This window comes from Rhea pennata, chromosome 3 (assembly GCF_028389875.1).
Source record: "Rhea pennata isolate bPtePen1 chromosome 3, bPtePen1.pri, whole genome shotgun sequence".
Lineage (NCBI taxonomy): Eukaryota > Metazoa > Chordata > Aves > Rheiformes > Rheidae > Rhea > Rhea pennata.
Genome location: NC_084665.1, coordinates 97,095,775 through 97,239,953, shown reverse-complemented (window position 1 = coordinate 97,239,953; position 144,179 = coordinate 97,095,775). Strand labels below are relative to the sequence as shown.

At 39.5% G+C, this 144,179-nt stretch overlaps 1 protein-coding gene across 1 annotated transcript; it reads right to left on the bottom strand.

Moving 5' to 3' along the window:
* Positions 1-62,453: 62,453 nt before the first annotated feature.
* On the bottom strand, positions 62,454-139,394 carry OGFRL1 (opioid growth factor receptor like 1). The gene is made up of 10 exons (XM_062573095.1): positions 139,334-139,394; positions 111,340-111,416; positions 110,870-110,917; positions 110,395-110,430; positions 72,713-72,799; positions 72,277-72,358; positions 69,051-69,129; positions 68,892-68,958; positions 68,602-68,747; positions 62,454-67,062 (listed from the first exon to the last, which is right to left on the bottom strand). The coding sequence occupies exons 1-10, from the start codon at positions 139,392-139,394 to the stop codon at positions 66,303-66,305; spliced, it is 1,443 nt and encodes a 480-aa protein (XP_062429079.1). The 3' UTR covers positions 62,454-66,302.
* Between the last annotated feature and the right edge of the window lie 4,785 nt (positions 139,395-144,179).

Sequence of the window (144,179 nt, the reverse complement as noted above, 5' to 3'; positions counted from 1 at the left end):
CTCCAGTGAGATGTGATGAGAATGACTTGGAGGCACTAAAAAGAACAACAAGCAGAGGTCGGATGGCTATGTTTTTATGCAGATGGTCTTTTGAGTGATAGGTTTACAAAAGATGTAAAGACTAGAATGACTCACTAGGTTCACCAAGCCTCAGTACTGGAGGAGGACCTGTGGACCTTCTGATGCCAACACAACACGTGGCCCCGCTGAAGTGGGGAGCCCCTCAGAAGGCAGCTCTGCACTTCAGGGTTGCCTTGCTTCATCTTGGGAAGCAGATTTAAGCAGAGGGAAGGGCTCAGTGTCAGCATGCCTTGCAGAGAGTAAAGGCACATCCTGCCATATTGGGAACCACAGGCAATCTCTGATCTTTAAAACTAAGGGCCTGTTTTCACCTGCTGGCAAATCAATCAGATTTAAACATTCCAGGCTGACTTTTCCCTTGCCAGCTGTCTGCCTTGCTTTATATATTTTTATCTCTTTTTTTAAAAGCTGGTACAATTCAGCTGTTCCCAAGAATAAGATTATGTGAAAGTTATTATTTTGCGCATGCTAAAAAAAGTAAATAAATTATCCTAAGTGGTTCCTTGATGAGCTCTTTTGTTCTTTCAAGCACAGACTTGCAATTTGGCAATTGGATCATGCTAAAGCCAGGGATATGCACTTTTCTGTCCCTGTGAAAGCTTCCTTGAGTTTGGATCAGTTATAAGACTCCATGGAAAGTTCAGTGCACACACGCTCCGGGAAGGTTTAGCAGCCCCTGACAGCTAAGCGTTGGGGAGCGCAGGGTCTCAGGGGCTGCTGCGTGCTGGGGCTGCTGCAGAGAGAGTTGGGGGAGCAGAGGGCATCCGGACCGCCTGCAGCACCAGCTGTGCCTGTCCCCGTGGTTGCTCAGGGAGGAGCTAAAAAGGGCAGATGGAAACATTGAAGAAATATGTGAGTTAAAATTGTCCAGACACCTTAATTCTGCCCCTTGTGTACATGTATTTCCTGACCTTGAGGCCCTGGCTTTGAAATCTTAGTATTTGAGTGTCCTGTCTTACCCTCAATAAAATGACATTTCTATATGCAATATTTCTGTAAGAATTATCTAGCGAGACTGATTTACTCAGATTTGTTTTTTGTTGTCATTACTTTTTATGAGTCCTTTCACTTCGCAAATAGGAAGTCTTCTCCTGAAATTTGGAAAAACAGCCTGTCTAATAAGATGGATCAGTGTGGTTATCTCTCTGTGGATGAAAAGTAATTGTACTAAATACAATTAATTGTTCTTGCGATTACTTCTGAAGACCAGGTGGTACTTCTCTTTCCAACCTGCATTACCAATTGCTTCAGGTCTTAACTTGAAAGAGCCAAGGCACATGAGGGGTTAAATATCACTTTCTCACTCTTTGCATATTCCTGTAACTGATACCTTAGTACTTTTCCAGGAGAATAACAGCACATTACACAACACCACAAAGCCACTTACAAACATATATGCAAAAGGTAATACATATTTATAATAAGAAAATTGATTATTGAAGATCAAATCCAATTGACTAATTTTTCAGAATCATTTAACACTGGACTAGGCAAAATGTTATTTACCTGAGTACAAAGGAGACATTTGGGAAGGCAGATAGAAGGAATTTATGGAAAAACAATTTTGCCCAGCCCTAACTTCCTTGACATCTGCCGTGACCTTCACAGGCCATTTATTAAGAATGATCCTAAGCAGAATAGATCTATTTAGAATATTATGTATTTGTATGTGAAGCTATAAACAATTATGTGGTAGATTAGCCTTATGTATTTTCATAAACAACATTTTTGCACAACTAACAAATATTTTTCAAAAGCAAAAGAAAGACCAAAAACATACCCAGTGCACTCGCTTACGTATGCACATATATAAATAATGTATGCTATTTGACAATGGAAAGTTATCCTTATGCCTGTTGACATTAGTACTGCTGTTTCTGCAAACTTGTGAATTGCTCATACATATGCATCATCTCTCCCTTCTTGCTGCGCACCCAGGTAAGTTATCATCCCTCAATATTTCATTGTGTGAAGTGACAATAAAAAACGTCATAGCACCCACTAATTTTTCAGTCTCTGGCTCTATCCTTTAAAGAGTGCATTTTAAAACCCCATTTTTCCTAGAGCAGCCCAGGCTTAACAGAGCAGGTCTAGGGCAGAAGTTCAGCTCCAGAGCCGGCAGTTACATGATATAGGTCACTTGAGTCCATCAATACATGTTACTTCTTTCCCCTGGGGGGCAGCACAATATTGCTGTTAAGGTCAGTTCACTTAATAACAAACTGTTGGTACTAACACAGCTTTATTTGTTATTCAGAATTTTCCTGCCATATATTCCTGGAAATAAACTGTGGTGCCACTGGATGGTAACAGCACTACCATGGAAGTAGAACGGGTTGAAATATGATGTTTTTTCCCCAGACGGCTTCTGAAAATATTAGAATCAAACAATGACAGTCTCCTAAAATAATGAGACTGCCTTACAAGCTATAAGGTCTTTAAAACTTAAATGTATTTGGAAATTGCTTAGCTGTTTCTGGGACTGTAGCTTCATACACATATATACTGTGAGAGTGACGGAGCCCTGGCACAGGTTGCGCAGAGAGGCAGTGGAGTCTCCTTCTCTGGAGATCTTCAAGGCCCGAGTGGATGCGACCCTGTCTAACATGCTCTAGGTGACCTGGCTGAGCAGGGCTGTTGGACTAGATGATCTCCAGAGGTCCCTTCCAACCTTACTGATTCTGTGATTTTATGATTCACATGTTCAGCTCACTTTTCAATTATTTTGGTGATAATGAGGAACCAACCAAGGCAGAGTGTACTTTTGTATAGACCTTCACAAATCCTACACCAAGATGAAGTGATGCCCTTCTCATCTTCGCTGTCTGCTCCTTGCTCGGGCTGCAAAGTAACTCTGCCCATTGCAACAGCAGGCATTTTCAATGTAAGCAACAGGCCATTAGAAAATGAATGTGGTTACGAGCACATTTTATGTAGTTTTTCCAGTCAGAATGGGCTCAAGAATGCTGATCTCAAGCTGGCAGCTTGGAAGTGAAAGACTCCATATTACATTATCAGTCTCGCCACGTCCTCCCTTTTAAATACTCTTTGAAGAAGCCCAAGGCAATTGAGTAGCTATTGAACCACTCCTGTTAGAGCTGGGCTTTTAAAGTTGACTGTGGTGTATTAAAAAAAATACCATTGGAAAAGATTTAAAGAAAGCATAAATTGTATTACCCATATTGGAAAGTACTGGAAAGGGAGTGTTGAGGTCCAGGGAGGGCATATATGGAAATGTATTAAATATGATATCCTATCACAGCCAGGACTTTCTTCAGCTCTAGAAGATCTGATGAAAAGTAGGGCTAAAAGAAGGTTAAAATGCTCTGGATTCTCATTTATTTTGTAACAAAAATGTCTTGGGGTGATTTATGAGAGATTCAGGGCTTTTATGTCTTCTGGGAAATGATCTTTTTTTATGGGAAACTATTCAGCATACCATAAAAAGCCTTTTTTTTTTTTCCTTTTTTTCCCTCCCCCTAACTAAATATATTTTGTACCTCCAGGTATTGTGCGAAAAAATAAACAATAGTAAGAATATAGATAGGGCAGATGAAAAGCCTTATTTCTGTTGGATAAATATCTTCAGGAGAGGACTCCTTGCGCAGGCTGGTAGGTGGTAGGAAGCTTGTATATGTGGGGATGCTCTTTACCTGGACGTGGCCTGCCCATGTGAAGCCTGCAGCACCAGCCTGACATCCAGCTGAGAGCAGAGGATCTCCGTCAGGGCAGGCATCTCTCCCTAAAAGTGACCCACAGTATGAAGGCTGCAGTCTCTAAAGGACAAAACCATAGCCAAGGAGGACGGTACAGTCACCTGAAAGTCACAAGCCTTATATCACTCTGAAAAGCAACTATATACAATGGCATGGTTTCCCATATACACAGTCTGTGTATCAGTGCCATCAGTGATTCCTGGAGGGCTAAAAAAAAAAGAAAAAAAGAAAAAAAAATGCAATTTTAGTCCTGCCATCCTAGAAGAGCCAACACCATGGTAGGATATTAGCAAGATGCTTTTCATTGTAAAATATCACCAATTGAGTTATTTACTGAATCCTAGCATTTTGCACCTGGGCTGCAGGAAAGCAGAAGTACACAATGACTCTGAGGACAGAAGTGACTCACAGCACTTCATTGCCGGTGATGATATGTAAGAAAGAAAGATGACAATCTGAGTCTGAGAGCCCCATCTGAGTCTGCAGGGCTAGCAATTGGAACAATTTTTACATGTAACCGGGGCACATCTCTTTTGGAAACCACTGAATGACAGGAAAGCTGTGTACCACTTTCTTACAGAGTCATTTTACAGCATGTAAGGGCATGATAAGGGCAATACCATCTTCCCAGATCTGCAGTGTGTCTCATGACTCCAATACTATGTCTTTCTGTATAACAGTGGGAGTTTTTTGCAATAAAAGAACAGTATCATAAGGAAAATGTCATTTGCAGGTTTGGGGTAAAAATGTTGCCCCAAATCTGAATACAAATGAAATTTAAAAGATGCAGGGATTTACTGGTTCATACTACAGTCAAACTGCTCAGTGCTGCAATGTCAAAGAGAGTCAACTGCTACCAGCCATTTTGTTATCCTCCTAAAGCACTAAAATCAACCTCTGAAGCAAAGTAAACATAACTACATTGATCTGGCAATGGCCTAATTTCTGAAAGTCACTGAGAGGTTATAATGGTATTTTAATAAAATTCAGCCAGTGCTGCATTTGGTAGAGTTTTTGTTAGGTAGGTAGGCAACGGGGGGGTTATGTGGTTGCTCTGATCAGTCTCGGAATTAGAAAGCAGACTGCAACAGCAATCTTCCCCAGGGGATGGCTGTGAGACAAGCAGATCATTCAAAAATACAAATACTGTTCAATTAAATGTGATGGCCTCGATACTGGGGGGACAGTCTTAGCTTTTCTCAGGTGCCCACGGTACCCCTGCCCACCCTCTTTGCCCTGATGAGCACAGGGACTGCTGGTTGCTGACTCCTGCCCTGAGTGGCAGGCTGGTCCCTCTGGTCCTTCAAATCCTCCACTACAATGTGAACTCCTGGTTCAATCACTGTTAGATTTTTTTATCAGCCTAAGGAATATCTTTCTCACTTTCACACATACAGGCAACTACTACAAGCTCTTTCAGCATTTTCCAGCTATCCTGTTTATATTAAAGATTCATCACAATTATTAGCTGAGCTGTAACTCACTGTCTGCTGCCTTAGGGCGTGGAAGGGCTATGGGCCAACCCCTGTTACACAGAAGGCCTTATAGAGCTTCCCACCCTCTAGGCTGGGGGAGCTTTATGTGGCATTTTCCTATCTATTGAAGCTTTAGTGCATCTTCAGTTCTCTAAGAGTGGCTCCAGGAGATGCTCTTCTGGTGTCACCTTTAGGGTAACGTTGCTTGCTACCTCCTGTCCAGGGCTATATGTCCCTCTCCTCCGGGATCTGTATAGTCTAATTCTTAAGGTCTGTATCAACACAGAGGCACAAGTATCCCATCTAATTATCACTATAGGCATGCAGCCTGCAGATGCACCACAGGGCTTGCAGGAAGTTGGTACACATGAGGGATCTCATGTGGCACTAAATGTCTATGCTTAAGCAATAAATGTTCATCTGCAAATTCCATTAAGAACCTTATTGTCTGTACCTGTGTTTTCCTAGAAAGGCTTATGGGGAAAGTAGCTGCTCTTTGAGGTAAAGAACATGAATAACTCCATAACACAGTGGGCTGGACACTCACTTGAATGCCAGCCCCTACTGCAATATATTTTATACTAGAAACTCAATCAGGTGAGGGCAGAAACCTGCATTTTTATGGTAAGTTTCCTATCCATTAACATCCAGATTCATGCCAGTTCTCTTGCTCTCCCCTATTTCCTTTTTCCCCTTTCTTTCACTCTTTTCCCACCCTCTTTACTCCTTTCTTACACCTCCTTTTTGTTCCCCTTTTCAATTGCTCTTTCTTTGAAAGGTTATTCCAGGCAGCGAGGATAAGAGTCTGAATCATGAATCCAGATCAGACACTAATATTATGTCACTCTTAAGAGTGATGAAGCTGAAGATACGCTCCTCTAGACATTTTCCGTTTTGTACTTCAACTGACTCTCTGCTCAGTTTTCTGGCTTTCGTAGATTTGCTGCCCTGCATAAGATTCCTAGAAATTTACTTTATGCCTCGGAGGAGGTCTAGCTTGAGGAGCTTCACATGCACAGAGCTTCAGTCCAGCCCCTCACGAAGCGCCTCCCCAGCCCCATACATGCTGCGCTCAGAACATGTTCATGTTGGGTGTTCATGTTAGGCCTAAATATGCCCTTTCTCATTTTCAAGCCTTCCTCTTTTCCAAATCCTTATGGATCATGGTGAAGAATTTAGGGGGATGTAATAACTAGGCACTTTTAAGGTGTGGATTGATACAATTACCGGTGAGGTTATGTTGCAGCTGCCTGCAGAAGCAAAGGGCTAAAGCTAATGCCTCAGCACAGCACTACATCCTGTATCTCTAATTAAACCCTATGCAGAGTTCATGTCCTTAGAAGCCAGTGACCTGCTCAGATGGCTTTCCTGCTTCTCTACATTATCCATTATTTAGCTTTTATAGCTCCCCTTTGTAAGGCAAGCTTTCTGACCCTCGATTAACTTCAGCCATGTAATCAACCTCCCTCCAGTACTACAGGGTGTCACGTCCTCCTGTTACTGTAAGACTACATTACTTTTGTGTTTCACCTGATCTGGTTTGGAGAACCTGGCTCAGTGCCTCTCCACAAGTGTCTAGAAAACCATCCCCTCAGGTACCTCCACCTCTAACAGTTCCAACGTTTAACAAAACAGGTTCTTTCTAAAAGACATGATTCTGGCACCTTGAATCAATTCCTGTTCTTTCTTTTGATCCTACTTTCTGGACACCTTACAGTGTTTCCATGGAGTTGCCTTTCTCTGTGTGTGCATTAAGCTTATTTTATACCGCCCTGGTGGCCATGGGTCTATCTGTAATCATAAATCTTTGTTGCCTTTCCTTTAGTTCTTTCCAGTGTAGCAGTACCTATTTCTAATTGACTTGGCAGAGAACAGATGTGAGATGTACCACAGATTACAAGAACTCTAGTCTTTAAAAAGGGCAAGAAGGAGGACCCAGGCAACTAGAGGCCACTCAATCTCACCTCTATCCCTGGAAACATGATGGAACAGTTCATTCTGGATGTCATCTCCAGACATATGGAGGAAAATAAGGTGATCGGGAGTAGCCAGCATGGATTCACCAAGGGGAAATCTTGCTTAATCAACCTGATAGCCTTCTGTGATGGAATGACGGTTGGGTAGACGACGGCAGAGCAGTGGACGTTGTGTACCTTGACTTCAGCAAGGCTTTTGACACTGTCTCCCATCACATCCTTCTAGAGAAGCTCAGGAAGTGTGGGTTAGAGGAGTGGACAGGGAGGTGGATTGAGATCTGGCTGAAAGGCAGAGCTCAGAGGGTTGTCATCAGTGGCGTGGAGTCTAGTTGGAGGCCTGTGACTAGTGGAGTCCCCCAGGGCTCAGGACTGGGTCCCATCCTGTTCAACTTTTTCATCAATGACCTAGATGAGGGGACAGAGTGCCTCCTCAGCAAGTTTGCTGATGATCCCAAGCTGGGAGGAGTAGCTGACACACCTGAGGTCTGTGCTGCCATTCAGAGAGACCTGGACAGGCTGGAGAGTTGGGTGGAGAGGAACCTCCTGAGGTTCAACAAGGACAAGTGCAGGGTCCTGCAACTAGGGAGCAATAACCCTAGGCACTAGGACAAGGTGGGGGTGACCTTCTGGAGAGCAGCTCTGCAGAGAAAGACCTGAGAGTGCCGGTGGATGACAAATTGACCATGAGCCAGCAATGTGCCCTTGTGGCCAAGAAGGCCAATGGTCTCCTGGGGTGCATTGGGAAGAGTGTTGCCAGTAGGTCGAGGGAGGTGATCCTGCTCCTCTGCCCAGCCCTGGAGAGGCCTCATCTGGAGTCCTGTGTCCAGTTCTGGGCTCCCCAGTACAGGATAAACCTGGAGCTACTGGAGAGAGTCCAGTGTAGGGCTACAAAGACGGTCAGAGGGCTGGAGCACCTGCCCTATGAGGAACGGCTGCGAGAGCTGGGCCTCTTCAGCCTGGGGAAGAGAAGACTGAGGGGGGATCTTCTCAATGTGTACAAGTACCTGAAGGGAGGGTGTCAAGGGGACGGGGACAAACTCTTTTCAGTTGACTCATGTGACAGGACAAGAGGCAATGGGCAGAAATTGAAGCACCGGAAGTTCCTCCTGACCATGAGGGGGAATTTCTTCCCTGTGAGAGTGAGGGAGCCCTGGCACAGGTTGCCCAGAGAGGTTGTGGAGTCTCCTCTGGAGGTCTTCAGAGCCTGCCTGGATGCAATCCTGTCTACCATGCTCTAGGTGACCCTGCTGAGCAGGGAGGTTGGACTAGATGATCTCCAGAGGTCCCTTCCAACCCTGCTGACTCTATGATTCCAATAATGTTATTTTTAAAAATTTTGTCTGAGCAAGAACAAGGTTTATTTTGTTGGTAACAGTTTGGATCCTTCTCCAAGTCTAACCAAGAGCATTGCCTGTGCCTTTTGCAGTCTCTCTTGAACCACATGGAAAGTGATGAGGCCATGAACACCTTGGCTTCTCCTGTAAGGATGAACGTGGGCTTCCAGGGAAGCCAAAAGGCTCTGTGCCTATGTATTATTATAGGATATATTGCTGCTGTTACAAAATGGATTCAGAGAGAGAGTTTTTGTCTCAAGTGGATACCTCCCTGAGCTTAAAAATAATTAGAGTTTATGAAGAAACATATTTAGACAGAAGAGAAAATGAATATTTAATAAATTAGATTTGAAAGAGAAAACATATTAACTGTTGCAGATTTTGTAAAATATTTTTCTCCCTTTGATTAAAATGTATCTTATTCTTGCATTTAGAATTACTTACCTTTGTTATTAACTTTATCATGGCTATTAGAGCTGAAAGATATAGAAAGTGCATTAATTCCTTTAGAGAAAAGTGTGATTACAAACTCTAGGAAGTAAGTCATAGTAATAAAAAATAGATCATGTTAATATCTTTACAAAATAGCACAGAAGTCATGCCTACAGACTACTATTCTAAGCCTTTTATTCAGATGGAGGAAGGATGAAATATATATATATAAAACCTATATATACACATGCAGATGTATCTATAAGTATACAATCCCTTTTATAAAAATATAGTAGATCAGTATTGGTTAGCCTGTGAGTTACCTGAGTACATAGCTTTTGTGTTCGATACAAATGTTTTGCAATTATGTGACTTTTATTATTTGTAAAATGAAACTATGTTTCTACCTCATGTGCAGGATGACATAACATTCTCATCCAAGATCCTGGGACCCAGGGCAAGCATTGCAATTGTACTCACATACACAGTCTATACCCTTGTGGGACTGATCTTGCAAGATATTGAGTAATCTGCCATGAACCATAAAGCTCTAAAGTACAAGCTTACAATTTAACCACACAGTCATTCTTCTGAGCCAGAAGCGCTATGTAAGTGCTTAAAGCCAGTCCGTGTACATGGCTAAACCAGTGGCAGGATGCCCACTCCCTCATAGGCACAAGCTCTCTCTGCAGGGACACTCCTACACCTGGTATTAAATGTGTGCAGGGCTGGATCCTAATTTTGCTTGGTAACTGAGTGTGTTAAGCCCATCCAGCAAGGGAGAGATGTGAGATGAAGGGTGGCAAGAAAGGCTACCTGGAGCATCCCTCCCACGACGTGGTGCAGGAGAACCTGTGTCCTGGTGACTGGTGCTCTCGTCTGAGCCTGTAGACCACTACATCCAGGGTGGAGCATTTGGTACGTATCCAGGTTGACAAACATCCTCCTTTGTATTTCCCCCCCACACACACACACACCGTAGTACTTCTAAATAAGACATTGAGATTGCAGTGGATCATTGGGCTCTGGAGATGGCTGTGGGCAGTGAAGTGCACACAGCCTCACTGCATATATATTTTCCTAGGAAGTGCATAAGAGTTAGCGTAGGGCATTTTTCAAAGTAAGAGCTGCCCCATAACACAAATGAATAAGCACTGTGAATCTTACATTTGAATCCAAATTTTGTGCTTCAATCTAAAAATACGTGTTTGCATTTGTATATAGGGAAGAAACAATTCTGCCAATTTCTATTCTCTTCTAGTTAAATAAGAATCCATCTTAAAGGTAGGTTTATTACAGAAGGTTTCTTGACAGTCAGTTATCTAATATAGTCAATAGTCAAGGAAAAAAAGGGTCCTGATTTTAACTGACCAACGCAATAGATGAACGTTCATCAACTTTAAAAACGTTAATATTCTGCTTTTCACCATGTCTATCTATCAGTTTATTTCTAAATGCCCAATCATTGTCATATCTCCCTGGATACTTCACAAACTCAGATAAACCATGGCAACTGAATAATAATGTGGCTTGAAAGGAACAGCCATTATCAAAAATAAGGGCATTCTCCCCACCGTTGCCTTAATTTAAAATTCACATCGGGTTTCAGTAGTTTGAATGCTACATGAAAAAATTATGACTAACACATTCTCATCTCCTCCCAGAAGATTAAATGAAAACTATGCTCAACAGAAACCTGGGGATTGCACCACACTCGATCAGACCCATTGTATCCAGTTTGTGTCACCAAGGACGGCCAGTGCCAAAATGGTTTGGTACAACGTGTTTGGTTTTAAACTCTGTATTCCCCAAAAGGGAAGCTCTACAGTGCTGTGTGTATAGAGAATTTCTCTTCTCCTTTTCAAGGCAAGTTGTGGAAAGCCTGTATCCCGAAGCAGGAGGACATATATGCCTTGTGCATTTTTTACGCTGGCTATTATAACAGCAATTACTCCTAGTAAGACTGCTGGCAGTGGTGGTGTTTAAGGCCTGTGGTACGAGGCAGATGCTCTCTCCGTCATGTGGCAACGCATCCAAGACCAGTAGAGCCAACCTGCTCTGTTCCTCATTGGAGTATCTACATATTGTAGGAGCAGGATTGTGGCACACAACACTTGCGTACTGTGTGGAGAAGGATTGTCCTTGAAGAATTTTTGATCTCTACAAGGTGGTTGCTGTTCTTAAGTTTGAAGGTATCCTTAGTAGACTTGGGTTTGTGTGTTATTTCCTATATCATACACTCCCTCATTTATATGTCCTAATTTTTAAAATCTTTCTTCACGTGGAAGATTGCATTCTACACATGCAATCCTTTTTTCATATTATCTTTATTACTGGTTTCTATAGTACTGTTTTTTTGTATTATTTACATTTATTATTTACTATTAGCATATTGTTTACTATCATTTACTATTTGGAAGTATAAACCTGACAGATCTCCTGTGGTGTGAATTAATGGAGCAGTAGTGACCAGTCTCAGAAGTATTTGATTTTCTTCTGTTTCAATACTATTCTTTGTCACCTTCTTAATACAAATTAACATTTTTTGCCTACTTTTGTGTTTCCCATGGCAGCTTTTTCAATAAGGCATCCATGGTGTCGTTTATGTTATCTCTTATGATTTGTTATATTTGATTTCTAGTACTGTAGTAAGGCACAGGCAACCTATCGCCTTACATTGCTATCAGTTAATTTAACAGCTACTATCTGTCTCTCATTTGTCATTATGTGACTTTTTGACAAAGTTGAGAGAGTCTTTTGAAATTCTGCACAGTCTCTTGTTTTTCCATTATGATCTAAAACTTGTATCATCCTGAAATTATGTCACTTGAATCACTCTCATTTAGACCCTTTTCTGGATAATGTAACTTTCATCCATGGTGTTTTCTCTACTTGTAGCCTCCCTTTTTATTGAAGATTGACTATGTAGTTTTTCTCTTTGTTTATAAACTTTTAGCTTCTTATAAAACCAAAACAGAATGGCTGCAGTCTAGCTTTGACTCCATAGGTGACTGAAGAAATATTCAGAAAGTTTTGATAAAGAAATATTATTACACTTCTATTGCATTCTAAAGGAAAAAAAAACCTATGGAGTTGGACTAAAGTTATACTTTTAATACTCTGAAATAAATATTGAAATATGCACACTGAAATACTGTCATATGCTAACCGTAACCAAAGAAAACAGTTATAGCTAACTTTGCAAATCATAGTTTTCCTCTAGTTGCAGAAAGCTGAGTAACACAGGGATAGACCTACAACATGCCATCAGGTAGGAGGGTAACAAAGCAGACTTTGGATACTCTAAGTTATATAATAGAGTAATTAATAAAAGTACATGTCCATCTGGAGAATTAAATATTAGACTAAGGAAAAAAGATTTTTCTTAGCAGCTGCTACCCTCAGAGAGAAGTTAATCCTGCATGTCCAATACACACCATGAACTGATTCACTAATAGTCTCAGCCATCTTCTAAAAAAAATAAAGCTGGTCATTCATTTAGAAGAACTTGATAAGGTCAATAAATCAACAAAGGCTAGTAAAGTCAAGGGTTTGGAGTAAAGATATAGGTAGTTTTGTACATACTGGAAGGCTGCTATAATAGATCCCTCCTGCACATTTTACAGCAAGCTTTTTATGTTTTGGGCAACAGTTTTACCCAAACATAGCTCCTGGTGGTTCCTGTCGCACAACATCTGACAGTATCAGCACCGAGTACCCTAAATCTCAGGGGGACCCAGCAGGACAAGCTACCAGTTCCTGGAGTGTGGAGCAGGTGAGGCACCCCGGTCCTCACGTGAAGCAGCTCTGGTGGAGCCCGGGGTGGATGGATGTGCCCATGTTGCAGATGGCTGGGGCACATGGGGCCTGACATGAGCAGAGGTCGTCCCAGGGCTGCCCTCTAAGCCTACGATGGACCAGCCTCTTCCTCTGCCTCTGGACGCTAAAATATGAACCTAAGGAAAGGGCTGGATGGCTGCGAAATTCTGCTGAGTTGACTCAGATAGGCAGATCTGTTTTTCCAAACAACAGGCTTTAGCACACGAGACCAGTAATACACTTTTGTCCGTCATGTGTGCAAGTTTCTCAGCATCCGGCGGCCCAGAGGGCTCATGCTATAAGGTGGGCACTCAAGGGGACAACCGCTTTGCTATATTCTTTCAAACCCACTGCAGCTTCTCTACCCATTTGGCTGTTTGGTTGTTCATTGCAAATCCATTTGTGTCCGTTGGATATCTGGAACCACTGTTTCGGTTTTACAACAATTATTTATAAAACTTTTAGAAATCTTTATAAATCAAAACAAACAGTAGAAGAGATAAGATCTGAACACAATATTCACCTATGTACACATAGGTGAATGTGTACCCTTGCATGCACGCACATACACACACGCAGAGTTACACAAACGTATATACTGCAAATAGGTTGACAAAAATCAAACCCAAACCCCTCAGCTATCCAGCTCAAGCTCAAGAAAAGACAAAGTAGCATGTCCAGAGAATTAACACATCTCTCTTCTGGCTAACCAGATAGAGAGAAGGCATATTATTTAAATTCCTTTATCTGAAAAGGGATTTCTGGGTGCCTGAAGGCCCATCTGAAACACAGTAAATAGGAGCTCCTTGTGCAGGTCTCTCCTGGAAGAGGATGGCCTTGAGAAAATGATGCTCCTTCAGAAAAAATGGTTTACAAGCCATTTAGGACTTCACATACTAATGCCATTAATGCACTTGCAGGCAGAACTATAGTGAATTCCACGAAAAAGGGAATCCCATGAAAAGCCCCAAGCTTTGCTACGTGTGTGTGCCTGGTGCATTCAGTGAAGGGGCAGGTGCAATTCTGCATCATCCCAAGGGCAGTCATGAGAGATGGTTACTGCAAGCCAACTTCTGCCTGAGGTAAGCATGGATAACTGTGATCAAATGCATTTGAGAAAGGACAACTTCATTCCCCTCAATACAGACAGATGAAGAACTTGTATTCTTTCAGCTGATTTTACCTGACATTGCAAGTTCATTTATTTGTACCCGATGAATTATAGGGTCTGCCTGGCTTTAATATTAGTATTACCTACACTATCTTTTGATCTCTAGGCAGGACTGTAGACCAGGTTTGGTGCTTTGTCACAACTTGGTAGTTCTATGGGGTTTTCTACTCTTGTATGCGACTTAACTCTTCTCAGTACCAGGGAGAGCATTACTACTAAGCCAATTATCTGCAAAACTGTGCAATGGACATTTGCACTTTGCTGGCTACTTATGCAGTTTTTAATAACCTTGTAACCCTCTGAGCCAAAAGCATACTTGGCAGAACAAGCAGAATTTTTGTCCTGTCTCTGGGCTTTCCCTTGCCAAAGTGACTCTGCCAAGATACAGCTCTAACAGGATTAGTCTAGAACAAATAACTAAGCTAGGGAGCTGGTGTAATGAAAAAAATATGACATTTTGTTTACCTGATATGATTAACAAATGAAATACAACTGGTTAATGACATGAGATAAACAGCCTGTATCACTCTTTAAATAGTATAATGGACCATTAACAGTTCTAATAGATGTTAGCTCAAGCCAGTTTTGTCTGATGCACACACCAACATCTGCTCTTCAGCAGGAGTCAAGTAGGAGGATTCACATCATATATTTTCTGAAGACAGCTTAAATCCCAGCCTTTCACAGTTGCTAAACCAAAGGCATTTTTTGAGCTGTCTCCTAAACATACCATTTTGGGCCAGCAAATAAAGTTAGTAGGATTTTGACACTGACTTTAGTGAGAGCCTAAATCCAATCATCTTTTCTTGGATACGTAATGGTGATGTATCTGTTTGGAAAAGAATTATTCAGCATGAAAGACCATGAGGTACACAGTTAAAAATGTAAGAAGACTACCAAGAAAACCTTCCCAAAAATCATATAGTCATAAGACTGAAAGAAGCATCAAGGGATCTGTATTCCAAAAACCTACCCTACAGAAGGACCAAGTATTTTCAGACCACTTCTAAGAGACTTATCTAACCTCTTCTGAAATCTCTAGTGAAGGTGATGTAAAAACTTTCTTCAGAAGTTTTTCCAGTGACCTAGTTGGTCGTCATTGGAAGATGTTTCCTAATATATACTATCATTTTCTCATATTGGTAATTTAACTATTTAGGTTGTCAAAATGGACAAGAAGCCTAGTTATTAACTGTCCAAAAAGCTCTTTTTTTTTTCATTTTCAGACCATTCTTATATCCCCTCAGAATCTTCCTTTTTCTAAAGAAAGTAAATCATATATTTGAGCCTTTCTTGTGAAGTCAGGATGTCTAAATTGTTGTATTCTTGCTGTTTTCCATTCTCTGTAATTTATCTCTATGCTTCTTAAAGGAGAGGAATGAAGCTGGACACAGCAGTCTGGCTGAGCCCTCAGCAGCACTGAATACAGCCAAATAATTAACTAACTCTATGTCTTACCTGTCACTCCTGCTAATGTATCTCATAACAGATTTACATTTGTGCAGAATCTCCACGTTTCAGACTTACATTAAGGCAGCGGTTCATTGTAAGCCCAGATCCTTTTCTGCAGCATTAGTGCCTCCCTTGTTATCCTCAAGCTTATATTGTGCACTTGATTTTTTCCTTCCTAAGTGCAGTACTTTGTACTTGTCTTTATTTAATTTCATTGTATTGATTTCAGACCATTTCTCCAATTTGTCAAGATCAATTTGAATTCTAAACTTGTCCTCCAAAAAGCTTGCAATCTCTCCCAGCTTGGTATCATCAACAAATTAGTATACATGCTATTCCATCATTTCAACTGCTAATGAAATTATTGAACAGAACTGGCCCCAAGACAGATGCCTGTGGGACCTACATAAAATGCTTACTTGGTTTGATAGAAAATGTTGATAAGAATGCATATCATTCTGATTACATTTTTTTCAAGTAATGTGTCCACAGTGCAATAATTTCCTCTAGGCCATCTTCAAATTTGCTGGGAAATGTTCAAGAAAGAATTGCATCAAAATCTTTACTCAAGTCACATCTACTGTTTTCCTCTTATCTGATAGGCCAGATACCCTGATCAAGAAAGGCAATCAGATAGGTTTGACATGATATGTTTTTTACAAATCCACGCTGGCTATTTCTTAACACCTTATCATTCTCTAGATGCTTAGAAATTGGTCACATAATAACTTATTTTAGGTTTTTAGGTGCCGAATTTATGTTAACTTCTCTAAAGTTCTCAAGGACTTCTTTTTTTTTTTCTCTTTCTGAAGATAGATATAATGTTTACCCATCTTTATCCCCAAGAATTTCTTCAGCACTTCATGAGTTCTCAAAGATAAACTCTTCAGATTGCTGCTCTTGGCTCCCTAAGTATTTTTCTGGCTCAAATTCAGGTCAGCTCGATGTCCACCCTGACACACAGTCCTCTCTGTGGCTTTGCAATACAACTTGCCTCTCCTAAACCCTCCTAGGCAGGCAACAGTCTGCCTCACCTCCACCTCAGGGGCTGTGCAAGTCATCCCTGGTCTCAGAGTGGCATCCCTGGGTCTCCTGCATCTTGAGCTGCTCCTTTCCTGCAGCCCAGGGTCCTCCTCCACCAAGCACTACCCACATCGCACCAAGCTCTGTGGCTTCTCAGAGCACCAGCCGCTGCGCAGCCCAGCTCGGCCTGTCAGAGGGGATTACTGGGTTTCTTAGAGAGGACGTTCAGCAAATCCACTCCAAGGAAGTAATTTAATATTAAGCAAGTGAATTATTACAGGCCCTAAATTTTTAGATAGAAACTCTCTGTAAGGCTTCTTGGATAAAGCCTTGCTATATATTCAGCCAAGCATGGTAGTCTGAAGAGTATTTTCTGATGACATAATGACTTGAATTTGTCTAATTATTATTCAAGACTTTTCTCTCTTTAGTCAGTTTTGTACCTCCTTTTTTGTTAATATTAATGGTGATAAGCTTCTGGAAACAACTTTTATTAATCTGTGAGAACTAGAGCAAAAAAAGGAATTAAAAAAGGCACTGAACACTTCAGCCTTCAGTGTGTTGTTTGTTATGTGCTCTCCTCTGTTAAGCATGGCCTTTCTTTCATCTTAGAATCATAGAATCGGTAAGGTTGGAAGAGACCTCTGGAGATCGTCTAGTCCAACCCTCAAATGAGTAGCCCATACAGGGATCAAACCTGCAACCTTGGCGTTATCAGCACCATGCTCTAACCAACTGAGCTGTTCTGGGATTCTTCTTCTGATTTCTAATGAACTGGGAAGTAAAAGCAAAGGAAAATAAAAGCCTATTTTTTTTATTTCTTACTATTTCACAGTGCAATCCATTCAGGTGGAGATTATTTTCCTGGAAGAACTGATACAGTTTCTAGTGACATTTCCAATGCTGGTGGTAAAAACACAGTAGAAGATATGCTACAGGGAACTATCTGTGTTGGCAAGGAAAAGGATGATGTTATGACCTAATGTGATTGTTCCTCTCCCCTCCAGTCTCTAATATTATATGAGTGGAAGAAGGAATGCACTGAAAAAAATGGAATTTGATTAATTAAGTTCTACTCTACTCATTATGTTCACCTGTTACTTCAGTTATGCAACTTTATTTACAGACATAAAATCTTCCTCTAAGTATGTTTGTATTCCAAAATCCTGATGTAATGTTTCTGATGCCCTCAATAGCTGTTGACTGTGGTCATTCGCTTCTTGTCAGCTAGGCAGTACTCTGTTTCACAGATGGATGCCTGCTTGGCGGAGAGAAGAGCACAGTGCTCACCGCGAGACAGAGCCTGTGACATCCACCAGAAGGAAAAAGGAACATGTAAAAGAGGAAAACTGTCAAGATATAGCTTCCTCACACGCAGCATTGAGTAAAGGCAAATCAGTGACTTCTCATATTTGGCTCCATAGTAAGACATAGCATTTTCAAGGTTTAATGCCAAGTGCTTTTCCTCTGTATTTTTGTGTCCATGCTAAGAGAATCGTTTGACACTTCAGCATATTGATGGAAAGAGCATGACTCCATTTTTCCTCTGACTTTGCACGAGGTACTTGGAAGTTCATGTGAACTTGTCGTAGGCTGGCAGCCTTGAGTCATAGGTGCAGGGAGATACTGCTTCCAGAAAGAGTCTTTACACTTGATAGCCTTGATTAGGATTTTTTTTTCTTCCTGACCTTTTCCTTAATAGATTTTTGTATATAGCTGCACATACAGCATAAGGTGTTATCTGGTTCCCTGGAGAGCCTGCATTTGGCAGAGCACATGAATGCAATACCTTTGACTTTTGGTACGACTTTCATTGCAGCTGAACACAGATAGCCCTCCAAGAATTTAGTTCTTCCCTAAACAGGCCCTTCATTACAACTGCCAGATAAAGCTAATAACAAATAGCATCTCTCTTCCATTACAAATACATGGATTTTTTTTAAAGTTTGATTTTATCTTACACAGGAACAAACAGTTGAACTCTAAATTTTTTCGTAAAATGAAACCTGTTAATAATTTTTGATATAACCAATATCCTAAGTACAAACTTAAATATTTTGATTTCCCACCAAAATTTTCGCAAAATTGATCCATTCCTTCAAAATTTTCAGTGTGAGTGACCATCTTTGTACATTTTTAACCAGTTTTCCCTCCATATACTTCTGACCTTCCCCTATTCATCTCAAATTCTTCAAGAGTATGCCATTACATCAGTGTCTAATTACCTCACCCTTTGAAACATATTCACCTTTGCAAGTCCCCTGTTTGTCCCCAATACAGAGGATATAGGGGGTATAGCAGACTCAAGGTTGCAGAAAAAGCATGTCCTGAAGATCCAAGGATAATGGTCTCTGTCTAATGCAAGCCTGTATGTATTTATAGCCCAAAATATTAAACCATTGACTCAGACTACTGCAGACATTCAACACACTGCTCCTCTCTCCATCTTCTTCGTGTGCTCTGAACCACCAACCTAATTCCTCAGCTACATCTGCATGCACAGAATAGCTAAGTGCAAAACTTAGCTCTTTCCTCTGCCAGTCTTCAACAGACTCTACCTCATCCTGCAATTAGGCACCTTGGAGGTGCCCTAACCCACACGGGTGTGGGCAGTCCTCAGAGGCTCATGCAGTGCTCAAAGGCATGTATGACTTGGCCATAAACTCACCTGTCCTCTCCTCTCCCTCCCGATGGGGAAGTGCAGAAGGATGCATTAAGCTAGCTACACTCAGCTCCTTGGGGAAAATACCCCAGAACTACAAAACAGCAGTATTTCACTAAGGCTTATGGGCTGCAATATTTCGTTATCTGGTGCAACAGACCACCTCTTAGGCATAATCTTCTTGATGTTGTCGCATAGTCCATATGTAGTTATGCATTGATTTCTTCTCAAAGCAATGCCTGAATGGCATCAGCTAGCCCATTTGTGGATTTGTGCAGTGATTTACTACTTGCTGCTAAATATTGGTTATTGCTGTTGAACTCAAGGTCTTTGGGTTTTGCTTATCATGAAAACAGAAGTATTTTCATTACAAAATTGTCAAAATTCATAAGTAGTGACTCATATCTCTGCCTTTCTTCTTCAAAACAGTTTTAACTATAGGATAGAAAGATTCAGAAAAGTTGTCCCTTTCTACTCAAATCTTACTTTTCTCTTTAAGAGAGATAGTCTCTATTTAACAGGTGGGAATCCCACAGTGAAGTAAAAATAACATGATTTCTGCCATCAGCACAGAGCCTTCCACAGCTTTCACAGGAGGATTTGCCCTAAGGAAATATTGCTGCAGTAAGTATAATTACAGCAGGATAATACATATTGGAAAGCTAAGTTACGGCAGCTTTACCAGATACTGTTATACTACTAAATCTGTTTAACTACTTGTTTTACAACGTATTTTATTTAGAAGTCGGTTGAGGAGACTGTGACTGAAGGTACACCAATTAATGTTACCATTATTACAAATTAAATAGATTAATACTGACTGTAGGGTTCTGATTTAGATCTGGGAAATTTAAATATATTCTTTAATATTGTCAAGGCTTCCTTTATTTTCCTGCCCACTTTTTGCAAGGCTCGTATGGTGCTTCAGTCTTGTCATCCACTAGCTAATCCTTTTTGGTACCATGTTATTTAGTGCAGACACTGAAAGCGGCACGTACTCTTTTGCTATGAGTTGTGGTTTCCGCTTTCAGTCTTATTCTTTACTGTCTGTGGCCAGAATGCTGCAAGGTTTATCACCCCCTAAGTCTTAGGTAATGTCTGCGGCTCATTTTCTCCTGTTGTCTGCCTGTGAATATGCTTGAGTCTTAAAGCAGTAACTTACACCTCTCTTCACCAAATGCTCTTCAACTTCTTGGCTTCTCTGTCGTAGCAAGATCCTGCAAGAACAAGCCGCCTACTTCAAGCAAGATCTGCCTGATCAAACAGGATCAGCCAAACGGATCAGCAAAGCGTGTGCGTTTGCCGCGGGGAAGCAGCGCCCCGCAGCGCGCAGGGCCGCCGGGTGCCCTGTCCCGTGAGGGCTCGGGCAGGCGGGGGCGAAGCATGCCAGCAGCCCCTTCCCCGCCTTCCGCCGCTCGGGGGGCCGAGCAGACCTCGCACCTTCGATATATTCCATTCCTGCTGCTTTCTCCTGTCCCCGGTTTCACGGCGTTGCAGAGTTTTTGGCTGAAAGCCCGCGAGTGCATTGCAACGGCTTCAAGCGTGGCCCTGCAATGGGCTGGGGCCCTCCCTGGCCCTGCTCCCCCCCAGGCAGGAGACATCACACAGTTCTAGGGACGAAACACTTTTTTTTTTTAAAAAAATATCCACATTTTGTCTGCTTCAAAATCATCGCATTGATCTGGATCTATATTTTCCTAACCAAAGTAGGAAAAAAATAGTAATCATCTATCCATTACTCTGTTAGGCACAGAATAAAATTCTAGGAGACAGTTACCGTCCACACTTTAGACAGCTGTTCATTTGCAGAGAGAGCTGAGGATTGCTCCTAAAATCCTCTGTTACAGTCCTCCAAGGCAATAAAAAGAGATTGGTTAAATGTGCAATATCTCTAAAGATGACAAGAGAGAAAAAAGAAGCATTGATTATTGTTGAATAACCCTATGGGAACTGCTGCCTTTTCCTAAATATCTTCTTGGTTGTAGATTAAAGGATAATAGCGTATTAAGTCAGATTCGGGTGACAGCCTGTGCTGGATCTTTTGCTCTGCTCCAAAATTCAACAAGCCACAATGTATTAGGATATTAAACTTCTTTTCCTCACTGTCTTCCTGCTAATTATGACGGTTTGTATAAAAGCGCTGCCCAAGGAGTTCAGTCAAAGATCAGGGCTCGACTATGCTAAAGCTTTGCAAAAAGTTTTACAAAAATTTCTCCTCCTTGTGCTGGGGAGGATTTTTCTGCAGTTGCAGGGTTTTTATGAAGATCAGAATGGCTGTTCACAGTTCAGACCATGCACTCAACTTGCTGTGTATCTTGTCTCCAGATGCAAGTGAGTGTCGGAGAAGAGAGGGGACACGACGGAGGATATGTTACCCTCAGTACTCTCCTGGCCTTCAACTATTTGAGCTTAGAGAATTGTCTGACTTGTATTTCTTTTATTGAGTGATCCCAAGTGGATCACTCTTCCATATGCAGCTGCCCAGCATCTCCTTACACCTACGCAAACATTTTGCACTTACAACTTCCACCAGCAGCATGTCCCAAGTCCACTGTCCATTGCACGAAGAGCTACTTCTGGTTTGCTGTGCACTGAGCTCCCCTTAGCTGTATTTGTAGGTCCCTCATTCGTGTACTGGAAAAAACAGTTGCTTCTTCTTCACCCTCTTTGTGCCATTCATGATTTTTGTATATCCATGTCATTTTCCCTTACTCCTATCCATGCTTTTTCAGAGGGAAGATCTTGGCCTGCTTGGTCTCTCAGCCAGAGCCTTTAGGAGCCTTTCCCAAACCATGACCATCCCCACCACCCTGCTGAGCCTTTCCCAGGACCAGCCTCTCACTTGAGACATCGGGTAACTTAGATCTGCACACAGCATTCAAGGAAAATTTGGTATGTCTTTCCTCCAAGGCTGAAGTAGAATGTAACTGTCATTATTTTGCTTATTGTGCCCACTTGTCTCCAAAGTAATTCTTATTTAAAAGTGACTCTGATGCATTGCAGCACTGTGAGATGCTCAGAACTTCAAAATGTAAAGTATCCTCCGTTCCTCTTCAAGTCTTACATGTCTAGACAGGTTTTTTTTGAGCTACAGGAAAGGTTGTTCCCTCCCCCTTTCTTTTTTCATTGTGGATTTTTTCTTTTTCTTTCTTTTTTATTCACAAATGGGGGTGTTACATTTTGTCTTAATGAAATGCCACTAATTCCATAATGAACCAGAGAGAAAAAATATATATAATTTTAATATATTTCCCGGCACACTGATGAAATCCTTATGTAGATTGCTTTTGCTGTCACCATCTTAAGGTAGCCAAAGGATGGCTCAGCAGATTGGGAGGCAGTCAAGATACTTAATTAAAAACCGTAAATCTAAGATTTTAATGGTAGATGGAGTAAATGATGGAGTTTTACCAAATCTTTTCTCTAAACTTTAACTTCTTTTATTTATTTGAATTTATATATTGTGACATCAGTGAATATAATTCTTGGCTATAATGTGTCCTGTTAAACCATGGAAACAGGTTTGTCCCAGTGGGCTAATCTGCTTGGTAAAAAACCTCTGAGCTGATTGAATGATGCCCACTTCATCCTCATTAGAAAGCACTTTCAGTATAATAAAGCACAGCCATGTCATGGCTCCTGGCTGTTTCCAACATACATTATCATCCTTACTGCAGCTCTTCAGAGTTTGGTTCAGGCATATTAATGTATGTATTCTGATTTACAAGGTGTCTGTCTCTGGCTGCATGGCCAGCACCGTCTCAAGCTCTGTCGGGCTATGGGGAAAAGGCACAAACTGGCTGACATTTAGAGCTACCGCATGCTCAAGGTGCTTTTCTGCTGCAGGTATAGAAATTATTTTTTCATGGAAAATATGTTTTTGATGTATAGATGCCAGCAAAACACTCCTGATGTGGCCACAGAACTGTAATGGTAAAAAATAGCTTATATATTTTTGCACATATAATTTTTATGGCCCTTTGGGATGAAATATACTGGTCTAAAATTGCTTCAGACCAATTTGGCCAATCTAACTACATTTATGTTAGAATTGGAGGTAACAGCCATGATATCTGGATGTTAGTCAGCGTTTGAAAATCGTACAGCTATGACTTAAGGGTCTTGAATATCTATTTAGCTGATTAAGTCTCTTTTCAGATACTAGGTCCCCTTCCATTTTTCAGTGATGGTATACTTACAGGATTTTTTTTAATTAGTTATTTCCAGGTGTGAATAGAGCTTTCCTTGCCAAGTCACCTGCCTTGTGACAGGTTTTTTTCACCTCCTGCTATCCTTCCTTTTCTTTCTCTTTTCACTGTCAGGTTGCTTAATTTAACATAATTAGTAGCTTTTGTTTCTCACTTTAGAAGACCTATTCCCTTCCCTTTCAAGCTTTTTCTTCAGCTCTACTGTAATATTATTGCTTTCCTTTGGGGTTTATTCATCAGTTTTGTTGTTGGACTGTACAATTTGTTTGTGAGGCAAATTAGCTAGAAGAAAGACTGTAAACAGGATGTACAAAAATGTACAAGGTAATTGGGAGCTATTTGTGAATGTTTACTAGACACAGAAAAAGCTACACTCAGAATCAGAAAGGTGTAGTGACAAGGGAATTAGCCTAGCTTAGAAATAAGTGCAATTATTGTGCACGTGTACATACACACCCAGGGAAGAGGGCAACTGGGTGCAAATTGATGTAAATAAGAAACAAGTGTCTACAAAAATTGATAAGAAAAGGAAAAAAGAGCAATGAAAATCAATGGACAATTGAACTAAGAACACGAGAGATTTCTTAAAGCAGGAACAAAAGGAACAATGATATTGATTTACTATTAGTATACTTAGTATCAAATAGTATCTTATTAATGAGGACCTAATAGGACACTAGTCCTGGTCCCATTCAGCTTAATATTTTTATCAATAACCTAGAAGAAAATATACTGTTATTATGATGAAGCATTCAAATGGCACACATTTATAGCCTTGAGAAATTACCACAAAAATGGACAAGAGTTAGAGATACGGATTGCTTATGGAGGTGGGCAAAAATAAGCATTATGTGTTTTGATATGGGCAAGTAAAAGCTTGCATGTCAGCAAAAAGGACTATAGGACTGGGAGTTTAATATGGGGAAGTCTGAAAAATTCTGAAAAACTGCTTGTAATATACAGCCAGTTGAACACAGGTCATGTGTTCATATAAATTTTGGGTATGGAAAACAAGGGAATGCCAAGCAGAACTAGAGAAATTATACCTGGCATTAGTGCAATTTCTGCTGGGCAGCTCAACTTCAAGAAAGACACTGAAAAATTGGACATAACTCTGAGAAGAAAGCCCTGAGAATGATTAAAGGATTAAAAGATGTGTCCTGTAGCAAGACACTCGAGATGTCGATATATTTAGTTTATCAAAGAGAAGGTTAAAGGAAAGTCTTTTTTCAGTTCAGAAGAATCTACAAAGGGAAGAAAAAGTTGCTAAAGAGGATCTTCGGTCTACTATACTAAGCTGCAACAAGACACAGATGAGAGTTGAAGAAATGCACACTGGAAACAAACTGTAAGTTCTGTCAAAGAGGACAGTTAATATTGGACTATCACTCAGAAATGTTAGACTAGCACTGGATGTTTCTTTCTAAAAGTCTGATCTTCTTTATCTGACATCCGGTATCAGATGGAGGAGAGTCGAGAAATAGTAATGTGTTCTTGGAAATCTTCTATAAAGTGTAGAAAGTCAGGCCGGAGGATCACAATAATGTCTGATGCCTTTTGAAAATCAATGAAAGATTTCTGAAATCACGAAAGTATATAGAAACTTTTGCGTGTTATTTGCCAAAATCTTACATTGTTAGAATTGGATAACAAGTCTCCAAAAAATCCCCAGGCATTTTATTTTTACAATCTTTTCATCAAAATTCCCTCAAATTCCTTAATCCCTGATTCTTCCTAAAACATCCAGAACCTTGATGATTACTCCAAACTCTTTCCATTTCTTCTTCCTTTCTTATCCTAATATCCAATAGATTGTTTCAGGAGAAGAGAGACAAATTTATATTGTGACCACAACTCTTATTATAAACAAAACTTCTCTAATTGAATCGTAACAAGTTTTATCTGTGGGGCTTTTTCATATTCGATGTAAGCCATTACTAACTGTGCCTATCAATTGCTCATCTGATGAGCCTTGACCTGTAACTTTGCTGAAAGCATTAAGGGATTTAATGAACCCACAAACTGGTTCCAGGAAATAGTCGTTACATGGAAGAAGAGAATGCAAACAGCAGTGAAAGACTTCATAGTTCTCCATGTTACTCTGCAGGAGATTAATTTGGCTGTAAAATGACAACTCAGCCATAAGATAATTGTACTTTTTAATACATAGAACACTGCATCTTGTCTGGAAAGGAAAAAATTCCTAACAGTTTAATCATAGCCATTTTCAGTGACTCAAAGAGTTGCGATGATGTGCACAAAACCTTCTGCAGACTGGGAAATAGCATCAGCCGTGAGGCTGCTGATGAAGGAAAGCTAGCTACGGAGATTTGTGGCCCATCACTGCATGTTATGCCATGGAAATTCCTCAGGACTGGAAGACAACTACTGTTGTGCTAATATTCATAGTGTAAGCAAAATGACCCAGGTAATTATACGTGGGCTGTGCCTGGCAGCAATCCAAAAGCTGTGTGGGCTTCATTTGTTAAAGATTTAAAGGATGACAGCGTAATTAATGCCAATAAAGGATGGAAAAATAGGTCCTGTCAAACACAGATGATTTCCTTTTCTGATAAGTTTACAAATTTAGTTATTAAAGATAACCACCTCACTATAATACATTCAGACTTCTTAGTAACAAACACCATTGTGATAAAAAAAAAGTAATGGAGGGCAGCATCAGTAAAAGACATCCTAAAGTAGATTCAGTGTTGTTTGGCAGTCATATTTTTAAAACTAATTTTCAGTGGGGAATCATCAGCAAACAGGAACTATTCCAGCAAGGTTTTGTAAGTGTTGCTAGTAAATTGAATATTACTGAAAGTTTTGAAAAGATCTGGAAATAATTCTGAACTCACTCCCGACAGAAACTTTGGATGATACAAGTAAAGGGGTGCAGGCATTGATGAAGGTGAGATAGTCTTTCCAGGCGTCTGAATCATTCAGTATGCCAGCCTGTTCATACAGAAAATATTTTCATGCAGCCAATATGTGCCTGATATACAGGAACTGAGAGTTCCAGCCATACCAAGAGAATGGGGGATTTATTGGCAAAATCACTTATTATGAAAACCATTTTGGATCTGAAAGAAAGAAGAAGTGGCCACTGCAAAGGGTAATGTAAATCTTGGATCTGGGAACTGAGCACACTGAGCAGGGAAAAAGTGATGATTTTACCGCGGGGACGGGTGAGGCTGATACAGAACTATTCCACACACTTTTTGTATCAGCATTTTTTGGAAATAACCTTGAAGAATTAGAGAACGTACATAGAGAGTCACAAAATTGATCCAAAAAATTCTTCTCAGTGAGAGTTTTTGAGTATTTTTACACTCTAGTTATTGCACTGAACTTTGTGTTGCAGTTCCCATTGCTTGACCTGATTCTTCATAAGGTCTCTCTGTGTGATCTATTGAAAAGGAGCTTGAGGGGCAAGTTAACAGAAAAAATATACATTCCCAAATAGGGAAAAATCTTGGGAACTAAGTCTTCAGCTATTTTAGGAAAGTCATACCAGTAACTAAGGCAGACAATTTTAAATGTGAAAAAAAAGACACAGACTCTCAATGGTGAGGGCACTTAGCCATTTCAAAAAATCTCTCTCTTGTTACAGGACTGAATGCATTTAACAAATTTAATTCAAAACTAGCTTTTGGGCTTAATGTAAAAGGCAATGGGGAGAAAATGTTCAGCCTGGTTATACAAGAAGCCACTCTGTGACAATGTAATGTTCTTTCTGGCCTCGAGTTCTGTGTAATTTTGTCACTGATTTAAGCTGTTTAGGAATAGTAGTCATCTGGATGAAATATCCAAGAAATTCTATCTTCTAGGATTGGGTAATGAGAGTATAAAATTCCCCCAACCATTCCCTTGAATTGTCAGACTGTTAAGTCTGGTAGCTATTTTTGAACGCTTGCTAATAGACAAGAAAAGATATAGGGGATTAATCAGAAGAAATGCTCTTATTATTTTGCCTTCTCTTTACTCTCATAGCAATGACAAAGATGAAGCATCCTTTATAAAAATGCCAGAATTGCTAAATCAGGACTCATGTGAATGCACCTGTTTTTCTGCTGCCCTTGTGTTTCTCCTGCTGTTTACACAGATATAACTGAAGTGATTTTATTATTGAAATGGCACCTAGCATAAGAATTCTGCATTTATTCTTCCTCCCCACATCTTCAGTCTCCCATTTCTCTGATAAATTACGTGAAGCAGTACATTATCCTCCTGCTGTGTAAACACTCATTCTTCCACACGTTTCCAAACAGTCATTCAACCATCCGCAAAGTTTTGATCTTCAGCCTTCACTCATCTCTGTTATTAAGAGAAGAGGCAGCTGCAGCTCCCAGTTCAAGGGGAGGACCTTGTGACTACAAATGCATCAAACGCAGGAGACATCGCATTTACCCTACGGCTCTTTCCCCTCCATCTGCACCTCAGGAGGTTGGTGACTGGTTAACAGGCATCGTCTTCCTCAGCCCTGCCCGAGTCTTACCACCCAGGTATTCATGTGGTCGGTCCATTTATTGTGGAGTATGACTTCTCAGGGGACATAAGCTCAAAATGCATTGAATGTATGAAGCAATTTCTTCGGATAGTTGCTTCCATATTTTCATGTACAATTTCAGCAAATTCTCCCATATGGATGAACTAACACAGAGCGCATCTCACGAAAATGCACAAATGTCAGAGCAGCAATAGTACCACTTACTGAAGGATGTGGGAATACACTGGCAGTAGCACTCCACCTTCCCATACTCCTGATTTACTTCTGCAGAAAAGGAAATCAAAAAGACCTTCTCATGGTCACACAGTATATCCATGCGAGGTCTAGTCAGATAATCCCAAACTTGTAACTACTGAAAAGCACGTATCAGGCTACCATACACATTTTTCAGCTTTTTACTTTGCCATTCAAATATTGCACAGGGCTTGGCTAGTGAGAATTCTTATTTTGAAACTTAAATGAACTTCAAGATCAGCATGTCTTTTTGTGTTTTTGTCTTTTCTCTTCTTTTCATGTTTGACTCTGACTCAAGTCTAAGGTGGTACAGAGTTTGATGGGTCGGTACAAACATGGATATGATAGCAAGAAGTGAAGGTTCATAGTGAGTCCAAATACTCTCTATTTCCATCAAAAGCAGTGATTCTCAGCATCTTACCAGAACGCATTCTACATTTTTATATTACATGCCACAGAGTATTAACCAAAATGTCAATGTCAATTTAATCTTGGAGAAGCAATGAATGACAGCTTAGCTCAGAATTTGTATTTCATGCAGAATTGAAGACACATTTCAGTTTACTAGATCACTGAGAAATACAAACATAAAAAATCAAATTTTGACATAAGGAGAATTTTGTTAAAAGTCTGTAAAGAGGTATTTCATTATATTTGTGTTAATGCAGAATATACTTTGTTTCACTTGGTCTTCACTTGCTCTTTCATTTGAATCTCACCTTCTGAAAGTGGTGCAGAAGTCTAAACTGCGTATTTAATGAACTCACTAATTGAAGTTACAATGTTGGAATTAATAATTGGATTTAAAAAAAATGTATTATCAGAAGCACGAACTGCCAAACTTGGTACCATTTTCTTTTGCAGAACGCCTCCCAGATGGCAGTGCTATGTTCAGCTGATTTTCTTTGGCACATCAGTTCCCATTTTGGAGAAAAGAAGTTTGATCTTTGGACCTTGGATCCATCACACTACCGATAATTAATGATATTTTCACTCATTTAAAGAAGCTGTACATTTCATAATCCACCAGAATATGTCTGGCCTCCACCACAGCTGGCTAGGAAAGTTTATTTCCAAAATACACTTCCATTAGCTTCAGTGGCAGTGTCCTGAATGCTGTTAGTGTATGAAACAAATAAATAATGGCTCCTAATCAATTCTTGACACAAAGAGAGTAAAGCAGTTGCAGGGCAAAACCAGAATTTTGCAGATTTTTTTGTTCCTGACCCTTCCTCATAAGCATGCACATTCCCAGTGCTCTCTGATGGTGGTGGGGGCATGGTACTTTCATAAAAGTTGTCTTTCAGGTATCTTGATCAGTGATATACAGCTAACTCAGAAGTCGGAGAGAGAGATACTACCCCAGAAAGCCCCTGCAGATTCCATCTTGGGTCATTTCCCTGTATTCAGTAAGGGAATATTGTTTCTCCCCCTTACCTCTTGTTCTAAAATAGTAAGTTACTGCTATAATTTTTGGCATGGGGCTGGATTGTTTTTCTCCCTGGATGTGATTGCTTTTCCACTCTTCCCCTGTATAAAGTGGTTTAGTGGTTTCCATCTGCCATTGGGTTTGTTACTGTTCTGACAGCCAGGTTACATTAATCAAAAATACTGTGGAGCGCCCATGGCTCAATCAGTGATGGCCCTCAGCACGGAGTAGCAGGCTACCCTGTCCCCACACATCCACACGCTCGCTGGGTGAAGTAGACACTGAATGTGGGAATGACCACACAGAGAGAACTGTATGAGGAAGCAAATGTCACCTCATATCAGTATTAAGCCTAGGTTTTGATAGGAACAACCTGTGAAAAATCCTGTGAAAAATAATGTAACTGGGACATTGAAGGAAAGGGAAGAGAGTGGGCACTCAGGAGTAAGAGAGAACAGGGAAATGCTGTGAAGTGACTGGAAGAGATGGAAATGGAGCGGTCAAACTAAACACTGAGTGAAATTGCAACATGTTCTCTGAACAGCCTTGATTTTCCTTCTGCTTATGGTGGTGATTTTTCAAGTGCTCCTTCTACTTTGTCCAAATGTAAAAAGCTTGAAATGAAACTCTTAAAAGCGTGTCTTTACAGTATCTTCTCAAAGGCATTTTGGGAACCTTCACATTGAAAGCCACTACATAAAAACTAGGTTATTAGTAATAATTACATGTTACAATCTTGCAAATCTCTGGTTCCTTCATTCCTGTCATCAAATCTTTTTATATCCTAAGGTTTTTATTCTTTTAATTCTAGTCCTATGTTAAATATGTCCTGCATTTTATGTAGCTCCAGTGTCTGGAACAAAAGCCTATCCTTTCAATTATGCAACTTCCCAGTCCCTGTGTAGCATGAGAAAAAGATGAAGATTCTAGGTGGATTCAAAATAATTATATTGTTTCATAATAAAGAATCACAACGCACTTTTTTCTGAGTTCCTTAATAAAGACCTAGCTGTAATTAAGCCTTAGTAAGACCTATTAAAACATTAGTCTAACCAAAAAAATTGATCTCCTCACAAATATTCATGTCTTTGTTCTCTGCTTTCATCCTTTTTATATATAGATACTTTCTATGTAAGTTAACTACATTTTTCTTCCTAAAATATTGTCCTCCTTTAACTTTCCATGATTAACTAGGCCTGCATCTTCACTCCAACTTACCCTTTCACTGAGCTCTGAAATTTGGCCAGCCTCTTTGACATCTCCCCTTGGACATCTAATCACCAACTTAGCAAAAGCTTAGCTTCTCACTTCCTTGTCAAATTCTCAAACTCCTGCTCTCTGCTACTATTGACACTACTACTATCTCTGTGTCACCCTGGACACCATATAGGATTTTTTTTCTCTTTTCTTCAATCATCCAGGCCAATCCAACAGAAATCCTTCTACAGTCTATCCTAGTCTAATGCTTTCTCTTTGTTGTATACTGCCATTCAAACCCTCATCACCTCATATAACAATGAAGACTACTGTAACACTTTTCTCAAGGTTTGCTTTGCCTATATGGCTCCTTCCAATCTATTAAAAATGAGCAATATGTTTCTAAGTCTGACATACAGCTGTATTTCTGAAATCTTTTAGGAAGTCACCCTTTTCATTGTAATTCTGCCAGCTTCGAAGGTTCACTTCTCTGCCGCTGCCCCAAAAGACTAATCATCTTTCCCCGTTGCTCCTTGTATGTGCTCTCCCTGCAGTGCAAACATCACCTTGCCTAAAACCCTCCTCAAGACGTCGCTGTCTTGTGCAGACTAGAAGTGAAACCTCCAAGATATCAGTCATCCATTAACAGTCAAGATACGCAGAGGTTGGCGTGCTTGGTTTTTACCCCCTACCTACCGAATCAGACACAGTAATAATCTGGAACCATAGAGATGAGTTTTACGTAACCGCAGCATCACCACTGTGATTAATCTCATTACCACTGTATTCAGCTTCCCTCTGTTTTTTCCTTCTTACAACATCTTTCAAATTTCATTTTAAACTCTTAAGGAAACTGTGGATGACTTCACATGTATCTAGAGACTTTCCACTTCCAGGGTACCCTGCTCCCTGTTAAAGTTTTTGTGTGCCATCATATCTCAAATTGTATTAATGCACAATTACAATAGCAGGGATTATACTACAGAATAACAAAAAAACCCCCAAGATTATTAATAGTAAACAGAACTGAAGTTTGAAGTTGTTTCTGGGAAAAAAATAAAGTGCTTTCGTAATTTTCTAATTAATCTTTAGAAAAAAGATTCCAGTATAAGTGGTCTCTCACAGCAGAATTCTTACTGATGGGCAAAGCAGATACATTATTGTACAGTGTTCCTGAGGTTAGGCGTATTTTTGTATTACATTTCCAAGTGAATTGCTCTAAGTCTGATCATTCTTTCATACTTATCAAGCTACTTTAAATAATGTTAAGCAGCTGACCTTTAGCAGATGAAGCTGTACTGAAACTATGCTCTATTGTCTTTAAAGAACTAACATTTCTATATTAAAAAAAAAAAAATGTAGTTGCTCTGACGTGGTTCTGTATAAAGCTATTTCCACCAGTAGCTGGCCTTCTTAGAGGAAAGAAACAGCGCAACATGGAGCTCTGCTTCCTCTGAGAGAGCTCACACTGTGAGCTGGTCGGCTGGTCTGTAGCAGTCATGGGAGGGGGCATGGCCTTCAACAAAAAGTGTCTCTTGCAGCTTTGTCTGCTGGAAATTGCAGGATCAAAATAGTATTGAAAAAAAAAACACAACTGAGATCTAAAACCATAGTTTTGGCCTAGGCTGCAGCACAGCTGTGGAAGGCTGGAAGGGTGGCCTAGAGCCATGGCTCTGCAGCCAAATGGACAGATAAGGGTAATCCATGAATGTCCGTGCTTCCAGGACATTCAAATGCCAATAACTACCTTAAAGATTAGGAGACAATCAAATCCATCACCGTACATGAGGTACTGGTCTGATTTTCTGTCAGATGAGGTAATAATAGTTATTGGTTTTAGCTTCTGAAGACACATTTGTTGCTGCTAGAAGCTGGGACATAAGTCATGTGTGTCTTCGTACGTGGGACTGTTTAGCATAGAGAAGAGAAGGCTCAGGGGAGATCCTATCAATGTTTATAAGTATCTGATGGGAGGGTGTAAAAAAGTCAGAGCCAGACATTTCTCAGTGGACCACAGGCAATGAGAATAATCTAAAACACAAGGAACTACATTTAAACATAAGAAAACACTTCTTCATTGTGAGGGTGGTTGTAGAGTCTCCATCCTTGCAGCTATTCAAAACTCAACTAGATGTAGTCCTGGGCAACCTGGTCTAGGCGACCCTGTTTGAGCAGGGAGGTTGGACCAGACAGTCTCCAGAGGTTCCTTCCAATCCCAACCATTTTTTGGTTCACATGTGCTCTTCTGAACAGAGAGCTTGTCCATCTTATGCGGAAGTATTGGAGTTACATCTGAGAACAATATTTAAATCACTCTTTCCTAGATGATATAGAAGGAAACAAAAGGTTTCAGATAAAGGAAAGGCAAATCAGATTTTCTTTGAATGTGCATCAAGATCAGGATCTGGAGACTACATGATTAGCTGGGAGGCTGCACAGCTCATGTTCTGCATCTGAGCTCTTCTGCTGGTGCACAGAATACAGCAGGTCTGGCACATTGTTGCTATGGATTGTATTTTCTCATTACTAATTTTGTTTCACAAGTTTTCCTGTTGTCTTCAGAGGTGTTCCCCAGGGAAGCAAGCTCTGTCTCACATGGGAAGATCATAGTCTGGACCATACAATCCTTCTCCTTCTCAGTAAGTTTAATCATGTGCTAATTGTCACAATGACACTTTAAGTTGACGTCCCATTGAAATAATGGGTGATTTATACTCTTATTTTTCATGATATTAATTTAAAGCAATACTGGTAGATATTGCAGTCTCTAACCATTTAGCAATCCCTACATATGTAAATTTAATCTCAGTAGTGTCAGATCTGACTATTTCTTTAGGTAAAAGTATTTAAAGATTCTATGATTGATCTGTAAGATTTTGCCTGTTCTTTGCACTTCATTTTTAACAGATACAAACTCTTTTAGTGATGGCAACATAAAAAGGTAGCAACAGCAAAAGCAGTAACATAGCGAGATCTGAAGAGGGTTTTTTACTCCTAAAACCAAACAGCATCTTGACATCCTAACCTAGTTGAAGGCTCCATGCTCATCAAGTCATATCAAACACAGCCATGAATTATCAAACACATCAATCAATATAAAACAAGATTTATGGCAAAGCTTGTGTACAATTTATTTATTTTAAAATTATTCTAATTTCTTTAATTTCTCCCTTCTACAGAGCTGAACTGATTATTGGATGAACAATTGGAAACAGTTTCCCCAGCATACTATACATTGTTCTTAAGACTACTTTCTGTGCTTTCTCTTTCAACAATTTTGTAGGTAAAAGGTATGGTAAACAGGGATTTCCCACTCCTGCCAGTGATTAAGAGAAGCAAAACTCATAGGAAAAAGTCATCTACTTTATTAGAGAAACTGATATAGCTGAAGAAAAGTCGGCTGGACAAGCTGCTGTGCACGTAAATCCTTTTTCAGGTGATAAGGGATTAGAAGGCTCACGGAGCCCTGAAAGGACAACTTTCCTAGCAAACAGCTTTTGAGAGGCTTTAATGAGGGAGAAGACTCTGGAGGTGCTACGGAAAGGAGACGATGTTTGTTCTTGCTCTGCACAGAATGAGCTCCTAAACCACCCTAATCTCTCCACAGCGCAGATGCTGCTTTGTGAGCTTTCTGATTTAACTATAGCCCGGTAACAATTTCTGTTAGCAGTTGTTTGGCTTAGTAAGGTTTGACCTTTTCTTGCAAATGAAAGCTGTAGCCAAAAGTAATTTTTAAATCCTAGGGCAATTTATCACCATAGCATACAGCAGAAAACAATGTCCTAACTAACCAAATGTCTGCAAAATGCAATTATTTAGGATAATGAAAATTATATCTTGGAGGTAATCCAGAGTATAGTCTTAGTGGAATCTTTTTTTTTTGTGAAAAAATGGTCTTGACGGATTTTCCTCAGGAATGTTTAATTTCTAGCAGGTGCAAAACAAACACATATTCAACCATGTCCCATCACTTATTATCAAGTGAGGTATTTAATAGAAAACTGTGAAAAGACAGTGAAACAATGACCTTCTAGGAACAACAATTTTAAGATTGTCAATATTGTGTGTGAGATGTCTTGTTCAATAGTGATGTGAGGGAAGGAGAAACTATTTTTAGTATTATCTTCAAAATCCACCTTCCTGGATGTTTGCTGACATTGTCTCACATAAACTTATTGCATGTATACGTAATAAAAGCAAACCCTAAAAGAGGAAATGAATCACTGGTATCCGTGTTAAGAAGTAGCTGCCTGTTTTGCCATCCTCAGGAAAAGCAGTGGTGATGCCAATACTCCCTTCTGTACAGAAGCATAGACCTAGGTTTTACCGTGAGTACTAGTGCAGCTGTACCTCAGTGGGTCGACCTAGTTGCATTACTCTTTTGAAAAGGTCATGGAAGGGAAACCAGCCTCGCAGCGAGTGAGGAGCACCGTGGCTGGGCGAAGCTGCCGCTTGAGTGACCTCCTCTGCTGATACCGAAGGGATGGAGGAGCCTGTTGCCGAGGTGCCGGCATTTAACACCTTCCTCTGGCCGAGAGGCGCTCATGTGTCCTTTCTCCCAAGAGAGTCCCCGGAATTCTCTACACACAGCTAACAGGCAAGATCATGCTATTTATTGCTGTTTGCTCTATGATAGACATAGTAAAAGGCCCCAGCTAAAACTGAGCTCCATCATCCCAAAATAGCCTTTTCCAGCCCAAGAATCTCACAGCCTAAGGAGCAAAGCGGGACACATTTACATTTCCCCCAAGACCTCCTTTTGCTCCTTGTGTCAGCGGCTATTTCTTCTCAGCTGTGGAAGGATTACAAGCTCAGCTGGGAGGAAATGTATGGAAACATCTCCCCGTAGTCAGAAGGATTCGCTGAGCTCCCTGTCCTCCTGGCCAGGTGGGACGAACAGAAGGCCTGGAGGAGAGCGCAGCAACTGCCCATGGGCTGCTTCCAGGTTTCCTGGGGGGCAGGGACCGTACCAGTGCAAATGTCATGTTTCACTTCTGCACAGGTGGAGATATAATTCAAACAGAAAAATTTCTCTCCGGAGATACCCTTGTTCCAACACTGATTATTTAGCTACACACTGCCAATCCTGCTGCTGTTGCCTCAGCCAAATCCCCAACAAACAAGAAAGACGACACTTTCCCTCTTCTAGCCCTGATAGACAGTACAGAATCAGCCAGCCCAGTTTTTGCCTCTGCCACCTTTTCTTGTAGCTGAATGGGGCAGATTAATCCTGTGACATATGGTGTGTGGAGATATTTAAAGAAGGATAAACACGGTGCCTGTCTTGGTCAAGATTTTTTGGTTACCCCTCACACTTTGATTACAGAAATGAGCAGGAATTGAAGAGATCTTTCTTTGCTTTTGGATCTGGAAATGTTTTTGACCCCATGTTCGTGTACTGTCTCTCTTTGCCTGGGGCGCTCTCTCTCCTTTAGCTGTACCTACATATATTGTACTTTTAACGCACTTTGTGAAGAGATACAAATATCTTGTTGTACACAGAAGGAGGAAAAAAAGGCGGATATTAAACACTAGAAGTAAAGCAGAGAACTGCTCTTCATCCTCCTTATATACTTCATGTTAAACTGGGATCTGTAATTTATAACAGAGCAGTAAAGTTTTATGAGTTCTCATATTTTTGTTTCAGTTGCTACTTGGGCTTTTGAAATGTGGTTAGTAAAAACAGAAACAAAGAAAGCAATCATCATATACAAGTGCTAGAAATGGGAGCACAGGGGAGCAGTTTGAAACTGCACATCCAGCTGTGAAAAAATGTTGTGGTTTCTGCTATTGTCTCAAATTGGTCCTGTTTGTAGGGCTCAATTCACAGACCAGACAAGGATGGCAGTACTAGCCTTCTCCATACTGTAACTCCCTGTTTCCTCTGCTCTCTTCATCTTTCCACTAACATTAGTCTGCCCTGCTGTCTCCTTCTGTCCTCTCCTACCTGCCCTGGGGTGGCCTTTCCTGCTGCCCCTAGCCATTTCGTCAGTGCTCTCAGCTCTTCCAAATCACTTTTGAAAACCACTATGCACATGCTGCAGAACAACTATCTTAGCAGTAACTCTTGTCCTTCCTGTCTCCTCCACTGTTTTATCTAATAATCACCTTCACTCACTGCATCGCATCAAATACAGATTCGAGCTCTTCTTGACAGAGCTCTGTTTTTGCATGCTTGTCTGGGGCGTGCAGCACATATCTAATAGCCTGAAAAATAAATCAGGTGCATCACATTCATCTATTGAGATATATTTTTTGGAGACCCAGGGGTGGAAATTTTCTTAAAGCTCTGTGGCTTTTTATGGATGGCTCCAGACATTAAATCTCATATGGTTCTCACTCTGGGTCTAGGGCAGCCCTAAGGGGGTATCTGTTATTTACTAGAGATCCCACAGGAAATCTGCCTTGAGGATAGGAGAGTTGTTCCTCTGGGTGTTAGGATGATGAGCCATGTAAGGGTAGAGTTTCAAAAAGCAGCTCTTGGAAACACCCTTCATCACAGCTTTGTGCGGGAAGGGTCCCCTTCAGGTAGTGACCCAGCAAGGTAGGGTGCCTCCAGACAGGACTCTTAGAGCCCTAAGGCATCCACCAGGTATGGAAATCCCATATTTTCTCCACAGCTGCATGCAGAAGTTGCCTGTTGGATGGAATAATTTGAAGCGATCTCCTCAGTAAGACTCTTGCAAAGTTTTCTCCAGAGACAGGATCCCAAAACAAAATGGAAGGGTGATAGGGAGAAATCCCTACAGAAAATGAGGACAAATAAGCCTTCCATTTTATGTCAGAAGGACAAACGTGAATAATTGCTAAAGATGTCAGGAGACTGTACTTTCATGAAATGCAAGTGTCCACTACTAACAAAAATAATGGCAAAGCTTTGGCAAATCTAGAGCAGGATCTAATCTGGCTGTGATAAAATGCAGATGTCATCCATACAGTGAGTGGAAAGAAGGGGCCTTGGTGAATGCAGGAGCAAAGGAAATGATGACATGCCGCACTGCAGAAGTGGATGTACTCGTGTTGTTAAAGCAGCTAAGAAATGCTTAAAGGCTTGGCAGAAAAATGGTGATGGGAGTTTAATTAATGGAAGCAAATCCACAGGAGTTTGTTTATTTCTAAAAAGGATGTTTAAAGTTGTTGCTGGTCAGGTCACATTTTATACTGACTTTGCACATAGATCCCAAGGCAGTGGTGAATTAGTGTATGCTGGTTACTTGCAAAAAGCGAAGTGTTATAGTTTATGATGCACTTTGTTACTGTACTAGAAATGTTTTGGTATTTCCATTACCCATTGCAAATAGAAGAAAAAAGTCAGTATATGTTCAAGAAAGCTGCAAGAATGAAAGATGAACCACGGTGTCAATATTTTGGTGCAAAATGTAATCTTTACTCTTTTTTCTCCTTAACGTCTATGTGTCGAATGTTGCAGTCCAATGGTCATTCATCTCTACTAAAAAGTACCCAAACATTTTCAGGTGAAAAAATGACTTCTTTCTAATTTCTGTCAGTCTTTGGATAAGCTCTGATAGATCTGAAGTGATTTCAAGTTATAAATATGGTTCAAACTTTTAAAATATTCTAAAATATACTTTAATGAATCATTCAGTTTCCTCTCCCTACTCCCTGAGCCACCAGGCTCAACGGTGTGATAACCATTCTTTTCTCCAGTCTGCTTCATCCTTCAATGAAGCAGATTAATTTAATAACCTTAACATAGGGAATTTTGTATCTCTCTAATCCCTGCAAGTCCCCCTCAGTACGTATACCTTAGACACTGATAAACTGAAAGCTCATTTGAAACCAGAGCAAGAGAAACACCACGGAAACTCGTGGCACCCATCAGTTCCCGTGGCAGCTCTGCTGCCACCTGCGCTCAGTGAGGCCGACAGCGAGTCGGATCCAAAGGCACCAGCGCTCTGAGGTGGACCAAGATGTGCCGGAGAGCTGAAGATATTCAAGCATTGTGAACATTTCCTCTGGACGTTGTACTGCAAAGGGAAAATAATTGAATTAGTCTGAGACTTGGCTGATGTTGACATTTTCAGAGAGAGGACTCAACTTGTAAGCTTCTACAACCTTGAATCTTTGCTGAGATAAAGTAATAGTTTGTTGCTTGGAATATCTTACTCACTTTAAATTTCAGATATACTGTCAGAAATATCTTAGGATCAAAAACGCTCCCTAGCTAAGCGTAAGCCACTAACACAGATGGATTCTGTTTGCTTCTTTGTGACATCCTTTTCACTACTCTCAGTTTAAAATGAGTTTTGTGTTGGCAAAAAAACACCAGACAGACAGCTTTATAGACTGCAACTCCTATACACATAGCAAGTATATTACACTTTGCAGCACTCTAGCCATCCTTCCTGTCCCACTGTCCAGGCAAGGGGCTACCAGGAAGGGGCTCCTTCACAGGAGGGAAGTCAGCTCAGCCACAATGCTCATTCGGTTCATAAGCAGCTTGCACAGCAGGGTGTTAACTGGTGTGTTAACTGGTATTGCAAAAAAAAAAAAAGGCAGCGAGTTAACTTGAGACTGAGGAAGATCATAACAATTCCAAAGAAGGGAACACCAGCCCGGGATTAATCTCCTTTTGGCATATTATTTTAGGCATATTGCATCTTACAGGACTAGTTTATATATAAATAGCTACATTGCAAGTACCTGAATTTGGATGCCTGAATCCCACTCTAAATGACATTCACATAGCCAGAATTTTTTTTCAGTTGTTCTGGCTTAGGTCAGATTTAAAAATATGATTTCAAAGGAAAAAGAAAAGATGCATGTTGTGATTAGAATGTCATTTTGAAGCATGTTGTTATGTTAATCCCTTGGAAGTACTAAACTGCCATTTCAGAATGGATAATAATAATAATAAAAAGAAAAAAGGACTATATTGTGCAGATAGAATACCTTTTTTGAGAAACTTAAACCAGTCCAAAATAGATGTTATTAATATTATTAATTATTTTAATTTTACTTGTAAATAGCCAAAAAACATTCATGCTATTTTGCAGAGAAATAAAGGTGACAGTCTCTGAGTTAGGAGCTTAAAATATTAATGAGACTAAATATAGGAAGGGATGCTAACAAATGAGTGGATAAAGTGGGGTACAGATGAAATATTTTACAGTAGTTTAACTACATGAGATGAGTGTATCGTGGTGGCAACCCCTCTGTGGCTTCTTCGGCTCCTATGTGTATGTGTAAAGAGGGTGACAGACAAAAGAGAAAGGACTTGCCCAAGAAGACAAAGTACCAAAACTGGGACTAGAAACCACAGCAGTTTACTAGACCTACCTCAAACTGCTGTATCAAATTGCTCTCTGCAGAGTCACAAGAATGGAACAAAGAGAAGTCTGAAAGCACAGTGAGTTAAATCCTTCATTGCTCCTCTCTTTGTTGAAAAAGGTTAAAGCAACTTAAATAGAATTTCCCTCAAAGCATTCACATCCCAGTGGACAAATTTCAGTCCAATGTAATTGGAAAAGGCAGTTGAAAAACCTTGATAAAAGGGCTTGTGATTAAAATGCTAAGAAAAAGCAATAATGTTGCTTTGGGGTGCCAGTGCGCTGTATTATAGAAACTGGCAAGGCTAATACAAGTTTGTTTTTCCTCCAGCCCCCGCAGTAATTTTCTAACACAATTATTGAATTTCTCATAATATTTGTTAGATATCTCTGGAGGGATGTTGTGAAAGCTGTGATTCAACCATTCTAAAGAAATTCTTATTGTCTGAATCAAGAAGTTGCATTCAACTCATGAACTCTAACCAGGCTTCTTTCACTTCCAAAATTTTTTGGACACTGTTGTTCTCATATTATTCCAAATTACAGACCAAATTCACCTGAGGCTACAATAGGGAATGGTTTCGTTATGTTCTGTGATAAGGTGATCAATTAGGTGCCTGGCAGAACACACTTGAAACCAAGTGGCGGCATCTAACCCTTTCCCAGGTAATGAAAATGTCTTCTAGGATGACCTGTCAATCACATCACTCAGATATCATGACAACCCTCTCCTCACGTCTTAAGGAAGGTCTTCAGCACCTGTGACTCTTCTACACTGATAGCACCTGAAGTGACCCAAGACTATTGTTTAGGAAGCATACACACGACCTTCAACCAGGCAGTGGAAGTGTAGGATTGTATACAGGGCTTCAGTCATAAGATATCCAAGATACATGATAAAACAGGGTATTTTTCTATAGTTTTATTAACAAGACAGCCAAGACCAAGCAGCAAAGAGGGTAGCCATGATATATAAATTGGAAATGTGTAACGGTGGTTATTAACTGATAGAAAACATACGCCTTATAATGATGCTGACGCTACCAAAATTGTTATCGGTAGGTCTGTAACTTCATATTCTTCAATGACAGAGTTATCTGGGGAAATTTCTCTTTTATTAGTGATGCTAACAGTACTTTTTAACACTTTATTTTGCTATTTGGAGTGATGATTCTGAGTGCCACTGAACATTGCAAGAGAAGTTTATCTGACATAATATTCAGGAGGAAAAGATAGTTTGTTCTTATGAGTTTCAATAAGGGGACAGCATAATGAATGAGGAAAGAATTGATGCAGTGTGAAGAGAGGTGACAAGACAAGCTCACAAGAAGGTGATCAAGAGTAGTCAACATGGATTCACAAAGGAGAAATTGTGCTTAACCAACCTGATAGCCTTCTATGGTGGAATGACTGGCTGGGTAGATGAGGGGAGAGCAGTGGATGTTGTGTGCCTCGACTTCAGCAAGGCCTTAAACACTGTCTCCCATACCATCCTCACAGACAAGATCAAGAAGTGTGGGCTAGATGAGTGGACAGTGAGGTGGATTGATAACTGGCTGAAAGGCAGAGCTCAGTGTGTCGTCATCAGTGGCATGGAGTCTAGTTGGAGGTCTGTGGCTAGCGGTGTCACCAAGCGGTCAATACAGGGGCCAGTCTTGTTCAACTTCTTCATCAGTGACCTAGATGAAGGGACAGAGTGCCTCCTCAGCAAGCTTACTGATGATCCCATGCTGGGAGGAGCGGCTGATACAGCAGAAGGCTGTACTGCCATTCCGAGAGACCTGGACAGGCTGGAGAGCTGGGCAGAGAGGAACTTAATGAAGTTCAACAAAGGGAAGTGCAGAGCCTTGCACCTAGGGAGGAATAACCCCATGCACCAGTACAGGCTGGGGGCTGACCTTCTGGAGAGCAGCTCTGCAGAGAAAGACCTGGAAGTGCTGGTGGACAAGAAGCCGACCATGAGCCAGCAATGTGCCCGTGACCAAGAAGGCCAGTTTTGTCCTGGGGTGCGTTAGGAAGAGCATTGCCTGCAGGTTGAGGGAGGTGAACCTGCCCTTCTACTCAGCCCTGGTAAGACCACACCTGGTGTGTTGGGTCCAATTCTGGGCTCCCCACTACAGGAGGATCATGGAACTGCTGGAGCACATCCAGCAAAGGGCTTCTAAGATAATGAAGGAACTGGAGTATCTCTCTTACGAGGAACCGCTGAGAGAGCTTGGCCTGTGCAACCTTGAAAGGAGAAGGCTGAGGAGAGGGGCCTTATCAATGTGTTTAAATATCTGAAGGAAAGGTGTAAAGAGAATGAGGCCAGACCCTTCTCGGTGGTGCCCAGTAATAGGATGGGAAGCAAACAGTACAAGCTGAAACACAGGAAAGTCCATTTGAATATAAGGAAAAACTTCTTTACTTTTAAGGTGACTGAGCACTGGAACAGGTTGCCCAGAGAGATGGTGGAGTCTCTACCCTTGGAGATATTGAAAAGCTGTCTGCACAGGGTTCTGGGCAATGTGCTTTAGGTGACTCTACATGAGTAGGGAGATTGAACTGGATGGTCTTTAAAGATTCCTTCCAATCTCAACTGTTCCATAATTCTGTGACAAATGGAATGGATGTGGGTAAAGCATAGGACATATATATGTATATATATTGTTTCCATACATCACACGGAAAACTGATCTTTCTGTGAAATAGCAGAAATAATCATGCTTACAGCTTTTAAGGAGCGTGTGATCTGGAATAACATATTGCTCTGCAGAGTGGAGTCTTCCAACATATTATAGAAAGATTATGAATAACATTATACCATCTGGAATCCTGTTTCTCCATATCTTAAGTGTTAAAATAAAATTAATCACTGAAGTATGAAATCAAAATAGTCCAAATTAAACAGAATTTCTGTTGCTCAGCATCACTTGGTCATGTTGTGATGGGATGTGCTGTTTTGTTTCAAGCATCAAAAAGAGGTGGTGAGATTTTCCCACTTTGTAAATGTTTTATTAGACAGCAGAGAAGATAACCAGATACCGAAAAGAAGACTGACTAGATGCATCAGCCTGACAAAAGCCGGAGGAAAGCAGTAACCCATTCTGCAGAAACAGACTGTTTGCCATCATCGTATCTCTGCCTCTGTGCTGCCAGTTTTACTGTCTGTCCGGCAGGCTTAGGTGAAAAGTGGAATTTATCCTACCCCATTAACCTTGCTTTGAGCTTGGAACCTACTAAAGCATATACATATAAAATCATTCAGTTCCAAGCTGAATGCTCCATAGTTTCTCCAAAAGTTGTTCCAGAATTATTCACCGTGACAGTTTCCAGATTGAACATGACTGGCTCTAGGTTCCAGCTACCAATTCTTCCACTCTTCTTTTTTTCTTCGGCGAAGGATATTTAGTACCTCACCTGCTATCTAAGGTAATCACACTATGCGAGTCTTCTCTTGCATGTCTGTGGATAAAGTAAATTAATCAAACTATGTATGAGCATAACTAAATGGCTTTTTCTGTAGCAGCATCTTTGCAAAATCATGAATATTGAAAGCGGGACTCAGATAATCTAAATGTAGTTGTCTGAATCACAGATGTCTATTCTAAAACAATAGCTATGGCTCTCTGCCCAGCCAGTGGAGAGAGACAGCAGTGTCAGGAGTCAATTCCTCTCACCTCTCCTAGGCACCTCAGATCAGCTGATTGCCCTGTGGAGGTGTCTAATTCTCTCTACTGAATATACAGGATGCCTGAACAGCTAATTTAGACTATATGCCTTGCTTTTAAATGATGAATGCTAGGTTAGATGGGTAGCACAACAGAACTGAACAAATTCTTATATCAATCAGAAAAAAAGAATCACCTCCCACTCCTGTTCCTTACTTCAACTAATAGCCCAGCCAAGAACTGAAGTAGCTCTTTTTTTTCACTTGCAATTTGTATTCTATTGCATGTCCACTGTAAGCCCTAAATCCAATTAAGAATCACATGTTTTTGGCATACTTTCGCAGATTCTGCAGGTAGGCACACTCTGTGTTCCTAGATGTGCGCTTTTTTTGCATTTAGCCACAATTAAAATGCAGGTTGCGTGCAGATCAGTTTATCAGATGGCTCCATCCTCATTGCTCTTACCACTGGGCCACTCTTGCTGTCAGGTATGTTTAGCGACAATTTATACTGGCATGGACCTAGAAATGCATTGTGTACCGGGACCCAGGGTGCTGCTAATAAAATTCACTGTGCTGTCCCTGCTTTGGAGAGATTAGAAACTAAAACAGATCATCTGTTCACCATTCATTACAAATGCTACAACATCCCATATCGCTTCAGTTTTGAGGTGAAAGAAGGAGAGAAACACACCTGTCTATCGAGTTTGAAGCTCGTTTTACACAAGTGCAGTGCTTTGAAAGCAAACTGTTATCACAGACCTGTCAGTTTGAATGAGGATCGCAATAGGATGGCTTTTTTTAATCCAAGATACTGTACAGCAAGTTTGCAGTTATTTCAGTTTTATTCACACAAAACGGCTGCACAGATGATTCCAGCTGCTTTTACATAATCCCAACAGTTTAAACAGAAATGCCATAAACTACTGCTGCTAAAAATACGCTCTGTGTACAAATCCATTGGATTACAGAACCGTGATTTGAGGAGGCTGATGTTAATCGGGCTGTAACCCTCCACAGGCAATGCTGAAAAAGCTCCTGCATCACCATACAAAACTCAAGTTCGTTTTGATGGAAGAAATAGAAAAAAGAGTACTGCTTAAATCAGCATTCTTAGATGTATTTGTTAGACATCACCATACTCAGTGGTGATATTATCGGAGTTTAGAAGAACACTGCTGAACGATTGTACATGATTTTCAAAAGCCATTTTCTCCTCACTGGGAAGATTAATGCTATTCAGATAAACCATCTCTGCTAGAGCAACAGAAAGGTCAATACGTGCCTAACTTTTATTTAACGGGGAGAGGATAGTTTTACAGCAGAACTCCATGACAGCAGCTCTTTATAGCATGTTATAGAAACAATTTTAGGAAAACAGCTTGTGTTTTGGAATCGAATTTGCCTCTAGGGGAGTGTTTTGCTGTTAATTGGAAAGACACTGTGGTCAAATTTAACTGAAACTGAATTTAACTTAGAAGAGTTCACTTTTTACTAGTTAATTCCTTGTGTCTTTTCCAGCGGGGGCAGAAGTCCAATCATTTGCATGAACAGCCACAGTGAGAACAGGAACGCACAGAAGTCTGAGCTGTAAAGGTGTAAAGCAGCGTTTAACACTGGGGTCAGTTTTAGGACTCTGGAACATTGCAGAACTGCACTTCGCAGGAATGACTAATGGGACAGACACTAAACCACTCCAGAAACGAGTGGCACTACTTTGGGTCCTCGTACCACAGGTGCTACTATTACTGCTGCCCCCTGTTCTCTGCTTCCACCTCCGCGGTGGATCTGGCAGAAAGGACAGAGGAGCAGCCCTCTGTCACTCCTCTGCAAATTCTCCATTTCAAGTTACGTTGCAGATCCATGCGGTTTGAGATAATCTAGCTGATTTTGTTGTGAAATGAATGAGGCTGGGAAAGAGCAAACTTTCTGTGGATTTAATTTGATTCCTTAGAGATTCTAAGTAGCTCAGTGGGCAGAGAGAAAGGTGTAATCAGGAAAGGAAGCAATCCCAACTTTTTTACTGAGTATAAGTAAAATCACTACTATCAGACAAATCCTTGAGTGCTGTGAGTGGGAATGGTCCTATCAACTGCTATTTACCTCTCCAGTGATTCTGCATCCATGTATGTGCAGGAGACCAACTGCTTTAGTTTGGTCTTCATGACTCTGCCAGTGCGAGCAAATAATGTGGGCAAAGGGCTGTTGCCCTTTGAATGCTCCTTCCTCCCAAAATAAGGTGAACTTGCCCAAGGCACCATTGGGGCAGAGTTTCCCCAGCCTTGGAGTGAGCTACTTAACATGGGCCAAAACCGTTCCATGGAGCATGCTAATAACTAAACACCGGAGACCATCCCCAGGAGGGTGTTGAGGTCCCTCGTGTGCACTTGTCCTGTTTTATCTGCTAGTTTGGATGTAGCCTGGAGGATCTGTGAGGCAACGTTTTGTCCTGCTGAGCAAAAACTAGATGAAAGAGTAGATAAATAATCTGTATTTTTAACACAGCTTGTCATCAGTCCCCTGAGCAAATCTGGGCTCTATTTCTGTTAACGTCTATTCAAACTTACAGAATACAAATATTTCATTAAGGCTGTTATTAATGACTTAGTGATTTGGAAACTCTTCATTATTTTTCAGCGCTATTCACAACTAACAAAGATTGTCTGTTTGCATAGTGAAGAAAAAGAAGGTATTCTTCTACTGTATTTACACCACAATGTGAGCTTTACATTGAAACTATATAGAGTTAGAGACTCTATATAGAGAGACTTTCTAAAAGTGAAGCTTTTGGGAAGCTGCATAAAGTTATCAGAGAATATCCTAGCCCTCTGTTTCTGCTCTCTAGCTGTGGAATGCTAGAGCTCTATTTAATAATGCTACAGTGGTGTTAAAAAGGCTAGGGTAATGGCTTCAGCATTTGTTTCTTAAAAATTAAAGTCTGTTTCTATTTTAAAGAAACAACAGCAAAACAAAAGTGACAAAAAATATCCCTTGGGAGGTATTTTATCGAAATTCCAGAAAGATTCAAGATAGGCAAAATGCAGCTGTCCAGATCTTAGACAACAAATCTTGTTATGCTTAAGAGTCCTCATCCTTGTAAATATTTTCAGATTTTGGATTTTTCAGTATTGCCTGTCCTATACAATTTGCATCTCCTAGAAAGCCCAAACATAGAGCAGAGCAGCTATAAATCCAGCACATAACAAAGAAATGGTGCCAGCCCCAAGACGCGAGACGTAAGGCCTAAAAGGTACGCAGCAGTTTATTTAGGCAGAGTGTAAAGTGCTGGAGACAACCCACAGGTGCCTTTTTTTGCCTTGCAAACACTTCTTTCAGGATCCAGGCTGACTGAGCCCAACCTCTAGGTGTCTTTTTCTCGTTTAAGGTTCATAGATGAGCTGTCTCCATAGTTGAAGAGCACAGTTCGTGAGGCACACTTACGACTCAGCCAACGTGTCCAGCATGGAGTTCAGCAAGGGCAGTCCCTCGCCACTCCGAAACCCTTGCTGTGGCAGCAGCGGCCAACGCTAGAGCTAGCAAGATCGTGGTGGTCTCATCCCGCAGGGCTGCAAGTAGTGTGGGCACATTCTCCCCAAAGATGAGCCCAGGGCTGTCTTTGCCCAGCCAGCTCTTCAACCTTGGCCTGTTTAAACAAAAGGTAAATGGCAATTCCTTCCCACTTGTGTCTTTGAAGGAAGCAGTTGCCTGGGCACAAGATAAGGAACAGATTTCAAGTGTAGATCCCACTGTCCTAAAAGTGCTTAAATTCTCACTTTAGTGTCTAAGTCTGCAAGAGAGAGCTACTAAAACTTTCCTGTCCTTGCACTAGACCAGACACTGACCTCTGGCCCTTGGTCTTTCCCCTCTATGATGCTTTCTTTTTCCTGCACAGCTGAAACAAAGGTGTTTACCACCAAATTCTTTTACTCCACAAGCAACTTCTAAACTTTGTAGCATTGAGTGTTACAGCTGTCATGTCCCTCTTTAAATATGGTTCTGATCATCTAAGTCAGCTAGCTGGCCTATAGGCATATGCAAACATCTTGTATGAGGAACACAAAGAAATTTGAAAGAAACACTGGTTAGGCTTGAGGAAACAGTCTTACCACCTTTGCTACCTAAAACTGCAGATTTATTTTTCCTTGTTTCAGGAAATAGGACTGCAATGTGACATTTAACCTTATCTATCCGCTAAAAAGTGAGCACTTGCAGTAGTGACCAGACATCCAGGTTGGACAACCCTTCTGCTGGTAATTCAAGGGAAATGTAGCCTCCTTACTGGAGAGCCCAAAATATTTTCTTCACCAGCTGCTTTTCCTTGAAAAGCTCCCACCCAATTTGTGAGTGCATGACATTTTGAGAGTCTGCAGCCCAGAGAGATGCTGTGTTCAAGGGCTCATGAACCAGGAGGAAAACAAAGATATTTAACAACATTCTTGTGCTTGCCTCTAGAAGATCTGCACATGCTCAATACTTTCTGCTGCAACAAATGAGTAACATCACTAAATTGCTGAACTAAAAAGGATTTTGGGTACCAGCATAGCACTATACCTCTACCAGAGACAGGTAGCATGTCATTACAAACAAATAGATAGGTATCATCCATAAAATTCTGTAGCATTTCTTGCTAGAGTCCCACAGCAAAATTAGCCATTTTCTTCTGTTAGCCAGCTAATATATTCCCATGTTTGTTTTTTTCTGAAAATTCCTTTTCATCCAATTAGTTACTTCCTGCATGATAGGCTAAGGATGATATTTTTTTCTTATTAAATGCATACAATTGTCAAGTGGATCAACAACAAAAAAGTTTATGTACGTACAGTAATTGGTGTATGTGGGTGAGTCATGCCCCTGATTTGCTTCCGAAGCTGGGTTTTACTTCAAATATTTTGTTCGTGTTCCTTTGTGCTTTTTTTGCTACCTACCATAAGAGTAAAACACATTTCCTGTGATTTAAACTCGGAACAGACGGGTTAGGATAAAGGAAACCATTGAGAGAGACCAAATGAGCCAGTTTTCTGTCACTCTTTGCAGGCTGATTACAAGTCTCACACTGTGCCGTGCCCCCTTGGAGTGCTTTACAAAAGATTTAAAATCTGTTGAAAAAGGTAAATGGAATTCATCTAGGAAAAAAATAGAAAGATTTTTCTGACAGCCTTTGTTCTACCCAAATAAGGGACTGCTTCTGTATCATGTAGTCTTTGTGCACAGCGAAGCTTGTAGACATTCACAGTGGCTTTAATACAGTGTCATTGGGAGACATCCTAGCTGACACCACTACCTTCTTGTCATGTTGAAGTTGTCCTCCCTTCCAAAAGACTGTCACTGTTTTGTGGAAAAAAAAGGGGGGCAGAGGTGGCTGTGAGGGTTCTGCATTCCCACAAAATATATATATTATTCTATGAATGGTCTCATTAAAAAATAGGGATTTAACCACCTTCTGCTTCCTAGAGTTTCAGACTAAGAAAGGAGTGATACAAACTGCGTTAATATTATTTTAATGAATGGCTTCTTTTAATCTTCCACACATCAGAGGCAGAATAGCTTTTCTTGAAAAACAAAACATCCAAGCACATATTTTGTGTCTTCCCCTACTGTGTTAATGAAACTGAGCAGGTTTTAGGAAAATCAAATTAATCTACTCTTTAAATATTCACTAATTTAACAGGAGAACCAGAAAATTGGTCACTAGTTATTCAGTGAATGGCACTCTCAAACTGGCTATGTCCATATGATCACCATGATCTTTTTTAACAGCATCTAATTCTTTATGTAGTAAAACATCATACTGATATAACTACGTTCAGAGCCATTAGCACTGTTACTGCTCAGCTGTTTTCAGCAGGTCTTCTCCTTAAAAAATTATACCTTGATATGACCTTGTATATTCTTTGCAAAGGCATTAAGTAAGATTTCTGGTGTCAAACCAGTAACAATCCTCAGGGAGCCTACAGCCATAAATACTGTAAAACTGGAAATTAAAAAAAAATGTAAGGGCTCTGGAAAAAAAGTACTCTAAAACCTATTTTCAATGAAACAGACTCCTGAATGTGTGACTGCTTCTGAATATGGACCTTATGCAGATATTTTGTTGCTTTTGAAAATGCTACTTATATTTTTATATACCTACATTCTAGACCTCTCATATTTCTGTCCCAAATTTCCTAGGCAGAAGTTTATGAATGTGCCCATGAAGCGTGATGCGCCCAGAATGTACGAGGCGTGCCAGACACCTACTGCTGTAGAGTGAGCCTGAGCCCTCCCGAATGTGGTGGGCTGTTTGTGAAAGCACAGATCAACTGCCCAAAACACAAGCAGAACCTCTGAGGGTCCTGGTACAATTCACCATCCAGCGGACTGTAGCGAAATGCTGAGGTGCACATGCATAAGGGATAACTATCAGGAATTTGGGGAGATTTGGAAAGGCTCTTAGATGACTGCTAGAGATCTGCAAATCCAGGACTCACGTCTGGAGTCTTCTTCTCCCACCTATAAAACATTTTTTTCATTGGAAAAATGAAACTTTTGGAGAACCTTGATCACAGCACTCATGTGTTAGGGCTAAAGTCAAGGGGATGATGCGGAATGCAGGGCTGCCCCTCCAGAAAGAGGTACAGTAGTGGTTGTATACATTAACATTTTTGGAGACTTGTTTATAAAGTAGTTTTCTGCAGTGACACATACAGCATGGTCCAGCTTACTATTGTACCCACAGAAATGAGAGAGAACTGGGATACAAAGGCAAGAATCGGTGGAGACAGGAACTGCCTAAAACAGCTTCCCCACAAAAGCCAGCATATTGTTTAATCAGGAAAGGTTTTCCAGAGCTCAATGTGGTCATGTAGGTCTTCTCTGAACCATTTCAAATTTACGAATATCCTTTAAGAAGAGTTGCCACAAGGGCTGCCACTCCAAGAGAAGCTTCAGTGGAGCTATAGGTTCCCCTGCCTCCTAGAAACTCCACTGCTTTGTACTGGGAACACTGCTTCCTTCTGCTGCCTTTTTTGCTCTTAGCAAAAAGGGTCTCACGGGTTGCCTTAGCACAGAATCACAGGATGATTGAAGTTGGAAGATCATCTAGTCCAATCCCCCTGCTCAAGTTGGTCACCGCTGTTACTGACTTAGAAATCAGTTTATTTATTTATTTATTTATTTTGATCCTGAAATCCCTTTCAAAATTGTAACTGTCCCAAATACAGGTCCCTCATGTTCTTGTCTTGTCCAACTGCTGCAGAAATCATTTATTTTCACCTTTCTGTCACATAGCATCAGGCCAGGAAGACTCCTTAGCACTACCAGGAAATCCATCCTCTATTTCATGATGATTCCTCATTTACAAGTATTCTGTGTAGTTCATCACTTAGCCAATTTTTCATTTGTTGAACATTGGCTGCTTTTGTGTAATGATGAATGCAATTGTCCAGTATGTTAAATGGAAATTTCAGAAGACGTATGAGAAATCCAGAGAAAAATAATTCAGTTTCGTAATCTTTACTGATGTACACTTCTTCATTAGAAAGAAGAAAGGAAACTAACATATTATTTCCTTTCTTACCAAGTTTGCTGTATGTACTATGCATATACTTAATGTACTATAGCCAATGGGGCTTTTTGAGGGGAGGGAGTTCAACAACAAACTCAAGTGCCAGCATGGGTCTTCATCTTGTCCAAATGCAGGAGAGACATTCCTGCCTTCAAGGCCTGACTGACATCAGAGCAGAAGATCAACAAACTTGAAGACTGTGGCCTTTCTCAAAGACAGATTTGATAGGATTGAGGTTTGAAAAAAACCCTCAACATCATAGTTCAAAGTTCTGGGAAAAAAAAAAAGAAAACAAACTGAAAAACTGTATCAGAGAAAGTTCTGGGCTCAGAGCATTTAAGTAGAGGCTCAGTTTCAATGTGTCAGTAATCCTGGGGATCTCAGATGGTTTATCTGCTAACTGAAACACATGCACTCAAACACTTGGCTTAGTCTGCATGCGGCTCAAAACACCAGGAGGCATCTCAAGCAAACAAAAATTAAATCAATGGCATCCTTACAGCCCAGACCAAGGCTTTTAAAAGGTAATGAATGTGGAAAAAACGAGTGTGGACGGCCCCAGGCTGGCTAGAAAGAGTGAGCTGTTGTTTTGTGAATGAGGCAGCTTAGTGTTTCCTGATTTAGATACAAGCAATTGAAGAGATGACCTTATTTTTAGGTTGAAAAAAACATTATGACATGTGACTAATTGGAGGCTGGAGGTGGAGAAGAGCTTTGAGGCACAATAATTGTTCTTGTGTGATCAGAAGGATCAAAAGAGAATCCCTCAGAGAGCTAATTCTAAAAGGAGATTCCTCTGGTATGTAAATCATGAGACTAAATTTTTCTGGACCTGCCTGGGCAAGGAGAAAAGAGATAAATATGATTAAACACAGCTTTAATGCAAAGAAATTAAGAATTTGTTATCTTTATTTTATGCCTTGTTTTATATAATGATCGTATTTCCATTCATCTGCTCAATAGCTGCACTTAAAAAAAATTACAACCCTTCTATTCCTTCAGGACTGGAAGACACACTATCTGGCTATGAGGTATCTATGTTTATAGGAATTTCAATGGTAGGAACTTGAATGAAGGTTTCTAATGAGGATTTTCAGTTGAAGAATTTTGTTTCAAGACTTTATTGCTGCTTGGTCTTACGGCTGAGGATGAGTTAAGACCACCCACTTGAACACTCAGTCTCCTGCGGCATCATAGCACGTGTGCAGAAAGCTCAGGGTAATGAGGCTAAGTGGTGGGAGACCTTTGGGGAGCCCAGTATAGTTAGCTGCCACCACCAGCCAGACCAGTGGGTCATCTGTGGCCAGTTGCTGCTCAGGACTTGGGCCACAGGACGGTGAGTTTTTGCTCTGGGTGAGCACTTTTGGCTAAAAAGGAAAGGAAGTTGCTGCTGTCTCCTCTGTTCTCCTTTATGTTCACACCTGACTACACATGCTAGCATTTCCAAAATAAGACTTTTTTTTCTCTGAATATCTCAAATTGTAATATCACCAGATGCAATTTAAAGGGAATGAGTTTACAGCTTTGTAATTCAGCATTGTAGAAAATGGCCTTGGGAGACTCCTCATCAGCAAATATTTTTAGTGTAATATAACCTAATTCAGGAAAAGCACCAGGGAGGTGCAGATCATGGTCAACACACATGGGGCATCAAAAGCAAGTTGTGTCGCCCACTCAGCAAGGGCTACTGGGATTCCTATCTTTAGATTTAGTGCCTAGAGGCCTGTGATATGCGATCTCCCTCACCATGAGGGACATAAAACTTGGGTAAAACGGATGGAGGCGGTGACGGGCTGAGAAATGCCTGAGCCTTTTTCTTAAAGAAGCAGAAAATCAGCGTCATCTGATAAGGGACTAAAAGGGATTTAAAAAGGTACCCTCTCTGTGAGGTTCCCTTCCCAGCACCCCTGCTCTGCCAGTGCTCTTCCACCAACCTGAATAACGAGGGCAGAATACATAACAGCTCCACAAAGCACGTATTTCAATACAGCATTTCTCTCAAAATGCTTTTTATCTCCTCACATGCAGGCAGTTGCTTGGACCTGTCTGCACCTTGCTCTGGCTTCACCCTTCTCCATTCGCCCCTGTAGCTGCAAATACCCTTTTTAGAGGCAAATCCTGCCACTGGTGAACGGGACATGGCACTTCAGCACTGGTCCTTCCATGCACACATTTGCTTTGCTCTAGGGCTTTTTTGAGAAACGGCTGTAGTTCAGGTAGGCTCTTTCTTTTGCCCTTCTCTTGCTTCTCTAGCTGCATCCTTCCTTTTCAACAGATGCAGAGCCAGTGCACACCGCGGCACCGAGAGCTGTACACGCTGCTGACGAAAGTGGTTGAGCTTCCTCCTTTACGTCTCGATTTATCTTCACCGCAGTACACGATAGAAATATATTTAAACTGGCCTCCTTCTCACTGTGTCTCCTTGACATGCTGTTGAGGATATTTCTGTCATCACTGCAGGCTTTTCTAGAGGGGTATCTTATTAATACAAGTGCTGGACCTTTGCATTCTTCTCTGCTGTTGCTTTTATTACCCATTTCTGCTAGCTAAAACCAGAATAGCCAGCTCCATTCTGTGTGATTGCCCTTTCCCTTTTGAGGCATTGCACTCTGTGTGAGCTTGACATAAGATGCGTTCTCGTGTGCTTCTTAGCCAGGCACTTTATCTTGTCTGGCATGCAGTGTCTTTCTACATTTTTCTTCAGCTTAACTGACAGGTTTTGTAAATTGACCATCTACAGATATTAGTGTTTTCAGCTGCAGAGTGAATCTCAGAAGAGAGAACCAGTGTTTCAGCAATTAAAAAAAGTAATTAAAAATGGGATTTCAAGGATGAAGAAACACAGGTTTGGAAAATACAGTAATTTACTAGAATAAAATGCTATTTTACTTATTTGATATTTTATGGCACATATTTCTCTATTGTTTCAGTACTATAATCATTGATCAAAACTAGGTCATTTCTCAAACCAAACAGGACTGAAATGTCTTTAAAATCAGAAAATCAAAAAAAAAAAAAAAAAAAAAAAAAAAAAAGGGGGGGGGAGAAAGAAGAGGGAAGGAAGATGCCATTATTTGTCCTTCTTTTTCAGTTTGGTTTGACTGAAAGTTTTAAGTTTTCCTAATCAACCACAAGAAACAAAAACATATTTTAAAATAAAAGTTAGACAGGCTGGGCTGTCATGTAACTAGCAGCTTGCAGAGGCATGGTATCAGAAGGCAAGGACCTTATCCTTTGCCTGAGGATAGTGCAGGAAGGAAGAAATTGCTATCCTCTTTCACAGATGAGAAGAGAAACATAAAAGCCCTATTTCTTCCTATCTAACTTTAAGCTTCTGAGATAACTGTGTTAGGAGCATTAGGATCCCTTTAGTGTTAATGGAAAGAAATAGGCACCTCCGGAGAACAAGCCACGTTCCTCAGGCAGAAATCCTGTCACCTAAATGAACATGCTCAGCATGGACAGCTCCAAATCCTTCAAAATCACGTGTGAGAGACCCCAGTTCACAAACTGGTGTAAGCCATTAAGATTTAAGAAAATGAGCTTAGGGTTATCCTATTTTGTGAAGCTGTTCAGTAGAGCACATGTTTTTTCTTAACCATAAGGGTCAAAAAAAAAAATTTTTTTTAATATAAGATTCATGGGTAATCTTGTGTCTCTTGATGCTAAGTCTTTAAGGAAAAAATGATCCAGCTTTCCCAAGATTCAGACAGAAGAGGGAGAGCTGGCAGCCTTATGCCTCCCCTCGCAGAATGATAGATTTGAAATGCCATTTTCTCCAGCAAGGCTTCCTTGCCTGACTGAAAGACTTTGGGTTGTTGTTCTGCGTAGTCAGCCTGACCAGTGAAGTGGTAACTCGTGGCTGGCCGGCTGGTATCAGACCTGCTCCGTGCCCCTGCCAAGGCTCCTCACAGGATTCACTCAATGGAAAAGCCAGCTCATTTCCACTTGCAGCCAGCTCCATTCATATTCCTCTTAGAGATAGTGACAATAAATATTATAAAATCGCACGGATCCAGCTGGCGGGGGCTGGAGCTGCCAGCTGCTCCACCGCTTGCATCTCTTGTCCCATAGCCTGGTGGTGGTCTCACCAGATTTCTTTGCAAGCCATCCATCACCCCCTCGGCCTGAGATATTTTGAGCTTTCACTGTAGATACATAAGCAGCATAGGAGCAAAGCAAATCAGAGGCAGAAAATTAAAGAATTTTTCCCCACAGGAGTTGAAGTTTGATTTGCAAATAGTGACCTTAACCTCTCAGCAGCTGAGAGCATCCGAATTTTCCCCTTTGAAAAGAGACCACCTCAGGGGCTCAGCTGATTTCTACTAATTCTGGTTTTAGGCAACTTGTAGTTAAAACAGAAGCAAAGGTTCCCTAATCTTTCCACTCTTCCCCACTGTGAAATCAGGAAGAAACCAATGTGCAATGAACACAGGAACTAAAAGACTGTAATGACCTTTGCTGAGAGAGCTCTTTAAATCGTAAGCATGCTGATGAGTATATACCTTTCATGTGGCCTGTTTGCTCTGAGTTATTCTTCTCTCATCCAGTCTAGGGTGGTAACAGTGGGCCCCAGGCAACCTCTAGTCCTGTGAAGTCAACCAGGGCTGGGGAACAGCTACAACACAGCAGTGATAGCAGAATGCTGTGATTAATGTAGATACGGGCATAGATGCGATTAAAGGTGTGACCGCCGTAAGTTTTGATCCTCATAGTGGTTGGTTTCTGAGTTTTTCTGTTGCAAAGGGATGGAGACCAGTGTGAGCAGGAAAGTGAGGGAGGTGGGACCAGCCCAACGCTGGGAAAGCAGAGGAAAACAACGCCTGAGCTGGGAGGAGCAAACAAGCAGCCAGCCGTCACCTACGTTTTGTGGCTCACAGCCTCCTGAGCTAGGCAGTACCTTTTCTTTGCTGCTGTGAATGCCACAGGAGAGGGCCCTGGAGGAAACCCTGCTTATGAGAGACTCAGGGCCTTCTAAAAGTCTTCTAAAGCTTTTACCTCACATTGCAGGAAGGTGAAATTAGATTTGCAGATCCATAAATGCATCAGGATCTTGAATGCAACACGTGTATCTTCTGAAACATTCACCATGCTACTTAAAACCAAGTTAGTGACTTTCAGTAGGCTCTGGCCAAGTAAAGAGAGAAGAGGACTGCACCCACTCCTAGTGCGTAAGGTGGTCCTTCCAGTATGTCTACAGCCCATATCATATAGTGCAAAAGCTCCTCCTCTTGTTTATCCCAAAACTTCCGTAGTATCTTTGGGTCAGTAACTCTCCATCCAGCAGACTTCCTTTGCCCTCAGCATCTCTCAGTGTAAATTGCTGAAACACTTCATTAATTTTTGTTTGCTCCCTGACACCGGGATTTCACAATTAGAGCCTGCCCAAGAGTGGGATATTAGATATTCAGGAAACATTTGATTTAATACAGAAGACAATCTAGGGTTAGACAGCTATTGAACTGGAGTTTTCTCGCTCACAAATTTCACATTTCACATTTTTTTATTTGATATTTTTATTTCATACCAAAGCAGTTCAGTAGGATTCATTCACCAAAGTCCCTCCTTCATCTTTGTTCTTAGACTGTTCGCAACAAAAGACTGGGATTTACAAAATCTCCCAAATTATTTCTTACGAAGTGGATGATGCTCGCTGGGACCTACTCAGGTGCAAACGAGAGAAGAGATGCTGACACGACATTCACATGCACAGATCCCTGGAGGAGCCAGACCATCTCCAGCAAAGGGCCATGAACCAGAATGCAACTTCTAGTATATAAATTTGCCATCACGCTGAAAAGATCTTTATAAAGCCCCAGCCAAACTCTGCCCTTTCTCACTTGGTAGGACTCCTATCATCTCAATAACTATAGAGCAAATGAGTCAGCACAGTGTGTGCCTCTGGGTACCTTACCCAATCAGTCACATCTGCTGCACTGGGGGCACATCAGAAATAGGCATCAGTGTTCCCAGCCGAGCCCCAGGGAGACCCCTTCCCTATGGCAAGTGCAACCCAGCAGCATTTATTAATTATGAGCTGTTCCCAGGAGATTTTAAGATTGAAGAAAAGGGAATTATTTTTTCAGCAGCATTTTATCCAAAACAGTCAAAAGCTTCTGAGAAGCACTGTTGGGACATATTCTTGCTCCACTGCACTGCGTATTCATTATCGTAAGCAAACTTTGATGCCTAAGTGTGGTATTTTGGAACGTTTCACACCAGGCCAAAGGAAGGCTAATTGCATTCACCGAAGCCCATGTCTGAAAAGCAGCATGGGCCCCCTGCAAAGCGAACTGGTGGCTGCCAGCGAGGCAGCCCAGGTTGACGCTGGGGTGCAGCAGGGATGACGCATCCCCATGAGCTACCTGCATGTCTGAGCTCTCTGAGTAGGAAGCACCATCCCCATCCCACAGCTTCTTCCCTGTTGGTCCCATAGATGGAGCAGGGTGGTACACATAACATATGTCATTGGGTAAACATTTTAGTATCCAGAGAGCCAGTAAAAAATAGTATTGCTCTTGCTAATGACAGGCCACAGGTCTTCTGCTAACTTTGCCTGATGTCAGCTCTGCAGGGCCACAGTTGGACCATCAGGCTTGTTATCAGCTTGCTGCACTAACTGAGCTTAGTAGCAAGTGTCCCTTGTTATGAAACACAGTTTAAGTGGAATAACTGCAAAGGTCTTGAAAATATGGACTCTGGCTGAGAAAAGAGACCCCCAAACTATTAAGACAGCACCCAGGGGCAGTTACCAACCGCTGCGAAAGCGCAGCCCGGGGAGCAGGAGAAGGCTGCTTCGGCTTCGGGCAGAGCTGCCACAGCTGGGCAGGGAGAAGCAGCCACACAGCGGGACAAGGCACCAGCCGCAGCCTGGAGCGGCACCGGCCCCGGGATTGGCCGTGCGGGAGCCGAAGGCCGGGAAACATCTAGAGACGCAAAAAGAACAAGATCCTGAATCTGGGAGAGAGGAAGGGAGAGACATGCTCACTTCAGAGCCAGCGTCCCTCACCAAAGCACCCTTGGGCCGATCGAATACTCCAAATCTGCAAAACTGGGAAGGCAGCATAAATTCCTGTAAGAGAGTACTTTTGAGTTCTTTAGGTTGCATTTGCTGCACATTACCGATAGCATGCAAGACGCTTGCCTCGTGCTTACGGAAGAGACGAAAGACCCTCGGGCTGCTTTAGGAAGAGTTAGGCTGGCCAGGCACTGGGATTACAGAAGATGGCACTGGTTTTACTTGCTTGTTTACCCACACTTTTTCTGTGGGAGCTCCCATAAAGAGCACTGAAACCAGTATTCAATCTAAAGCAAATAATAACAACAGTAATAATAATAATAAAAGGTGGGGGGAGAAGGAAAAGGAAAAACCCTGACATCAGAAGTAACATTTACCGTCAAACATGCTCACAAATTATATAGGCACCGTTAGCACTGTGCACTTGCCACAAAAGCAAATAAATAAATAAAAAATCTGACTTAGATAAAATACTGCCAGTTTGGAGAGGCTGAGAAACACCGCTTCCAAGACAGCAGACTTTTCTTCAAATAACTAGTTGAAATGTGGGGTCTTACAATAACCACTTCAAAAGTGACTGAAGAATTAGGCTGCTCTTGAAGTTCCTCTAAGTGCAGGGAAATGCTTCCCAGGCTCCCAGGGAGCACCTATTAATTTAGTATCAGCATTAGGTGCTAAGGCAGCTCTGGAAAATTCTACTATGTTTTTGCATTTTTGGTTAACTAAATAACACACATTTGCAGTGACAAGAGGGTCCCATGAAGGGCTGAAGGTCCCAAGTCCTGGTTTTCAGGAGTAAATTAAAGCCCTAATTTCAGCTGCCACTTTGGGAACCGAACATTCAAAGCTTCCTTGTTTAAGCCTTTGGGGAAAGTTGAAGAAGTGAAAATGTGAGGTTCTTCTTTTCCCCCCTATTTTTTATTCTTAAATATGAAACAGCTGCCACAAAATGTTTAGAACCATATATAGTGTTCAATAAATGTCTCAACGTTGAAGGAGCTATGCATGAATTATGTCTGATTTATACATTAAATAAAAATAGAAAGAAGGAATTGAATTTTAAATGTTTTTCCTACATTTGGTAAGTCTTGAAATTATGAAGTCTATAGAATATTGCCTGCAGAATCGCCTAGCAGATTGCAGGTACTGTATCAAAACATTTTTAAGTATTCCAAGAGTTTATCAGATAAGGCAAATTTGGGGGCACAATTAAAGTTTCATAAACTGGCTTTCCACAGGGAGAGAGCTCGAGGAATAAATTTAGTTTTAAACGCACGTTCAGACCCACATATTGAGGCCAGGAGCAGCCGTAAGGAAAGGGCCGAGCCGCGACCCAAGGACGAAGCCACCGCGGTGAAAAAGGGACGGGGGCCGAGGGCGCTCCTCGCCGCCGGCACGGCTCGAGCTTGTGACCGAGGAGGCTCGAGCATGGTACTTGAAAATTAACTATTGATGCTCTTGGACTTCCTCCTAATTCCTCTAAATCCTCCCAAACAGGCCAGGGCGCACCGGTGCCTCCCCTAGCCCCCCAAAACATGGCCAAGCCGGTGAGGTTATGCCCCGGGAAACACGCACATGTTTCCATCCATCCACCACCCGACTCCTGGCGAGGTGGGGCCGGATCCCAGGATCCCTCCTTTAATTTTTTAAAAAACAAACCTCAATCTTTAGTACAGCGTGCTTTATTATCTTAGACTCTTTGGCTGCTGTTATTAAAAATATATTTGCCTGAAAAGAACTCCAAGTATTTCATTTTACAAATAAACGATTTAAAATATAGCAGTGAGCAACATAAACTATTGCTTTTTATGTTTTTACATTTTTTTGGCATTACACTGCCATACAGCTACAGAATTATAAAATATATCTTTATAGTGCATTACAAATCCAGGAACTAGTTACCACTCCTTCCACATACGTATGGTATCGGTATTAGCAAACATGCACGGCGTTCTGCGATTAAACACTGCAAAGGGACACGGAGAGAAGAGCAGGACTATTCATTAAAAATGACATGTTGTCGTTTTATACCACAAGTAAAAATAGTTATGTTTTTTTCCCCCAATTACTGCACTTTTTTCTTAGAATGCATTTTAATAACCAAGTACACAGTAGCTTCAAATTTTGTCAGTGCAAAACTAGACCCAACTACTTGCTGCTGAATTCAGACCGCCTAAAGGGCAAACAACTATGGAGTAGGTTAAACCACAGGAAAACAGAAGAGTAACTTATGATTAGCAAACATGCTTCAGCAGATCCAAAAAAAATGTAAGTGCCATAACCTTATTTACTGCAAAAAACATAAATTCCACATTGTTAGCCACGGTAGTAAATACATTCAGTACATTTCACAAATATGCCACTAGACTTGCAGGCATCATAGAATTAAGAAGTGCCAAGTTTCTAGGAAATAAGAATTCTTTCAGAAAAAAAAATTGCCAATTCTCACATTCATGTTTTTATAACAAAGAGCTTAATGCTTTTGAAAATAAAAATAAAAATGGTAAGTTTAAAACTGCAGTAGGTCTCCTTGTAATTGATTTCTATAGCTTTTGAACTACTATTTTAAGAGTCCATTAAATCAGAACTTATTCAAATACAGTAGGTTATTAAATAAATTCTTTAAGATACACTCGTGCCTTCCCCAGAGATCTTTATACTTAGAGGCTAGGGTGTAAAACGAGCATAGATTTCAGGAAAAGAAATAGTTCTTAGGCAATACGGAGCAGAGTGACATTAGAGATGCAACTCGCATCCCCTTGCAGGACCACATTTAAACACACGCATCTACTATTCTGGTGCTGGCTACGACGTGAATGGGCAGCGGGGCGTCTCTGCACCGGCTTTTTGCCCCATTCTTCATTTTCCAACTCCGGCAGCCAGCATGAACACCCAGTCAAACCTTTTGCTCCTGCTCAAGTGCAATCGGGGATGTACTGCTATGCATTAAAATAAGTTACTGAAACGTGGAGTGAGGAGCATGGTTTTCAGCACACCCAGGGCAGTGTCTCTGTCTTCTGCACAACCACAAGGTTATAGCCACCTACGCCGCCCCCAATAAATGCTCTTACTGCTCATCTCCTGGTCTGGTGTTACCTAGCTAGCAATAGGTTTTGCCTTTGATTGATCTTGTTTTTACATCTTGAAGAAAAAAAAACATTCTGCACTTGAAATTTGACTTTTAATACTTCACACACTAATATTTATGCATAAAATGTATTCAGAGAGACAAATAAGATAATATTGTCATCAGCTTAGGACAAGTGACTACATTTTCTGCCCAAGTGAGTATTTTATCATTAAAATTTCCCAAAGCTCTTAAGCAATAACAGCGAATGGATTACTGCTCATTTTACGATACTCTTCCAGTAAGTACGTTCAGGTGCACTAGCAGTTCTTGAATAAAACAGATCTGAAGCAAGTAAGAGACTCCTTTTTCACACAATACGTGTGGCTTAAAACGTGAAGCTCATAACCACAAGGGATTGCGGCAGCTGGAAGAACGCGCAAGTTCAGAAACGGAAAAAAATCACGGAGAAGATGCTCCCCGGCATGACTCGGGCTCACCTTATTTGTTGTTTCCTGCAATCTGCTGGTGGCCGCTGCTGGAGACCGGATACAAGGCTAGAGACGCACCTTTGCTCCTGACCCACAGTGGTAGCGCTTAGGATAACGCACATCATTAACATGATTTTTGTCACAGTTTTATTTAATGGAGATACTTACTTCACATATTTACATCCTTTTCATTGATACAGCTTTTGTCAAGGAAATTCAAAATGATATATTATCTGTAAAAATATGGCATAAATGTTTTCACATATATATATACATACCTCAGTATAATTATGATCAGTTTTCCATTAACATATTTATGATCATTTTCCTTTTAATGAGAGTGAGCCATATTGTATCTTGTAATAGGAAGCTACTTCCAAGCTCTATAAAATGTTGATGGAGATTACTTTTTCTAAATATCATGATACCATTTTAAGCAATAACTTACTTAAGAGGACTTACCTTTCCTCCAGATGAAACATTTTTAGAAATTGTCCACAGGAATTAGGCATGTTTCACAGAAAAGATCACAAAAGGCTTTATCAGATAGTCTCTTTACAATAAATGAACCACTGATTTCTAATAGGATCTTTGTTTTTTCCCTCTGCTTCTCAGTCACTAGACAAATCATTACCATCACAAATTTCAGGAAATAAAGCTTCACAAAATAATTCAGTTAAACAGATATAAATAAATTTTATTTAAAAAGAAACAAGAGCTGTTTTCCATTTAAATATATTAAATCTCCCTTGACTTACCTTACTGGATCACCCATCAAAATTATACAACTTATAAGGTCTGTAAACTTTCTGGTTATTGTACAGGTATATGCAACTGCAGATTATTAGAATTATCTTAGAATAATTTAAGGAGGATTACACTAGTTTACATGAAACATAAATTAAGATTATACAAATACCTAGTACATCAGCTTGCTGTAATCTTAGAGCACGATCCCAAGGAGCTGACCCAAGGAGCATGGAACAGCTCTCAAAGGCTCTTTGCAGATGTTTTTGGCATCCTTCAGGATCACCCCTTTAATCACTAGAATTATAGACATCAAAAAGCCCAGTTCTGCTCCTAGATATGTGCACATGCGTATCTGATTTTCTTATTTGAATGGCCGACTATGCTAACCTCACGTGCACGAGCTTTCACGCTCTGTGCCAACACAATCTCAGGTATCAACGTGCGCTTACATCCTGGAGAGCAGGGTGCAGAGCTGTAAATAGCCTTAAATATGAAGTGCTGCATGTTTGCATGACGTGTTCAAGCACTTTCACTTACGTGTGTGTACTCAGTAAAATTTTGTTAAGTTGCATATTGATACACCCTGTCTGCAGGATAATTAAAGTAAAATCAAATTCACAGGTGTGTCCACATGAGCACTAACTACTCCGGCTTACATTCCTCCCATCAGAGGGCACACAGATGTACTCATTAGGAAAGAATCCTACATGGGAAGTTCCATTTCATTGACACATAAATAGTTCAGATTCTAGTAAAAGGCAGAGCCAAAGCACATTGTTGTAGTAAGTACACAGAAAACCCCAAATATTTAAGCGTATAGCAAGATAAAAACAAATTTTAGTAGTGAGCAAGTGTCCTGAATTCCTTTGCACATTCTCAATTATGAATTAATGATTAGTTGACTAACTGCTGGTATTTATGAGAATACAATCATTTCAACATACATTGTACGGTAAACCTGAAAGCCAAGACTTACAAACTACAAGCACAAGGTGCTTCTAGTTGCTAAGGCCATGATTCTGTGATGAAATGCGTATGGTGCACCCACCTGAGCCTCACAAACCTCAATGGGATGCTACACAGCATGACTGCCCTGCAATGAATCATTCTTTTAAGCATTTGAAAAATCAGAAAAAACATCTCTGCCATAAAAATAATGACAAATCATCACATTTTACGTAGAGCAGAAAATGGCAGTTAAAGCTGAAATGCCCTGTAGGAATAATTCAACTGATAAATCTAAAAGCCAAATATTACAGAACGCAGGAGGTCATCCAACACAAAAAACCCTCATTTCCCTTATCCTGTAGTTCTTTGTATGCAATTGATAGGTCACCACTGCTCTCACCTTTAAGAAAACTGATATCCCAAGCCAGAGATTGAAAAAAAAAATAGTAATAAAAGAATTAATCAGGATATAGTTCCAAAGATCTCGACCATATTTTCAGGTATGCTGGGGGCTTAGAGCTGCCAGAAAAAAAAAATGTTTTTATTCTAAATACTTAATAATGGATCCAGCAAACACACCTAGGTGAAAGTTGTGTCACAAGGACAGAATAATATTCTGCAGATAAATCCATCGGATGCACATCCCAAGAACTTTCTGGTTTAAATACAAATTTCTTGTCATTTTTTTGTCCAGTGGACAAAAGAATAAAGATCTCCTGAGGTCATCTATATTCAGTCAAATTACAATAAAAGCAAAATAACACCCCTCAGCATTCCCCATTTCACTCGAAGACTATGTACTTATTTAAATGTTCAACCTTAACACAGAACATCCACAAACTGAAGGCTCTGTATAGCTAGCTACCTTACAGTTCTTCATAACAGAGTGTAAACTTTCCCTATGCCATTCAAGAAATAATTATGTTAAAATAAATGGTATTAAGCTGGCAGTTAGGCACTCAAGATTTAAAAAGTTGTAGGCAGAACATAAACTTGTCCTCCTTGTGCATATGAGTAAGGTTAGAGTCTTTAAGTATATAGACTTTTTTTTTTTTTTTTTTTTAATAAGCATCTCCTGCACTAAAGATCAGAGGGGAATATGAAGGAGGGGATCCTAGTTCAAGGCCAGAGCAATCTGAGAGGTTCCTCAGCAGCTTTCCAGCTCTCCAGTGGTGGTGGCTGTGCAGGGTAATTCTCTGGGGCATTTTGCTTCAGTCTCAACTCTTGCTTGAGCAACCTGGGTTACCCCTAAGAAAATCCACATACATATGTTCCTCTTCTTACAAGTCAGCGCAGAAGAATGAAGAACGTGTTTTGCTCCTTCCCTACCTCCTCAGATGGTAAAATCCTGAGCCTATGGGAACCAAAATCTCGAACTGCCACTCTGACCTCAAGAGATGGTGCTACCTGGGGAGAGCAAGGGACGCATGCACTGCCAGAACTGGAATTAGTGAAACAGAAAAATACAAGGCATTTCATCTACGCTTTGAAACCCCTGAAGCCTTTGTCATTTTAAGTTACTAGACTTGAATAAAATCCTGCAGTACTCTGACACTCAAACTGCAGTCAGCTACCAGCATCACAACATTTCATTAAAAATACATTAAAGGCAGCGGATAATACATACCCTTTTAAACAGAAATACGAACAAATTTTAAAGACTATCTTAGGACTATATAAAATCTGAATTTTAGCTGCATTATTTTTAAATTCATATTGTATACAATTAACTAGCTGGATATAATCCTGCTTGACTGAATGGAATGAAGTCAAAAGAGGCTGTTCGGGGAAAGCAGATGGTCCTTGAGGGAACAAAATTGGGAAAGCTCTTAATTAGGAAATTCCTATCTGTGGGACTCTAGCTAGGCTAGCAGATTGGCTTTTCTCAGGTCTGAGCCTAAAATAACATTAAATATTGATCAAAATATAAGTGCAAAAGACCCCTAAGTAAAGAGCAAAGGGAGAGAGCAGACAGCTGAAAGAAAAGAGCCCTTCTCACCCAAACAGTGGTTTCAGCATTGCAAAGACATTGCTTCTGAGCGGTTGGTGACTGACCCCCAGGGAAGAGGGTTTACAGAAACCAAACACAGCTGGGTGAGTTGTTTTACTACAGTTGATTAAATGAGAGCTGTCAAACTGAGATCAAATCTAAGACTGACAAAAGTGATTCCCCACCAAATTAGCAGAAGTAGCAAATGAGTCATGAGAAGAGAGGATCTGAAAAGGACTAAAAGAGTCTAAAGTGCAGCTTCCCTCATACCCAAATGCTTTGGATACAGTTTCATCGTAAGTTAAACTTTTATTCAATGTAAAATGATGCCTAGATCTGTGGGATGTTTTGATACGCATTATATAGTGTCTCAGACAAGGGTGCGAATCTAAGGTAAAAGATGCTGTGCAAATACTGCCCTTGAATACAAGCAAAAATCCTAACATCCACCATCAAAAAACAATGTTCTTAAAATAATTTCCAGCCATTCCATAAAAGGAAATCAATCCTTAAAACATATATTTAAAAAACTTAAAGATTCTGATGTCCCAAGAGTTCCTAATAAGTTACATAAGTTTTCTATGTAAACTGCAATCTATCTGGAAAATATAATGAATTTCTAGGCTTTGAACTTACACAATTGCTTTAAATAGCCACACTTGCTTTACATCTGATAAATGGAGGTTAAAAAAAATTATCAATTTAAGCAACGCATTCATACCCACCAAGGTCTCCTGACCTTCTATGCTACCTCAGATGTAAGTCTCACCCAAAATGAAAGAGCAATGAATATTTTGCTTCATTCAATATGAAACATAATGGATTTCAACTTCAGACTCATGATTTTATCTCATCTTTGTTTTTTGTGTTGGTCTCCCCTGAAAGTGTATCCTTATCGAGGTTGTCCTGTGGATCTGCTGACATATTATTCAAACGATTCTCACTGTCACATAAATCTTTATCTATAGTACCTGGATGATTTCCACAGTCATTGTTCAGATTTTCATCATCTTTTTTGGAATAAGAAGTGTCCTCCTTTGTGTCTGAAGTATCAGGTATATCTTCTGATTTGGAATGCTGGCTAGTATCAGTATCACTGTTCTTTTCGCTGTTGTTCTGCCTACCAGAATCACAATTCATTTCTTGTTCATCCTGTTCGTTTCCTTCCCCATTTTTTGAGAGTTCTACTTTCCTTTCTTCAGTTGTTTTACTAGTTGAGATTCCACTTGTGGATGTAGTCTTAGGATCTTTCAGCTTCTTATGCTTAGAAATGTAACTATTCTGAACAGAAATTGGAGATGCTGGCTTTTTACTTGTTTTGCTTCCTTCTGACTTCTGTTTTCTTGGCGGTCCCCAGATAAAATGCTCTGATGGTGTATAATGTTGCTGGGCAAATCTCAGAAGCTTTCTCCTTTCTCTTCGGTCTCTAATAGTATACACAAAATATTCTAGAGCACTTTGCTTAATATTTGGAATGGTATCTTCCACAAGAGCTTCGTGAAGAATAAATTTTACCAGGGGAGATTTGAAACTCTCATATCCAAGTTCACCAAGGCTTTTCAGAATTCGAGTGATCCTCAAGTAGTTGTGTTGAGACCTTTGGGAGAAAAGAAAAGGTTGAAAAAATTCCAGTGAATCAGAAAATATAAAGCTTATGGATACAGAACTAGAACTGCAATTCCTGACTTATTTGGATCACTCAAGATGTGTACTTCAAGCTTTCTGTACTTTAGTGTCTCACAGCTGATGCAGTTTCCTAGTACTTCCTTTGATAGGATGTTGTGAATGAAAATTAGTCTCTGCAAAATGCTTTGAGGGCAACAAACGAAGTATCAAAGTGTTTACTGAATTTAACTTCTTCTGCTATATATATTTTGTCCTGAGAAGAAATTGTAGTAATTATACTTCACTTAAGCCATTTAAAAGCTCAGTGACCAGTCTATTTACCTACATTCCTTATACAGTCAATGCTGGGAGAAAAACTAGACCTCTGAAGGGCAAGGCCTTCTGTCATAAAGTATGTGCCTAAGATAAATGGAATGAACTGTCTTCTGGAAGTGCTTCTGAAGTGCTCTTTCCCTCATAAAGTAAAGTGAAAAGTAAATTCAGATGCCTGAATTTTAGATACCTGAATTTTACATGGCTAAAATTAGGTAAAAAATGCCCCAGGCCCTGACTTAAATTTATGTAGCTTCTCACTGGTGAGAATATAGAAATCACAATGAAAAGGTGTGCAATGAGGCATATCTGGGCTTCTTCAAAACCTGTTTTATCTGTGGCCTGAGCCAGAGCCCAGATCTATGATTTGACTCATGTAACACCTGAGTGAAATTAATAACAAATTATTTCCATATATATTCCAATTATTTCCAGCTATATCACCCAGATATAGCTAGCAGCAATCCTACTTTGTAAACAAGCTTGCACTTGCATGTAAAGACAAAATACTGCATGAAAACAAACTTCAGTTCCAAGATCAGAGGTATTAGGAAAGTGATCGCAAAACTTGAAAAAAAAATTGTGATACAAAGAATCCGCATGAGACAAAACTCGGTGCAGATCCACATTCTCCCCAAAGCTGAAGAAAATGACAAATGGTCATTTGATGAAAGCTGGGCTCAAGTCTGACCAATACATGTCCAAAGCTCTTCAGTCAAGCATTACAGTTAAAAATATTAAATGGAAAATATCTCATGTTTAGGGACAGAGAGAAATCTTGACTATTTAGCTTCTACACAGGTTAGGAGAATTTGCCTTTTATCATAAAAGAAAAGTGAACACGAAGATAAGCCACTCTTTCCTTACAATTGAGAAGCATCACCTTGGGCTCAGGTAAAAGTGTGTTCAGTAGTACAACAGACAAACTAATTTGGAATTGTGATCCTCTTCAGCACCATCTGAAAGTTGTATTTTCAGGAAATTCACTGAGGTTGCTTAGACTGGTAAAGGGTGAGAAGCACAATCACAAAAATGTATAGGGAGAACACACACAGAGACACAAACCAACCACTGACTATTTCTTTTCCTCTTTTTTCCTGACAAACTTTGGAAAACATATCTTCCCTTTCTCTAGAAGGCAAAAGGCTAAAGGAAGTCCATGGCGACTCTAGAGTGTCAAGTACATGTCATCACTTACTCATTTAAATGTTGGAATCTCTCTTGCCAGTTAGCAGCTCGTGCTACATTTCCAGTTTTATCAATTAGCTTTATCCCGAAAAACTCCAACATCATTTTGTAAGCCAAAACGAATCTTCTAATTGCTTCTTTTGTTTTCTTGAATTCCTAATAAACAAAGAATACATCCAAAATTCTAAATGGTACTAAAACAAGTACTGTTGCATTGGACGCAACAACTCAACTGTATACAACAAGCAGTAACATATAAATATGAATATGATGGTTAGTATTAAACTCAATGTGTATTACCTCAATTTCATATGTAGTTAGTTCTTTAGCATAGAAGTTCAGACCTTGTTCCCTCAGGGGGAAAAGCCTGTTAAAACAGGAAGTGCATTATGGCTCTCAGCATATGAACATTTAATCAAATTAATGCCTTAGAACAGAAATAGGTAGTAAGGGACCAACCACTGTATGTAAGTGTGATTATGTTCCAGTTTTTCATAGTCTCCTTTCCATTTGTTTAGGACTTCTTCAATATAAACCCCTGCACAAAAATAATTTGAAAACTGTTAAGTAGTCATCAAAAACAGCTTTCAGCTACATCAAGAAAGTACATGCCCAGTTAAGATAATGATAGAATACATTCTTTAATTCTATTTCAAATTCTATAATAAGGGTTACTAGAGGTATAAATAAATTCATTTTAATTTAAAATTAATTTAGTTACTAAAACTTACATAAAGGCAGGAGATTTATCAAATTTTAATACAAACCAAAATCAGCTGGCTATAACTGAGTTACTTACCAGCTGAGCATATGTGACCCCTGTAAAACATGCTTTCCAAAAAGTAATCATGTCCTAGATTTCTCTGTCACACTGATAACTGACAAACCACTTCAGTAAAACATTGCACCACAAATCACCTGCCATTGCTTTAACATGACAAAGCTATGCATATATATCATCTTTGTAGAATAAAGCCTCAACACTAATAAATCTTCTATTTCAGTAATCTCTCCAACTGGATATGATACTAAGATCAAGCTGCCAGCAGTTTGACCTTACAGGCCCCATTTCATGCTAAACAAATGAGAATTGCAACTTTATTAATCTTAAAAAAGTTGCAGAGTTCAATCAGTTCCTCTTGGAAAGAAAGAGTGATAGAAAAAGGGGACCAAGTACACATAAAAGGAAATCAACCATTCTTTGTTCTGAGGTTGTGCCCTTCAACTTTAGTCATGGACCAGGGGACCTATCTTCTAGGCACTGTACAACTACGTAATATACCCAAAAGAATATTCCTTGTTCCAAATGCTCCACATTTTCTTTTCATGAATGAAAACTCAATGTTAGCCTATTTCTTCTCTGAAACTAACTGGAGTTGTATGAATGCAGCATGGTCTCTCTCAAAGTCAAAAAGCATGGAACTGGCCTAAAAAACCTAAATTCCCCACTTGTCTTAATTTCTAAAACAGTCTCCCATTATATATGAGGTCTTACTCTACTCCTCAGTAAAAATTTCTACTTATGTTCCAACAGGAAGGGAGAACTCATTTTAAGTATTGCTTCATTTGCTGCTTTTCTTCAGGAAATGAAGAAAGCAGCCAGCCAAAGGGGCTGCTAACCCAAACTGGGGTTTCCAGTGTGGACAAGGCTGGAAATCACCAAGAGGACACCTTGTGCCATTACCACACTGAAGCCAACTTTCACAATAATTACATTTTAAGCATTGGATGACTTGCTACTGAATTCAAGGAAGGAGAGACAGGCCAGCTCTGAGCAAGAAACACACTCTCATCTATAATTTGTGGAAGTAAACTTCAAATCCAGTACCGTATTAGAAATCCTTCCCCTCTCCCTGCTTTATTTATTTTTTTCTTGGGGGGGGGGGACATTCCCCAGTATCTGACTATCTCACTCCATGTGGCACCTTAGACTGCCCCTGAACACTATCCTAGTTTCAATGTTAGGTCAAGATGATAGCTATTTTTTCCTACTCTCAATAAAAATTTATGTAAAATCGGAGTTCACAATCATCAACACTTCAGCCTTGATGGGTTTATCAGCTATTTTTGACATCAGCGGCCAGATTTGTTCCTAAAATTTTGCCTTCTTCTAGCTCCCATGATGATCCTCTCTTTCAGATAATCCTCTTGAATTGCTCCTTCATTCTGTGCTCTAACGGATCCTCCTCAAACCTTCTCTTTCAGTTTCAGATTCACCTGGTCCTCACTGCCCTTCTCTTTCTCTGTAAAACTGTTCTCTATAATGTCTCATGAATCTCTTATCTCTGTGCTGATAATTCACAGATCTAACTCTTTCTCTAGCCAAACTAAAAGCGTGGTCTTCAGAATCTGCCTATAGATAAAACCCAAGAAAATTAAAACAAACTTCTTTCATACAGCCTTTTTTTTTTTTTCTCAGTTACTGAAGGTATTATCACTATCTTTCTTATAAACATCTTTCATCACCAATCTTCCAGGCTATATTTACATGTCTGCATCCTTCTATACATGATCTTTCCCATCCAGTTCTCCATCAAGATTCTGACATTTTGCATCTCAACATCCTTTTTTTCTGACCACGAGAATTCTGCCACATTTATCTCTATCCCAAATACTGCTGCTAAGATCTTGTTTCTAGACTGCTGCTTTTTTATATTGCCTCTTTCTTTGTATTCTTCCATTGCAACATCCTCCTCTACAACATCAAAGAGGAATGATACGCCTTCACTTTCAAAGCCTTTTGTGACCTGTCCCTTCCTACCTTATCTCAACCCTTTGCTGCTACAGGATAGATTCCTGCCTCTGACCAGCCCTCAATGGCAGCCTCCAGCTCTCTCTTCTTACATATTGAAATATGCACTTTCGGATTTCCTCCAAAGCTGCTCTCATGCTGAGAGGCTCTCGCTGCAAATCACCTTCAAAGTAACCTCATCATCATTCTTACAAAAAATCTCAAAAGCTCATTTTTTGCCTGCAAATTTTTTTGATGATGGCTAAGCTCTTATGTGCTGAGGCCCCTGCCTACCATTCTACCTAACACTCCTTTACTGGCTCATTCTGCTTCCCCATCTGTCTGCTGTCTTCTTGTCCCTCATGCTTTGACTACCGACTCTCTAGTGTGGCATTTGCATCTTTCAGTTCATTTGTGCAGAACCTACCTCACGAGATTCCTGTCCATAAACAGAACCACTGGGGACACTGGTTATTATAACAACAACAATATCATTTCTCACACATAAGGAAGTGGCAACACATTCATTATCCCTTACACAGGGCTAGAAATAAAACTCTGATCTTTACTGCTGCCTTTTTAAGCAGCAGGAGTTTGCAGAGACACAACTTTGTGTTTTTTTAATAAAAGGAAGTATGTCAACTGTAAATTAATAGTACAGGCAGCACCCTAAACTACATCATGCTGAAACTGTATGAGAAACTACTGAAAACAGCCCCTCAGTACCAGGAGCTAACTCTGGTTTAAACACAACCTGCTTCCATGTTATCCACAGTGTTGTCAACATGCTATCCCAATATGGAAGATTTACGTCATACAATGTATAACTGTGCACCTAGAGTTCATTAGCACTGTAATTAAAACACTAGTTTTACTTGTTACTATTATTAGTGATTTTCTGTTAGTGTTCTTCTGATTCTTCTGTTATCACTATTACTGTTACAGATTACTCACCATCAGGTTTAAAGGGGATTTTATTTTTGTAAAAGCGGAGATTACACAAGTCATTTTGATATCGAAGATCTTTAAAGTTCTGCTGAAAGAAAGAAAAGAGGATGTTATCAGCCACAGAGCAGTACTTGGCTCTTTGAATAATTTGTGGACCCCCCCAAAAAAAAGATCACAGAGTTTTAGGAAAACCTGAGCCGCTCAGAATTACTCACGTACTTAAAGATTCAGCCTAAGAAAAATAGCCTGCATGGTGTTTGCAGGAAGGAACTGCACATCTGTGTTGAAAAGATGTTACACTAATTTCACTCCACTGGCATACCTCTGGCTTTTTGACTCTTCTCATTCTCAGACATATTAAGCAACGTAAAGGTTTACAGATCTGGGGGTTGTGTGCTGTTCTCCACAGACAACGTAATTTTAAACGACAAAATATTCTTACTGGATACTGGTGCCGGTACTTGTATAAGTCTCTTGCTGCATAGAAACTTCTCTTTGGCTTGGCTGCAAGCTCAGTTGCATCACCACTCTGAAACATTTAAAAAGTAGGTAATAGCCATATGTAAACACACTAACTACTGAACTGATATAACATTAAAATAACTATATTTCATAACAGGTTTCAAAAATGCAAACATATAGAAGTGCCTACTTTTTTCGTCATTTTTCAAACATTTGCAAATGTTTGAAAAACATTTTTGTTGTGTACTTAATACTACACACTTTAAATCTACATTAAAAAAAACAAAAACAAACAAGAACCTATGGACTATGAAATGTGACAGACCATTTCACCGAGTTTGCATCTAATTTGAATCAATGGATTGATCGGCATTACCAAAAGTAAAACTTTGAAGTGATCTGGAAAGTGCTAATAAAAGATGAAGTAAGTAACTGAACACGAAAATGCACAGACACTACTCATTTTGAACAGGAAGCCACGTTATTTACAAACCTATGGCCTGTGTAATTGCTATCACTGCATCCTGTAGAAGAAAATGAATAGTCCCAGACAAGTAAATCTGCAATCCTAACACTTTCTCATTTTCTATTATCTATTTTTTAGAACTTAAATTTAAATCCTAGTAAGAAGTACCACCAAACTCCCAAGAAAAGTCTTCATGGGGAAATTATGCCTTGAATGAAAACTCATACTGGACCCCAGCTGTTTGGAATCCACAAGCTGAAGCAACTAGAGTCCATCAAGGTCAATGGAAATAATCCCCCTGACTTCAGAGAGCACTTGAAAAAGCTTTCTTCTCCTATTTAAGAAAACGAGAAAAAGAAGCACTAACTTAAGCGTACCACTAACCATTTCATTTTTCTTTTTATAGGTCTACTGTAACAACAGGTTTTGTATTTTTTAAATATGCAGAAATAAATCTCTAGTCTAAAGTCAAAGGTCATTTGAGAAAAAAAAAATTAATTCTGCTCCTTGCAATATCCATGTGGTAGGCTAAAGTCAAGCCAATAAAGAGAAGGTCCCTGTGACTGCGCTGGGCATTTGCCTTTATTACTGCCCATCTTCTTGTCAGTGATTCTTAGCAATGCTGCATTAACGGCACCTGTTTTCACGGAGCCTTCCGCCAAACTATCTTCAACCGCAGCTACAGGCGAAACGTGCCTACTTGTACAAGCAAGTCCCCTTGACAAGCAGTTACCAAGCACTAGCTGTGATATGGTAGAAAAAGAAAAAAGCTTACTCTTACCTAATTTTGCACAATGGCAGTTTCTGAACCGTATCTAAATGTAAGGCATCTAAGAGGCTAGAGGAGAGACCCGGCCCGTCCACCCTACATTCAGCTCTGACCCCAATAAAGCCACTGGCAAAGCCACACTCTACCCGTTCGCGGCCAGGATTTTTGAGAGGCTCCTAAAAGACAGAACCTGCCTCTAAACATTCCCGACCCGCCGTGAGGAGTCACACACGCGCGGTACGTATGATCCAAAATTCAGGCTTTTAAAGGGAATTATAACAAGGGAAACGGTGAAACCAGCCGGAGCGGCTCGCGGCTGCGTTTCTCGCCGCGTTTCGAAGTTTCACGCCAACTCCCGGCGGGCGCGGGCAGGAAGCGCGGAGCCGGCCCGCCCCCTCCGACCGCCCTCCAGCGGCCTCCTGCGCAGCGCCCGAGCGCGCCGCGGCCCCCACGCGCGCTTCCCCGCCGGCCCCGCGGCAGGGCCCGCCGGCTGCGCCCGCCGCCGGCCCCGCGAGCAGAGCCCGGCGCTCTCCCTTGCGCCCTGCCCCCTTCCCCGCGGGGAAGCCGCGCCCAGGCGCCGCCGCCCCCCGCGGTACCTGCTCGGCGCTGGGCGCGTCCGCCTCCGCCCGCTCCGCCTCGCCCTGCGGCGGCGGCGGCGGCTCCTCGGGCCGGCAGCCGGCGGCGGGCGGCGGCGGCTCGGCCGGCTCTTGCCCGCCGGCTCCGGCGGTGCACACGCCGTCGGGCGGCCGCGGCTCGCCGCCGGGCTCGGGCGCCTCGGGCTCGGAGTCGGTGTCCCAGGTGGAGTCGCAGTCCTCCACCGTGGTGGGCTCCCTGAAGCTGACGCCGCTCAGCAGGCCGCCCATCGGGCAGGGCCGCCGCCCGCAGCCCGCGGCCGCCGAGCGCACGGAGCGGCCGAGGGCTGCGGCGCCGCTGCGCGCCGGCCCCAGCGCGCAGAGCCGCGCGGGGCGGAGCCGCGCGAGCCGGGCTTGCCACAGGAAACGCGCCCGCCCCTTCCCTGCGCGTCCCTGCCTGCCCGCGCGCCGCGGGGAGGGAGCAGAAACCTGCGCTGGAGGTGCGCGGCGGGCCGGTTCTGCTCGGAAGAGCGAGGCGGGATGTCTTGCAAGAGGCTCTTTGGCTGGAGGAGCGGAGAGGATAGCTGCCCCCGCGCCGCGGCTGAGACGGGAGTGCTTTTCTCGTGCGACAGAACAGTCGTGTCACCAGCCGTGGCCAGAGGCAGGTTGTGCGCTTGCAGGGGGTCCACCTCAAGGAGTAGACAGACGCCACGGGAGACAGAGTGGACAATGTTGTGGTACGCAGCCAGGTTCCCCGAACCTAAAATCCCTGATAGTTTGGAGATAAAACTGAGACAGCAGTCGAGGGCAGTGTTCTTGGCATTTGCTTAGTGCCTGTCTGCTGGACAGAAATACTGCCTTGGGTGGAAGACCAGATGGGACGAAGGCTTAGTATGTTGTTCCAATGGCTGCTCTCACCCTCCTGGTTTAAAAAGTGCTCTTCATTTCTCATTGCCGTCTTCAGGCTTCCGTTTACACACGTGGCGTTCTGCTTTTTTCTGTCAAGACAGCTCTTCTGTGTCCAATATATCCACTTCTCCTAAAACTGCACTAATGTTTACACCATCTTCAGGTACATTCTGAGGATATGGGCTATACATGCCGTACAAGGACAGCACCTCACTGGCAATATCCTGGTTGTCAGGCCTTGTTTCAGGCAAGCTTTTACAGCTGCGGTTCACCTAAAGGCCCCTAAGGCTGCATGGTCGAACTACAGGGACCGGTCTTAACAGCTCAGTCCACCTCCGGAGGGCAGGCTCCTGTGACTGTATTCCTCCTCCCCAAAAGTGTTCGGCAAACACAAAACTGTTCAGTTGTTTGGCCTGGAGAAGGCTGGGGGGGTGTCTTATCAATCTATACAAATATCTACTGGGAGGCTGTAAAGAAGATGGAGCCAGACTCTTCTCAGTGCAGCTTTTCCTGCAGCTTTTCAAGTTATACTGGAACAATAGTCATATTTGCATGGCAGTTGATTCCACAAACTCAGATCATCCTGTAGGAAAGCTCTGTTTCTTGTGCAAATAATTGCATCTTATTATAGAAAGCTCTGTTCTACCTGAAGAGGTAGAGCAAGGCTGTCAGACAAGCCTCATCACAGTTTTAGGAGGATTTTTTTTTAAATATCTGGAGCTCAGGCAAGTGAAAATAAGAACTGAGAGTCAAATTAATTGACTTAGTATTGCTATAGGAAGCAATTAGCAAGAGCAGAGGACTGCTTTGACTTGCTTACAATAATATATGCTGTTGAGATGATATGATGGAGATTACTCAAGTACTGCAATGTATTTTTGGAGTTTCTAAAGTGTTGATAGCTAGATATACCGTATTGCTTGCAGTCTATACAAGAGATAGCAAGCGAGGCTGACTGAAGCGTGATCACCATCTGCCGAGGTGGTACAGATTTTACTTGCCAACCAGAGATGTTGTAAGGCATTACTCATGCTATAATGGAGTTTATTACCAGCAGGTAATGCAGAAGAACACTCAAATTAGAAACTGATTTGACTGATTGTCAGTACGGCACTTTAAAATAAGGCAGTGACACCAATGAAGCAGCCTTTTAAAATATTTCAGATCTCTCTCCAAATTACTTCTGTTTTAATTGGAGTCAACTTTTGCACAGTTGATTTTTGTCCACCAGCTTATCATTGGACACTGACTAGTTTCTAAGGGAGTTTGCTCCAGAAAGGAAGATTGAACAACTCTTGTGTAGATTAACATCCAGTAAGACTAGCTAGTCAGTCACAGATGGGGCATTCAGACCTAGCTTAACTGATGCAGCTGAATGAGGAAGGAAGAATTCCTTTGCTGAATGAGTCATTTGCTATTTCTGTCTTGAATTACTCACAACTGTCTCTCAGCTGCCCAGAAGGACATGGGTTGGAGTTTTTGAAATAAGAATATTCAAAGTTCTGAATTTCTTCAGAACTTCAGTCTGTACTTTCCCAGATGTGCACATTTTTCCCGTGAAAAAAGTCTGTCCTTCACAGTCACTGCTTATTGCTGACTCTGGTTGTGAACTAGAGGCAGTCAGGATTCATGAAAAAGTTTTGTCCCCTTACATAGCTTCTTAAGGTAATATCTGAGAACTTAAACAGATCCTCACAAAACAGATCTTTTTAAAAAACAAAATAACTAATATAAGTTACCTCATAGTCATGGGTAGTCATTTCTGAGAATTTGGTGAATTTGGGGCACTTGATTTCACCAGAATATGCCAGTACAGCATAAAGTTACTAAGTGCTAAAAGCCAGAAGGACCTGTTTTGATCCAATAATCTAACTTCTGCACAACACAGGCCAGAGGAGTTCTCTTCCTTCCCAAGGATCAAGATCTAGGGAACTGTAGACCATTATTACATTAGGTATCACCTTTAGTAAAGCTGATAAAGAAAGTTGGTTATGTAACACTTAACTGCTGGTTATACACCTAAAGGACTGTATATTAAAAATGACTTGGATTTGTCAAAAATAAAGTGTACCAAACTTTTTTTTTTATTTTATGAAGACATGATTGTATAAGGACTTTTAAATGGATGCAACATCACTTTCTGGAAACTGATGCTATATGCATATCAATGTGATAATTGTAAAATTTGTTTACAAATTAAATATGAGGCAATTGTAATACTTCATCATTACCTTGGGAGGATGTTTTGAATAGGTTACCGAGGAGGCCATTTAACAACTATGGAGATTCTTACCAATCTAATATTAAGGTGATATAAAGCTTGGAGGGATTATGCATCTTTAGAGGATATGAGTAGACTATAATACCATTTTGATAAATGGCAGAATTTGACAAAATAAATAACCTTGATAAAATGAAATTCAGTCAAGATAATGTAAAATGATTCATAGTGGATATTTAAACAAATAAAGGTAGATTTTAGAAAGGCAGAAAGGCAGCAGTGCAACAGAAAAGTCTGTGAGCTATGGTTATTATTAACATGTATTCACTAGCTAGAAGCTAACTTTCCAGCTAATTGGACAAGGGTCTGAAGTCAGACAGGCATGCCAACAGTTTGTTTACAATAGTTGGAACTGACTGCTATTTTCAATAGGATTTGTCCCCCTCTTGGTTTGCTTTTGAAAGGAATTGAGCATTCTCAATGGATTTCTAACTACGGTGAAATTTAATTCTCTTCTTTAGTTCTGTAAAGCCCCAGATTGCTGAAGTGTCAAGCCTGATGTAAGGTCTATGGAAGGTGCATTTAATTTATAAAGTTCTCTATGATCTGAGTCTAATAAATGTCATTGGAAATGATTAACTAACTGGAAACTCATAAGTCAGACTGTGTATTTGTGTAAATTTGTTTCTACTGAAATTAATTCACAGGGAAGAAAAGATTTCACATAGATCACAGTAGACGCTATAGTTCTGTGTATTAAGCTCTCTCAAGCCAACGGAAGTTCCTCTGGTTTTGCTGAGTTGTGATTAAAATCCTGAAGACCTTAAATAAAACCCTGCTTATTACAGTGTCTTGTACTAGGACTTTACAAAAGATCATAGCCAAGGGAAGCCCAGAACAAATTAAAATACTGTATTTAAGATGGTCTACATGATTGGAGAAATAGTCTCACTCTGGTTCTTAAGCTTCTGATCCACAAGGCTGCTGCTCAGTTTCTTCTTCAACTGGCCTTTCAAAAACAAAACAGCCAGTTTCTTGAGATGCAGCAATCCCAGCTGTAGGATGCAACATAGTCTAAATGAGCTGCTGTGCAGCAAACCCTGCTTTATAGCTGGGGTACTTACTACGTAACCCTTTTGGTGGACTGAACCAAGCTGACTCCATTAGCACACTCTGTTTTCCTGTGGCAGGGCTTGACTAAGGTGCCTCTGCAGGCCATCTGCAAGAGACCACTGACAAGATATGACATTTACTTGCCAGAAATTCACACAGTGCTCAGTTATGCCTTTAAGTTTTCCTCAGGGATTTCTATATTGCACCAGGAAAGCTAGCCATTTTGGCAGTGGAGCCTAGAAAGAGATTCTCCCTGAAAGACACACCAAAAGCGTGATTTTGACATCCAAACTTAGGCACCCAAGTACCCTTGGAGATCCTCTGGTGTACCCCGCTCCTGCTGCAGAAGTGCAGATGTTCCAGCAATGCAGATGTCCTAGATACTCCTTGGGGGAGTTTCAAATGACACGATATGCCTACCTGTGGTCAACTGTGCCTCTATGTGACTGGCTGGTTGGCTGAATCACTTCGAAAGCTGCCTTGACTGTATGACTCCATTGATTCTAATGGAAGCTTACACACTTAGTCAGCTTGTAGACTTACATCTATGTGTAAATGGCTAAATGTAGACATTTTATTCCAGACTTGATCCAACCCCTAATCTCCCTTAACATCCATATTCCTGCTGGAAAGGTCCACTATAGACTGTCTTTGCTAGTGGATATGTAAGTGGACATCTCTGACCTGGCAGCACTTGGTATCACCTGTCTTTGATTTCCAGGATCATAAAATGGGCATTTTCTAGCTGCACCATCTGTAGGACCTAACAGTGTACCTAGGGCAAGCCCAAACCCACAAAAATTGGGAGATTGCCTCCTCTAGGACATTAGTTCGAGGACACACTGAAATCCTTCTTTGAGCCTGAGCAGACATCTCATTTGGGGAATTTATATGCCCTGAGGAATCCAACTTGTAGATGCTTTAGCCTGAGCAAGGGCACTTAAGGCTCCTTGCATAGTCAATTGACAGAAACAGGCACCTCCAGAGGATGATTCATACCATCCAAAGACAGACATTGAAGATATATAATATCTTAATAGATATTCAATAGAATAGAAATAGAATATTCTATAGAATAGAAATCATTCTTTACACTTCCTTAATTGATTATTAAGGAAGGTAGCCAAACTCAGGTTTAGACCAGATTCAAAAATTACATGACATGATCCCATCCAGCACTTCTACTCTGCATGCAGATACCTAATCATTCTATACTAAGTTCTTCTGAAGCTACTGAATTTTATATAGAATACTCAATTTCCTATTGGAATAGGAGACAAAATGCAATACTCCCTTTAAACCTGTGAGCATCCCTAACCAGGTCAACCTGCCTTATGCTTTGGCATAAGGAATATCTGTAATTAGGTTATATTAAGCAACATACTTTCAGTGAAAGATTGAGAAGACCGTTGTTTCAGACTATCTATCGCCAGGTATGTAGATTTGGTCTTCTTAGGAAGAGACAGGGCTTTAACCTTCCTGCCACATTCTACTGAATGTTCTAAGTATAAGAGTGTAAGTACAAGGAGACTAGCAAGAAAGTTGCTTTCTCCTTGGTCTTTGAATGAATAACTAGTTTTTGGCTGTAGGAGCATTAGAGAAGCATGCACTAATAGAAAGAGATCACAGTATGGCATGTGTGTGATTTGTGTATATTAGAATATACTGCATGCTTTTGTAGAGTATTACAAGTTCTCCTCCTTTCATTGTCATGATTGTCATATCCTCTACACAGTACTATAAGATAATTCAGAAATCCCTATTTATTTTTTTCATTTCCCTTTGCAATAATGAGAGCTGTATATATTTTACCCCATGTCCACACAAAATGGTCTTCCATACAAAATACTCCTTTCTACTGGTTGAAAAAAACTCTTTTGACAAATCAGAACATTTGCTTCCTGTTAGGTGGACAAAAGCTACAATATATAACAACTTCTATGTATTAGGCCTGTATAATACAGACGAGTTTGAAACAAGGTACTAAAGTGACTGATGTTTCTCTCATTGTGCCACATAAATCTGATACATCATTATACTGTGCTTTATTTCCTTACCTAAGCACAGCAGAAGTTGCACAGCACTCATTAACCATCTGCATTGGGGAGACAGTAATGAATCCTCTTCTGCTCTGCTCAAGTTAAATGGTCTGACTTTCAGGCAACCTAAAGTAGAGGTTGCTCCTCTGAGTGCAACCAAGCAGTACCAATATACAGACATTGCAAATTTAGCCCATCTCTCCTAGCTGAAAAAAAAACCATGCACAATCAGTGGTTCTTTTATTTTACTAGATTAGGATCTGACCCCTTCAGCGTAAAAGATATTGTCAGTAAATCATTATTTCAAAACAAAAAAACCCTCTCTGGAACTTTCTTAACTGAGTTTTTGTATGTCACTGTATGAATTACATAGTAGGGATGGTGCAGCATAGTTTTTCCAAGACTGAATTGACATCAAGCTTGATGGGACTCATGGAATTCATAGAATCTCTACAAGTAAAAAAAGTATGTGTTAAATAATGCACATTTGTGCAGTTTTGTAGTTTACCTTTGGGACAAGGAGTTTGGATTTCATAGAGTTTATCAAAGACAGTTTGAAAATGCCTATCATCATTGGTTGTTGACAAGCTCTAGAATGATTAGTTCTAGTCTAAAGCTGATACAAGGCCAAATAATGTAAGTAGCTAAAGGTCTATGTACAGGCAAGGACTCTGGCAACACTTGCTTTTTGTCCTTTTCTATATCATGCTTCATATGTCATCTGCAGAAAACCTATATAAATGAACTGGGGAAGAAGTTCATTAGGGAAGCCATTTTTAATCAGGTCACAGATGCTTCACAGTGCTTCAGAGTCCCTCCTTGTGAATAAAGGAAAAGTGCGTAGTGTGAGATTTAAAAGCAAACAAACGAAACCAACAATTCTGGCTTCATTTGCCATCTCAGGCCCAGTGATTTTTATAATCATTTGGGCTAGTTCACTTAGTTAAACTATTCAGCATAGCATTACAATACAGGTCCAGCTCCTCAGCTGCACCAGAGCAGAGTTGATTTCTTGGTCAGCCATGCCAACTACTCTTTGATGGCACCTCAGTGACCCTTCTCCACCCTTACCAACCTCTGGATTACTTCAGAGTGAGGCCGTCAGAGGGGGTAGACCACCCAGCCCAAGAATTCACCTATTTTGAAGTGATAAGGAGTGACAAATGACCCACAGTTTGTGACATTACACTGATTTAAGAAGGTACTGAACCATGCTATGCTTTGTAGTATGTGAGTTTCAGAAAAAACTTTGTAAGCAGTTGGTACACACAGCTACAGTTTCTGGAATGGAAGGCTTGATTTATTTTATATTACTTGTTGCCTCCAATATTCATTGTCGCAGGCTTTAGGTCACCACAGGACAGCCTTATCATAATGTTATTGTGTACTTCTATTCTGAAGAAAATATTATTTAGTAATGCTTGTTAAAGTTCTTCATTTATCCTCATCTCCTCAGTATCTTCAATGCATTAACTGTACTTGCCATCTGAATACAGCATGCAAGATGGCGAGCTGAAAGAGATGAAATTCTACTGCCACTGATACAGAAGTGCTACGATGGTATATTATCATATCATACAGTTATGACAGAGAAGTTTTGTTTTAACCAATAATCATAATAAATGTTCATTTCAGGAATCTGATAGAGTCACCAAAATTATCTAACTACAATGAGGATATTCAGTATTCCAGAATAGCCTATTCCATTTTATAACTTGCTTGCAGCTTTACAGCTTGAGTAAAGCCTGCCTTTGACGTGCCCTGGAAAGACACTGCTATTCTTTCATACCAGTGTTTGACCAAGTCAAACGAACCAGTGGCATCCAAATGGGTTCATTTCTGTCTTGAATAAAGAGATGAGTGAATAAGTGCAACATTTTCATTTTGTATGTGACAATGTGGGCCAACAAAATACTGATGGCAATGTGCTTTATAATACAGTACAATACAATGAATGCTCTGTCATAATTCAGTACATCATATCCAAGAGTTTGCTTGCATCAGTATTTGGGAGGAATCTCCAGAGGCACTGGTCGAGAAACTGTTAGGTGAACTGGTAAATTCCAACATTTTGGGTGAATATGCGAACGTAGATTTCATATGCATTATTCATTGGCATTGCTGTCAAATAACACTAAAAGCAAAACTAGAAGAAACCCAGTCTCACCATAATTACAGATAAAACCAGAGATGACTGTACGTAAAGCTGTTCAAATACATCGTCACTTAAGGCTCATTAAAAAGCAAAACACAAATCAGGAAACAGGCAAAAAAGCTTGGTGGATGCCAGAGTCAGCAGGCAGAGCTGAGGGTGGACAGAAAAGGAAGGACTGTTCCAGGCCAGTGACAGGAAGCAAAGAACAGACCCTTGCTGAGCAAGTGCAGTTTATTCAGAGGACAAGAGGATCCCTATGAAGAGGATAAGAACAGCAAAGCAATATACTTGCTTGGTCACAGTCACAGCCTGAAAGAACCATACTCATCCTACAACAGAAACATGCAGAATGTAAGAAAACAAATTTTACTGTATGAAATCAGCATGAAAAAGGACAGAATATAATTGCTTTTTCTTGAGAACATTAAAAAAAAAAAAAACGTATTTCCTGGCTTATGTTGCTTTGTAGTGGGAGGCTAGAATTTAAGACCAAGAAATAATGTTAACATTGCAAGGACCAAGGAAGAAAAAGCATGATACATGTTTGCACGTATTAACAAAATTGTCAAAGGAATCAGGATGCAAACAAAATAAATACTGCCAGACATGCATGAGTAGCAATATCGAGTGTTCTGGATTTTTAGAGAGACATTTTTTAAGAGAGCTGGCTGACACTCTGATGTAAGCAGTTCACTCTCATGCAGGTGTCTGCAGTTTCTAGGAATGTAATAGATCTTTTCCCTGTGTTTCTCCAGATGAAAATAATGATTAATTTTTGCATTACCTTTCTAAGAAATTTGTCAGCCTTTAACACCACTCATAGTTGCCCTTAAGCAGGGATAATTCTACAGATCCGAGGACAGGCAAGAGTGAAAAATATAGCATCCATTCTAATGCAAGCATCATATTAAAAATGAAAAGATACAGTGGAAACAGCTTTTTTCAGCACTGTTTGTTTGAGCAGACGAGCAGTGGGACATGTTTCTTTCATTTACATTACAAAGGAATGCTTTTGGCAGAAAGACAGTGTAAGCAGCATTCATTATTCCTTTAAGGCTCTTGATAATTCAGTATGTTAATGCACCACAAGCTATTAACGCCAACAACCATCCACCAAGATATAAATTAAACCTTGTTCCAGGATCAGTATTGCTTTATGCAGTTTTGAGAACTAATGGGGATTGGAGCTCAGATCATGAGGCAAAAGCTAGCGATGGCTGATATGTTTGTGAGACATTCTGGGCCAGGAACTGAATAAAACTTATGAAAGAAGTTGTAATTCACATGCTGGGTATGTAAACAATGAAAAATGAAAAAAGTGCTTCAAACTGACAAAATCCTCAAGAGAAATCCTCAAGTTCATCTCTGAAGTCTGGCTATGACAGAGAAAGGAGAAGGGGGCTTCTCATGTAACTTTAGACATCCACAGTGCAGCTGCTGTGCCTCTAACTGGTTGCCACCCTTACAATTAGTGGAGAAAAAATGCAGCTTTTAGGTGATGATTCACTTCATCCTAACATAGACATTTAAACTAGGTCAGATGAAAGGCCTCTTTCCTTGCCTTTTTTATAAAGGTAGACATCAAGACTGAAGTTGTCTAAAGTTACCCAAGAAGAACTCCATCTTCAGTGCCTGGACATATTAGCACATTTGAGTTCTAAGTAAGCTAAGCTTGTTCTGCCAGGCCATCTGACAAGTGACTATCAAAATCAGTTGGTTTCAAGGACTCTTGCAAAGTCTGATCCCACCAGGAGGGTACCTGCATACTGTAACGATGTCACAGCTCTCAGCACCCAACTTTGCTGTGATAAATTAGTTGGCAAGTTTCCATAGACTTCCTCTGTGGGGAATGAAGAGAGAGAGGGAAACTCTCTTACCACAACGGTCAGAACTGCAATCTAACTTTGGTGCTTTGAGGGTGCATCTATACCAATGCTTGGACCAGAAGTGTGCTTTCGAAGCAGACTTCCCAGTCCTCCCCCCTTGCTGGGCTTTGATTCACATTATTGGTTCACTCATTCTCAGAGCACACGAACTTTATTCTTTTTAGATAAACTAAACTGAAAGCTGAAGTCCACAAAGGCTGCTAATGTACTCTAGCTGCAATAGGCATTCAGTCCATGAGATCAGGCTAGGACTAGTCTGAAAAAAAGATCGCTAATAAGTTTATTGTGTGGTTGTCAGGTCCTCAGGATGGATTGTTTTCCTCTACAGGTCTGCTATTAGTTTGTACTAATTGCTTATGTAAACATAACTTGAATAGACCTTGGAAGAGCCCCTCACTCCTTTGACTATTGGAAGAGTTTAGGAAGACCAGACAGCTACATTAGCATATTTAAAAGTAATAATACAAATAACCACCAAACAAATTCTATGCCACTTTCACCAAATTCAAAGTCAAAACAAAGGAAACATCCATTAAACATAAGCTGAAACAACTTTTGTACAACACTTGAGGTAGTGAATTAACTGAGAATACAAAATACCTGCTGATACCTAATTACTTTTCTAGGCTTCCTAAGTGAGCATATCTGTCTGAGATTTGCCGGTAATTTCAAAATACAGCTACCCATGGGATTTCATTTATAGCAGTACAGCTCTAGGACTTCATCCAAGCAAGGACTTCTAGTAAGCTAACCGTGATGTTAGCCTACAAGCTAAAACCTCTGCAAAAGAGCAATACAAATGGCAAAACAATGCATACAGACCATTTCTGTGCTATTGACCTAGTTCAGTGCACCAGTTACTCCAGTGGGAAGTAATACTGCACACTGATAATAAGTTACTGAATCATTGCCAAAATCCCACCATGGAAAAAAAATGTTTAGGTTAAATAATTAAACTACAAGATTTTGGGTCAAACTTTCAGAAAGGGTAGATTTGGGCAACTGCTCCAAGGAATTATTACAAGACTTGCTTCAGATGACATTACCATAATTAGCCTGCATTGCTTCACAAGCTTTAAGATCTTCCTCATACAATGTATTTGCTATTGCATATTTTCAAGGAAGTTACAAAACTCTTATCTTTCCTGTAAACAAATGGATTATTCATTCTCAGGGGAAAAAAAAAGTTACATGCTTCACATTGTTTGTTTTTTAATCACTTTGATTTAAAAGCTAGATTTGGCATATTTCTGTCAGTACATTTTTTTAAGACTAGTAAAATGTTTCAATTCGTCACAGCTCAGTCTAAGTATGTGGTCAAATCAGAGCTTTCTCAGGAAGGCTTCTCTAGCAAAAATTTTGGCAAAACTGCCACCAAAGTATCAAACTTTTTTTTTTTTTTTTTTTTTTTTTAAAGGAACGGAACTTTTTTGAAATACATTCAAACCAGGATATCTCATCAGTTGTTTGCCCTGTAAAATAGATGCATAATGGAAAAAATACACAGAAAATGATGTCAGTCTCCACACTTATGAACATTCAAACTTCATTGTGATGGTTTTCTGAAATCACATTTATCCTTTCTGTTGTTTTTAATGCTATCTTCTATAAAATACTTTTTTTATTTTTCCACACTACACAGCAAACTAAAGAGACACAATTCAATACATCCCTTAATAGCTAATGTTCTTTAAAAATTAAATAGCAGTCCTTGCGATCTTTGCTCAAAATATTCCTACTTCCACTCAAATAAAATAAGATGGGAGATGAATACAATTGCAGCTTTTCCGCATGGCAAGAAGACAACCCAGACAATTCTGGTCGTCTGTGGGTGTCTCTGCATATAACATGGTTTCATACACTGATGTGATACTGCTTTTTTATTCTCTGACTCTCCCCATTCACTTGCAAAGGAGTTCTACATTAAAATAACCAAGCATTATTCTATTGAAAGCATTTCTTTCCTCCAAGAATGAAGATTAGCAAAGCTAAGCAATATAACAATATAGAAAAAATCATATAGCTTCAGATGTGAACAGGAATTTACATCCTTTCTATGCCGACCAGCAGCATCAATCTTGTTCTCTTTGTAAGTTAACCTATTATTGCTTATATTAAAGTAACATCCACTCGTCCCAATCAGGGACTTATTGTGCCAGGCCCTAGGACAAAGCCATCACAAGCTACCTTCCCGACCCTGAGTAACTCACTAAGCTTGTGCAAGCATTGCTGCAAAAGTCATATAGCGCATGTGAGTATAGCACCACTGTCTTCACCCACAGGTATGCTTGTAAAATTGGCTCTAAATTAAGACAAAATGCAACAAAGTGATGTGACAATTGAACACAGGGACTGTGGGAGGGCAGATGAGATGAGTGACACTGAGAAAATGGTGTGTTTTCACTTTGATGGGCTGCACGCAGAACATGCAGGACGTGGGAATGGATCTCAGTTTCTTGGGCTCAGAGTTTACCTCAGGTGCCTGTCAGGCATCAGCAAAGGCCTGTGAGAAGCCACCACCCTGCCCGTGCAATGCTACCTCTCCATAGCATGTGGAGTGCCCATCAATACCAGAGCTCTGCTCCAAGGGCTCACATCACAGAGTCTAACAGCAGAGCTAGAGCAGTTCCCCAGTGCAGGTGGGTTTGCTTGATTGCATGCAGGTTCACACCATCACAAGACCCATAAAGGATATTGTACCAATGTGCTAGTGATGCCTACGCCACTGTCCCTGATGGGTAACTCCTGGTGTACCTATTCCCCGCTAAGCTGACTCACTGGGTACAAAGTAGGACATAGTGATCAGTTGATGTGACATGCATGAAAAGGCACTCAAAATGAGAATAAAGCCTTGACAATGTATTGTAGTAAATGCTAGGGCAACCCACAGGATGTAACTGAGTGCACATTGCGTAGGTTCTCTGCTTACTTGGCTCAGCTATTAAAAATTAGATTTCTTCCACTGCCATATCAAATGCTTTATCCCTAGTGGTTTGTTAACTGTGCGTAGATGTAGACTGAACATTCCTCAAACACTATTTAAGAGCTGGTTTCATGTCTACACTCACAGAACTGGACTATACAACATTTTCAAGGCTGTAGACACTCATATTAAGGCATCTATCTTAAATTCAATCCCACCTACTTAGCCAGAGTACTTTTGACAATTGTATTCTATAGAATAAAAAAATAAAAAGCATTGTTGTCTAGATTTTACTTCCATTGCAATTGGTTGTGGCAACCAGTAGTGAGTTACTCACAGAAAAAACATATTGTAAATAGGTATTACACAAAAAAAAGAACATGCTTCCTTACTTTTTAGAAATTTTACAAAATATTCCTCCTCTTCTTTTATCCATCCTCAATGACAGTTGTGTTTATGTAGTACTTCTCCACTGAAATGGTCCAATGTCATAAAAAGACTCAAAAATTCAACTATAGTTAGACAGCTGCTAAGCTGAGACTGGCACCATCCTGACCCTGGCTGAATGTTTATATTCCCCCTTGCATCTATACCATCTGCTATTTTCCTTCGGTTATGCCAAGATTATCCATCATTTGGGGCAAGGGAATGCCTTTTATTTTGTGGCTGTTCAGGGCTAACAGAATAGGTACTACAGGAATACAAATCATCAGTACTACAGTGTCTGCAGTGATTTATGTTTCCCTGAAGCTTGCCTCTTCTGCATAAGACTTGAAATCCTTGCAGACTTTTTTTGAAGAGGTGTGCACTTTTTTAACACTTGCACTTCCAATAGCTAGTGAAAATGATTTAGGATAATCAATCTTTTAAGACTTATTGCTTAGCATCTATATACTCAGCAGGAACCAGGACCACTAATTGTTTTCTTTAGGTTAGCAATAGGTGGTGTCAGGTGCTCTTGTCAACCAAAAACAGCAAAAGACAGTGATGTGAGGGAAGAACAGAGCTCAGAGGAACCCCGGGGGGCATGTTTTGTTCAGGTTGAGCAGGTAGCTCAGGAAACAGTCTGTGGCAAATGCAATAGATATCACTTTCATTTCAAAAGCTTTCTGCTGGTATTTGTAAGTAATTACATCCAATAATTCTATAAGGAGGAATCTTGGAGAAATAGCTCACACTGATGAAAATACAGTATCTATGGTTACCAAACAAACAGGTTGAAGAAGCAAAGCTGAACCACTGCTCTGGGCACTGTATACAATTTTTAATACTGAAAATCTAATTTTAGCTTTCCAAGGTACAGCCATCCACGTTTCCTATTTACAGTATTTTTATATATATATATATGTGTGTGTGTGTGTATATATAAATATATATATATGTATGTATAGCAGGATGGGGGGAAGACAAAGGCAACAAAGAACACCTTTGCCCCAGGAACTTATGCAGCCACAAAGGGGAAATGGGTATCTTAATTTTCCCCAGAGGATTTCTAAAGAAGTACAAGCAGTTCCCTACAAGGATATGTCTATATTGCAGGTTTACATAATAGTGAAACCCTATTAGAAAAGCTCAAATTAACCTTAAGACTAATGAGCATAAGTACCAATAAGAGTTAGTCATTAGCAACAGGGAACTTGGCCCACTGTGAAACTGTAAATATTTAAGCAGTTAGTCCACACAGAATTTGGCATAAAATGGCAACATAGTTGCTAGCTAACTGATGTATTGAAATGTGGTGGAGATAACTTAGTGGGCTGTCACACTGCCTGCATGGGGGTGCTGTAAGGGAGAGGTTGCCTACTGCACAGTTTCCCAAGCCCTTAACACCTCCAGTCAACAACAGCCTAGCTACATGGGAAAGACATGGAATGGGCCATGCTCAGGGCCACTCTGGAGAGCACTTTCTGGGCGGCCTGGGATATGTTTTAAGGCTTGTCCACCTTGTCATCAAAGACGTGAATGCAGTGTGTACCCAGGACTGAATCCGTGATGGATGCTTTGTCATGGCCAGCCCCTAAATGCCTACCTCAGCACAGTGCCTGATGCACTAGTGGACAAGTCACCATGAGTGTTTGGGGCCCTGGGCTATCTGGACAGCATGCCTTAGTGCACACAGGCAAGCTCATCATGGCTTCTTTGATACACAGTATAGACACATGATCTGAGGCTGCAGCTGAAGTTTGTCGTCTAGGTTTTGTCTTCAGCCACAAGAAGCAGGCAGCATCGTGTCACTCAGTTTGGCACCCCTTTAACACAAGACCTTTTGAAAGTGTCTATATTTCTAAGCGAGTTGTCTGAATTCCCTCTGTAGACAAGCAGTCTGAGGGTTGGTCTCTCGAGTCAGGTGAGGTGAATCCGATCTCTTACTACCTATAGTTTCCTGAAGGTGGAATAGGCTGCTACCAGTTTTTCCCTAAGACTCCGTTCTCCAGAAGGACAGGAGGACAGTAGTGGCTGCCTGGGAAATCAAGGTAGAGCAGGCTTCTCTACTCTGACACCTACTTCAAGATGAAACAGTGTCCAATGCCATGGAGATGCTCTACAGTATCTGAGATGTCCAGGTAGGACTGGCAGGCATGACACAGGATTTGTGAGACCCCTGACCTTTTAGAGCAGCAGGTGGGAGCCAGAATGATTGCACTAGGGCATCCTAGGACACATAACCATGTCTGTCTGTGAGCTGGGTGTGTGAGCTACCCCTGGAGCTGAGGCAGATACAGCCAAGAGGCCCTGGAGTTTGACTCAGCTCAACCTAGGATGGACAACAAAAACATTTATGCACCACTGGTATATATGACACAGAACTTAATGGAAACTCATACCCTTCTGGAGCAGCAGCTAGAGGCCAGATAGGATATCTAGGAAATAAATAAACACTAATGCTTAGGGATCTGAATTGACTCCATTGATTCTTGTAGCTTCTGTTGGCTGTTACTGCAGAGTCAAAGCATTTTGCAAGAAATTAAATTAAAAACTGTATCTGCTTCCATCCACCTGTTTCCAAGATATGGCATACAGTTTAGTCTTCTATTTTTTTTTTCTTTAAAGTCTTTCAAGACATTAGCAGTCTGTTTCATTTAAGTCCGAACAGGGATGGCTGACAAAACACCAGTGCCCTTTCGGATCAGAAGCAAGAAGCCAGACAGGCCTAAAGCAGCAGATGCCTGCTTTAGACATGTGAATCAAGTCCAAAACATACTTACCTTATAGGCAAGATGTGTATAGTTTTAATATTATCTTAAACATTCAAGACAAGTCATTTTCATTGTGAAAATGAAGATAAAACAATATACATTTAACTTGAGGGCACAGAGGGCTTGAATTTCTAGGTTCTTCCAGCACAATCATGTCTGAACTTAATTGTAATATGAGTAAAATAAAGGGAGTTCAAATGCAGTTTCTTTGCAACAATAAAAAGAAAAATGTTTCCTTTATTCAAAATAGTATGCAGGCATCCTGCACTCATGCTGGAAGGAAGCTTTTTCTGTGCTGGAAGTAATATTAAATCAAACTGAATATTCAAGAAAAAAAATCGGAGTAAGGAAAACAACACTTACTACAGACACTGGTATGAAGTTTCATCTTAACCATTAGAGCCCAAGAAAAATGAATCTCACTAACTTTCTCATCTCGAGAAATTTATACATCTCATAATCCCCAAAGGGAACAATCACACCTGATAAAAATCTTTAGACTAAGATTAGAAAGTAACAATAAAGCTGACAAAATTGCCTGAAATTCTTATTTTAGCAGAGAGTTATTAGAAAGTCAGCATAAAGTACCACTTAATCATACTCATCATGTACCTATTTGCAGTAAATTCAAACAACTGTAGTTTTATATACTTCTGCACTTTTTTTTATTGTTTACTTGCTTAATAAATTTAAAGTAGGTATATCGGCAATGTGTCTAGACTGTCACCTGAAAAAGGTAACTTTCTATCACTCATTATGGGCCTGATTTAAAATTTTCAGTGCTTTGAGCTAAATGGCTTTGCAAAGTTCAAATTATTGGTCAAATCATTAAAAAGATCTATCTTCAGAGTATTTTTTAGTCTCAGTGCAGTCATCTGAATAACTCTGGCTGGAAATTCACTCAGAAATTTTAATCAGTGGTAGGCAAGATCTTAATATAAGAATCAGCTCCAGGCCTCATCACTTCCAATATCAATTTCAAGAGTATCTATGAATCAGAGCTAAACAAAAGGTGTATATATACTACCAGGTAATAACTTGGCAGTACTGAAAAAATTGTAGTTAGCAAATAAAATAGGGAATGATACTCTATAATTACACAAGAGGGTTTTTTTGGTCACATTTTAGTAAACATCTACTTAACTTCTACATGACTTTACCAGGAAAAAGAGACCACTAAAAAGCTTATTAGAAGATACTGTTTGGTATACAAACAGTAAGTAAAAGCATTTGCAAATATATTTGGAATATTAAACTTTTCTGTTACTAGTAGTTTAAACAAATCATGTAGAAGTTAAGAATCTCTAAATCCCCAAATCTCCTGAACCTTCCAGTTCCCTAGAAAAGACTGATAAACCTGGACTTCTTCCCAGTCTCACTTGCTAAAGAATGAATAGTGTTAACATTGCCAGAGAAGGATATGAGAAAACATGCAGGCACCACGAAGTCCCATGTCAGATGTCACAGAAGTTTCCAAGCTATTTCACAGAGTTTCATCAAGGAAAGGGAAAAATTAATTCAATTCTTAAAAATTAAACATTCAAGTTGTCATTGTAATTAGTATTAAAACAGGATGGAGAATTTATGTAAAGTCTGACAATGGGCTTTTACAGTGCCAGCAACACACAATAAATTATTTTTAAAAGACAGTTATTATTTCAACTGTTCAAAAACTTCTGACAAGGGACTAATTCATAATATAGAATTCTGGTCCTAGTAAAATGGGTACTATTGTCTCTAAAAGCCTAAATTATTGTGAAAATGCATTATGTTGTCTGCTTTCAACTATATTTAACACTGCTTTATTATTTAAAAATACAACTTTGAAAGAAAGATGACAAGACCTAAATTTATTTGGCCTAGAGGGATAAGAATTAAAGGAAACAGCATGATAACTGTATAAATATTCACAGAAAATAATAATGGAAGGAAGGGAAATATTTCCACTGGGGATTAGCTGTACAGTGTAAACCGCTAAAGCTAAAAACAAATCAGTTTAAGCTCTGTATTAGCAAAAAATGTATCTGAAAACACTAACGATAGTTGGACAGAAAGGATACTGTGACTGCTTTTAAAGTGAATGAAGATGAAAAGTAAATAGAATGTTGGAGTGAAAAACAGCATTCTCCCCCTTCTTCTTCTCCCTTCTATGCAGCTTTCAGTCCTTTCAAGCCTAATGTTTTGTGTTTTGCCACACAATTTTCAAAGTCAGAGAAAAAGAGAAATAGTTAGCCTTTGCATCTTCTCATGAGTGTCTAAAATAATTTGAATTGTCGAAAGATTACAGGGTTAGAAACAAGAAAAATAAAACCCGTGTATGCAAAAACAGTAAAAATACATTAAGCTAGAGAACAGCCACTCCCATTTAGAGTATATTTGATTGTTCCCAAAATGGATAAAATTCATTTACTTGTTTTGACTAAAGGCCTGTGGAAAAAAGCAAATACTGTACACATAGATTGTTAGACTTCTCCTCTCTTTTCTTAGTCTCCTGATTTTAGGTTGAGAAGGTTCAAATAAGAATGGAAGATAACCTTACCTGAATAAAAAAGAAAGAAAAAAGGAAAGAAAACTCTAACAACAAATTCATGAAAACATTTCTTATAATTTTTGTCCTCTGGCATAGCTTTGTTAAACCAATCCTAGCTCTTATGCAGATAATGTCTCCCTTTAAGTTTGGCTTGAGCTGTGGTCAGATTACTGCTGCAGAGAGCTGTCACAGATAACTTTTTTTTTCTTTTCTTTTCTTTTCTTTTCTTTTCTTTTTTTTTAAGGTTCTTATAGTGACCCCCCTTGACTGAAGGTTGTCTGCCTGGTCCAAGTGATCCAGCAGGACAATTTTGAGCACTATTTATCCTTATACTTCCTTTACTGCCTTGTACAGACATCCCAGTTAGTTCAAAATACTCCTGAAGGCTGTCTAAAAGATAAGGAGCACTTGCAAAATCAATTACTGGCAGTGAGTAACCTCCAGCAGTAGACTGGTAACAACTGACAAGTGGGCAAGGTGGATCGTAGTGTCACAGCAATTTCTACACTGATTTGGCTCACCACAATCTCAGTGTCCAGAGGTCTATATTAGTTTCAGAAAACAGACTTAGAGCCCAGTGTATTCAATTAGTCAAGCTCCTGTACATAGGCAGAGGTCAAAGCTACAGTGAGTGTCTGGGAATTTTATCATCCTTCTGCTTCCTTAAGTACTCTAAACAAGACTTTTTGCCTGAGTTTTTTGGATAGTTTCTTAAAGCACTTGTGCTTCCCAGTAAGTAAAGATGAGGGCAGCACAGCACATTGCTGGCTGTTCACAGGATGGAAAAGCAGAACTCATTTAATAAAAAAACAAAATAAAAAAGATTCTGTTTCTCCACATACACTTTTTAATAAAATCTTTGTTCTGAATTGTGACCTTTATACAAGGAATAACAACCCATCTTGCTTATGGAGACAACCAAAATATAGTTAAATGGTGGCTGGAAAAGAGGAATAAACATATATTAAAGCAGTAAATCAGTCTGTATCCAAAATTCTCCCCATCTCTCTGCCTTGCCTTTTATAATGGTAAGATCACAACTCCACACTGAAACCAGTGGACAAAGCTTTCTTTTTAAATATCTACAGAAGTCTTTGGGGGCAAAAAATCTAAGCATCACCCAGTTTCCTTCACAATGAATATGCTTTTTCAGCATGCGTGGAAGCTCATTTGAATTAACAGGGATTCACTGATGTCCATGGACTTTGGATCAGGCCAAAATTGCCTTTGCGAGGATGTAATACAGTGATTTGCCTTCCAATGGTAATCTTGTAGTAAGGATAAGCAATATGGATTTGCATTTAAACCCACACAGATTTCTGTGGCACGTGACATGAATAGCTCCCACAGGAAGACACTACTTCCAAGCTGTGTTATCAAGAAATACTCCCTGCCTTTGGCATAATTGTTCAGTAATATGCATTTTGTGTATAGAAGAAAACAGAAATGCTGACAGACCAGCTTTTATGGCTGCTGACACAAACTTTTGGAGCATAGCTGTGTAAGTTTTGCTGACATAAACCTCCTTGAGAACAGCTGCTATTGCCTGCTGCTTTGAGGAGGGGGGGGATGTTTCTTTCCTTTTTTTTTTTAATTTTTTTTGCCTTCTGTGAAGTAATTCAGCTGGCTGTGCTGATAGGGCTGAAGTATCTACCAACACCCACTTATATTGTAGCTGTGAAAATATAAAAGACAAAGATATCTTCCCTTCTGGCTTCATTTTCCATTTTTCTTTTAGATTATTTAATAATCCTACTCTCAGTAGTAGTTAGATATGGATAGTTATCAAAAGCGTTTCAGTTAACACTGAATACAGCACTTCATTTATTCTTTCTAAACTGGTGAGCACTCAGGACAGGCAACATTCCCACAGAGAGTCAGATGTCAGGTACCATTTACCTGAAGGTTAAAATGCAACCACAGAGTAAGGCATCAGATTCTCGGGGTCTACATTTCACAGTGTAGCTAGCATAAAAGTTTTTTAAAAGACACCCAAAGAACCTCTCAGCGCCCTGTTCAGCGCAAATAATTAAGAAACAGCTAATGTCTTTCCTTCATCAACAAAGTACTTAAGGATATGCTTGAAGTGTTTTGCTGATCTAGGGCCTCAGCAATGTATCTGCAAGATCTGAATGCGCACAACTCCCCCTTGAAAGTGCATTTGGATCACAGAGGAATTGATACGCTTTGCAAAACTTGACCTATCACAGTTAACACAATAGAAATCTCATTGCTTAATTTAGATATCCTGCAACCGTTACCACCAAACTGTGCTGAGCTTGATGTGCTAGACGTACCTGAAATTGCCGGATTTCTTCAGCTGGAATGCTCATTTGATTATTCCTACAGTTGCTTTAATATAGCACAGGGCTAATTTTCTGACTTTCTAACCACGCTGTTACTTACAAAAGTGCTTCTAGCTCACAGATTTTGTTGAAAGAGCTAGTCAGTTCCTTTGTATGTTCATATTCACTTGTGAGTGTTTAAGGTGCTGCATTCACCAGAACAGCTTGAGTGTTTATCCTGAGCCAGAGCTTGGAACTTCCTAAAGGAGCAACTAAAGCATAGTAACACCTTTGCATAATCACAGATAACAGTGAAATAATATCAATAATGCAGTAAAACTAGGGCGCTAAATCTGAAACAACCATGTTTTCTCACTTGTTGCAAAAGAAGTTGTGCATCTGTGGACAGTAGACACTCTCAGGGTAGCTTTTTTCTTGTTCTTATTATAATTAGGTGTTGAATAACACAATATTTGAATGGTTACAGTACACAGTGAAATGCCCACTTGTGGCAGAAATCTGACAGACACACCACAGGAAGTTACAGAGAATCACAGGTGCTCAACTTTGTCAAACATGGGCAGAAAGTCTAGGCAGAAGGTTGAATCATTGAGTTGACAGATAAGCCAGGACACTGGGTTTTCTTGTAACTCCAGTTAACAAGCCTTGAGCCTTTTTGATTTTTTGTTAAATGAACCATAGAAACTGCAAGCCATCCATAGAACCCAAACTTACTAGTTTTATTGCCAAATATGCACAGAAATTTAGATAGAAAAATTTATCATTTTCCTATATTTAAACAAAATGAAAACATAAAATAAACTATCCTCAAAATTTCCGTGGTCTATGATTTTCTGTAACACTCTTTCAAATAGATTTCCCTTTCCATGAGCCAAGGGAAAGATCTGGAGTGCCATTCTATTCTTTAAAAAAAAAAAAAAATCTAAGATTATACAATTTTATTATCTTGTCCTTTGTTTATCTTTCCTCAAGTATTTCATCAAGAATACAGTGGGACAGAGAAGAAGGCATTCTTATTTAAGGTGACAAAAATAAATTGGAAAGAGCTAGCAAAGTGTAAGATGCAAACAAAGCTAGCCTCTATCACTGTACAGCTTGGGGGTACAGAGCTCTACTGAAAACGCACACAACAGTTTTGTGTCTGTTAGGCTTGAAGGTCTTGTCTCTTCCCGTGTGCAAGAACAGGGGACAAGATAGGCAAAAAGAGCATTTTCCGAACCTACCAACTGATTAGCAGTGAGACTGAGGTAACCAGATGCTGTCACATCAAAAGAATTTTACAAAAGCAAGTTCATTACATAAGCTGCTGTAAACATCTCTGCCTCAACAATGTCAAACAAATAAGCTAAATCTGCTATAGTTCATAGAGTAGCTAGCTGTAAAAACATTTCAGACTGTCTTAATTATGCCTAAATCCTAAATGAACCCCTGTTCATAAGCAGATTAAGCAGAGCAGAGCATTCACCTTGCATTAAAGCAGAAAAATCACTTTTCATTTTCCAGTAACATGGACCTGAAGTAGGAAACAGCAGTTAGAAAACAAAAGTTACTAAGCTAGTATGTTCTCATTCATTAAGACCTGATCTCTACTGCTAGACAAATTATTTTAGGTTTTTACTTGAGACATTGTTGTTTCACGTACTTGAACTAAATAACAATACCCTCACTAAAATATTAAAGTTTAGTTCAGTGACCACAGGGAAGGCAGGACATACTGTGTATTTGAATTACTGCATCTGAAGGATTCTGCAGGAGACTGAGGAAAATATTTCATTTCTTTTAATTCTATGGCTAGGGATCTTAAATTATTTTTCAACTGAACAAAGACTAGAGCACTGAGACAGAGAAGCAAATTTTCATCCTACCAAAACAGCAGCGGTACCAAAGTCTCTTTGCACAGCCAGGGTAGCACATCCTCTTCAGAGGAAACTAAACACCACTGGCAAGAGCACCTACTGCTATCTGCTCAGTCCATTTCAAAATTTTTTCAAGGATTAGTACCTTTAGAACTTTTTAAAAAATGTTTCAAAGATACAGAGGGAGAATAGGATGTGCTGTGTATCTTTTGGGTTTTCTCCACTGCACGGAGCCTGTATATTGGTTTCCTAGGAAACTGCCACAGTACCGAATTGAGCCGGCTGTGCTGTCTTGCTTGCCAGAATACACAGTAAAGCTCAAATCAGATGATGTAAATGGACAAGGCACAATAATTAAAAGCTTTTGAAAAACTTGACAGAATTTCTTTGAAAAAAATAAAGATGCATGGTTTTCTTTGACAGAGATCAGAGATCTTACCAGCACCTTTACTTGCAATGTGCAAGGAGGGGTGTAGGGATGAAAGTGAAGTATCAGTGACCGAACAGAAATAATCCCCTGCAGGACATGGAGCGCAGCCAGCTCTGTTCTTCTCCACTCACAGTCGACCAATGGACCTCCAAAGCAAAGCAACAAGTGAAAGGATATTGGATTTCAGAAACTTCTACAGATGAATTCCACATGCTGCCTCCATGTTATTAGGTAATCAGTTACTACAGTATTGCACTGTTTGGCCTAATTAACCTGCTTCCTTCTATCACCACATCTTTTATTTATGATGAGATTTTGAACAAGGAAGACCCAACTTCTTTTCCTGCGCTCCCCAAACCTAAGCCATTCCTATCCCCTCAGAGCAGCAGGCAGCACTGCCTTTTGTAGGAGATTCTTCACTTTGAGCAGAAAGTATGCATACAAGAGCTAATTCTCTCACTGCTTGAGGGAAATGCTCAGCTAGGCACCATGCACTGGCTGTAGCCCATAGACACGTTTTCAGTGTTCAAGGGTCTCCAAGGCCAACAAATCTGAATATCTTTCCTCTTCTTGCTGAGAAGTTAAGGGGGAATGGGAGGGTTTTGCAGCTCCACATTACTTAATATATTGCATGAGCAAGAGATGAAATGCAGCAATCTGGAGTGTGAGATTGTACCTGAAATGGGTTCTCTCCAAATTGTGTGTGTGCACTGATTTATTTTAGATATTTTCTTTGAGCCTTAGATGCAAACTGATATAGGAAACAGATGAGAAGCTATACTGTATTCTTAATGGTAAGCCACTTTTCTTTTTAAACAGCATTTGATTTTAAAGCTACATTTAAAAGCAGAGACTGTGCACTGGGGGTGGGAAAAGGAAGTCAAAAGTATAGCATTTAACATTTTCCTATAAATACCAGTGGTTTGCTTAAAATGCTTTTATTTGCATCTGTTCATACTCATGAAGTTAAAATCATTTTAAAATTATCGTCTATGCAAAAGTTGATATTTTTAAAAAGCAACTTTACATAGCATTTTACCTTTCTTTTTCTGTGCTGTTTCCAGAATGTTATTCTTCTAGTCCTGCTTAATCAACGCACAGCCTTCAAATCCTAAATTCTTTACAATATTTCTTACTGTTTCTCTATTGTATAAGCAAATGTACAGTTTACATAACCACTTTTTTTCCCCCCAATCTGTTCCTCCGCAAGGGCCAATGCCCATCTTGAACAGAAGGCCCCCGTGTCTCTCTAAAGCTCTTTACTGTCCTCTTCCCTCTAGCTCCGCTCTTCTTGGCGGCGTTTCGGGCGAGGACACGGACTCTCGACACCTCAGGCGGCAACTGACGGCGGGAGCAGCCGCCCCCCTCACAGAGCGCCAACGGCCGGCGCGCGAAGAGCGCGGGCGCCCCCGCGCGGCGGCCGGTAGCGCCGCGCCAGAGCGCGGCCGCTGCCCGCCGCGAGAACCGGGCGGCGCGTCCCGCTTAACCCCCCCGCCCCGGGAGCCGGGCCCGCCCCACGCGTGAGCCGGCACCCCCTCGAGGGACGCCAGCACCCTGCCCCGAGCGCGAGCCTGTCCAGCGTGCAGCTGTCAGCAGGCAGAGACCACAGGCAATGGCGAAAGCACGATCAAAGAAAACACGCTGCACAACAGGACCCTTATCCTTAGCTGAAGAGGAAAATAAACTTCTGCAAATGGAAGTGAAGGCACTAATCAGTTTATTTCGATGCTACGTCAACCAGCAAACTGGCAACCGCGCTACTCCCTGCATGCGTGCTGCAGCTCGAGCAGGGCTCCCAGCCTAGGGCTGCAAGAGGAAGACCGCAGTCAGCCATCATCTGCTCGGTAGCTCTTCTTGGAGGCCCCTCGTCAGGTTTTCAGGACATGCCACACGTGACTGGCTGCAAGGGGACAGTTCGGCGCGCAGCGCGGACACCACCGAGCACCGAGCTCAACCACGCTCCCTCAACAGTGTCGGCAGAGTACGCTGTGCTAGTCCCGCTGCGCTGTGGATCCTTCTCCAGGCTGCAGCGGGGCTCGTGTTAAATCACAGTTTGTAAAACAGATTTTGAAAGCACTAGCAGCTGAGTTTCCCAAGTGTTTTCATCCATGCAAACAGCCATCAAATTTGTACTCCTCACACAAACTTTGAAGACATGTCTATCTGCTTATGGGCTGACGTGAGTGGATAGTTCCCCTTACCTTGTACCACAGGCACAGTGTTATTCTCAGAACCAACATTTGTTGAACATGATGCTCTGCAAAAGGTGGTAACATAAGAATACAAAAAAAACTATTAAAAGCAAAGAAAAATATCTGTGTTGTCAAAATGTTTTCTACTCTATTCTTCCAGCCTTGCTCCTGGTTTCCTTGCACAAACATACCATGAGAAACAGAAGGAATATACAGTTTCCATTCTCTCTTGCATTGCTTGACAAATGTTACAAACATTTCAAAGCTATCTCAAAAATACTAAACAAGTATAATGTGAAAAGGAAGTCTTCCAAAATTGCTCTTTGTTAGAAGAAAAGAGTTCTTTGAGTAGTTTGATTTGATGCAGGTGGTTTGGACAAAATATACTTCAAGCCCTGGCTGCTTTTTATTCATATTTTGCTTTTGTTCAGGATCCCCAAGGAGAGAATTTTGTGATGAATCAACTCTCCCTTTCAGAATCAGGCGTATTCTCTGTGGTCCCTGATGTCTTCCTTTATTGGTGTGGGTGTTTTAACTATGAGTAGCCAGAGAAAAAGCCTTTTCCTTCTACAGTAAAATAATACCACAAACCAGATTCTTGGTGGATGACTTTGCACTCTTGTCCAGGCTGAACATTTTTGCAGCTGCTTGTTATTGGACAGATTTGAGGCGACTAGGCCTTTCTTCAGCAAGGCAGAAGTCCAGGCTAGGTATAGATGGTCTTCTGCAGACAATTACAAGTTCAGTCTGAACTAGCTGGAGACAAGACTGTTTCAAGCTAAAAGCTTAGCAAGTTGTCTTCAAAAAAATAAAAAAATAATATTTTTAAAAAGGCTTGCTATCAGTGTTAGAAATATACCACTATGCTGTCCTGGGAAAGTACTTCCAGTTTATACCTCACCAGTTTGCACAGGCAGAGCAACATCGCATTTTGCTTCCTTTTGATTGTATACACATACACTGTGTCTCTTTTGCATTTTATGCCCTCTTGTGCATGGTTTCCATGCTCCCTCCTCTCCTGCAAAGTCAGCTACTAGGACTCTGCACCAAATGCTGTCCCGACCCAGGCTGCTCTTCTCCATCTCCCAAGACTTTTTTTCTCGTCTCTCTGATCACTTCCACCAAGCCTGTCCATGACTGTTTCTAGATCTCTCTCTCTCCTGGCAATCACACTGACTTCAGCCGCTGTTGAGCTTTTCTAGACAGTAGCCTGCTTCTTAACCTTATTTCTTTCAGTCCCTTAGCTACAAAACCCCATGACAGATCAGCAGAACTGAGTTAGTATTGAATTTCCTTTAAAGGTATCAGACAAGATCCTCAGAGAAGACAGGAGGGAAGAGGAATGCAGAGTAGGAGCTGCAGCTGAAAAGCAACACGCCATCACAGAACAGTACAGCCCAGTCTGTTTAATATTAATATGTACAGGAATGTCAGCATTGATATAGTCAGTCCTTTTGGCCCTTTGAAAAATTCTCCTCGACTTTCTTTTCTGTGCACGATGAGCTTTTAATCCTCTCTCTCCTTACTCCACCTCCCCTCTCCACAACAAATTGTATCCCAAATATAACTAGATGCTTTTACACTTCAGAAATGAGAGAGTAAGATGACTTAACTTGGAAAATAAACTATCAAGTAGACTGTGTATCAAGGTCTTCAGAGAATAAAACAACCATCTTTTCTATGCACAAACAAGGGGAGTAAGGTTGATCAGAATATAAGAATATGAGAAGAGGCGAGAGAGTGGATTGGAGTTTTCCCTGTTTTTTATGTCAAGATTTCAACACCTGCTTTCATTCTGAATCAATTAGAAGATACGCAGGCATTTCAGTCTCCTATATCCTGCTTCAGTTCTAATGGCTGTGCTGTGGATTTGCTCTTACTACGAACACATAAATTAAAACTTGCATCCAGGCGTATTTCTCAGAAGTTCATTCAAAGTAGAGAATATTTCCACAAAAAGGTTACATTTTCTACAAATATTCAATAACTTGCTAACACCTAAAAATTGTCTGTTATTACTAAGTCAGGCTATGAATTTCAATTGCAAACAATAATTCAAAAGGAAATTTTATTTTGGAAGCTCCTATTCTATTCACACAAATGTTAGAGAGAACTGTTCCAGAGTAAGTTCACGTATAGGTAATCCCTAAAAAAACAGTTCAAGCAAACAAACAATATTCATTCTTGAAAAAATGAAGCTTTCTCTCCCCTTCTCCATATCTTTTGGTCTCAGTTCAAGTTCTCTTCACAAAAGAGAAGTATCTTATGACTGCTAAGCTGTGTGAACTTGCCATGTTGGTGACAGTCATACACATTCTTCTTCCAGATTTATTTGAAGGGCAAGGAATCTGGACAGACTTGTGGAGCTTATCCATGGTTGAGCAGGGGGAACAGAGGGAGGGGAATGCTCCAAGGACACACAGGTCTAGCCTATTACACCAGCCCTACAAAGATTTAGCTCCTTGCAAATCTCAAAACACACAGTTCATGATTCTCAATCATTCACACTTCACTCACAATTCAGTTCACTCACATTCATACAGAATTGAAAGATAATACTGAAACAACAATTGTGTGTTATCAGGAAATTCACTTATATAAAACATACATGCCAATGACAGTATAAAAAGGCCTGTGAAGGTCTGACAAGAAACTGTTGCACAGCATCTGAATCTTGAACTCAAATGGACTGAAACAAAATCCTTACTTCTTCCTTTTTTTCAGGGGAGAGGTCCCTCTCTACTGGACACAAATACAGATTAGAAAGGAGGAGGGAGGGAGAGAGGGAAAAGAATAAAACCAGCCTAATTCGCCTCAGATGATTCCACCAGCAACATCAAACAGATCAAAAGAATGTCATGATCTACCATAACAAATGCTGCTGAGAAGTCCAAAGAAGCCAATAAAGAAATAAAATCCCACCCATAGCAATCAAAAGATCATTGTAAACTTTAAAACAGTGTCATTGCAGCATCTGACTGCACCTAAAATCCAAATTTTTTTTCAAACAGTTCAATTTGTACTACAGATGATTACAGTACAACTACCCTTCCTCTCATTTTAGATTAAAAATGTGAACTAGAAAGTGGATTTTGGTCATGATACTTATTAAAATAAAAAAGTCTTGCTTTTAAAATTAAATGACAGACAACAATTGGAAGCAGAAACTGATATATTCATTTAGAGACAATTAGTTTACTTACTATAAACAATTCATTTGATGTTCAAACATCATTCCAGTCTGAAAATATACTCAGAGAAACCAAATACAGGTATAGATATTTTTAAGCTTTAACCAACATTTTTTGTTTCACTCCTCAACACTTTCTACAAAATTGTTTATTTTTACATATTCAAAATCTTAGATTATCCCTTAAAGACTTTAAGTCAACTCAGTTCATGTCTTTGAACCAGACTACTTTCTTTTACTGCCAAGAATCTGGAGTTTCTTTTCTGACTGCCAATAATTATTCAGTTCCTGTAGACAAAGATGTAAATCCTTGCTGTTCCCCATTCTGATTTGTCTTTAAAAATTCTTTGTGGACTTCAGGGGAAAACTTTCCATTCACTTAGTCTCTGGAGTTTCCTGAACCGACAGTTCAAACATCAACTTCAATTTGTCTGTAACATTCTTCACTTTTAATCCTTTTCCTCTCCCCCTTGAAAGAGCTCAACAGTTCACAGAAATCTTACCAAATATTTTCCCTTCATCTTCTTTTGCCCTCAGAGTTCCAGCCCTACTCCCTTGCTGTCCTAATCAAGAGGTGCACACCGTGCACTTAGTTCACATAGCTCTAAGCAACTCTCCAATCCAAGGAGAAGCAAAGCCCCATTTAAGACCATTTAAGCTTACACGCTTCTTGATAGGAAAGAACAACACTGAGTAAAGTATTGGTGAAAATAGACAACCATGGCAAAGTCTGCCACTAGAAGCATCAGAAAATAACTCTTCATTAGCAACAGACCTCTAGCCTCCCAAGGTTTGGTATCACCAAGTACTCCTCAATTTAGGTACTTGCTGAGATTTCTAGGGCTTGCAAACTTCAGTTTGCAGCTGATGCTTTCCCAGGTGAAAGTGTAAAGGAAGTGATAAATACCCTCATGAGAGCCCTTTGCTGGGGTCAGAGGAAAGGCACTATAATGGGAATTGGAAGGGCGAGAGTCCACAGAAGTCAATATAACAGGCTTCTGGAAATGCCCACAACTGGTTGGGGACTTCTGTGAATGTTCAGTCAGAACTTTTCAGCAAGCAGCAGACAAGCTTGGTCACTCCTCTTTTTGCAAACCTATGTGCTATGACTCATGCATACTCTGAGTGACAGAGACAACCAGTTTTGTCATTTCTAATTTCAAAGGCTGTATGCTATGCACAATTACCCAAAGGCAGTAACACATTAGCTATTTCAGTTTAGATTTGATCTGCTCTTCTATGCAGGCACATAAAGCATATTGTAGCATTTTATCAATTGCACATATTCAATCTGCAAGATCTTAATTAGCAGCTCCATTAATATCAATGAAGTGAGTATAGTCACTACTAAGAAAAAAAAAATCACCACACATTTCATCTGTTGCATAAGGCATTTTTTGCTTCTGAAGATGAAAACACCTCCTGACTGATTACTTGTGAACTAAGCATAATCTAGTGGCAACTCAATGCCCTTACTGAAGCTGTTTGTATGCTAGGCAAACTGCACGAAGCTCTGTGCAACTAGCTTTGTAAATAGTAAAGTCATTTATTTCTAGCCAAGGAACAGAAAATGAATTTCATGGACCCTGAAACTACTTCATTTATCAACATCTTCCTGTCCAACATCTATCAGAGCTGAGTTATTTTAGCAGCACTTTTTCAGAACACCTGAATTACCAGGTGCTTCAGAATTAAAAAAAAAAAAAAAAAAAAAAAACAAAAAATCTTGAGAAAGGCAGCCTTCAAACAGCGCAAAGCCCAGAAGGCCTTAGTTGGTGATGGTGCTCACAGTATTTCTCCTAACCTAAGCAATGAAGCAGAGGCAGCACGAAGCCCAGTGCAGTCTAAGAATGTAACCCATGCCTCAGAAGGTTGGGTGGGGCTGGCTGGGAGCTGACTTCTGCACTGCCATGGCCAGGCACTTCTCAGTACTCCAGCGTGCACAAACTGCAGTCCTCCCTGGGATTACATGTAAGTGTACGCTTAAAACCACCACTGGCAGAGGTGCTGTATGCCAAACCTGAACTGGTGGGATGGTGGCATCACAACAGCAGTGCAAGAGGAGCTTTTAGCAACCTTTACGATACCCCTGAGTTAAGTCTTGAAAAAAAGGCAAGCTCTTTCCTCTCCCGCAGTAGTGTGAAGGAGTAATAAAACATATCCGCATCACAGAGGAGGACTGGAGGGTAATGAGACAATTGTGGTGATAAAATTTCGGGAAGCATGCTTCACTGTAAAAAGAGAGACCCCTCAAGAACATGAAGTTCTGTGTCTACAGTATCCTGCTCCTTGAAAGGAAGTACCATCTTCTTTCACAAAATAGAAAACGAAGTGCAGAGACTCTGTCCAAAGCTCTGACTAGAATCCTTCTTTGTGCAGTACCATTTTAGCACCTTAAAAGGCCTAAAATAGTAACAAACATTCCTATTAACTGTAGTATGAACAAAACTAGATTCTCCTATGGAGCAAGTGTTTCAAGCGTAAGGCTTATGCAACACAGCCTCACTCTGCTCTCCCTTTTGGAGAATTAAACAAGATGTAATTTAACTATCATATTACACTGTTTAAAATAAGCAAGACCTCAGCCTCTCTTTTAAGGTACTTTGTAGTTATAGATTGGAATGATTAAAGTTTATTTGTTATATAAAATGGTTGCTAACAAAACATATTTCTATTTAATTCACAATAACATCCTTAAAACCAAAGCAAAATAAGGAAACAAAAGTCTAACTGTAGCTAAGTAGATCTTGGATGGAGCCCAGAACTGACGAGAAACAAAGTTTCACATAAGAATAAAAGAAGTTTCAGCTTTTCCATTCTGTTTAATTAAACTGCTTTTTAAGAGAATCAGTTTATATAAGTTTTTTTTTTTTTTTAAAAAAAAAGCATAATTTTGAAGAAAGCTTACATTGAAGTAAAAGTGGTTGTTCACATTTTAAGTTAATGAATTTTTAAGTGTTGGAAGTATTTGGATACTGCTTGCCCAGATGGGGTTGTGGAGTCTCCATCCTTGGAGATATTCAAAAGTTGTCTGGATATGGTCCTGGATAACCTGCTCTAGGTGACGCCGCTTGACAGGGAGGTTGGACCAGGCGATCTCCAGAGGTGTCCACTATTTTTTGATATGAATCCATAATATTTATATTACACATGTTTCACATTTGCTTGCATCTTACACAAAGAAAGTTGCTTTTACACATTTTAATTTTACCTTGATCTTTTTGTCTTATCTCAATTACAGCACACAAATATCAAATCTGGTTAGAATCCACTCTCTTACTTCATGGGCACTTACAGCTTCAGTTATGACTGAAGTCTACATACTCTGGATTTTTTCTCCACCTTTTTTGATTCAAAGCAAACTTTTTTTCTTCAATTTAGACAGAGGTCTTCAAAGTATAATAGCTGTCATAGGCCTGTAAATTCTCATGCACAGAATTAGAATCACTGACAATACAATTCAGAGCATAAAAAATATGACTTCTGCATAAGCATCAAGGATAATTGCTGCTGTCTTTCACTGTAACATCAAGAATGTGTTTATACTACTAAAGTCAACAGAATATTATCTCCCCCCAACCCCCCTTTGAATGATAAATTAGCCAGCATTCTCTTCCCCCTTCACCTCTCTTTTCCCTCACTAGCAGCTCTTTGAAATTTTTTTTTTATAGAGTGCTTTGCTAATATTTCATTTGTAAACCTCAAGGTCAGGCTACAATCTCCAAACAACAAACAAGGACTCACAAGCACTCTTTCTTCCCACAGTTGCTCCCTGCACTATCAAAACTGGATGTAAGACAATTATCCAAAAGGACATTTTGGACATTATACAGTCAAAAATCTAGCTTTTTCTTAACCCCTCCCTCAACATACATTCTATTCTTCATTTATGTGCTAAGTTTCCTTAACACCGTACAGTGCTGTAATTTTCTTTGTCCAAACTCCTAAATTTACCAATGAGGAGACATGATAAGCAACAACTATCCTCTTCCTCATTTCAAAAATCAGTGCAACAGACTGCATTTAACATGTAGGAATTACATTGTCCGGGACAATGCCAAGAATCACTTGGAGCAAGTCAGTTTTGCATCTTGGCAGAACTATGCCTTAATAAAAACAAACAAAAAAAAAAAATCCCCAAAAAATTCAACAAAAAAACCCATGCCTACAATCAAAGATTTCCCACAGATTAAGTTGCTGCGGTAGTTATCCAGATTTACCTCTCTATGGATTCAATCCAAAACTCATTATTGGCAACTAGCTTTTGTAAAAGCCCCATATGTGTTTTTCCACAACAGGAAAGTTCTTCAGTTATTGATAGTCTGAAAAGAATCCTAAACTCTTTGAAGTCTGAGATTAACAAAAGAAAGAGACGTAATGTTTGCCTTTGGCTTGGTGAGTGCTACAGGCTGTGGGGGAGAGAATCCCTAGTAATATATAACGTAACTTATACAGTGCTCAGTCTGGTGCAAGTACTTCAGAGAATACCCTTACAACTAAAGGTCAGGAGGTAGCGAAGTTATTGGTAGCTCCCTATTACTACCACAATTTACAGTTTGAACTTTATATACAGATCTTTCAAAGAGAGAGATGTAAGCATGAATGGCTTCCGATAAAACAAAATTTTTGCTTAAAACAACTCTTCCCTGAATGCATTATAGCACCATGTTTGTAATTTCTTTGAAATGGCATAAGTAGAATTTAATAGCAGTAACAAATATGCCAAACCCTGTAATTTCACCTTTTTATTATGCTAGGAATTAATTTAGAATAAAGCCTGTTCTAGTTCTTCAGAAAAGTGGCCATAGGCAAAGGAATTAGCATTTGCACTAGTATTTTAGGCTACAGGCTCACAAAAAGCATAATAGTGCACTAAGCTTTTACTCAGCTAGTCCAGATAAAAAGACAGCTTTTGTTAGTTTAATTTTCAGTTAGGCCAAGCTGCTGAACTAGCTCACTGTTTAAGTAAACATTCAAGCCTACGATCAGTACCACTGTACAGTGGAAGATATTAACTCTGTGCTCCATCAACCTTGGAGATATCTTTCCGTGAAGGGACGAGGCATGTTAGGAAATCCTATACTCTCATCTGACTAGCCTGAGTGGCTAATGCCTTCTTACAGCAAAGATTTTAGAAGACTAACTCTGCGTTATTTTGAATATCAATCCATAAATCATAAGTTAAAAAAGCCTTCAAACCTGAAGTACTCACGTTTATTGCTTCACAGCTAGACTTCAACCTATTTTTATTCATAACTTAATCCTTGCCTACATGAACCATGCCCACTCTGTCTTCCTCTCCAATTCCTTTGTTGAAAAGAAACACAAACTATAACCTGAAAAATAAGTTATTACTTCCAGTAATTAATGGGGGGGAGGTAGGGCTAACAGTGTGAATTCTTTTTAGCTCCTTTTGTAAGAGTAGTAGTACTTCATATCCTCACATGATCTTCTACAATTCTCATATTGTCTTCCCCATCCTATCGCTTTCCAAATCCTGATATTTAAATGCTTCAGGGCAGTTTTTACTTCAAAGGCTTATGTTTAATTACGTTTAGTAAAGCTGAGACAGCAGGATCTAAAATGAGAATGGTATCACAAAAGGAGCTAAAAGGTGATTTTGGAATTCAACTGAATGAAAAAATTCTTAGAGAGCTCAAAAGGTATCCCCTTCTGCAAAATCACTGCTCTGCTTAAAAGCAGCTGCAAAACTCCATTTCATGAGGATTTAGACCATGCCAGCAGGATATTAGAGTTAAAGGGCTTTTTTTTCCACTCCCATTTTATTCCAAATTTAAAATGAGAAGCCCTATTTAGCCAATAACAAATATAATGAAAAAAAACATAAGGAGGAAGAGAAAAAGATGGGTTGTCAGAACAGATTACAAAGAATAATACAATGTGGAGGGATGGCAGATGGCAGAGAAAAGCAAGTAGGAAGTGTAAGCTAAATACATTTATATCTCTTAATTCAGTTAATTTAGAGACAAAGCTGATTAGCGTTGACATCTCAGCTTTGTCTACTCAATAACAGGAACTGAAAGCTGAAGTCCTCTAGAATTTTTTTTTTTTTTTTCCTTTTGATCTCTGTTTCTAACTCTTCTGAGCAGGAAAACATGAATTAAGTGAATCTTAGAATACAAGAACTAAACATTTAAGGATGATTTTATTTAAATACATTGCTGATGTGTGAACCTAAGGATGACTTTCCTGTAACTTGTACTTACTAGCACTTATGAACAGAGCACAATAGATCTGTTTTAGATTATTTTTGGACTACTGTATAGAACACCACTATTTAAGGTTGAAAATACTAGAATATGTTACTGCTGCTAGGTTTCCTCAAACTAGCAATGCAGCTGAAGCATGTTTATAAGTACAGCTCTTTTTTATTATGGGGTTAGAATCTCAGTCAGAATATCAGACACTGATGGCACACTATGTTATTATATGCTTACTGATATCATAAAGTAAAATACGAAATACAGGTTGTCAGAAATAAAGTCAACATGGAGTTCACAATATTCTATCCAGATTCTTGTCCATCCAGATGATTTCCAAGGCAGGGAGAGTAAACAGCCTTCTCCCAGCTTTCTTAGCTTCCACAGCTGAGAGTGTAGGATGTTTACAGTACCTGTCACTCAGAGTTTTTGAAAACAGATCAAATGCCAGCAGACTTAGGACAGATTTCATCGCTGACTACAGGAAACATGCAGACATCAAGTCAAGGGATAAAAAGCATATCCATGATTATTTTATACCATATGAATTCTAAACAATGTTAAGTCCTTTGTGCACATGTGGAGAGGTGGAAGAAGGAAGTACACAAGAAAGTTTAGCTTCAACATCTCTGGATGACAGCCACTATTATTGCCAAAATTGTATTGCAAGGGTTCCTGCCAACTCACCCCAAAGTATTCCTGAATCTCTTGATGAAGCTGTGCCTGCAAACAAGAGAAAATTCACCATAAGTGCACATAAACACATTCACCAAAAAAAAAAAAAAAAAAAAAAAAACAAACACCCCCCCCCCCAAAAAAAAAACAACTTTGTCCTTATTTTTTTTAATCTGCATTCCACAGGTAAAAACTATGATACGATTTTTCCATGGGACTGAAAACTTTTAACACAGTTTAAAAGCAATGTCCTAGAGTGCTGGCTTACAGAAGTATGTACTGTATCTGGCTTATTTCTAATTGTTAGAGGAATGATGGTTCTCGGATGCCTTTGAACAGTTTGAGAAAACAAGTACTTTTCAAGATACAGATTAGTAAATTTAGGAGTCCAGTTAAACAACAGATAATTGTAACAGTGGTATAGAAATGTTTCAGGAGATACATTCCTCTCAGAAACTCCTTAAGAAGTCAGTTTTAAATACATCACCTCTGCAGCGAAAGGAGTGGTGGTGGTTGGGAAACAAAACAAGAGAACCTGAAGATACATAATGAAGTTTATTACTCACACGGGATAAAAGCCAAAATCTTTAAACGGGGGAAAAAAAAAAAAAAAAAAAAAAAAAAAGAAAAGATTCTGCTTAAGCAGGTTGTAGAACACCACAAAAAACCCTTCAGGACAAGGTTATTCGTAGTCTATGCTTTGGTTTTTTTTTTTTTTAAAAAAATCGATCTCCCCCTCCCCCAAAAGTACAAGTAACTGGGGACTTGGATGGTCTTATAGATTCACATCAACCTATCTGAAGTAAAATTAATCTTCTATCGAAAAGACAGAGTAGCTTTATCTAATTGCTTATTCCATAGAAAGGTTGTTCTCATCCTAGTATTGTTCCTTGCATTATTCTCACCAAGCTATTTATAGCAGAGTATATTGGACAGCTTTCTGAAGAAACAGCTTACCTTTGGGCATAAAGTATGTTTTAGTTGGACTGAAGTTACTGTTTTTATACAATTTTCTCCTCTGCCATTACCTGCATCTCATCCCAGCACTTCTGCAAATCAGGCCATGCAGCATCTAAGAGCACAGTTCTTGCAGTCACAAAAAATCCCTGTTGGCTTTGGTCAAGACAGAGAACAATAGCAGCAGAAGAACAGAACGCTGTAATAACACGCCCCACTTTACTATTCATAAGAAGGCCTACAGATTTGAAGAAGTCTAAAAAGTTCAAATAAATCTGAAGGTTTTGATCACCTTCAGCTTCCAGTCTGCTGCAAAATAAAATGAACTGTGAGGCAGAAGGCAAAAGTCTTGTGTCCAAGGACCTGCAAGAATTAAAAAGTTTCCTTCTCAAATTGACTGTGATGAATACATTTTGCAACTAGTAGCCAAAGAGCCTGCTCTGTAGATCTGAACTCAGCAGATTCATTTTAAGTATTCACTAGGGCCATAAGTCGGGTATTTCTAAGACATACAGTGGAAGAGAGAAATCGTTCTTTAACCAGAAAGCCAAACTACCGAGTGTCAAATAACATTACAAGAGACAGAATAGCCTAGTGTTGGCCGAACAACAAATCAGCACAAAAAATAAAAGGATGCAAAGCCTACAAATAATTTCACAGAGCTGCACCCTCAGTGCAAGAAAAGAAATAAATCATATCATAATTTAGGTTTGAACAGACCACAAGAGGTCATCTGGTGCAAGTACCTGCTGGAAGAAGGACCAACTTCAAGGTTCCAGGCGAACAATTGCTATATACTTTACATTTCTCATCCAATATTTTCAGCTAAGTATGATTTCCAAAAGGGCTTTCAACCTTTTATGAGAGAGAGATGAAAAATAATGCTGCAGTAGTTTCTCACTGAAATTACTGTGCTACTCTGAAGTGATGGCAGACAAGCATCTGGTATTTTGACTGTTAACAGATCCTATTTTGATCAAAGACTATGATGAAAATTTTATTTACATATTATTCAAGTGATTGATCATGGTATCACCTTGACTTACACTTCTTATTACTGTTGGTTAGAATTTCTTTCTATTTATTTTATTTTCCATGTACAATTCAAAGTTTGATGCTTATAAGTCAGACAACTGGCTTTGAAAATGTTAACCTATGTTAGATCCTTTAGCACTAAAGAAGTTTTCCCAAGTTTAATACAGTGAAAATACATGGAAACAAAAAAAGTTTACTTTTTTTAAAAACAGTAATGCAATATGGCAATAAGACAAAAGAACATGAAAAATAAGAAGTATGTATATTGTACTCGCTTGCAAGAGGAAATAGTAGAAAAAGAAAACATCTGTTTTGTTTTTTCTACAGCAGCAAAGAATCTTACTTTCAAAATATACCCATGAAGTATTAGAGCCATTAGCTTCATATCTAAGAAAATTTATGAGAGAGAGTGCAATAAAAGGCAGCATGCTGTCAGCACACAGAGGAAGAAAACATACCAAGGCCAATGATGCAATGAAAAGGAAATATTGAAAGAGATAGAAGAGAAACAACCAGAACAAGAAAAATCAGAATAAAACTAAATAATATATACAGCAATCCATTTCAAGATTTAAAAAATATTCTTTAGCTTCAAAGTTTAAATGAATGACTTAGGATTTCAAAAGTCAGTTCTGCATAGATATTTCAGATATGCTTCCCACCAGATATTTCTCCTCCTTGGAATATTCTTAGCAATCTCAAACAATATAAGGAAGTTTTCTGATAAGCACTGCATTTATACATAACATAGCAATTCCTATGCTAAAAGACTTAACATTCAAAGCAAGTGACAGGGGAACATGACAGCAATTAAATGATTACTTTAAGCACAAGTCTGGTATTTTTATCGCTACCCCATTGACTGCCTTTGATTTCTAAGTCATTTCAGATGACTATTATATTTTATCCAATATCTCTGAAGTCTGAATGATGCTTCTAAAGTGAGATAGTTGAGGAAGAGCAGAAAGAAAGTACACCATGTCCCTTTGCTGAGATAGATGCCTACCATTTGCTAGGCACAGTTCCTCATCTATTTCTAGGTATCCAGATAGCAGCAAAAGACACAGCTGTCCTGACAAAGCATGGCCTTTTATATGTTTTTGAGAAGGAATAAAGTAGGTGATTTGCCAGCAAGTCCTGCACAGGGCTAGGCTACAACTCTGTACCTGAGTTCTGAAATATTAAATATTTCACTTGGTTTCAAAATAGTAGTAGCTCCTACTGTCAAAAAGACAGAATTTCCAGCATCTCTGAACATCCAAGAACTGGAATCCAACTGGCAATAACTTGCCAGTTAACTGACAGTAACTAGTGCAGTCTTATCAGCATTTTGCATTATAGGTGGAAAGGCAGCAGCAAATTTAGCAAAGAGTTTTAATGAAAAGCTCAATATTGCTCATTCTTCAACTTTACCCTCAAAGGACTGAAGCAAGCAGAAAGAGGTAGAATTTCCAGATACATAGAGTTCTAGACACCTATTCAAATTTTGTATCATGTATATATTTTAAAATTAACAGCAGATAAATCAGCAAAGCCGTCTCTGTTTTTGTGATGAGAAGCAGCGTTAAGATGGCAAAGAGGTCGATGGCCTTTAAACAAGCAGGTCTGTGCCTGCTCAGGTCGAATAGTACTTTGATAATGTGAACAGCAGTAACATCTACAACGTGAGAAAGTGCTGAGATCAAAAAGCAAAGTCACAGTATGCAGGAAATCCCAATCCACTCTCACAGGCCTGCTAGAGTTAAGGGAAGGTAGTGCCCGTACAGACGGCCATATATACAACCATGATTTCAGCAAAGTCATCACAACAGTGAAAAACTGCTCCAATTAAGCCTTTTCCTAAGACCTCAAAGGGGCATGGTGTTAATGAAACAGTATTTGTGTGACCCTGGAATCTGTCCTCCTTACCTTGATCTTTCCCTTTGCTTTACTATCCTACACTCAGTGGATTTGACTACATATCACATCAGTTATGAAGGAAGCAGCAGCCAGAACAACGTAGTACAACAACAACAACAAACCAATCTCCCCCCGCAAAAAACAGTTGAAGCAGTATACCACAGTCACCTGGAAGGAAGAAATTCCAAATTGCACAATACAGGCCATGCTATAAAGGGACTGCAATCATTCATTTGCTTTTATTTCATAACAATAAGAGCAAAGGACTGAAAATAAATCCCAGCCTAATTCAGTAGCCTCTTTTCAGTAAGTTATTCATTTTCTTGTGATGATAAGTCAGGTACCAACATGCACAAATTACTACTCACTTTACAGAATATTTCTTATAGTCAAGAAACACTTGATTATATCACTCAATCAAAGATGACCTGAAGATCAAGAAAAATTACCCTCAGCTTGTAAAGAGAGAAAGTTATATATAGTGGGTAAGCTATAACACCTTTAAGGCCTATTAAAAAGAGTTGACTTCCCATTCCTTTCCACACTTATTCCTCTCTCTTTCTGCTAATCATCAGACACACCATTAAAATGAGGAAAAGATTCACTGTACGTTATGGATATTTTAACATTTGTAGAATTATTGAGGCACTATCTACACAGTACACCATCTTATACTATCTTTTACAAATAAAGAAAGTTCATAATGGTCTCCAAAACCTTTCTTAAAATTCATCCATCATGCACACACAGAAATCTACTTTGATTATAAATAGGCTAATTGATCCATTTGAAGTGACCCATTTAAGTAGCAAAGATTACTTGTGCTTTATCTCCTTCCTAAATGCAGCACTCTCAGGGAAAACTTCAACGTATTTGAAACCCTTCTTTGATCTGAGGAATCCTGCAGAAGGATTATATTGTCTTTATATTTGGAGATTTATCCCAAATTACCTTTTGCACATATCCCACACCCCCTAAAACAACAAGCAACATCTAAAGTACAAAATACATGTGAATTTGAACGAGGAATAGGGGTGCGGACGTAGGAGGGAGCTGGCAAAGTGGCAGGTACCCTTAGAGCTTAGCTAGAGTCCACTGCATTCCCATTTTTTATGTCTCCACCCTTCTAAGGGCAAAGTGAAAAGCCATACATGACTGCTGTGAAGCCTATGAACTGTTCACTTCCTCTATTCTCCTACATAAAGCAGCATTTCCCTCAAAATCCTCAATTTGGGTGGTTTTTGTTGTTTTGGGTTTTTTTTGTTTTTTGTCTCTTCATATATATAAGAAACCCAGGATCTTATAGAGAATACCTAAAAGAGTGAAAGGATCTCAGGGCTCTCTTTTAGCAACCATATGCACCTTAGACCTCCAAGAAAGAAAACTCACAAAAATCACAGAACAGTTGAGTTTGAAGGCATGTCTGGAGATCATCTGGTCTAATCCCACTGTTCAAGTAGGATCATCTTGAGCAGGTTGCCCAGGACCTTGTCCAGATGGCTTCTGAATATCTCTAAGGATAGAGACTCTGCAACCTCTTTGGGCAACTTATTTCAGTGCTCAGTCACCCTTCACAGTAAAGAAAACACGGAATTTCCTGTGTTTCAGGATGTGCCCATTGACTCTCATCCTCTCACTGGGCACCACTGAGAAGTATCCGTCTCTGTCTTCTTTACACACTCCCTTCAGATATACACACACATATTGGTAAGATCCCTCTCAGCCTGTTCTTCTCCAGGCTAAACAGTCCCAGCTCTCTCAGCCTTTCCTCATAAGTCAAATGCTCCAGTCCTTTCGCCACCTTAGAAGCCCTTTGCTGAACTTACTCCACATATCCAGCTGTCTCTTGTACTAGAGAGCCCAGAACTGGACCCAGCACTCCAGATGAGGCCTCACCGGCACTGAATAGATGGGAAGGATCACTTTCCTTGATCTGCTGGCAACACTCCTTCTAATGCAGCCCAGGAAGACTCTTGGCCTTCTTTGCTGCAAGGGCCCATTGCTGGCTTATGGTCAGCTTCATGTTCACTAGGATTCTTTTCTGCCAAGCTGCTCTCCAGCCTCTCCTGGTGCCGGGGATTATTCCTCCTCAGGGGCAGAACTTTGCATTTTCCTTTGTTGAACCTCATGAGGTTTCTCTCTGCCCATTTCTCCAACCTGTCAAAGTCCCTCTGCGTGGCCCTCTGGTGTACCAGCCACTTGTCCCAGTTTTATATATTGTTCATTTTCTTTTTTTCAGATAGCCAACTTACAGCACTTTGAAGAAAAGTAATAGAATAGGCTCCATTTCCATGCAACTGCTACAAGACACACACAAAAGAATCTGAAATTAAATTTCTGAATACATTTTTTAAACTAGCCAAAAATACCCAAATTATGCTCAGTAATTTTAAATTGTTTTTTTTCCAAGAGTCAGAAGCAAGACAGTAGGAGAAGGACAGCTGCCAGCCAGACTAACTTTTTCTTGTCTCACTCTAAGAGAAAGAAGACTATATAAAGTGATTTCTTCTCATCTTAAAATGAAAAACAATTCAAAGATTTTTTTTAATTATAAAAGCTGCCACAAGATGTCAGCACAGCCTAGTGAATTCCTAGTTAAATCCTCCATTCCAGGCTGATGGAGTATTTATTTTAAAACCCCAACTGTTAGGGTGTACAAATGCAGTGCTCTGTTAGGTTTATCTGGTATAGCTCTAGAATGAAAGAAGTCAAACAAAATAGGAAGTCTCACTTTAATATTGAGAAACCATCCTTGATGCCTGCCATAAGCTTATTTACACATTTTCTACACAGAGGCAAAAAAATGACATATAAAGCTGTAAGAATAAGCATCAGTTTTTACTGTTATAAAGCTGGTGCTCGAAGTCTCTTGTATTAAATTATCTCAACTTAAGCTACAATCTCTTCGTCCTTCATCTTCATTACAGATCCTCTAGCTATAGCATGCACCACACTTCCATATTCACTCTGTACAGAAACTGAAGGCATTTATGTAGGTTATACTGCTAAGTGTTGGTGAATGTTAAGCAACAAGGCTGCTAAGCTAAATATGGCCTTTCCGTGAAACAAGCATTAACGTGATTGTCCTTGTACTACAGCAGAAGCTCTCTGCCTTCTCCAGTCATCTTGGTTTTTGAGAAGAGTTGTAAAGGAAGTTGTATGCCTTTTGTCTTGCTGGAACAGATTTAAGAAGAGAGCATCAGAATTAGTAGAAACCACAGGAAGAAAATCATCAAATGACAAAAAAATCGAAAGTAATTTTTTTTCCCCTTTGACCACTGGATTTTGGTGAATGATCATTCAGCATTTTGTAAGAAACAGTCAGGTCAGCAGAGCTGCAAATATACATTAACCTATGGAATTTAAATTTAGAACTTCATGTTTAATTCATTTTTTGGATATAAGAGTAATATAAGAAATGAGGTTTATAGTTTTAATACTAGCTCACTACATGGCCTTAAAAAAAACCTCTTGATTTTTTTTAACCAAATGCAGTCAACCTAGTACACATATTCTGACAGTCCATTGTAAAGAATGTCAAAATTGACAGAATTCAAGGAAGCTTTACATTAACTTTAAAAATGTGACCAGAAAGAGAGCTTTTTAGGCCAATGACTCGGAAGAGAATTCACCGAAAAAATATGTCCTGTCTTATACAGCAGTTTTAGCACAGCTCTGAAGCGTCAGCTTGCCGAAATTACCTCACTCTTAAATTTACTTTTCATAGTTTAGTAACTCAAATTGAACAAAATTGAAGAGCTGCACAAATATAGATGCATAGAGATTTTCTTAAGAGCATTTATGTTTTCTTTATATAGACACTAGATGATGTAGATATCATTAAGAACAATTAAAAAGCAGAAAAAGTTGCTAGCAGCATCCTAAAACTCTTACCTTATATAATTCTGAAGAGGAGATGAAGTACAAACTATCTAGCAGCTGAGCAGCAGCACCCCAAAGAACAAATTCCAAGCAAATTGCTTCACACAAAACCTCCAAGCCACTTCAAGCATTATCAAAATTATGTCCAAAGAAAGAATGTCTCTATTTTTGTACATAAGCAGAACTTCAGAGTCTCTCTCTGCTTCAGATGAGCTATGTAGTCTGAGAAGTTTCTAATGTGTCTGTCTGATGACGGATTTAGGAAGGAAGGCAAGTTCTATTGCAAACCGACTAGGTGCTTAATTAAATATAAAACCTGCAAGCAAGTTTCACCTTGTTTTTGTGTTTCATCAGGAAAACTTTGCACAACTTCTATTTTGTTTCATACAACTGCAAGTCTCCGTCAGGTTAAAACAAGAGGTAATTTATGTACATTCTCTCAACTGAAATTTTTAATTCGTGAGTCTTGGCTCTAATTGTAACAAAGACCCTTGAGGCTCATAGTTTCTCTGCCTTAACTTCTCTCTCTCAAGTTCTCTACATGTAAACACTTGTTTCTACAACAGTTCTGCAAGTAGGACCCCCCTTTATTTATTTATTTTTACACATTCAAAATACGCAAAAGCTCCCAAAAGTCCCAAAGTATCTCAGTTCTTACACGTTTTTCCTTGCCCATTCAAATTCTGTTATGCCCACGTGAAAATACCATTCCAGTCTTGCTCTCTTCAGGAAATTTCAAGAGCACCATTAGCGTCAAAAGTATATAACTCAACAGCCAGCTTGCATTCTATGACAAAAAATAGAATAGTTGGTCCTTTTTCTATAGGAAATCTAAAGTCTTAAAAAGCAAAGTTTTTTAAAAAAGAAAAAAAAGAATCCCCACTTCTGCAGGAAATACACTGCAAAGCTGCACTTAAAAGTTACTTCAGAATTCACATCAGCAGCAAAACTTGAATAGAAAGAAACTAACAACCAGCTACCACTTTGAGCAACTTCTCAAAAGTAATGGATTTATCTTTAAAGTTCATCTTTGAACAAAGGTGTCCTTTCTCTCTTTCTCTATACTATCTAAACATTATGTTCAGCTAGCTCCTAACATTTCTCTATAACCAGTAGCCACCTAGTTCTGCTATTGAATCAACTGTGGCATTCAATCCATGAGACTGACATATGCTGGCATTTCAATAGTTACAATGCAATATTTGTGTGACAGAGCAGATGCGGTATGATGAATTCATTTCTTTTTCTCTCCAGAAAAAGTTCTGGTTAAAGATGCTTAAGAAAGGGATACTGCCAACTAGAAATATTGGCATTTATACATGAACAAATAAATTCATAAAACAGAAATGAGTTTTGGCATGATGCTTGAAAGATTTAAACCAACAAGGGCAAGAAAAACTGACTGTGCAAGAATACTATTAAATTCACAAAGCAAGAGCTAAATAACACATGAAGTGTTTTCTATCATTAATGCTTATAGCAGCTATGTTAAAACTGGTGGTTTTTTCTCCCTATGGATACTCCTTTCCATAAAACTTGTGAGTTAAGAGAAGTATGTATTTACCACTATCAAGGAATTTTCATGCTTTGGTATTTTCCATATCTTAAACTCTGCTCTCCCCTTTTCATTCACTACCCAGATTTTCATTTAATCTCTAAACAGAGAAGTTTCTTGAAGTTCCACTTTTCTATTTCCACCCTAGAACTTCTTCACTTTAATTCAGGTAATTGTGTCAAACATATCACCATTATGTGCAGCTCTACAAACCCATCGGAACAGTCAGGCCTTCGGCTCCTTATAGGCCAACATCAAATCTTGCAGGATTCTCTGTGTGTAAAATCTAAGCTGTAGCTCTTTAAACTGATCCTTACATTTGTCTCATCCAAGGTCTTTCTCTTCCATGTTCAGTTTTTACAAAACATTCCCTAAATTAAGGAGGGGAAAAAAGCTTGTTGTATCTCTAACACATTCAGAAAGCTACTGCCAGAAATAATAGTCTAAATCATCCCTTGGCATCCTTTATGGATGCCCGTTCTCAGTTGAACTGAACGGCAGCTATCATCATGGTCTAGGCCTATCAAGATCTACACTCATCTCTCCCTCCTTAAGATCCCTTCTCCATCACTTCTCCCTGTTGAGATGTCTTTTTCATCTCCAACTGGCCCATGAGGTCAGCCTCTGTTCCCTACATTGCATTTTCCTTTAAACCTCCTTATGGTTTCTTCTGTGTTGCATCTTAATGGAAATGCAATCTAAAACTCAGTGGCCTCCTTCTCAGTCCTTCTTAGAACTCTCCTTTTCATTCTGCCTACAAAAAGATTTAAGCAATGAACTGGTATTACTGGCTTATCAAGGCAACCAATGCTGCCTTGAGTGTTCCCTGTACCTCCCCAATTGTATTTATCATTTATGATCCAAACTTACCTCAGAGAGCTTACAAGAGATCATTATGCCTTCTAGATTCATACTGGGCCTAGCAGCATTATAAGTAATAATTGACAAGATCATGTAATGCATAATTGACAAGGTCTTAAATCATTCAATTCATCAATAAACAAACGCTCATTTTAGTCAAAGTTAGCCAAGTTAGCAAAACCAAAGAAAAAAAAAATTAAGAGCAGTACTAGGTATTTTTCTTGAAAAAGCAAACCTTAAACTAAAGATTTAAACTCACCATTTTAACAGATTTTAGCACAACTCACCTGAACATACTTTGTATTCTCCTAAATAGGCAGTGAACTTAAAAGTTCTTTGTTGGTATCTCTCCGAGGCTCATCACCATGGTATGTGAGCAACCCAAGAAGATCGAATTGCTCATCTGTATTAAACAACAGTTGCTGTGGGGTGAAAACAAGCAGGGCTTCAGTTTTACAGAAACTCAGCTGAGGCTTCTGTTTGGCAAAGACAATTTACTTGAAACAAGGCTTGGATCCAGACCTCATGTGATCCAGTTCTTCCTGATGCATAGATTTCGGGTAAATTCAATGGCTCATCTCCCTCTTTTTCTCACCCCACTTTCTGCAATACAATGCTTTTCCCTCCTTGCACTACGAGAACAGGATTAGGTGTCACATTTAAATTTCATCAAATTCCGCTTTGTTTTCTCACCCCTTCCCTGAATTAGCAAATTACTGCTGAAGCAGGCACTGCACACATGGCTTCTCCCACTCATTAACATCATGCACACATTGTGGCAAGGATCCAAGTTTTTTTTCCTGCAGAGGATATAGCTTCTGTGGATGTGAACAATCTTGAGTGAGAGCTTATACTCATCAGCCCATTTCCTCTGTTGGAAGGGAGTCTCCCAACTAATTCTCTGAACAAACAGAGTCCTGGAGCCAGGCCGTGCACAGTGTTTATAGAAACAGGAATATCACCGATATGACAGTTAGATACTTTCTGACTTTTTTAGAAGCAAAAAAAATTCATAAAAAAGTAGTAAACTACGCATTAGTCAAATATTTATACTTTTTGAGTCATTTTATACAGAGGCTGAATTAAAAACCACATCAATTTCACTGTGGTTTAAGTAAATTTTACGTTGAACAAGGAAACTAAAATGTACCAGTTTAGCAAGAGCTCTCTATTCCCATACACATTTCTCTTCTTCTTGTTACCTAACTTAAGTTGTACAAATAAGAGGCCCAAGTATAGCCAATATAAACATATTTCTCTTGTGAGTTTTTTTTTCTTTGAACTGAAACATTTAATATTTTCATAGAGTTTTAGCAAACTGGAAGCACAGGTAGCTGAAGTATATACTGAGATTCTACATAAGCTGCAGTTCTTCATGTGTGCACTTTGACAACTATATTTAATTAGCATCGACCTTTCACCACTTAGCATGCTACTAAGTATTGGTCTATTTTTATTTTATTTATTTTAAGGAAGTGGAACAATACAGTGATCACTAAAAAAATATTGCATCAAGATAGTACATGCTGTACTCTGTACTAAGCAAATAAATACAGAAAACTATAATTCAAAAGTAGGAGATATAAACATTGAACATCAAGTTCACGATAATTATAACTTTTAAAAAACTGAGTCTATCTGGTAACTGAAGTGCTTTTTCAATCTCTAGTTACTAACACAAGAAAACAGTAGAAAGCTGCTCTTAAAATACATTTTTGCATATGAATCAAATTTACAATATCATACAGTCTTCTCATAACACAAGGCAAGCACAAATAAGAGACCGCACCATGCTTGCTCTTGCTGTTTGCACCTCTCTTCCAGCCCTACAATCCGATACACGAGTATGACAGACATGGCTGCTAGGAAGGAGGAGGCAAAGAACTGTCAGTCAGAGGCAAGGTAGATATCCAGCCCCCATCTCAGAAGCAGAAAGGAAGGAACTCGAGTGTCAGCAGTTGAAGATAAGAGCAGATAGAGACAGGCTACGGCATAAGAATTTGTATAAGTAAATGGCCTGACAATAGATATAAATGTTTTAAAAGACTTCCAAGCCTCCTCTGCCATAGTGCCTGCTAAATCACATCCTGTCACCCTACTCAGGGCTGAATCATCATGTCCCTGGAACGCTGCCACTCACCCCCCAGAATCTCCTTACCTCCAAAATTGGCAGGCTACTTCTCAGAGAAAGTAACTTGCAATTGAGAAACTTTTTCTAGACCAAGGCATCATACACTGGGTAGAGGCTTAATTTTATTTTCCAAGACTTACACCACCAGGAAACCTTAGAAGTACTGGGGGGGGGGGGGGGGGGGGGGAGGAGAGAGAGAGAATAGGATGTTTTAAAAGAATTAATGATTTTTTAAAAAGTGACTGCCTATAATTCTGTCTATACTCTTCCTGGCTAAAGGTGAGAGCAGGCAGCTAGTATTTCAGATTGCTCAATGTAACTGACCTCTCCAGCTACCATACGGTATTAACTTCCTGACCAAACTAAGTGAAAGTCTGCCAAATACTAAAGGGGAAAGTAAGGGATGTAAGCAGCTCGGGTACTTCCTTTCTGGAGATATTTTTGACCAGTGCTACAATTCTGCAGGTCTTATCTGACCTATTGACATGTTAGACAGGGTTCAGCAACATCCCAGTTTTAGCCTCTGTGCTAAACACAAACTGAAGAAAGGACTGACAGCAGGTGCCCTACAGGCTTTTTGTTGTGGAGTTATGTGAAATAATCAGAAAGTCAACATTTGATTTATAATGATAAAAAAAGGCAAATGACATCTACTTTCTCTCCTATTCTCACATATTTAACAGACATGTTTATCTAAATAGAGGAGAAGTTCAGTTACTGACATTTGCTTCCTCATAAGCTCAGTAAAACACCGCAAATTGCACTAAATCCACTGCAAAACAGTGTCAGAGATGACAATGCTGTTATCATTAGCCATCTCGGCAGAGGTCAAAAACTAGATTCAAGAAGCACAGTAATGCATACACCCTCTTCATAACAAAAAAAAAAACAAACAAAAAACTGTCCTGCTGCTGTTCATCCCAGTGCCAGGAAATTTTGTTCTTGAGAACCCAGCAACATGACACCTCTCACCAACACAACACTAATGTCAAGAGATGCTAAAATGGGAACTGAAGCTGAAAGTTAATTCAAAATCTGAAGCGAACTTAAAAAAAAAAAAATCCACCATCATGGAACAGAAAATATCAAAGAAAAGATTAAATAGTGTTCAGTTTTATATCATCTGTCTTCAGATTCTTTAGAAAGGTAGAATTAAAGCAAACTATCTGCTGCAACATTTACTGTAACGATTTCTTGGACTGGATTTGAAAGTATAAGCCTTGTTTTCTAAAAGGCAAATATTTTATTAAGTTTAAAGTGACTGGTAGCTTAAAATGAGTTCTGAAACAAATTAAAATTTATATATATATATATGTTTTATATAATATATATATATATATATTATACATATGCACACACACATATATATGAGACAATGAGAATTAATGTAGTAGTAGTAGTACATCAATTTTTTTTTTGGTCAAAGCTGCCCCTACCAGCTGATAGGATGGAATTTATTTCCTAAGAGGAAAATCATCCCATCAAATAAATCAGAGTACTAGCTACGTAGGGCCAACATCTACTGTCTTGGTAAAACACAATCTAATCAGAGAGCTAATTTATATGAAGCTTAGAATAAAAACAAGATTTATACCTGTAGATGGCCCTTTCGGTAAACAAATGAAATTCAGTGCAAAGTATTTCCGAAGGTATGATGCATGTCACAAAGTTGATTTTGTTCATCAATCTTATCACATGCTTCACACACATACTTCATACAATAGAAAAGGTTTGTTCTAATAGTAAGATATCTTTAAAAAAAATAGAGAGGATTTACTTTTAAAGGAAGAGTGTTGTATCTATACATTAGAAGTTGAACTATATAACTTCTATTAAGAGTTACTGAATTTCTAGGAACAAAGATACTTCACTGATGAAAACAAACAGTCTACAGATGCAGTTAGGAGCATTTGCTTGTTTTAGAGTTTTCACAGAAGAGAATGCCTCTGTTCATAATACCATTATCTTGTACCTCTACACACCTAATGTGTAGCCTGCCATCTGTTTAGAAAGCTTTTCTTCTGTAAGAGAAACTTTGACAACAATATAACCAACAATAGTTACTGATGTGCCTAAGACATCAGAACAAAAGTGTCAAAAGTCTGATGGACTCTAAGCAACAGATACTATTCCTGTAACAATACTGAATCTATTTTAACTTAGATATATCAGTATACTTGGATCCTGCCACCAGAAGGGAAAATGAAAATTTCAGACCTTACATGTGAGCACTTCTATGAATACCAAACAGTCAGCAGTAGAACAAACATATGTAACTGGAGAAAAGTAGTATAGTGGCTTAGAACTGCGTCCAACCAACACTACAGTAAGAAAAATGCTTTCAGGGCATGTATTTTGTGCTTACAGCTTTTTGTCTCTGTCCTATGAGAAACAATTGCCTTTCTTCTTCCCCCTCAACATACCTTCAACTTGCAGTATAAGGGCTAACCAGTCTTAAATCACTGATACTGATCAAAGATCCAAGTCATTCTGAAATAGCATCCTCCTCATAAATAGCAACTGCAAGACACCCAAGGCTAAAATGTACTTAGTTCTGAATTTTAATTATTAAAACTCTGTACTGAAACATTTACATTCTCCATTTCTTAAAGCTACCAATTTCCTTCCATTTATCCAGTGGAAAACCGTATCTTCCTACTGAGAAGGAGAAAAGTTCAGGTCATAAAACACATGTTATTTCCAGTACAAGTTCACAGATCCTTTACAGCAGGGTTCTCAGTGCATAGATAGGGAAGAAAGCTTAGAGAAAAATAAAATCTTTTGACTAAACTGATATTTGCAATTGCTTCCTCCCACGAGTGAAATGCTCAAATCTCTAAGACAACATCATATATGTTTATATAGTATATCTTTGTGATATGAACAAACAAAAGAACAACAAGGCTTCTTTACAAATTTCTTCATACAAGACATGAAATTCTTAAATGCAGATAGTTGCTATGGTGCAAACTGAAGGGAAAAAAGGGGAGATCAGACTTCTTGTTTACAGGTTTCCAATATGCTCCACTTGATCCATCTTGAAATTGAAACCCTTAGCTTCTTGCCTTTAGGCTGTCAGATGGTAGAGGACAAACACAGTGTTAGCAAATTTTATAAAGCTCCCACATGTTCCACATAGCTCTAGAGAGAAACATCCACATGATTAAGATGACTGACTTGAGGGACCCTATAGTTTCAAGAATAGTAAAAGCAATACTAAATCCTGCGACAAGAGACTTCTTCAGGGAATTATATCCCAGGTTATCTTTAAATGCTATTAACACTCCCTGACAACGTAATGTACGAACCTATAGAAGACACACTGTTTTGACATTTTCGGTGAAATCCTGATTCTTCTGAGAGTTTCTTGCACAGTTTTTATCCAGACAAGTATGCTTGGTTATTTTCAAATTCAAGAATAATGAGACAAAGATACTTAAGGCAGGATTTAAACCTGGATAAGATGCCTAAACCAAATAAAGACATACAAATTTCCCTTTTAGTCAATGAAGCCTTCAGAAAGGCTCAGCTCATCCTAAAGCAGACACTCTAGGCATAACTCAGTTACCCAGACATACATATCTGCTGCTATTTTGAATACTCTAGGACATCCCACCTCACTTCCAGCTGCCTCTATGGCAAACCCTGTGGGTTCCAGATTGTATTCATTAGGATTATGCATTTTTTCAAAAAACTTAATGCCATTTAGCATCTCTCAAGTCTAAGCAAGTGAACTAAGTCCCTAAATGCTAGTCATCTGAACAGCAATCTAGACCCCTCTAAGTAACAGTCAATGACTAAATTTTCATCAACTATAGAAACAGCATAGAAACTTGTTGCAGAAGAATAAAACTTAAAATTTGGCATCAAGGATGAACTGAATGCAAGCCTTAGTCTACTGCCAGTTAACAACAAGATAAAATACAGTTACCACAGGGTCTTAGGCTATTCATTATTGGGTTTTGGTGTTAGGTAAGAGGTTTTAATTAATTTTTGCCTATGCAGTCACTTCTTTAGGGTCTAGTCTTCTGGAGAAGCAGATGTGCATAATTTCTTGCCACAAGATTAGACTAGAACCTGTATGCCAAAGTATTCTATATAAGCAGCCTGCGTCAATTTCCTTAGTCAACTTTTCTTTAGTATGGAACAAAAAGCTCAATTGTAGAGAACAGGTTGATTTTCCTATTCAGTCAATGACCTATCTGGTGCTGTCACACTTTTTTTTTTTTTTTTTTTTTTTTTTAAACTGAACATGCAGGGTGGGATAGAAAAAACTAGAGCATCCAGAACAATTACAAGGTTTAGGCATTTAATGATGCAATCTTCCAAAAATAAGTGCCAAGTTTCTGGCACAGACAGAGATGCCTTTAAAGACCTCCAGAGGGAGATGCTGTCTAGTTCTTGGCATCTAAATCCTACATGTACAGTGTATTCAAGAGCATCCATCTTATGCATCATTACTAGCCACACTAGCATTTTGCTATGGTCTGAGGATTCTACTCTCTATCAGGTCAGGGATGCAACACTTAACGTAAAAATCCCCCAGGACCTATGCCAAATCTCAAGTTTCATGCTGGCTTTCTTGCTCTCTCTGCAAGTTCTTCATTTCCCCAGTTTTATTGCTCACCATCATCTGTTGCTCTTTATTCATCTGCTTTCTGGGTTTTTTTTTTCCCTGCTTTCTTCTGTGGGAGAACTTCCCTCATTGTAGTTCTCACCACATGCTTTACCTAGCTATTTTCCATTCTCCTAAAGTTTCTTATCACCACATATACCTGGAAAGCTTGACTAATCGCCTAAATTATCTGTCCCATACTACCAGCAAATACAGCTGAAACAGCTGTTAATCTGTATTTGTGCTACTACTAACACCATAGGAAGTTATTTTTTTAAAAAAGATATTGGATAGTATTAATATAGACTTCTTTCCATTATTCTTTGGCTCTTCCATCTTCTGGGATTTATTTCCCAAACAAGAACACTAAGCGCCTGGCTGTTAATGCAGAAGTCTTTCTGACTGCATTCTGCCTACAGAAATAAAAAAATAAATAAAAAATAAAAAAAAAAATCAAACAAAGGCCAGAATTAGATAGAGCAACTACCAACTTTTAAACACTGGAGGAAGTATTGTCTCATAACTGTAAAGCTTACAAACACGCATGGTTAATGATCATCTGAATGACTCCATTAATGCAGTTATAACCCAGTTCTCACAGCTCAAAGATGAGGGATGGTGTGCAACGAAATCACTCTGCACCGAGCATTTCTACAGCTACACTCATTACACACAGTTCACTCAGTAGTAGGAATATTTAACACAATCACTAGGTTTCCATGGAGAAAGAGCTGAGATCTTGTCTGATTTCATTCCAAATCTACTGAAAACAGAGAAGAGCTTTTGCCAAGGCAATTTTGGCAGGCATTTCCAGCAGCACTCTAGCTTGCCAAATTGCATTTGGATTTTGCTGGAGTTATTTACTTGTTCAGTATGCTCAGAGAAGTAGAAACGTTTGTTGCTGTAGTGAATTTGGCTTACTTTAAAGATCTGGAACACCTAAAAGATGAATCAGAAACAGACTGACTTAGGAATTTCATCTACTAACCCCATCTCATAGTTGGGTTGTATCTTGAAGTGTTAGAGGTAATCTGCTGTTCAGCTACTTCAATTTTGAGACCAGACAAATCTATAAACTCTCAAATGACACTTTTAATGTGTTATTTTTATATGGCCAAGTTCTACTCCTTTCAAAAATACCACCTACCACAAGCCATAAGACAACCTTGAAGATCTTTGTTATCTACATGGAGACATATCTTGAAGGCCTGACTTTCTGAAGACACTGAACATCCAGCCTTATTAAAAAAAATAAAGTTATGCCCCTTTAAGATGCCTTTAGCTGAAGTCTGATCTCTTGAAAATGTTGTACCCACAGGTTAGTGCTCTGTTTCCACCCTGTCACTCAGGAACGCAAGAATGCTTTTGATCAGATGCTTCAGGGGTGCAGAGGTGACAATTTTTGCCTGACAGAACAATGAACAACTCAAAACTGAGTGAAAAAAAATCAACATATTCAAAAAAGTATTGTCCGTAATGCTCGTTTTTGAAGTTTTTAGGACTGCTTCTTCCATGTTTGCCCATTTCATACTGCAGTGTGATGCATTCACATCTGCATTACACCTTCCTAGTATTTAATTCATCTACAGTTTGACAAGAATGCCCCTGCTTTCTCTAGATCAAAATCAACTATTAAAAAAAGTTAATCAAGAGAAGGTAAAGAATGGATGCCTATACCACTCTGCTCTGAGGATGATTTACATCAATCATCAACTACTGGATGATTCTCCATTCACAGTTACAGTTTTGCACCTGCTTGACAATTTTTAATCTATCTGATGCATGGTATCTAGACTTCTTCAATTTCGTTTTTTTAATTCAAAATGTTTGAATTAAGTCAAGTATCTTGAAATATACCCTGAAGGCAAGTATTTAAGAGACTACTAGTCAAGGTGACCTAAAACAAATAAAAAAGTAACACAGCTGATGAGTTCCATCTCCTAGTTTTTCACAAGGATTTACTTTATTTACCTGCTTTGATCCAAGTCCTACTTCAATACTTCCGTCCAAAACTGATGTCAGACTGACAGACTATAAGCAGTTGTACATCTACTCACTCAGTTAAGCACTGGCACAAATCAGTTTCAATCTGTAATCTAAAAATAAAACAGGAGTACGCCAGATTAACAGTCCAGAGCATTTCTCATGCTGCTATTCTCAAACTTCTTGACACGTTATTTATCTAATTTATGTTGTATTTTAATAGTTGTTATTAAACATTCTCCTTGCTTGTTAAAAATTGAAAGAATCATCATTTACGCATGACTAAAACACAGCTTTTTGACCACATACCTGACAAATCAAGCACTTTTATCTTTCTGCACTGCTGTATTACTTCTAGCTGGTCACAGAGCACTACCATTAAAACATTTTTTGTTTTTAAACAAAGTCTTTCTTTCAGAAACTGTCCAGCCATCCTTCCTCCCTTCATGTCATTTTCTTACTAATACATTATACACTATACATTGCTTCATTATCTGCTAATTTATTCATGGAATAAAAGCTGGCAGCCATCTATTTAGGAATTTCTGGTGGTAGGAGGAAGGGTGGGGGGAAAAAAAAAGAGTATTTTTAATAGCTGTTTCCACCTCTATTCTCAGCCATTTTATCTTTGATATCTCTCTTGGTTGTGGATTCTTTGACAATGAGTAAGACTTTTGCAAGCTATTACAAAGTGCTCTTTCAGTTAATTTTCCATCTTTCAGCTCGTGTGTTTTAAGGCCTTGTGAAATTTCCTCCTTTAAGAGCAAAAAACTGGATTCATCTGACCGGATATAAACTTCTAAAAGTAGAATACCCTCATCTGAGTTAGTTATACTAGACTGACTTTAAAGATGCAGGAGATGCATTACAACTGAGGACAATTCATCTCATCCCCAAATACATACCTAAAATAAATCAGATGAGTTGTCCTACAAAACCCCTCTCCTGCTTTGTTCAGGTGAGCCTAACATGAACCAGCTTAGATTTACTTGTCTGTATTACAGCTGTAAGAAGTTCGGCAATATGAATCCTATCTCATAGGTATTTCCTACTGATTTTCATGAACAATTGGATCCTTGGAAAATACTCAAAAATTAAAATTACATACGGCAGGACAGAAAAAAACCCCACATTTCCAATGTTTTTCAGATTCAGACAACACCATATTTCCTTACAGAATGTTAATTCCTGTTTGTTTCTTTATGAAGAAGTTTAATTGCTCAGAATTCAAGAAAGCCTTCTTACTTGTCAAGGACAGCAAATGCTTTTTCAGTTTCAAAAAGCAGTTAACTAGCACTCCTGGGTTACTTAGCCAATTCACAAACACATGTATTCTTGTGATATTCCCAGTGGCTGCTGTATTGCTTCCAGAGCCACCTCTGGTCAGAAATCCGTGCATCCGCAATGTCACAGTGCTGGGCCTAATCTAACAAGCAAAACATACACAGCTATTTCAAATGGGTCTGATCCATTAGTTTCAAGCGCTTAGCTAGATATCAAATGGGTCTGGCCTATTTGCAATACCTGGAAGGTGCTGCACATAGAAACTGTCTCTAAGAAGAACTAGGGAAGGTTTAGCATGGCTTATCAGACAGGACATTTGCTGCAGAGCCATTTGGGTGTTGCTTCATTCTTCTACCCATTGCTCTTAGTTTAGGGAGCAATATATTTTACACAGCAAGTCTAGGACCTGAACTAGCTTTCTGTGCTAATGCAGCAGTTAACATTCATGTTACCTAGGTTTCTTTCCCTACTCCTCTAAACAGAGTTTGCTATACCTTCATGCTCTATCTTGCTTTCACTGGTTTTCTTACATTTCTTGCATCAGAATCTCATGTTTTAATCATTGGCTGAGTGTCTTGAACACTCCTAATGATATGAAAGACTAAAAAAAAAAAAAAATAACAGGTACAGTTTCAAGGAGATAATAGATACCGTTGCAAATGTTTTAAGTAGGCTTTCAGTTATTTTGCTACTGTTTATTTTAAGCTGTTAAAAATCCCTCCATATGTTTTGAAAACATTTCAGGATGTTGATGAAGAGCATTTATAGTTATAGAATTAATCACTGCTACAAATCTCAAAATCATATCAGATATGCATAGAGGCTTTAAAATTACATAACTTTCAACAATCAAAACAGAGGGACTTCATAGTTCATTCTAGTCTCTGCATTACATTGCTGGGACACTAGTAAGATCTTTAAAGGAACAGTAGCATTCTGTTCTTCATGTAAATAGATTAGATATGCAGTTGCCTTTTTTAAAAAAAAACAGTAAATTTCAAGCAAGAGCTTTAGATGAGCTTGTATATAGAATAATGTAATATAAAAAAGAAATAGCTAAGTGCTTGAAACTAAGTTTATTAATAATTCTAGAATACAAGCCCCACTTACTCAGCACACTAATCCAGGCAACTGATACACAACCTCCTTTGCCTCTTTCTTCCCCTTTGTCCTGATATATATTATCTCTGGTTTTGCTGCCAAGTCTGTGTGCGTGTGCATCCATATCTTTTTTTTAAACAATTGCTTTCACCATTCTGCATAGTATCAAGCAGACACCTTCTCCAGGAATGGCAGCACACATTAGAAACATAGCTATCAACTCAGCAAAATCAACACTGCAAGAAGAAAATATTAATCCCATTCTCAAAGTGCACAGAAAGTGAAGAGGGCAAGGGGTGGTGGTGGTGGGGGGGGGCGAAGTACTGTAAAAAGTCTTGTAAGAAAGTATCTAACAACCTGTAGCCTTCAAGAAGAGTGCACAAATTCTTCCCAAGCATACACTGCATTGAAGTAATTACAAAGGTTGTTGACTGATTTTTAATTTCTTCACAAATAAAAGAATAAGTTCAAGTGAGTAATGCAGAAGAGCACTATAGGCCAATTGGATGTGGGAGTTTATATATACACCATGTTGGCCTTGAAAACAAAAGACAGGTGTTTTAAGTTGCATCTAATGAAGAACAGTGAGTCAATGGAGGAAGAAAAAGGGATGAAGGATTTAGTCAAGGCAAAGAGACACAAAAGATCTCTACACAGCATTCTAGAAAGCAAAATGCTATTTTATTTTGCCCTTGAGACAAAAATAAAAAGTAGAGTAATGAGGAGAAAGTGGCTCAGAATTCCACTGGGCAGACACTGAAGGAGCAACCATTGACTGAAACACACTAAGACACCCAGGAGGAAACTGCAAAAAAACTCCTGGCAAAATCCTTCCCTTCCACTACTATTCTTGCCTTGCTAGATAGAAGCTCTGGAATCTGTTTGCTTTCTCTGCAGTATCACTGAAGATGCACATTTAATCATGGGGAAGGGAGAAGAAACAAAAGGGAAAGAAAATCTTTAGCAATGCTCTAGATAGAAGATTGCTCAAAATATCTCAGGTTTGCTCACAAGAAAGACTAAATGCCAATGACAGGAAGGTTGAGTCTGCTCAGAATGTTGGTTATGCATATTAAATCAAGAGAAGTATTGTTAAATAAAAGAAGCTACATATACATCCACAGCTAAAATAATGCCTCAAGTCATTATGTGGAAAAACACTATGTCACTGCATAGCACGTGGCTTCCTTTTCATATCCTTTCTCCATTTGTTTCATGTTGACTCTTTGAAGCTTTAGGGAAAAAAACAGAATAGTCTGCATGAAGTTTTATTATCTATCAGTACAAAGCAGGAATGATTGCACGCATCTCAGTCTACAAATTGTTGCTTAAGGGAAAAAAGTTACATGCCCAGTTCAACTCACAACAGTCTTACTTCCAAGTTGAAATTGGTTAAAGAACTACAGGATTAGTTCATCCTCTCTCACTATATCTTTAAACAAAACAAACACTGAACACTAATGTATGCTGTTTCTCATATCATTAACAATGAAAACTCCCTAAAAAGTGGTATTAAACACTGTCACTTCTCAACCAAAGAGTTAAAGTACGTATCTGAACAATTTATGTTTTTGAGTGTGGCTTGAGCAGGAACAGCAGTTCTGTACTGAAAGCTTTCCATTCACATCATCAACTGTATTCTCTTCATAACAAGTGCATACGTAGGCAGATGAATTGTGCCTTTTCCAACAGCTGTCCTGCCATTTTAAAGATAATTTCCATAAACAACACACATGGGTAAGTAGTGTTGGTTAATTTTCCCTCTTCCTTCGCTCCTTCCTCACAAACATATAGAACTTATGTGGAATAAAAACCAGAACTCCTTATTTAAGTTTAACTTTTAACAAGTTTTAGTAGGAAAGCAGCTTTTTTAAGAATGTAGCCAACATTTCAATAAAGGGGTGAAGACAGCCTGACTTCAGATACCCAGATCTGGAATCAGGTCCTGAAAGCAAATCCTAATTAAGAACTACTTGAGACAGAGTTCAAGGTGAGATAGTAACCTCAACAAGTACCAGGTAAAACAGTGTACAATAGTATTTAGGATAACACAAAGTTTGCAGCCTGCCTCCACTGTAGAGCAATGGTCCATAAATGTTGTCTAATATTCTTCTAGAGTTTAGCATAAGCAAGTTTTAAGTGGTGGCTGGCAGAAGAGCAGATTACTTGTCTGTAGCTGTTTTTCTGAAAGAAAACTCTTTGTGTGCATGTAATGAGATTATAGGTTCAAGAAAACAGTCCCAACATACTACTACATTTTCAAAGAGGAAACATGCTGAACTTTGAGACAGTACGTAATTCAGGAAGAAGAGTAATAGAATGGGTATTGCAAGAATTTCCTGCCAAAGAACAAATATTATCAATATGTAGATCTTCACAGGAGGTACTTAATGCTTTTGATATTAAATACTTTGCCTATGCAAGTTCTCTCCTATTGCTCAATCCTCTTCTTCAAATATATAGTGAAGCTTTCCAGATGAGGACACTATGTTAAGAATCCTCTGCCTAGATAGTATTTCTCAAGTGGGTCTAACTTTCATGAACTTCACTACAAGATCACTTAGAAAAATCTCTGGGTTGTTAGTAAGGCTAGTTTTAAGCCTCGGAAGGTTGCAAAAGCATCCACCTAAAACCTGTTATTATACATGCTGAACTACATATCTCTAACCTTGTCCCACTTTGTCAGCAGTAACATCCCCCTTTATCATTCACAACTGTAAGACTATAGCTTGACTGTTGTCTTGAACTCCCATTTGTCATATAGATATGCAAGGAAAATTGCTGTTACTTCTACAGTGTGTGCAAGTCTCAATCCTGACGTCCATCTTGACCGTTGAACCCAGTCGGTATGTTGCCACGTTACCTCTAGGCAAAATGTTGCATTCATATTGGCTCTTTTTCCGTATTACCTCTGCTGCACTTACACCAAAACAAAACCATACACATACATCCTAAGTTTCAGCAATTCCTTTCCTAACTTCAAATGCACACACCATCCTACCAAACCATCTTCTTTCAAAGTATTTATAGCTTACAACCAACTGCTTAATTGGGTATCTTTTCTCTCTTCCTCCATTTAAATTAAGCAAATAACTCAAAGATACCTACACAAACAAGCAGCTACTCTGTATAATCATGCCTTAAGCCTCACCTCTTATCCCCATGGTTTTTCACTCACTCTTCCCATTTGTTCCTTGCCCACACTATCTGGATTCCACTTTGATAACTGAATTAGTCTTGAATTAGATTGTAATCCCTTGGTGGAAGGGCTCATACCTTACTACATACAGCAAAGCGTGCAAGATGATGTACACTGCTAATCCTAGCAGGATTTAAGCACTTCAAGCACTGTTGAAATATAATATAATCTGAGTCTATGGCAAACCAACAAATCCACACTAAAAGCTATTTGCAAAGCATGGATTAATAAGGTTTTGTCAAATATACAGCATTCTTTCCAAACTGTGCAGATACAGCTCTAAGTAAGCATGTCAATAATATTTTTGAGAATCTTGACCAGGATATAGCTCCTTTAAAAAAACAACAAAAACAAGCAGGTCAGAACCTTCAGAGAGTCTTAGATTATATCCTATGAAAGGTAAATGAATTTATTAATGTTTAGGATATGCCCCTTCATATTTTTACATGAATATGCACATATATTTGAGAAAGAAGAATACTGGCAACAAGAAAAAAAGTTAACAAAAAAGTTAGCTAAAACCTTGCCGCTCTTTTGGACGACGGCAGTCATCATTAAATAAGACAGCTAATACCATTCCAGTCACAAACTATTCTCCGCAGCTAAAATCCTGGGGTCATATTTAAATACAAGGGTCTGCCCATATGTAAAAGTAAATGGCAGGACTGGAGTCTTAAAATTGTCTCAACTGACTTCTAGAAAAGTATGAATCAGCTTTCAGCACTTCCTTCTTTTTTCAAGGGGAGGAGGAAAGGAGAAGAATGAAAGGAAAAGGAATGAGGGGGGAGGATCATCAGAATTTCAAATGACTGAGACGCTATGATATATGTCAGACATGAGCCAAATCAAATGGTATCTCCCTGTCCTCCCCATCATTTTGCAGTCTTAGCCCTTTCCAGGAAAAGTTATTTTTGTAATTTTTTCCACAGTTGCTATAATTAGTGTATTCCTAGTTTCAAAAAATCCTGTAAGTGATTGCTTCCTACAAGGCTTAGGATTTCAAATTCTAGATGAACTATTAAAGAGATTTTAAATGTGCATACTTGCCTTGTAAAAAGTTTAGTGGAGCCTAGTAACTGAGCTAAGCAATATGCACAGCAAAGCAAGCTGTATGGAAACTTAAAAATTAAGTCTTTAAGTTTGCAGTTAAAAATAAAACCCCTAATTTATTCTATTTTTGCTTTCTATTCAGTTTTTAGTATTTCAGTTTCTACCAATAACTGAGCTACTTCCAGATATTCAGACACAGACATCACAAGAATGATTAAGTACTAAGTAGAAAGGTTTGGCCTGAATTTGTATGTCTGTGACAAACCAAATAGAATAGAAGTTTTAAACAGACAACTATGCTTTAGGTGTCAAACATTTCTTGACGTCTGTGGCAGTTGGCAGCTGCAAACATCCGACTGAAAGCCCCATCTGCTGCTTCACAGCTTCCAGTCGAGGATGTTTACAGTCGCTCACTGTCAACAGCAATACACATTCCTCAGCTGTTTACTTTATATTATTAACATGCAGAGGCCTCCAAGCAGGTTAGTTAAGAACGCTACAACTTCTTTTCTGCTGTTGTGTTGCTACATGCAGATGTTTTGCATGGCTGCTTTTACAAGCATTTACAAATGAAGTAAAATAAAACTTCCAGAGGAATATTTTCAAACAGCCAGGCACATTCACTATTCAAGTATTACATCTACAGAATTATGTAGCTAATTCTTACCAGATGTAAAATAAAAGTAAATTTTATGAAAAAAAAAGCAATTTGCTTCCACTATTATAATCTGTTCTGGTCTCCAAGACACTAGAGCAATCCTGTCATGTTTATGATGCAAACTGCACTACTATACAGCTGAGTAGGCCAACTTATCAGCAACATGACTAAAGATAGCAGCAGGCACTAAAATAGAACTAAACTCACTCTAAGAATATTTCCATGTAGTGTCCAGGATGGCTCTCTTCCCTTCCGAAAAATGGATGTGAGGGAATTGTGATATTAGAAGTTAGTTTATGCAATGTTTGCTTCCTAATAAAACTGGGGGTGGGGGGGGAATGGAGATTGTGGGCAAAAGGGAAGAATTCCAGTATCAAGCTCTGCGAAGGCTTCAATAAAGTTCAAACTTGTTATAAAAGGTTTTAAAAATTATTTGCGGTAATCAGTTGCTGCCACATTTTACGCAGTTCAAAGAATGGCATTTCTCAAACAAAAACCTAAAAAGATTTGGCATAATAATGTCCCAGTTGTACAGTTCTTCTGTACAACTATGTCGTTTGTTTTTCACTGCATCTCCAGTTTCCTTATTAAGTTAATGATGGGTAAAATTAATCACGCAACTATTTTCTGAAGTCAGATGAAACCACAGTATGTATGCAGAATGATTATATCACTCTAATTAGAAAGTTTCCTTGAAACTTTCTTGCCCTGAAATGAAATTACCACATTGTAAACTCACTAGGTTATGAAAAAGATTATAGTTGTTTGAAACACAGAAGCTTGTGGCATATTTACTCAAACCGATAAGTGTGAAGGATCTCTATAAATCACTTTCAAAACTCAGGGTTATATTTTCTATACTAAGGTTAAGAAAATTAATCTTTTAGGCAGCAGGTGAAAACAAGCAGAATTATGTTGGGGCCTTTCCCTTTATTCAATACCAACTTTGAGCTATTAAAGCTTCCTAGGAAACCACACTTTCTCAATGGGTCAAGTCACTAAGGAAACAAAGCAAACTTTATCAGTGCTGTGCAACTCCACATTCCAGGGATTCTTAGCACTTGGCATCTATATACCACTCCAAACCCATGAGATTGACTCTCCCTCTACTTAGCAGAGCCACTAAGACATGCTATGAAATTCTCAGTAAGGTGCCCAACTTCCCTAAGTGAAAATATAAGGAGATACTTATATCCCTGTGTGAGATCTATCCAGACAAAAGGGTAAGGAAATATATTCCCTATATTAACACTTCTGAAAAAAGAAAAGAAATGTGCCTACTCCAACAAGTTCCGTCTTGTATATCATAAGCCAGTTAGGAAAAACATGAATAATCAATACACAAGATAATCAATTAAGTTTGCGAAAAAAATAGATATAACTTGTCACAAAACAGAGATTAGCCTTTCATTTGTAAATGTATCACCCTAATATCCGAAACTTTAAAAGAGGGGAAAAGTAGAGTGACTACAAAATCCTATTAGTTTGAATTAATTAGGTGAAGGATACTATGTCAGCAACAATGTGCAATTTCACTTCACGTATGGCTTCCTTTCAGCTTTTAAAAGACATCAAACAGATTATATCTGTACGAAAGTCAAGGCAAGGTCAGTCTAAAACTGTGAGGCATGTTATCACATGGTACAGAGTGGTAGGCAAAAGAATGTAATCACTTATCTTTATTGTACTATATTTTAATTTATATAGTGTTCTTATAGAAAAGTTTAGGTAGAAAGTATATGAGATTCAAATATCAAGTAATAGGATTTGATTGATACTGATCTTGATAAAGTTTTTAAAAAATATAGGTTAGGAATAGGAATAATCATTCCAACAGGCTAGCACACTCTTTTCAGCATCTTCATGAATTTATACTTTACATTACAGAGCAGAAAGGGGCAAACCAGTGGTGCTTAACTTTTCAGTTAACAAATTTGATCATTTTTCTCTCACCCTCCTAAAATCTCCAAATAAGATTAAATGAATTACTGGTAAAGGTTGTACCCCTTTAAGTACAGATAGAATTCAAAGACAATTGTAAAACTATAGTGCCTCTACTTTTTCCATCGCTTTCCATATAGATTAGGTGATCTGCAAACTCAGACAAGCAAATTAGTTTTTAACCGTATTAGAGTAACATTGAAATACCAAGAGATAGAAATGCAAGTCAAAATCCTTACAAAACTGAGACTCATTGAAAATTGTTTCTTAACTTGCTTTGTATTATACCTTTTGTAATTTGCCTGTCAAAAGCCTTGCTTAAAATCATTATTAAATATGGAAAAAGCTATTCCTCCTCTTCCTATCACTGACAGCACAGGAAGATTAAGCACACATTACATATACGAACTCAAGTTCACAGCTGTTATGATACAGAATGAGTATCTCCAACTGTTGCTGATGAATCCACTTCCAACTGCATTTGAGCTCATTAAGAACTGCCTTAAGAGGCAACCTCCCCCTGCACCGAGCAATGTGAAGGCAGTTGCAGACAAGCAATTGAAATTACACACAAAATGAAATATAAAGCATTCATTTTGACATCTCATTTCACAATTAAAGTTTGGAAAAAGCACAAACAAGTGCATTTTCTTGGCCTCTTTGCCAGCAGTATAATAATTTTCAGCTTTTAATGCAGCTTATCTAGGTGAATGAATACTACTGTGCATTACGAGTCTTAAAAAACAGACATCTCGGAAAAAACATGCCTGGAAAAGGAAGGAAAACTTACTTCTTATTACCAGTCCGTTCTACTTCAGTTCGATTTATGCAAGATACCCACACATCCGGGGAGAGCGGCATTCCTCAGCCACTGGCAGACTGCTCCTCAAGTTTCCAGGAATCTGTATCGCACATATTAACAAATTATTGTAATTCCAGAAGTTTGGTATTTCAGATTACACAGTTCTCATTATTAAGACTGTCTGAAATCAGCCAGACAGTTTTTAACAATCATTATCAAAACCATGTCCTTTGCTGCCAGAGTCATTTAAAATTTAGAATGCACTTTGAAGTGACACATTACTGTTCAGTGCAGCCATCTCCCAGTTAGTGGAGATAAACGTTAACCGCTTAAATAGCACAAGTATTGAGAACCTACAATGAAGCTGTTAAATTTTGGACTAGAGACAGGTGTAACAACTTTCTTCTCTTAGGAGCTATGTAGACTTACAAATCATGCAACCAAAAACAACCATATAATAAATCTGACACTGAGCACCACTTCAGGAAAGCAGAATCCCCAGACTCCTCCTAGTTATATCCTGTCTTTAAGACATGGAGAAGGAATTCATTCTACCATTCTTTTACAGAGCAAAAGAAACAGAGAAACCCTTTGCAGATGGATGGATGAACACACAAGATAGAAAAAAGATCAATAGGCAAAAAGCAGAAAGAAAGATTCAGAAGAGAAGAGCATGAAAAGAACACAGTAAGGAAAACTAAAATAAAACAAACAATAAAAGGAAAAGGACATACACTTGATAATTCTGAAATCTCTATCAGGAGCATAAAACAAAAGCACAAGAAATGTAGTAAGTAGGACTTATTAACTGAAATGCCTATGCTCGAAATATGTCACAGAATGGGTGAGGTTGGAAGGGACCTCTGGAGATCATCTAGCCCAACCTTCCTGCTCAAGCAGGGTCACACAGAGCACGTTAGACAGGATCGCATCCACGAGGGTTTTGAATATCTGCAAAGAAGGAGACTCCACTTCATTGATTCGCACTTCTTACACCTTTTGTTGTCTATTCACCAGCTCCAACAACAACAGTAAATGAGGTGGGGAAATCGGCAATATTGCACTTTGCTATCAAATCAGTGGACAGTATACAATTGTTTATTACTTTACATTTCAGTGTCATGGCAGCATCACTGGGAAACCTACAAGCCTTCACCACTTAAGCTGAACCACCCTTTTATGTCACCTGGCAAAAGCGAATGATACTGAAGTTGTTTAGAGCATTAATCTATTCATTGGCAGACACAGGTGCCAGTTACTGCTCCATCACAGAGTACGTGACCTGCCCGAAGTTATGCATAAGCACACATCTCCGTTTCCCACACAGAACATTAAGGTAGTGTTTTTCTGTTTTAGAGAAATATTACAGGGATAAATAAAGACTGTGTAATCATCAACACAAACTGAAGAGCCTGTTTTAGACAAGAAAACAGCCCCCAACAGCAACAATCTCCTTGCATGATTATTTAGGAGATGCAGTACCTGAAAGTGAGCAACATACAGCTTCCCAAGTTCAGCAAGCAAATTTTATTTAGGTTTAACAGAGTGAATAAAGTATCTCTACCACACAACTTATTCAGCCTCATCACTCATTCAAAGAGGCAAGACAAGCATGCAACAGAAAGTGAGCACTGCCACAAGGATAACAAGCCTCCTACACTTGGGACATGCTACCACAGCAGATGGTCGTCGTCAGAGAACTCTGTACTTAGAAGTGAGTGTATGTCTGAGCTGACCAGAAGAATCTTCGAACATAAGCCTCTGCCCTAGCACCCCCCAAGAATTTTCAGGACACTTCTGTCCTGTTTTCCTGAAAGCTCATATATCTCATGCTTCTTATGTGCAGGACATATAATTTTATCTCAAGTCATATCCCTTGGGAATGTATTTTATATCCTGCTCTAGTCCTGGAAAAAAGGCAGCAATTTTAGCTCTGATCCTTGTGTTGGTTTAGTGACCCAACATATCACATGCTAAAAGTTTACACTTTTAGTTTTAATTTCAAGATCTGCTTTATCCCCAAAATCTGATCACACAATCAGTTAGGGAATTAGCTTTGATTGCCCACAGCCAGAACACAGCATAAAGCTGAACTGGACAGAAGAGGAGGGAAATACAGGAAAGGCCAATTTTCCTATCACTACTTCTTTTCCACAAAGCTCAAATGTACAATTAGGACCTAAAGACTCCCAAAATTATTAGCACAATCACAATATTTGTCCTTCATCTCAATACATCAAAGTTAACAAAAACTCTGCCTGTAAGACAATTATTTACTACATGGTGATCTCTACGTGCTATGTAATGAATCACACAAGCTCTGTACTCTGAGGAAGAGCCTCCAAGGTTTCAGCTTACATTTTCTTTAACTATGAAGTTGTACAATGCACCGATTACTCTTTCACCTCAAAAGGTATTTAACATTCCCAGAAATTTGTTTTAGATGCAAGATAAGCAACACATCCACTAGAATGTGCAGAAAGCAACTTTAACAGCAGCATGTGCTAAAGTCATTTAGACAAGGGTTGTTTATTCAGAGCAGTATGCAAGTAAAACACGACAACACTGATATCCTTAAAGAACAAAATTAGAGTTCATGCACAGCAAATGCATTATCTTTTGCACATGCACAGACCAGATGCATTAAGTCTACTCGAGTCCAGTTCTTCACTTATTTCCAAGAGCTTCCACTTTCTGGGGTATGACCAAGCTTACGGCATGAGGGAATATAATAGGGGTGAACATCACCTTAAAGGTAGTTATATAATTGCTTGTTCCCACAGTTTGCAATTAAATACTATAACCTATTGGATAAAAATGCTGGCATCATACTGACAGGGTCACAGAGCTGAACTCCAGTTAATGTTACACCTTTGAATATCACTTAACGTGTAATCTCAGTGTGAAAAGTGCTCTCCTACCCCTTTTCCAGAAACAGAAGAATGGAATAATCTGCGCACTGAAAAAATATTCACTAAATTAAGCCACAAACAAGTCAGTCATATGAAGAGATCAGAATGCATTGAACTTTTAAGAAAGTGGACTGGGTTAACAAGCATAAATGATCTAGTTAAGCTATCGTGAAAGGACCAGCCTGCTCAGGAAAATGCTACGCAGACATTAACTTCAGCACCCCCATGCTGAAGGTCACATAAACTAGAAAGCCATTTCAGTGGAAAAGTGAAGAGATCCCCACCTGGAACGGTGAACACTGGGACCATTCAAATCATTTTTGAAAGACCAGGAATTGGGACTCAGGTGGGAGTAGAAAGAGGGCACAAAGAAAGAAACATTGCTGTTAACTTCAGGCATTCGGAACTTAAAATGATCCTCCTTTTTCCTCACACCGAAAAACCTAAATATATATCACAAACAACTATTCTATTTTTTCCCTGTGCAAAGTAAACAAGTGGTGTAACTGTTCTGTTTTTGATAAGCAGAAATAATTGCTCAAAGTTATAGAAGGGAACTAGGAAGGGGGACAGGACACCTATGAAACAGTTTTGTCTCCAAAACTTTTCTGGTATTAGTTAGCAAAAAGAAAAAAAAATAAAACAAACTAAAACAACCCAGTGAATAAATTTAACTTTGCAGTCAGCTAAAAATTAACACAATTAGGTCATATCTTGACAGCTCAAAAAAGTCTCAGTTGTTTAAACTCACAGGACATTTGTAATCCAGCATACAAAAGCTTTAATTTAGAATGCTTATCATGGGAAGAAACACTGAAGCAACACCAGAACATATTTTTCAAATTTATTAATACCTAATACCCTTTGGATTATGTCAAGCATGTCACATTAGAATCACAGAATCAGTAAGGTTGGAAGGGACCTCTGGAGATCATCTAGTCCAACCTCCCTGCTCAGCAGGGTCACCCAGACCATGTTAGACAGGGTTGCATCCAGGCGGGCCTTGAAGATCTCCAGAGAAGGAGACTCCACAACCTCTCTGGGCAACCTGTGCCAGTGCTCCGTCACTCTCACAGGGAAGAAATTCCCCCTCACGGCCAGGCGGAACTTCCTGTGCTTCAATTTCTGCCCATTGCCTCTTGTCCTGTCACACGGGACAACTGAAAGGAGTTTGTCCCCGTCCCCTTGACACCCTCCCTTCAGGTACTTATACACATTGAGAAGATCCCCCCTCAGTCTTCTCTTCCCCAGGCTGAAGAGGCCCAGCTCTCGCAGCCGTTCCTCATAGGGCAGATGCTCCAGCCCTCTGATCATCCTCGTAGCCCTATGCTGGACTCTCTCCAGTCTCTTTTGTCGTGGGGAGGCCAGAACTGGGCACAGTACTCGAGATGAGGCCTCCCCAGGGCTGAGTAGAGGGGCAGGATCACCTCCCTCGACCTGCTGGCAACACTCTTCCTAATGCACCCCAGGAGACCATTGGCTTTCTTGGCCACAAGGGCACATTGCTGGCTCATGGGTGGCTTGGTCTCACCTTGACCACTGAGTACATTAAAATACAACTAAATCTACCTATGCTTGCACTCTTAACTCATGCAGCTTTTAAATTTCAGGGGGTTAAAGAGGAAATGCATCTGGACCAACACTAATCAGAACCACACAATCTTCCTGTTTTACTCAACATGAAATCTCACAAGCAAAAGTAGTCTTAGAAAATGATGTAAAACTTGCTTTATGCACACCTACACTAAAAAGACTGGAGGGAACCCTTCTTTGCTCTTGATCTTCGCAAAATATACTTGCTGTGGCAGGATCCTTTATTATAAAAGCTACATTTATTCAGTACAAGTTCCCAGTGCAAAGGCTTATAAGGCAGGCTGATGGATTAATAAGAAGAAATTGAGAATGAGCTTTCCCTATTTCTATTAATTTATG

Coding starts and splice junctions, on each gene's coding strand:
- OGFRL1 (XM_062573095.1), bottom strand. CDS start 139,394: ATGCCGCTCTCCCCGGATGTGTGGGTATCTTGCATAAATCGAACTGAA. Junction 68,959..69,050: donor AATCACACTTACATACAGTG/GTTGGTCCCTTA, acceptor CTGTTTTAACAG/GCTTTTCCCCCTGAGGGAAC. Junction 68,748..68,891: donor TAACTACATATGAAATTGAG/GTAATACACATT, acceptor TTTGTTTATTAG/GAATTCAAGAAAACAAAAGA.